Below are 144179 nucleotides of genomic sequence, written 5' to 3'. Positions count from 1 at the left end.
CACTAAAACCGCGGATATAGATACCCTGAAAATAGGAAAAGCAGCAAAAATTATTTCGACAAATCCGCGTACTAAACCGCGATTTTCTTGAAATTTTTTTACGTAAATGGAATCCTTTATACGCGATTATAATATTTGCGAAAACGCGTGTCATAAATTACAGAGATTCGCGAGTAATATGGGATTTTCACCAAAAATAGAATGTGGAGGCACATCCGCGGTTCTTGAAGAATCTAATTAAAATTGGTATATTTGGACGTATTTTTGATAGGCGCTGACGAAACCGGATGCGCATCAATATCGTATGCACATTGCACGACTTTCACCAACTTTAAGGTTTTTTGCAGTGTATGATGCAACTGGTGGCACACAATGGCCCCTGAGTGAAACATCGAAATATGCATAAATTTTGAAAGAGATTGATTCGCTGTATCCAAAAACGGATGCGCATCAACCGACTTTAACTAATTCGCGAATAACAGGCTTTTTAATTATAATATTAATTGAATGATTGTAATTTCAATATTACTCTTAATTTCCTACCCTTATAAGTTATCACAGTAATCAGTTAAACTCTCGCGATGGTAAACCATATGTTTTGATGAAGTTTTAACTGTATACATTCATTATTCTATGGGATTTTAGCAAAATAGTTGGAGAACTCCCAAATATTTTTTTCTAATTTTTAGAATCAAACCAAAAAAATATTTGCAACAATATTTTCCAACAATAAGTTTTTCTCTTTTGTTGTTGCTATAATATGCAATTTATGTACCCAATCTCTATAAATTTGGTATCATATTTTTCTACGCATTGTCTAGATTCCGCATATATTCTTTAATTTATTTTTGAGGGTTTGTACGGATTCTGGGACAGGATAATTTGGATTTACTTCAAATTTTTTTTATTATTTGTTGACTTTCCGCGAAAATAATAATAAATTTAATAACTATTTAAACATCTACGAATAGATATGGACTGGTGTTAACGATTTATGCATACATTTTCTCATAACAACAAAAAAGATATTTTTAAATATTTTTTCTTTATATGAGAATAAAAACCGCTATAACTTTTGCGCGCATTGGCCAATTTCGTGAACGCGAGCAGATTTGAAACCGGATTTTTCTCCTTTACCTCTGTACCAAAAATCGTAGATGTGCTCGTAAAAAAAATTTTTAATTTTTTTCAAATGGAATTGTAAAGGAATTTTGTTATTCGCCATATGTATATGGGACTATATATACATCTGTACCGATTTGTTTGAAAATTGGCTCAATGTTTTTTTAGGCTAGTTCAGGTTGCATGTGTCAAATTTCAGTGATTTTGGTGCATTTTTATCTCATATCAGATGCGAATATATATGGAAGCTGCATCTAAATCTGGACCGATTTTCATTATTTTCTATAGGATTAATCCTTGTACAGAAGATATGCTTTGTGCAAAATTTTATATCAATCCGACTATAAATGAGCTTCCTAGGGCTTTTGATCAAATTTTAACAGAAGTTTCCCCTCTGTGCATCGCTTAATATGGAAAAAGGAATATCGAGAAGCGAACGAAGAAAGGAATCATGGCACTATACTCCTCTAAGAACTGCATTGGGAAAAGCTGGGGATTGAGACCGCAAATCATACACTGGCTGTATGTAACCGTGGTCCTACCTATACTTACCTATGGGGGGCTGGTTTGGTGGCAAGCTCTTGGGAACAAAGTGTTACTCTCCAGACTATCAAATGTACAAAGAGCTGCGTCATTGCTGATTATCGGATCGATTAAAAGCACTCCTCAGGCTGCTTTAAACGTCATCTTGGATTTCCAACCTCTGGACATCCTAATCCAGTTTCAGGCGGCGAGAACTGCTTTTAGACTCCGGGAGTCAGGATCTTGGCGTGGTTCACACTTCGAACACTCGAATGTCCTAAAACTAATTGATAGTCGACTTGAGTTAGGTGAAAGTGGTTGCGTAAGCTATTATATGCCTACCTCCTTCAAGTTTGATTCCAAGCAGGGACGCATGGGCTGAGTGCATATCTCCTCTGGACGGCCTGGCAATATACACAGACGGGTCCAAGATGGAAAAAGGCACTGCCGCTGACGTCTACTGCGACAATCCACCATTTAAAAACTCATACAAGCTCAACGATAATTGTAGTGTTTTTCATGCGGAGATTCTTGCTATCAGTAAAGCAGCTGAACTGGTGAAAGGGCTTTAGGGCAGTCTTACAGGACCGGTGACTATATATGTCGATAGTCACGCGGCCCTCAAGGCTCTCAAGGCATGGACCATAAATTCAAGAGCTATTCTTGATTGCAGGAAAGCTCTGCAGGATATACACGATATCGTAAAGCTATGTTGGATTCCGGGTCACAGCAACATTATGGGAAACGAGGTAGCAGATGAACTAGCTCGAGGTGGCTCTAAGTCTATCGACTTATCAGTTGATGAAACATCGGGAGATCTTCAATGAGAGGGCATATCAAAGATGGCTATTGGAACCAGGTTGTAGGGTATCCAAGACGATCTGGCCTGTGGCCTCTCGTCGAAGAGCGGAGTCCCTCCTCTCACTTGATAAGTTAGGAATACAAATTGCGGTGGGACTTAAACAGGTCACTGCTGAGTGAGATCTCTAACTTCAAAATGGGATGACATTGGCATAGACTACTGCAGACTATGTGAAGATGCGGAGGAGATAGAGACTGTCGAACATCTGCTTTGTAGGTGCTCCATGTTGCAAACAAGAAGATAACGAACACTGGGTAGATATGAAATAGACACTCTGACCTTTCTGTCTAACATAGATCCCATTGTTCTACTCAACTTTTCTTATATTTTCCAGTACAATATCATCTCTACCTCGGCATCAAACTTCCCATCTTTACATCCTTGTCTCACCTCTTATCATCTCTACCCTATCATCCTCATCTTACTACATCTTTAAATCTGCAACTACCTACACAGGATGAACACAATAGACCAACGGTCTCCGAGTGAAGCAGTCACCTATACTCCCAATACAGAAAACGATAAAAATACAAACATGTGCCGGAACACGGGTGTTGTGTGGTTCAGGGTCAGTCCGGTATCGAAGAACCCGTCGCCATGGGTTTATTTTTAGTAGTCATTGTGGTTTTTGTTAATTTTATTCTAAAAACTTCTCTCGATAATGGCCCTAATGTTTCAAAAACCCTTCCCACGTGATATTCTTGGAATATAAGATTGTTGATTGTGCTCCTCAGTAAAATAAATACGACCACTCCTAATAATACCCAACCTACAATCACATAAAAATTTATGCTGGAAACTTCCAAAACTGCTTTTGTCTCCCACGTAAAATTATTACATTTCCCCTATCCTTAGCTTTTTTCATAAATTGCCTTCGCCATATACCTTATGTAGAGTACTTATGACTAATCGACACAGTTGTTTGGACACTACAGAGCTTTCCCTTTGGTTGGTTTGTGCCTTTTCAATTTAATTCCAGCGATTGTTGCCATAGTAGTCCCAGTTATGCAGGGACAACGTTTACACCTTCACACTGAATGTATTGTAAATTGTACCAAGCACATTTACCAATATGTAATATTAGTGAGTGTGTAAGTTGGTATGCGTATATGGTAATTTACACTGTACTCTACTCTTAGTGTAAATGTAGTTGGAGAATTATATGAATAGGTTTATGTGTGTGTCCATGATCTCTGTGTTTATTTCTGTGTGTGTACGAGTACTATATCCATCCGGTAGTGATGATGATGATGCTCTCCTTTTGATAATGATAATTGTTAATTGTCGAATGAATTGTTCAGTTCTGGAATATAAATTTGGTAATTGAATTATTAAATACAGTTAAACGATGTAAAATGAAAATAATACACCACACAAGGCACATTAGAACATTACAACAAGGAATTTCTAATGGAATTTTGTTGGAAATTGTTTTCTAATGTCCACTAAGTTTAAACTCTTTTGCAAATGGAAAATATTTATTTGGTTTGAGTAACTTTTTTGAAAGAAGATATAGAAGAATAGAAGATAAAAATAAAGCTAGGCATATAGTTAGTTATAAATATAAGATAATATATTTTTTTACAGGTTTACCGTTGGATTAAGGTGTTACAAGGGGTAAGTAAGTTCTGATGGGGCATATTAACACATTAGGCACTTTAATTAGTATGCATACATATCTATAAATAACTTAAGGTGTAAGCGGTTCTTGTTATAGCTTTTAATGTAAAAAATGTAAATAACAGATACCGTAAGTTACAAAAGTTATACATACTGTAATGCGATATTGAACAATGAATTTTTACAATCAAAAATAGTTTTATTGTTTTCTTAAGAAGTCTCCAGCATGACTTATACAATTTTTCATGCGCTAAAGCCAATTGTTGAAGCAAAACATGGCTTTTGAATGCTTCAGGAGCAGCTTCTGACGACGAAAATCATTGACAACGCTTTATTCTTGATGTGCGGGAATCAAAAGAAATCATTGGGTTTCATGTCAGGCCTGTACGGTGGATGACCAATCAATTCCACGTTGTGTCCGGTCAAAAAGGCGCTGATTTGAATGGACATGTGAGATCCCGCATTGTCATGGTGCACAATGATTCGTCTACTCTTGTTCGTTTTTCGAATTTCTCAGGATACTTTAGCAAACAAACAAGAGTCTTTTTTGAGTGATTGCCAAATTGTGCTGGATCTAACGAAAAAAAAAACATTTTTGCGGCCAGGTCCGTTTTTGGTCGACCCTCGCGACTTTATTTTATAGCCAGTGGCATCGACGATAGAATTCATTAAACCCCTTTTTCATAGTGCTATAGGATGGTCTGGTCACGTCGAATGTTGTGAAAAATGCTCAAAAGTAAATTCAATTTTTTTGCAAAGGGGATCATGGTTGCCTAGGCCAGAAAGTTATGGTGCTGCGCTCGTACATCTTGTGGTTCATACAACGTTGATATTCACCATGAACGCATACAGGCCCGTAGATTATTGGAAGAACTTTTCTCTCAAACACACCCTACGTAATCGGTTTGAGGAACCACACATTAGCACTTATTCACTATTTCCACGATGTGTTTTTTCATATGTGTTGTCTCTTTTTTATACCATAGGAATACCAATAACACTGTGCAACATTTTTAAGGTGATCTTGTGCAAACAATTCGAACTGAGGATTTTTTGAAAGTACAGACCCAAACGACAAGAAACCCTAGTTGGGTTTTTTGTGTCAGATCCAGCTCGGATTTTATGGCCCCATCTAAACATGGTTAAATATTGAGTTTTTAAAGAAATTTGGGGCTATATCTCTGAAACCAATGCGAATCTTCTTCTGACCTCTGAAGCAAATTTGTAGATAAGGACAAGAATAAAATATTTGGAGGAATAATGAACTCGAAAAACTACATTTATTGCCTTAAATTTCAAAATATATGCAAAAATTCCACAATTTGTATACATTTCGCACCGTATCTCCAAAACCGTTAATTTTTTCTGAATATTTTCTTTTGGAAAAATATTCCCTGGAATATAATACACAACTCTTCTGAACATGCCATTGTTGTAGAATGCCTCTATGTCGTTGTTTTCAGTAAATTTTTCAACGACGATTTAATAAAAATGTCAATACTGTAGATAAATCCGAAATGCGAGAATAAACTGTTGGTGTGAACTGTGTTTGAAATACGTGTTGTAAAAGATATGATGCAAAATACCGCTGAAACAACATGAAGTAAGCATTTTAGAGTTTCAGAATGTTCTAAAGAATTGTTGAGAACTTTATTTGGAAGATTTTTGCAAAACGTTACTTGGTTCAACTCCCAATAGCTGATACTGACCAGATTTTCAGCAATTATGTAAAATTTTCTATATTTTATAGATTTTGATGCCCTAGATGGAGTTTTTCTTATATGGTTTTTTCAAAAGATAAGTTCTACTAATTTAGGGCTACAATATTGCTAAAGACAGCAAGGCCAAATTCTTATTCGAATTAATTCTCTTTCGAGTTGAGCTGTTTAGACCTAATAGGTACATTGAAAAATTAGGAATCCACCGAAGTCCCACACATTCAACCACTATGCTACGTTTCACGGGTGGTTAGACCGATCATCAGGCATATTGAATGGTGTTTTTTAGTGTGTGGACGAAGGCTAAGCTTGGAGACTAGCATTTATATCACAAATCATTCGAAATTTGTATATTCTAATTATTTATTTATTTTAATGTTAGTCATTTAATTCCAAACCTTTCCTATAGTCCGACTTGGCTGGTAACCCTATTTTTCAATGCTTTATTACAAATACTAAGGCAGCTTTTTTCCACCTTTATTTTATTTGTTCTTCTGTATCAGAAGATTTTGATCATCAATATTTGTCATCGGAATCTTTGACAAGTTGATGGTGGCTTAGAACGCTAAGACGCCTGCAACCGTGTCACTTGGTTGTTGGGGTCCCAGGTTCGAATCCCAGCCTGGCTCATGCTGAAATCATTTTTTTTTTTTTTTTTTTTTGCCTTATTAAGGCGAAGGTCATTTTTAGAGTGATATTTGAATTAATTCTCTTTCGAGTTGAGCTATTTAGACCTAATAGGTACATTGAAAAATTAGGAATCCACCGAAGTCCCACACATTCAACCACTATGCTACGTTTCACGGGTGGTTAGAATTCTTATTCGTTTCTGAGATAAAGGCCTGATTAATGCAAAAAAGTGTAGATTTATCCCGGTTTAGATGAGGCCATAAAATCCGAACTGGATTTGACAGGACAAAACCCTACTAGGGTTTTTGTAGTCTAAATATGTACTTTCAAAAAATGCATACTAGAAGTTGTTTGCATTTTTAGTGTTGCATAGTGTAATTAGAGACCATACGTATGTAAAATATATATTATGGAGAGATCCCTTTAGACCAAAGTAGAATCTGTTTGCCAATACTAAATTAAGTTATCTTACAAAACCGAATGAGCTTTGCAGGAATACCAAATTCAGACATGGCTTCGAATATCTTTGAACGCATAGAGCTGTGGAAGACTGCTTTATAATCGACAAAAATTTGGTAAGTATCGATCTGCATCACTTGGGTATTTTCCAATTATTTCCGCCATGTATATTTCTGGGTCAATGGTGGATTTGCCAGGTCTAAAGCAGCATTGATGCACTTACATGGAAAAGTGTGACGAAAATACTTCTAGATAATATATCGAACTGAAATTTTTATCAATGGGTCCTAGTGGCCTAAAAATACTAACAAAAATATTTTAGTCCTAGGTCCAAGTTTTCGAGTGGTTCCCATGTAACGAATCATCCTGAATTGAATTATTTTACAATTACCAACACATTTTTCAATCGAATTTGCTGTAATCCGGTGCCAGGAGTTCTTATTGCTTAGTAAACCTCCCCGCGAAAAATTTTCAGTATTGGTCCATGACTTGGTATACTTCCATATGATTTATATAACGATTTATTTCCATTTTTTGGAACTTTATAAAATTTAATCACATTTTTCTGCAGAATTACTTGTAATGACCTATTTATGGTTCTCAATGCGGAGAAAATTTCCACGTTTTTGGCGGGTCGCAACATTAGGGTGTCCCAAACAAGAAAAATATTTATTAAAGTGTATAACCCAAAAAAAAATTGTATTTTGCTTTCACGAGTTTTCAGTGAGGTTCCAAGTTATCATGGTAAAAGAAATCACTAATAGTACAAAAAACATTATATTGAACATAAATGTAAGAAAGGATAATCAAATTACTTAAAAATATTTTAAAAAATATATAAATTCAGCACCTAAAAAAAGAGCTAAATTTTTGGCCATAACTGCCAAAACCGCAAATGCCCGCAAAAAGTCTAAACAGTTTTGAAATCTGCAGTCCCTTGGCTTTAATTTAGTACTAGCGGCAATTCTTGCATATGCTTGGAAAGTAACTAAAACTTTAAGGAAATCCATACACCTATATTAAATATTTTAATTTTGCTCAATATTATAACCAAAATATGTGGCAACCCTTGAAATTGATAGGAATTGTTATAAGTAGAAAAACGAAGCTTAGACAATCTACTAAAATATTAAACATAAGTCGGTAATAATAATCCTTTGTTTCAGAAACTCGCGTTTAATATAACTATTTTTTCTGATTTTTAAATATATATTTTTCTCCAAAAATAGTTATGCTCATCTGGTAAGCCATCGGCTCCTGCTGCCTTATTACTATCTTCAGCCGGTTTATTACTACACTGTACAACACAAAAAATAATTACAAGATATTTCGACCAGATTATGAAAGAGGAGCGAAAAAAAGAAGACGCGTGTATCGGCGTTTTGAAAGTTTACGTCGGGAAGTAACCTAAAAAGGAGTGGCAAGTTCCGCCCATTTCTACAGGTTTTGAAATATTCGACATCAGATTCCTCGGAATCCTTGCATTTTAGGTATAAAGTGTCCTTAGCAATATTACTGACAAAAATACGGGGTATCTTTTTATGACACAAATTAACCCTCATGCGAGTCACTAAAGCGGTTCTTTTTGGTCACTCTTTTCAAAAACGTTTAAAAATTCCTTTAAAATGTGATCGTATCAGATCAAAATATCCTACAAAATTATTTGTCATAAAATTTTACTATAGGTTTCCGAATACACAAAAACTCTAAATCGTACTTAAACTCCATTAAATTTCATTATAAGTCGCCTAATAAATGAAATATATATTTGCAACATATATCAAGAAAATATATACATCAAGTTTGCTAACAAAACACCCAAATATTTTTTGAATAAATTTGTTTTGTTCTTTTTTTGAGTTGATGCATAAAAGTAACATGAAATTTAGTTCTAGACGAAAGGTGTTGAATGAAGAAATATTCTACTCAAAATTTCATTGTAAGTCCTAGAACAAACTAGATATCTGGGTAAAATACTTTGTTAAGAAAATGACGTTACAAAATTAGATATTATAGGTAGAAATTATTTGTTACACCTTTAGGCTCTTAATTAAAATTTGTTCCATACTGAGCCAAAGTCTCCTAAAATACCGCACTTTTTGGGGGTTGTGTCAAAAGGAGAAATGTCCCAAATCAAATTTCATTATGAGTCTGTGAGCAAAAGAAATTTGTAGCTACTATATTTATCATTTCCAGAAGCTTTCGCTTTTTATATATGATTTAGGACCATATTCTACCGTTTTTATTCACATTTTAGTTATCTGCGGTCACAAAATATATTTTATTGATGTTTTTTCATAATAAATTCTTTTAGAAGATTATGTGTGCTCGAGCCAAACCGTTTTTGAGATACCTATGGTGAATATATGTAGGGAAAATATTAATTACCCAGATCGGACTTTGAAAAATTACGTATTTTAGTACTATAAACTAAAATAACGTCATCAGGATAAGTTCCTGATATTGTATGTGAAAATGCGGGGATAGTCTACGGCTATTGTCCAGTGGATATATATGTGACATACAAATCCTAACATCCATGGTTTTGGCATGGTCCTAAATACTCTAATGATGGCAGCTACTCCTGCTCTGAAAAAATTGACTGAAATAACCCTAGGAACTGACATACATGTGTGTATCATGAATGATCATAACAAATTTAGTTGGGATATGGTACTAAAATACGTAATTTTTCAAAGTCCGATCTGGGTTATCAATATTTTCCCTATATATATTCACCATAGATATTTCAAAAACGGTTTGGATCGAGCACACATAATCTTCTAAAAGAATTAATTATGAAAAAACATCAATAAAATATATTTTGTGACCGCAGATAATTAAATTTGAATAAAAACGGTAGAAAATGGTCCTAAATCATATATAAAAAGCGAAAGTTTCTGGAAATGATAAATATAATAGCTAGAAATTCCTTTTGCTCACAGAATCATAATGAAATTTGATTTGGAACATTTCTTCTTTTGACACAACCCCCAAAAAGTGCGGCATTTTAGGAGATTTTGGCTAGTATGGAACAAATTTTAATTAAGAGTCTAAAAGTGTAACAAATAATTTCTACCTATAATATCTAATTTTGTAACGTCATTTTCTTAACAATGTATTTTACCCAGATATCTAGTTTGTTCTAGGACTTACAATGAAATTTTGAGTAGAATATTTCTTCTTTCAACAACTTTCGTCTAGAACTAAATTTCATGTTACTTTCATGCATCAATTCGAAAAAGAACAAAACAAATTTATTCAAAAAATATTTGGGTGTTTTTTTGGCAAAATTTATGTATATATTTTCTTAATATATATTGCAAATACATATTTCATTTATTCAGCGACTTACATTAAAATTTAATGGGGATTATTTTTGTCTTTGACGTCTCCTATCCAGATTGAAGTTTTGTGGGACAAAACTTAATAAACTCAGATAAACTACAGCATTAACCCTAAAACGTGATTTTACTTTTGGCAGATTCCTGGCGTTTAGGTACGATTTAGAGTTCTGGTGTATTCGGGGACCTATAGTAAAATTTTATGACAAATAATTTTGTAGAATATTTTGATCTGATACGATCACATTTTAAAGGAGTTTTTAAACGTTTTTGAAAAAAAGGTACCAAAAGAACCATTTAGGTTAACTTTTTTTATAAAAAGATACCCCGCATTGTTGTCAGTAATATTGCCAAAGACACTTTATACCTAAAATGCAAGGATTGCAAGGAATCTGATGTCGAATATTTCAAAACCTGTAGAAATGGGCGGAACTTGCCACGCCTATTTAGGTTACTTCCCGACATGAACTTTAAAAACGCCGACACACGTGACTTCTTTTTTTTGGTCCTCTTTCATAATCTGTGCGGGGTTTCTTGTACTCTTAACAAACTTTCGATTTTGTTGTACAGTGCTATTTTACCTCATCTTGGCCTGGCGCTATACATCCAATACCATCTTCTGTGATTAGATCTGTGGTATCTTCGTAGTCTTGGATACCAACAGTTTGGAAAAAGGCTCCTTCCATATCCTGAGCACACTATCTGTATCTGTTACCAAATTACCATGCTGGTCTATACAGGGAGATATGCCTGTACCAAAGTCATCAGTTTGATGTTTCATTCTATGGTTGAAGTTTCGGACTTCGTTTTGGCTCCTGTGCCTTTCGATTCTCCTTCCTTCCAATTTTGTCTTTTTCCTGCGGAAAAGACATTTCTCCACTCACATTTTCTCTCGTGCGCTACGCGCTGCCTCTGATTGTAGGGTAGCCCTATATATCGCTTTTTTCTCTTCGGTAGCAGCACAGTAATCCTGGTAATACGAAGAGTTATTTGTGGGAGGTCTCTTGTATCCAAGTATGGATTTATGTTTTTTCATATATATTAGCCTCATTTCATTATCGGTTGTCACTGTGGAGACTGAATTTCCCGACTGTTGGACCAAAGATATTTCCAATTTTGGCATTCAAATCGCCTCGAAAAATGTAAATGTCATGGGCAGGATAACGGTCATATGTTTCTTCTAAGCCCTCGTAAAATATATCTTTGGTGTGTTCGTCCTTGTCTTCGGTTGGAATTTTGCTTTTATCCGTATTGTAGGAAGTTTTTCATTAACCGGGGTGAAGCTGAAGACCTGATGACTTAGCCTCCGACCAACTAAAAATCCGCAACCAAACTCATGCTTTGTTTCATAGCAACTATAATATAGTGCGTCACCTCTAGGTGTTGTTGTGGTGTACTGCCTAATCCATCGCATTTCCTGTATGGCAGTTATATAGGCCTTGTTCTTTTCAAGTACATCTACCAGTGCCTATACTGCACCTTCTCTATAAAGAGCGCGAACATTCCAGGTGCAGATTAGCAGATCTTGGTCCTTTAAACGTTTGCCGCGGCCGTCAACTTTATAGGGGTTCGTTTTTCTTTTATTTTATTTTTTCATAGTTAGCTCACTACCTTTAACGGGTGTTAAAGTCAGCTTCCCAGGTGACACAACGGCCAGTGTGCACTTGAGATGAAAGAAGGACCAAGATTAGTCCTGTTCTTTCCATGTTAAAGCCGGTCAGGGTCGTTGATTGCTATCTTTCATCACCTTAGTTAGCCCTTTATTTACAACAATCTTAAAATATCTTCGCTTTATCTATCATTTCATTTTTGTCAAAATCCTATTGATTTTTGATGGGTTTACGACTAGGTATTATACGTCGAAAAGCATGTCATACACGTCACACTTTCTACCTTTGAGTTAATGTCAATTGCATATGCATTTTCAGGTAATTTTGGATTCCAAACACTAAAGTATTGTACGCTATTCTAAAGTTTCATTTATCTACACTTTTAAATAAACAGCTTTGTCTTCATATGTTATTGTCTTAAAAAATTTAGATGTTATGTGCAAAATTTCTTTTGCGGAAAAAAAGTTTTCTAATGTCCCTAATATTTTTACTATTGCATAAAAATCTTCTCCAAACAACTTAATAAACACTACAATTTTCATTAGTACCGATGTGCAATAATTTTAAGAGGTATTCAAGTATCAAACCAAATACTTGTCAGAATAATACGAACAAATCCGCATAGAAAAATATTTTGCCATAAAGTTATTATCGAATCACCAAATAAAAACACCGAACCAAATCTAGAATACAAAAACCCAACAACAATACCACCTTTATACCGACATGGATAAAAATGTGTCATTACATTTGGGAGCACAATGGGATGAGAATGCACAAGTAACTTTCGAAATCCTAAATAGAATTTTATAGCAATAGAACCTTATGACATTTTTCGTCGTTGATTAGATGACTCAGAGTTACGTTGTTTACATTTCCTGAGTGCTTTAGTCATACATAGTCTTTACGTGTTCCACACGTCCTTGAATTGCTCTCAAAAGTTCAAAAGTTACAGAGTTTTGACCAGGAAAAAACGATTCTGAAGCACTGTGCGACGTAGTCAGAAGCTGAGCCCTGTGTATCCTTTCAAAATTACCATTTTTAGATACTTATTCTTTTTTATTATTTAGTTCGACCTTTATTTTGATTATTATAAATATATGTTTAAATAAAACCGAGCTCGAGGTCTTTGTTTTTGTTGTTTTTATTTATTATTTAAATCGATATTTCGTCTTTCTTCGAAAGACATCATCAAGGCAGTAACAAAACAGATGACAACGATACAAGGTCGACGTTGGTGCTTGGCGATGTTATTGTTATTGTTGTAATAGCTTTAAGTATTATTTATCCTGATGATGTCTTTCGAAGAAAGACGAAATATCGATTTAAATAATAAATAAAAACAACAAAAACAAAGACCTCGAGCTCGGTTTTATTTAAACATATATTTATAATAATTTTTAGATACTTTTAGTATATTTTTCTTTTACTTATAATATCCATCCTTTGTCTCACCTGTTCTACGTCTTTGCCATTTTATTGAAACTTATCCCATTGTGTCCTACAAATGCCAACCGAGACTTCAACCATCATACACTCTGATACTAACTTGCAAAAACGCACACACACACCAACAAGCATCATCCTCAAAAGAGCGATAGAGAGGGAGACACTCAGATTGTGGTGAAATCATGAAATCAAAAGTTTTAATATAAGATTGCAAAGTATATTAGGTAGCAAAATTTTTACGAGCTCATTATGGGCCATTTCGGCGATTGTTGTGATCCTTTTATGCGCTTTCGAATGACTTTAAATGGTTATGATGCTATTCTGTATGTCGCCACTGAAACGCCCCGATGCATGTTAGTCGTCGTGTCGGTGGCAAAAACATCCCCCCGGCGCGGCTCACTTGCCACACTAGCTAGCATACACCAGCATAGCAAGCAAAGAAATCCATTGAATTGACTGCGCTAGCAGGATGGCCAGCTTTCTGTGTGTGTACGAATGTGCGTTTGTGTAGTGTAGCTGTGAATGGTTGTTGGTTGGTAGTAGCAGTGAATTTTGTTGCTACAAGTGTATATTTTAAGTTCTTTATAGTTTGTTGTTCTTTTTTCACATTCCTTACAACAGAAGATATTCTTTGAAACACAATTTGTCGGCGATACTTAGTTAATTGAAAGGTATGTTACAAGCGCGGAGTTTGACAAGTGAAACATTTATTAACAAACTAAATTACGCTGGAGTGTGTTAAACGTTTTTAAAATTTTGCAAAACATAACTTCTGTATTCCGTAGATACAAAGTTTCTAACATACAACATACATGACAAGACAGTTGAAATTTGAGGACATCGGTTAATGATCCAATAAGAAGGGGTATTGGCAGTGCGTCCTAATTGGATATTGGGCGCTGATAACACAGAGAAGCTGGGGGGATACTCGGAGTAAATGCCCAATTAATTTTGGGTTACACAATCTTATAAAAACACGCTACTCTGGAAAAAAGCGAATGAATCATCTATGGCTTATAGTCCCGTAAACGTTTAGAGTTCCATTATATGCTAATTTTCATCTTGATTGTCCGCAGTAAGGAGATGTATGCGTTGCCCATAAAAGGAAAAATACCTTGTTCCAACTGTTGAAAAATCTACTTAAGCCACGTGGCTGCCGTCAGATACCGGATTGAACCGGAACCATACAACACCCGTATTCCGTCCAGCGGCTACCGTCTCAATATACATATATTTGCATCGTTTATCGGTGTTGCGAGGAGCATATCACAGAATGCTTGCTCCGGATTCATTTGGTCCCTGCCGGGACGGAGAAAAGCCCAGGACCAATATGGATGGGCTCGGTTTTGTCACATCCACCACACTCAAACTTCGGTAGGATGCAATAGATGCTGGGAGTGGGTGCATCTCGAGCCTTGCTCTGGACTCGTCCATGTGATAGGCTACGGCAGGGACTATTTTGTTGTATGCTGCATAAACCCAGCCCACAGTGACTGGTCGTAGTCATCAGAATACGATAATCTTGCGCATTCCCTCCAACAGCAGCCGTACGCACAGCACTTATCATCAGCCTTTGTTGTTCGAATACCTGAAAATGCATGCTTTTTGCAACAAGATCGAGGATATAGGGCATATGATCCCCTATATCCTCGATCTTATTGCAAAAAGCATGAATTTTCAGGTATTCGAACAAAAAAGAAAAGTCTCAAGAATATCCTGATCGCGTCGGTGCAGGAAACCAAGCTCAACAACACCTGCAGGGCGAAGAGGAGTGTGCTACGCCGTATAATAACAGCCCTCCCAGCCGATGAGGTACCACCACAATTTACGATGGGCGATGTTGCAGATGCCATCCGAAACGCGAAATCATCCAAAGCGTTGGGCCCACACCGAATATCGATGGTAATTCTTAAGCAACTGCAACTGAAATTAGCAATGTGGTCCCGCTATGGAAGCCTGGTAAGGATGCCAGTAGAGGTGAATAATGCAGGCCGATTTCACACCTGTCGCCAGTAGCTAAGATTCTAGAGGCACTACTCCTTTCTACGATGAGAAACTGTTTTCCAGTTGCCCACAAAATTACACGCCATACATACACATATCAGTACAGGACCGAACCAGAACAGGCCGTGCTACCAAACAGTCATAGTGGCTCTTGACCTATCGAAGGCCGTCATTACCGTCTACTATGCCAAGCTGTTCGAGGATATAGAGAAAACTACTCTCTAGCCATGTTTGAAACTTTGGGTAATCAACTGTATATGCGGACGCCAGTCGTTTGTGGAATTCCGAAACAAGAAGTCCAAAACCCGTAGAGTGAAACAGGGAGTTCCACAAGGAGAGGTGATATCCCCGGAACTGTTTAACCTCTACTTTTCCGAAATTCCACACCCTCCAGATGGCATAGATATCGTAATGTATGAGGATGATTGTACGATCCTGGCTTCGTGTCCTATCTTCGAAGATATATGTGGTAGCTGACCTAGTACAGTTCTACCATCTGCGGAATATCAAAATATCCGCTGCTTAATCCACTACCACACTGTTCACCACTTGGACGGCTGAAATGAGGCTCCCACTGAGTATATTGGTCGATGGTATACTGATTTCTACCACTAACTACCCCAAAATATTGGGTGTAACCTTAAGTCCTCCGCGCAAGCCACAACTATTTGCAATAAGACCAGAAGTAGGAACAAAGTCCTCAAGTCGCTGGCCGGCATCATACAAAGCAATAGGTCGATATGTGGCACATCAATAGAGATCTTCATGATCTAGAGAGAGAGGTCCAAAGATATAAAAGAGAAACTTTAGACCAACGAGCCTACCAGGCAGACTTGGATAGCATTCCTACTGAGACGGTTGACATACAGTACAGAGATACAGTGTGAATGCCGTACTTGGGGACCACCCTTCATCCATCGCACCAGAAGAACGCCAGCTGTCACGGCAAAGACGAGGGGTTTTAGCCCAGTTAAGTTCCGGCCGATGCAGCCGCCTCAATTCATATCGTATCCGAATTGATGCCACGATATCCAACACATGCCATGTGGATTGGCATCACACGACATGCTGCATTTGTTTAGCTGTCCAGCTAACCCCACCCACCTGTCTCCTGATTCTTTATGGAAGCAACCGGCCTAAGTTGCAGAATTTTTGATTCTGGATACAGAGGAACTAGAACCTGATAACCCAAAAAATACACATTCGAACATATTTTTATTGCTACAACAACAACTGCAGGTTACACCGTTGTGAAGGTTACAAGGTACTGAGGAAGGATCGCAACAGAAGTGGAGGTGAGACATTAGCTTTCCTATTGCAAAAATCTTTTCAATACAGACAGTACACGCTTTATTCTGGCTCTAATGACCGTACATGGAATGTATGGGGTAGCAGTCAGGTGTGGGACTGCCTTGGTAGAGTTGCTTAACGTATACATCCCACCGATAAATGTCTGTAATCCAGGTTATAGGCCCAACATTATCGCGCTTTTGGAAGGTCATAACCAACTGGTATTGGGGGACTCGTCATGTATTAATGCTCGGAAATGACCAGAAGGGTATAGTGCTGGCTGAGCAGAGTGATAGCTCTAAGTTGTGCAAGGTCAATGAAGGCGTCCCTACCAGAATGAACGAAGAGTGTTACCATTCGCCACGTATAGACATCGGTCCACCTGATCTAACAAATGATGTCACCTAGCAACCCGTCGTTTATCTTGGATCAGACCATATTCCCATAATTGTCTCTATCAGCATACCGCCCGAAAGGAAAGCTAATTACGTAGTTTCAGAGGGCTCACTAATCACCACCTCAGAAATATGTCCAACCCTTCTAATTCTGAGACATTGTCCCTACTGCAACCGATCGCCATATACCTGATCGTCGAATACCCGAAGTGAGACCACATTTCACAGAAGAAGCGACGGGATTAACAAATGAGCGTGATATGCTTCGCCGAGCCAACCCCAGAGTAAGGGATCTGACACTGGATGTTAATAAGTCGGTCCGTGAGCATAAACGGAACAAGTGGCTTAATCATGTGAAGATTTGCAGCATTGCAGCCGAAATGAGTGAATTGTGGGTAACGGTTAAGTCGCTCTCGAACCCTTTCTGCATAGGAGGAAACACCACAATTTACAATGGATAATGTAGCAAATGTCATCAGGAAAGCTAACTCATTCAAGGCGTTGGATCCTGATGGAATCTCCATGGTAATGCAGAAACAGATGGATCGAGTACCTCACCAAAGTTCTAAACCTGTCGCTAGCCACCCACATCGTTCCCGAAGTCTGGCAAATGGGCAGGGTGGTCCCGCTACTGAAGCCAGGCAAAAGTGAATCGTACAGACCGATTTCGATTTATACGCCCGTATCAAATAATCTTGAGGCTTTACTCCTCTCCAGCTTAAGAAATATCTATTTAATTGCTAATCGTCAGCATTGGTTCCGTAGCAGCATAGCCAGTCAACAGCGCTACATGCCATCTCCACTCATATTAGTAGAGGACTCAACCAGAACAAGCAAGACAGTTTTGGTGACGCTCCACTTATCAAAAGCATTTGATACTGTCAAGCCACACTGTTTCAGGACACTGAGCAGACAACACTCCGGCCCAGTTTTGAAACTTTGGACGCAAATCGTAAGTGGAATTCAGGAACAAGAAGTCACAGTAGAGTGAAATAAGGAGTTTCCCACGGTGGGTTGATATCTCCGGAACTGCTTAACTTCGACCTCTCCTGTATTCCACGCCCCACCAGATGACATTGATATCGTTGCGTATGCAGATGCTTGTACGATCTTGGCTTCAAGTACCTTCCCTGATGTGATTTATGATAGGCTGAACTCCTATTTGTCTGATCTTACCACCACTAAATCTACGGCGTCTATGTTCACCACATGGACTGCAAAGCAGAGATGTATGTCATGGTCGATGGCAGTAGACTTTCGACCATTAACTACCCCAAGATTCTAGGGGTCACATTCATCAGAATGCTCATGTCGTCCTCGCATGCCACCGGTATTTGCGACAAGCTGATATGTAGGAACAAGGTTCTCAAGTCCCTAGCCGACAGCACTTGGTGTGAAATAAAGAAACCTCATGTCTTCAATGGACCATTTACATGAGGAGACATCACTCTCGTTGCAGCACTTGGTCGGGTGAGAAGCATCATATGGTGGATAACACCCTCCACCCAGGCATGTCAGGAGGGATCTTCATGATCCAGAGAGAGAGAGGTCTAACGTTACAAGAGAGAACCGCTAAATCAGCAAACCTGTGAAGCAGGTTTGAATTTTGGCATATCTGATTTCAATTCCACGGCAACGGGTTCTTTAGTACCAAATAATCCGAAACCATAGTAATTCGGCCAGCGGCTGCCAACCCAGCTGCAAACCTATGCTTCTACATAGGCCTCTATGCAACAATCAGGTTTGAAAAGGTTTGAAATTTTGACATTTCCGATATCAATTTCACGACAACTCGTTCTTTAGTAACGGATAACCCGAAACCATAGTATTTTGGGCCAGCGGATGCCAAACCAGCTTCAAACGTATGCTTCTACATAGGTCTATATGCTGTTACAAGAACAACAAGCATTTTTGAAAAGCAGTCGCAGATGCCACAAACAACTATCGTTTGAATGCGGTCCTCGGATAACATCCCGCATCTATCATCTACCACCACAAACCAGAGTAGTTTTGGCTCAACCACACTCGGTATGGTGCAGCCGTCTGAATTCCTATAGGACAAAGATCGATGACACCATGCAAAAAATCTTCCCAGCATTTGGCACAGGCCCGCACGACACACTGCACCTTTTCAACTGCCCTGCCAAACTTATATACATATCAACATACTGACATATAAAAAACTGTTACAACAATTTATTCCCTGAGGTTGAACTCATCTAACACATTCCAGAGACCTTCCGCGTTTGTCTGCGTTTTCCCATCTTTTAAATTTGAGCGCAGCCATCTTGATTTCTATAGATTCATTCTTTAGGGCCACAGACTGTTATTAAATGGTTTCAAGGTGTTTACAGTCAGAGTGCATTCTCTACGTCTCCAGATAAAGCGTGCTATCCAAGTACTCCTTCATCCGAGCAGCAGTAGATAGCCGTGTGAAAAATAAAATTGAAATATTGAGTGTACAAGTCAGGGCAAAGGATACCTTTAAGTCGACTTATTCGCCATCAAAACTTAACAATCTTTCATCTTTTACAAAACTTTAGATTTTCTTATTTGAAATTAAGGAAATGGAATGGACTGCAACCAGTATTGCTGTTGTTAATGAAACTCTTTGCCAACCAGTCAGCCCTTTGTGTGTGAAAATTTGTCCTGCAGTGGGATATGTCGACGACTTTTTCTTCTTCTGTTTTGTCGCCAAGAATACCAAAATAACCACGATACAAACACACATATGAGCCAATACTGGCAAAACTTGCAACAATTTCAAAAATACAACAAGAAACTTGTACATATTTTCAACATTCATTTCTTCATCTTCGTTGGTATGACTTTCTTTTGTGATGCGTTTCATTGAAATAAAGTTTATATTTGTGGTGAAGGTTCTTCTTATTCTTCTTCGTATTTGTATTATTTTCATTATTGTTCATTTGGCTTAAGGATGTTGTTGATATTTGTGCATTTCTATGTTGGCGTTCATATGTGTGGCTGGCTTACAAAGCAGTTGTTGGTTTAGTGGGGGGATATCAGTTATTTTTATAGCTTTCATTGTTGTAAAGAAAACACTTGCTGTAGCAAAGTTTTGAGTTTGTTTAGTTGATGGTTTATTAGTTATTTAAGTCGGAAGTTACTTCATTAAAAATGGGCTAAGTTTGACAAATAGAGGCGCATAGTAAATAATTTATTTGCCTTTGTGGGGGATTCTTTTTTATTTTGTGGTGGAGAGCGATGTCTTTTTTTGTGAGTGCCAAAAAATGAGATGCATGACTAATAGAACATAGATAAATAATATGAAAGAGAAAATTTTTACTGTGTTACTGCAAGTGTAATTATGGATAATTAATTTTTTTCAACAATTCTGTTTTACCATTGGATGGAGGATATGATGCAAACATATTAAGTCGATCATCCACTGTTAAAATCGAAGTCCATACCTAGGTCCTGTGTCGAAGATATTTTCCAAATTGAAAGACGCGGTTTTTAGCGAATTCTGAATTTTTGAATGTGTCACTGTTGAAGTAGTGGTTAAGCAATTGTTTTTAAGAAATTCGTGCTAATTATTTAAAGGACAAGTAAAAAAGTATCAGTCGGCTTTGCCGACAGAGCTATACCCTCAGTCTCTGTGAATTGAAACTTTCATATACGGACAGATCGAATGTATTTAAGGCCTTTTCAGAATTTTGTGGCCCTTTTTGACATTTCAACTTGCCGACAATAATTTTAGATTAGAGTTAAAGTTCAAAAGTGTTGCCAAGGAGATACTTAAAGAAATGGACCGACATAGTTCATTATGTCATTATGGGTCATCGTATAACTTTTAGACCAGTATGCAAGGAAGCATAGACTTGTCCACGGAAAACATAATGTGGCTGTAAATAGGACCACAACGAACAGGATCGGTATACATTTCCAAATGGTCTTCGAACAGCCCCTAAACTGCACAAGTTTTGAACTTTTGTGGGGGAGGTACCCTAAGAAGAGGACCAATATGGACCATTTTAGTAGTTAAACTAAATATGGACAAAATATTAGCAGATCCAAAGTTGGTACCAAATTGGTTGCCCCGTTAAAGAGATGTCGTGGGGGAAGTACCGAAAGTTGAGGACCGGCATTGCCCACATTCGAACTCAAAGTAAGTTTGGACGAAATATGACGAAGGCCAAATTTTGGACCAAACCGGTATATCAGTTCGAGAGTTATCGTGCTCTCCAGCCACTACATATGGTACCATAGAGGTTTTTTACACAATTCGGGCTTTTTTCTCAAGAAGTATTGACTTGCCCCTGAAAAACTTTAACCATCGTAATTGAGGCAGCGACAGAACAGAAATCAAAGTGATTCGAGAGCAGGTCTTAAAGTGAACTTATCCGAAATTTTGTGTGGGATGTACCCGAAGAAGTGGACAAATATAGTGCATATTCGAACCTGATTTATATCTGATAAATATATTAGGATGTGTAAAGTATAAACCAAATCGGTCATTCCATTCAAGAGTTATCGTGCTCACAATTTTTCCGAACATTTTGAACTTTTGGGGGAGGAGGTACCTGAAGAAGTGAACCGATATGACTTATCTTCGAACTTAAACTAAGTTTAGACAAAATATTGCGAAGGTCAAACTTTGGACCGAATCGGCAGATCCGTTCGAGGGTTATCTTGCGCTGCAACCACTACACACACTACACTTGGTGTCATAGGGGTTTTTTCAGTTTACAGGCTATTTTTTCAGGAAGTGTGGACGTGCTCCTGATGAAACTTTTACCTTAGTATGGGGGCAGTGAATACAAGTTGTTACAACAAAAATCAAAGCAATTCGAGAGGAGGTCCTAAACTATACTTTTCCGAAATTTTGTGTGGGCGGTATCCGAAGGAGTGGATCGATTGAGTCCATATTGGAACCTCATCGAAGTCTGGTAGAAATTTCACGATATGCAAAGGGGTCTAAAACCATTATTTCGATGAGGCACAAAAATAATTTTTATTTTATTAATATAAATTGGGTGTACGAGGGTTGCATGATAATTTTCTGGCCTAACAATGAACACGCGAATATTTACAATCACAAATAGTTTAAAGGTTTTCTTAAGTAGTCTCGAGCATGACTTATACACTTCTTCATGCTCTTAAACCAATTGTTGAAGCAATTTTTCCACTCCGTTTGAGACTCTTCCAAAACATGGTCTGTTAACGCTTTTACAGTATCCTCTGGCGACGAAAGTCGTTGACCACGCCTTTTTTCTTGACGTGCGGGAATCAAATGAAGTCATTGGTTGCCAAGTTAGAGCTGTACGGCTGGTGACCCATCAATTCCACGTTTTTTTCCGGTCGAAATGTGCTGGTTTTTGAGACTTTTGACTTCATGCAAACAAATTGTAGTGTACCACTCAGAATTAACACTCCAACGTTGCTCAAGCCGTATAGTCGCCACATGGTCAGTTTTGCCGAAGAAACAGGGACCATTTGCTTCGAAGTGCTTCTACCACGCTTTCGATTACCATTTTGTTTCGGGGTCATAAGAGATGCAAGATTCGTCGTCTACGACGATCTTATAAACCTCGTTTGAAGCATCGTGATCGTATTAATGACAATTTCTTTGCACCAATCGATCTAACGAGAAAAGCCCATTTTTGCTGTCAGGTGTTCATGCAATATCAAATGTTAGTAGGTGAAAAAATTGCCTAATTATTCCTCTATCTCACGGTATATAACATCGTTCCGCCAAGTGATTTGATTTGCAAAATGATTTGTTGAAGTCACTGTAAACAACACAACACATGGTCGTATGTCAAACAGTTCTGAGTACGTTTATTATAAAATCGGTCAAACTTTCAAAAAAAAAAAAAAAAACGGCGCCTGGCAACACCCCACTAAAACAGCACGCGCTATATCTGCTGAACGGAGCAAGCGTCCAAACCTTGAATCTCCTAATATGTTGTCCAAATATAATTTTACTTCAGAAATCGGTCTTCTCCTTAGCGCAGTTTGGGATCTGTTCGAAGAACCTTTGGAAAATTATACCGATGCTATTCTTTGTGGTCCTGCTTAAGTGATTTTATGTTTTTCGTGGGCAAGTCCATGCTTCCTGACATTGTGGCCCAAAACCTCTAAGTTATACGGTGACCAACTGAAATGGCTGGTGGGCACAAAATCTATCAAAATGAATGAATCCCAAAAGAACATCCACTTCCAAAATGGACTATGTTTGTTCATTCCTTCAAGTACATCCTCCGCAACACATTTGAGCTTCAAACCAAATATATTTTTTGTCAACAAATTTCAAAAAGGGCTACAAAATCCGTAATCCGCACGTTCGGTATTGTCAATAGATGGACATTTCAATTCACACAGGCTGAGGGTATATCTCTGTCGGCAAAGCAGACAGATACTTTTTTACTTGTTTAAATGAAAATTAATTTTTTGAGCCTTCTTAAAAAAACCTAGAATTTATTGTATAGAAAAAAGGTAGAAGACGTTATACAAACCTGACCAATCTTTTAGATTGTAAGTTATTGCGGACAAAAGTTATGGCGGTTTTATTTCGGCTTTTAAGAAAAAAGTAGTATAAAAACGCCAATAATTTTAATGAGCTCAATTGTTACTAAAAAGTTCTGTCGAAGTGACTTCAGCGAGTATATTGCATAATACATTTAAAATGTTATTCAGAATTCGTGGAATGTACATAAATTTGATAAGTCATTTTTTTCAAAATAAACGTCAATTTACTGGTCATAAAATTACATTAAAATTTTTTGTGGATCAAAACTTCACGGCGATTCAAATGAGACTAAAATCATACAGGTTTGTATTATAGTTTCGAAATTACAGCCAAAATAAACACACATTTGGGTGAAAAAAAAAATTTTTATTAATTTTCTCGTTTAGAGTTAAGCTTGATGGTCGGAAATTATTTGCAAGTGAAAAAGGAAAGCCAAGGACTCGAACCCACATAGTCACCAAATTACGTTACCTGGTTTCACTGGTGGTAAAGCAGATCTTCAGACGTATCGACTATGTAATGGCTTCTCTGTCCTAGAACTTTTCGTTTTTCAAATGCATATGTGTTTTATACATTAACGCGGATATTTGGCCGCTGAAATGTATTTTCTTCACGACAAACGCGTTTTTGCGCTGAAGTTATGAGTTTTGGCTTTGAACGCTAACTCGCCGTGACAACATTTTTTTGATATGTTTTCAAGGACTTGGGTTCAAATCCCAGCCGGGCTCGGCCTGTTTTTTTATTTTTTTGAAATTTTGCCTGTTAGGCCGAATATCATTTTTAATGATTTTTTATTAAATTTCTCGTTTAGAGTTAAGCTTGATGATCGGACGATTATACCCTATACCACAATGTGGAAAAGGGTACTGTAAGTTTGTTTTGGTAAAAATTCATGAAACACCGCGAAATATTCGTCGGAGACCCCCAATGTGGTATACCAATCTTCATATCTCGACGAGATAAAGCGATTTTGAGATGTGTGTCTGTCCGTCCGTCCGTCTGTCCATTATAAATTGTAAACACGCTCCAGCCGCAATTATAGACCGATCGTCACCAAATTTTGTATGGAGGTCGGGTTCAGATCAGAATAGATCGCTATTCTTATTGGTGATGATCGTGAAATATTTAGCGGGTGAAGTGGACCAAAAACATAATATTTATCCAATTTTCTAGCGGCTCTGTAGGTCTCAATAATAGTCCGATAAACGCATAATTTTAAATAAGGTAAGAGTATATCACAAAGGAGAAGCTTGCAATTTGAGATGGCGATCCGATAATATTTAGAGGGTTAAATGGACCAAAACTTTTGTATGAAAATAGTGAAAATTTTTAATATACAACTTATATCTTAATTCCTGGAAGTGACATTCCGGACAAGTGAGATATACTTGAAAGTGAAACGCTTGACCTTTCAATTGATGCCAATTATGTTGGTGTGCATGATCAGATAACAGAGTTACAGCCTAATATATTCCGTTATTTGTTTGTAGTGTAATAATACGAGCCCTAACCACTATTAATTCGTACACCAGTAATTTTTTCACTCTTTAACATCAAACGCCAGAATAAAGGTTTAATTATTATAATAACACCGACATATTTATACTTTTCTGAAAGGTCATTTTATTTCCTCTAAAATGACATAGAAATAATATTAAACTCGGTGTTAAAACGCTTATAATATTAAGTAAACAAAAAGGCCTTTAATTATTGCTGCAAATTATTTGACCACTATTTATTCGTTCAGTTTATAAATTAAGCTCAAGCTAAACGAAAAAGCAAAATTTAATAAAAAAATGTAAATTTATCGTTACAATGAGAGAATAGGAATGAAAAGGAGTCAAAAAAGATCAAATTTTCACATTATTTTATTTTAATTTTCATCATTTCTAAAAATGGTATGCCGCAAACCTATTTGGGGGGAAATTTGAATTTTAATCGTCGATAAATTCAAATCTGGAACGACATATGGACAGATTTCGACTGATCTTAAAATTCCAAGATCTACAATACAAAGTAAATATGAGAAAAGAAAATATGAAAAACAGAAAAAGTGAAAATATTAAGAAATTTCAGCAATAATGTTTCAAACGGAGGCCGTACTTCCAAAATAAGTTCTCGCGATAAAAGAGCTTCGGCAAATATCATTAAACTAAATCGTAGAAGCAATGTTTGAGATATAGCCATAAAGTGGTCTGAAGCAATTGGAAAGCCCTTAGAACGTGAGTGGAACCGACTGCATATGAAAAGGTTATAATTTCTATAAGGTAAGTTAAAGATTAAGCCGGTATTTCGAAATCAACCTGATAATTTATATAATTTTTTAGGCAAGGGAAAAGGCATTGCTAACTGCGCTTAAAATGAAATAAAATCCTATTATGGACTAAAAAGAGAAGATTTTGAGTACAACGACAATGGGACAGCATTATCTTTAGTGACGAATCCAAGTTTGATATATGTCTGTTTTGGTGATGTAAGAAAAAGGGTAGTACGTAAAAGCGCCGAGGCATACAATAAAAACTGCTTAAAACGTACAGTAATGTTTTCAGTTAGCGTTATGGTATGGGGATGTATGTCTTCAAAATGTGTTGGTCGGTTCCATTTCATAGATGTAATTGTAAATGCAGAAAAATATATAAGAATCCAGGTAGAAAATCGGATACCATCTGTAGCGAAATAGCAGTCTATGGGGAATACATATACTAACAGGATGGTTTTTTCCGATACTGCTAAAAATACGAAAAAGTAGCTTGAAGAAAATGGAATCGAGGTCCTGGACTGGCCATCCTCTTCTTCAGACCTTAATCCAATAGACAATTTGTGGGCTAATATGAAAAGAAATCTTCGAAATGAACCCCAACAGACTGTTAACAGGTTAAAGTCTAAAATTCAGAAAATTTGGCACTCGATAACCCGAGAAGATGGTCAAAAGCTAGTCAAAACCATGCCAAAGTGGGTCGAGAACGTTGTAAAAAACAATGATGGCGTAAAATAATTCTAACAATGATAATTGGTGACTGTACGAATTAATAGTGGTCACAATATTTTTGTTTAAAATAATGAACTTTCGTTTTTGTTTGTTTTTTAAAAGGACCTTTTTTGATATGTTTTTTTTATTAATATAAGTCTAAAGAGAATAAAATTATCTTTAAGAATAATAAAAATTTGTTTGTGTAGTCATTATAGTTCTGAAGATATGCATATTTTAAAATCACATTGTTGAAAAATTCTATGTGTACGAATTAATAGTGGTTAGGGCTCGTAAACTCGCTAGAAGTCGCAATTATACATCAATACCCAGTAAAATCTTCGATGCAAAATCGTGAGTTGAATCATGGGTGCAAGTGATCTGGCATGTCATCCTTTTGTCATTTTCACTCATGAATTTTATATGAGCGTGACCCCCAAAATATGACGTTCTTTTTTGGATCCTAAACATGTCATTTTAACCAATGCATTGACATGTCATTTTCACCAATGCTTTGGCATGTCATTTTAACCAATGAATTGAACGTCATTTTCAACCATTCTTTGACATGTCATTTTAACCAATGCTTTGACATGTCATTTTCACCAACGCCTTGGCATGACATTTTCATGTCTTGTTTGGAAAATAGAAATGCTCTATTGAAATATGGACAAACAAAACTCTTTATTAATTCAAACGAATTCACGAAATAACGACAATTAATTGATCAGCAAAAAGTTTACATCCAAAATGGCAATGTAATCACCACCGCTGCAACGTTCTCCGCAACTGATATTCTTTCATCTTACAAAAGGTTTTTTCTATTATCTTCCCATTACCAGTTCAAATATCGACATGGACTCCAAATGTACTCCTTTAAGTATTTTTATTTCGTAAATTACTTTTATTTTATAATTTTCTTATTTTATAACAACATTTTGGAAATTTATACTCTTTTGTTTAGTGAAAATGAAAATATGTAGGGATCTACAACCCGGCTTGCTTTAGGGATCTCTAAGAACAAAATGTAACGAACGGGGAGGAGAGACGTTTTCTGGAAAATACCATTTATGCTTAATTAATTTATTTTTTATTGTTTCTTTCACAACGTCGTTTCTTTATTTTCGTTTCGGACTTTTTTTCAAATTCCAAGAAGAGAGATTTGATTGATTTCGTTCTATGTATGTCAGATTTAGAACAGACAAGAGAACTTTTAAAATAGCAATGTGTGCAGTCCGATTCTATTTTTAGCTCGATGATTGCGACTTCATTTTTTTGCAGGCATTTCGAGCTTCATACAATACCAACTGTTTAGAAGTTTTAGTTGTCTGATATGCAGGAAATGTAAGACAACATCACGACGACAGTTCTAACAACTTTGGTCTGTTCCAGAACCTGCAAGAATCTACTAATTTTTACTACGATAACCATTTTTCCTTTATGTCATCGGAAAAAAAATAGTAGAAATTAGTAGATTTTTGCAGTACTGGAACATACCAAAATGAAAATAAACAGGTGTGTAAATAAAAACACAAACATCATCTCTATTGGAACGATGGAATGGGTACAAATGCTGATGAAAAGATCGGATCTTTCACGACTTCCTTTGCATTGGTTCAAATCCTAATGAAAAGATCGGATCTTTCACGACTTCCTTTGAACCAATGCAAAAGATGACATGAAATCACGTCATCGCAAAGAACCCCTTCCTTCAAATGTTGCTGGGTAGTCACGAAATTTTGCACCGGATAAGAGTATAGATCGAAAAAGATGCCTACAATTTTGGATGATGATCTGATATTCTTTAGCGGGTGAAATGGACCATTACTTTTGTATGAAAAATATAAAAATTTTGGTCGATATTTTAATTCCTTGAGGACATATACATATATTTCGCAAAGTAGCCTACATATGGGAAAAAACTACTGAGCTTTCCTCTGATGTAAATTGCAATAAAGTGTTTGCTAGATAACGGGCCTACTGCCTAATATATAATGAGTTCTGTGTAGAGAACCACATTTTTATCCCATGCTACATATTGTCTCTCCAAAAATTTATGTAACACCACGAAATATTCGTCCTAGACTCCCTATTTGGTATGTCAAAATTCATATCTCGGCGAGATAAAGCGATTTAGCGATGTGTCCATTAAAAATTGTAAACAAGCTTAAGGCCGCAATTATGGACCGATTGTAACGAATTTTTTTAAGGAGGTTGGGTTCGGGCCAGAATAGAAATGATTAGTTTTTGCTGATGATCGTGAAGTGTTCAGGGAATGAAATGGACCAAAAACAAAATTTTAACCAATTTTGTAGCGGCTCTGTAGGTCAATATAATAACCCGCAAAATTTTAAACAAAGTTTGAGTTTATGATAAAGAAGAAGCGTACAAACCAACGTGAAGATCAGATAATACTTAGCGGGTTTTGTGTGAAATTGGTAAAAATTTCAATAACGTTGCGGTTAAACAATGGAAGTAGTAGTACTACATAAGTGGTTTGTGTGCACTAAATTTTCCTTTTCTGCTACAAAAATGTCCTTGTCATGCAAGATAACTTTTTGGTTTGGTCATAAGTATTATACATTACATATCTGATGTTTGATAATTAAATGTTCACAATCATTGAAAAGAAGTTCCGTGGAGAGCGATTGTCCAGGGATAGTGGTGTAGGGTATCCCATGGTCGGCTCCGTCCGACTATATACTTTTCTTACTTGTTTTATCATAAATATATGCACAGCTTCCACATAAATTATTTTTAAGGCCAATATTTTTTGCCACGTCCAAAAACCTTTCATTTTATTAAAAAAATATTTAATTTGTAGGTATAATATACAATCACAAGTCACGTGTTTCAAAAGGGGGAACCTTTGGTAAATTTTCAAAAATATTGGTTATATACATACATACATACATGTATGTATGTACATACATATATGATATACCTATTATGTATTTGAACTCAAATTATCAAATTCAATGTCCGTCTGCTAGACGAAGTTCATCGGGACCACTAGTTTAAATCAGTCTTAGGCTGTATGCATAGGAAATTGTACATTGTACCTAGGTAATCAGTCAAAATAAACGAGGCTATAAATACCATGAATTTATAAATCGGTTTCTAAAATTAAATAACTTCTAAGAGCAAATTAGGTACTTTTTAACAACTTTACTCATTGTGTTTTTTTTTACAATTTCATTTGTTTATTTTGTAGTAGCTGCAAAAACATTCGAAATTTTAACAATTTCTCAATCGATAAAGTTACTGAATTCCTGCACAGAATACGAATAGCATGTCAATTTTTGATATGAATTAATTTTTATTTCTCTCCACAAGCAATTTAAATTTGTAATAAAATTTGTAATCTTTCTGCATTTTAAAATCACAATTCTAACGTATTTAAATGATTTTATGTATAAAAAACTGCAATTTTTTTAAACAAATCTACACGGTTCTTTTCACAATAGTGTAACATTCAAATTGACTGGCTATTATCTTCACATAATTATTTGACGAATAAAATTGAATTTCACTTGAAACCCTACATGCAAGTGGGGGCTACATTTTTTAACAAATTACACACCATACAGCACTTGCATACAATTTTATTTTGTAAACACCAAAACAAACTCCACACAAAAAAATAGATAATGAATGTGAGGAAAACAAAACATAAAAATAAAAAAAAATTGCAATGATGGTATATTTTATGGTCAAAATAATACGAAAAACAAACGAAGCAACGGAAAAAGCAAAACAAAAACATGAAGAAAATTCAAATGGATTTGCAAACAATAAACAGAGAAATTTCCAAACAGCCGCCGAGAGACAAAGAAGACCATTGAGAAGAATGTCTTGCTTTTTTGCAAACTCACATTAAAATGAGAGATTGCCCCAACCAAAAGGGAACACATACGCAGCAGTATCGCACATTTTATATTTGCAAGAAAAGAAAAACTGTGAAAATCTCACACATATACACACGTAAATAACTCACACTCGTTGATATAACGAGCAAGGAAAAAAGGCTTGCATTTGGCCTATAAGAAAATTTCGCCGCCCTAACCACCATGATGAATTTTCCTCGTTTGAGAAATGAAATGGAAATATGGCAATAGCAACACCATACAACTCAAACAACCATGCACACACACACGCTTACCCGTATAACAACCACCACACCACAACAATACATCAGTTAACACTCACACTGAATTTGGTTTGAGTGAAACACTGTTAAATCAAAACGAATGTGTTTGGTACGGAGTGCATCTAATGATGTATTACCGAATTGAGTCTTATTTCAAATTAATGGCGAGAGTATCTCCGACATGTTTGATGTTGTGTGTTCGTTTGGGGGCCTTACAAAATGAACTCGGAGTTCATTTTCTGGTGTTGGCTTATGTTTTGAGTGGATTTGAGTGTTGCCTTTCTTGGGATGGGGAGGTTCCATTGCGTTTGTTTTCTCTTTAGCTCACATTGTTGGGGTTCATTCTAAGCCCCATGAATTAACTCTCTCTCACCCAATTTATCTGTTTTTAGGAGCCTTTTGTTGAATGGTTTTTATGATGTTTGCTTTAGTGTTCGCCTATAACGTGCCACATTTAAATCATTTTTATAGCTACGAAAAAAATACTATGAAATAAAATTTATTGTGCCATAAGTTTTGTTAATAACTACCTTGAAAAAATAAATGTATTCCGTCCCGGTGTTAGGCAAAATGCCGTCGCTAAAACAAGTGTTACGTTTGCTGGTCTTGGGTGAATTTAATTGAATTAAAAAATGTTTGTAGTTCTTTGGTAAATTATTTGAAAGTTATTATCTAATTAAAAGCTGCTAAAGTGTGGTGTGTGTGAATAAAGAGTTTTCCGAAAAAAATTGTGTTGGCTCTTTGAATTGTTTGAGGGCCCCAAAAAAGAAAAACAAGTTTTCAGTGGATTTTGTGCTCAGTTTATTTAAGCTTTGTTCTGATATTTCTGGCTGCTCTTTTGGTCCTCGCTCTTTCGGGTTTGCAGAGCATAAAGGCCAACGTGTGTTTTAAGGGGGAGCTCTTTGGTCTGCTTGGAAATGACAACTAAAGTGAGAGGGTGTTATTAGGGCTGGTGTTCCTGCTGCTGCCGTTCGCTGCACTGCCTGCTACTGATATACGGACTACTGGTTAAAACTCTGGTTGTGCGCTATCGCAATCATTGTCATCATCAACTAAGGAGGACTGAGCACCGAGCTCAGAGCACAACACCATCCATCCAACCAAACGACATACACACACTCAACAACCCATAGGCAGAGAGCAACCAAAAACACACAAAGCAATCATCCATCCAGCCCGCAATACGTCGTCCGCTACAACAACCAACAACACAACATTCTTCAGTCATAACACAACCAACAGTAAAACGTTGGATTATTCGTTCGATGGCAACGGTTTGGTTAACAGGCGCGCGCTTTCTTTTATTACAAAATTTTATCGCCAATTATTTTATGGTTATTTGAACAATTCTGGGGCGCTAAACTCTACGTCAAAACAAAAGTGTTAAGAACCCGAAAAAAAACAAAAATCTAAAACAATCTCATTTTAAAATAATGCCGTCGTCGTTTAAGTTTAACTACTCCCCCTCTGCATAAGAAGACTACAATAATAATAATAAAGAACCAACAACTAGTGGCTCGTTCGCTCGTGTGCTCCACTCATAATCAGTGAGTTTTCCGCCCGTCCTAACGTAGTTTTTGGTGTTTCGTCGTCGTCGTCAGAGTAGTTAGTAGTCGGGGTACAGAGCTTTGTGCTGCTGCCGTCGTCGTCGTTCTCTGCTATTCACGTTGGGCGCTAGTATCATCATCAGCACCCAAATGCACCGCGCACTTGAAAGAAAACCTTTATGATTATTTTGGACATTCAGTCAGTTTGTCTACGACGGTCGTAATGAGAATACATCACTTAATCAGTAATAGCAACAAAATACAAAGACAACTTGTATCACAACTACAAGTCGTACTCTTCTTGTTCGTCGGTACCAATACTACAACTAAAACAACTAATAATAACAATAAAAACAAATAATAATCGTAAAAATATACAATAAAAGTAATTATTATTGTTATGATTACAACAACTAAACACCAAATAAAATAATACAACAAAACGGAACGAAAGAAGCTGCTAACAGCAACTAAACCAACAACAACAGCAAACAACAAACACACTATTGTTATTATAATGATAATGTTTATTATTGTTGCTACAAGTGACACCCAGAAAATATAATAAATTAAAAATTTCAATAAATTATTTCATTCTTTGAATACAACAACAACAAAAAGCCAATGCCAAGCAACAACAAATTTAACAAAAGAAAAAGTGGAAGAGTTGATGACAAATAAACAAAAAATAACTTTTTGTGAAATGAAATTTTTTTAAAAAAGTGCAAATTTAAACTGGAATTCAAGTATACGATTTTTTGAAAAAAAAAATAATAATTATAAAGCTATTTAAGACATATATTTAATATAAAAATATATATTTAAAAAATATTTAAGACATACGGAAATATTTCAAAATTAATAAAAACCACAATTAAGACAGATAAACCACAATAAAGTGCAATAAAGAAAAATAATTTAAAAAATTATAAAACCCAAGGATCCATTCATTGGTCCCTCTACAACTCACCAAGTAACCAATTCCTTACATTCATCGTTTGTGAATAATTAAACCGCCAAAATTCTTACCGCCAACAGTATGAATTCATATTTTGAACAAGCTTCGGGCTTTTATGGCCATCCACATCAGACCACTGGCATGTCCATGGGCACCGCTGGCCATCATGATCAGTCAGCCACCGCCGCAGCAGCGGCCTACAGAGGTTTCCCCCTATCGCTGGGCATGACACCCTACACAAATCATCATCTCCAGCGTTCTACCCAAGATTCCCCCTATGATGCCAGTATTACCGCCGCCTGTAACAAAATCTATGGTGATGGCAATGCCTATAAACAAGATTGCCTCAACATTAAATCGGATACAATAAATGGTTATAAAGATATATGGAATACGACAGCGAATGGGGGTGGAGCTGGTGGTGGCGGCGGTACTGGTGGTGGTGGTGGCGGCTCAGCCGGTTCCGCGAATGGTGCAAATAATACCGCCAATGGTGGACAAAATGCAACGGGAGGCGGTGGTGGAGCTGGTGGTGGTATGCCCGTTCGACCCTCAGCCTGTACACCAGATTCTAGGGTGGGCGGCTATTTGGACACATCGGGCGGTAGTCCGGTTAGCCATCGTGGCGGTAGTGCCGGCGTTGTCGGAGGTGCCGGTACCGGTGTGGGTCAAAGTGGTCAGAGCGCTAATGTGGGTGGTGCTGGCGGTGTAGGCGGGGCAACGGCTTGGAATGCGAATTGTACAATTTCAGGAGCCGCCGCCGCACAAACAGCAAGTAGTTTACACCAGGCCAGCAATCACACATTCTATCCCTGGATGGCTATCGCAGGTGAGTAGTTCAATAGATTTTTATACATTAGAAATAATTTTATGTGATTTATTTGACTTTTTTGAGGGTTAGGAAGGAGAGAATTGCATAGCTGGAATTCTAGAATTAGAATTATAAGCAGATCATAAAATATAAAAGTCAAATTTGTGATCGGAAGGTAGTGCAATGTACCTAATTCGAATTTCAAATTGATCACGAAAGAGTGCAATATAGAACAACAATTAGTATGAAATTCAAAGAACACGTAAAGAAAAAGTTTGGGGAAATAAAATTGAAAGTAAATCAACTAAACTGGATTTTTGCAGCAATCAAATCAAATGTTAGCAGAACCAATAATATTCTGATATATAATAAAATAATAAAACCGATATGGATCGGAAACAAATGTTAACATAAGCAATAAGATTCTGTTATATAAACAAATAATAAAACCGATACGGACTTAATACAAAATTTGTAACTTTTTTACAGTCCTAATTCAATATTTCTAACTTTTGTATTAGGAACATATTGTTTTTATTATATGATTATATATCAGAATCTTATTGCTTATGTTAACATTTGATTTCGCTCCATATCGGTAAAATTCTTCTGGTAGGTACATACGAAATGCTGATCTTCGTATAAATTTAGACGAAATATAAAAAATAATCACAGGTGTGTGTTAACAAAATTCGTCAACACAGAAACCTTGAGAACTTAGTCGGACATCCTCTATGGATTTGGCCACATAAGCCTCAAATAAGGAGTAACACAAATATAGTATTTTTTGTCGCTAGAATTTTCAAATAAAACTCCTGAAGATCTTGGAAAGTCGCCAACGAAACGTTGAGAGTTGATCATGAAATAAGTTAGTTTTATTCCATCAAACATCTGACCCAATCAGCCAAGGAAACCCACAAATACGGTCATAATATCAAGAAAAGGAGTAATTTATTTATTCATTATTGTATCTTACTTTAATGTTAAAAAAATAGTATTCTGGTTGAACAAATGTGTAACGGGAAAAGAGAAGTAATGCTGTAATTTTGAGAATTCTACTAAATATTGAAGTGCAGATTATCTCAATATAGGACACCACTAATAAAATTTATTCCAATTATGGAACGACAATAATGTAAACAGATCTGTAATGCTAGTTTCTAAGTCATTATATAGGTTTTGACTTTTATATTATTGGCATAAATCATATAAATGCATTTTCTTGTGATTGTTATTAAATAGATTTTTATTAAATAGACAAATCCCCTGAAGAAATCTGAAAAATGCGATAAATCTGAAGATTTGTGACTGGGAATTTGTATATAAAACCGATTCCACATCTGTGTAAAATCTAAAATATTTACAGTTCTAGATTTGAAAATAATCTTTATTTAAAAAACGGATTTAAAAGAGCGTCATTTGCACAGGTTAGAAAGTTATAATTTTTTGTTACAAATGGTAGTTCTCTGAGACATAGTTGACATTAGTTTCAACGTCTTTTTTGACTTAATGAGGAAATTTTATATCAAAGACAACAATCACTATTTAACTATATCTAAAGATTTGCGATTAAAAAATATATATGTATTAAAAATTAATCATTATTTTAAAAATGGAATTTAAAAGAGCGTACTTATGAATAGGTCAAAAATAAAAAAAATAATTTAGAATATTATAATTTTTTTAGTGGTAGCTCTCTGAGACAGTCGAAATTTTTGTCAAGATCCTAAATATTATTAAGAGAAATATATTTAGCATTCAGGAGCTATTTTTGTTAAACAAGTTTTTTCGAAGAGCTAATTAATTTTAATAATAAAAAAAGTTGAGTTTCCAGTAAATATTCCTTCCATTACACTTAAAAAATAATAATAATGATTCTCTTAATGTGAAAATTTGTTAAAAATGGTAGGCAAGCTGAACTTGAAATATTCGCAGGAAAAAGAAAACATTCGATTTATAATTATTTCCCTGATCGAAACAGAACTGATAACATTTCCAGAAGGACCCACATAAGCGTACCCATCTAACATTTTTTTCGAATTCGGACGGAATTTCTGAAAAAATGTCCGATTCTGATGCCGAATTCGGTACGAAAGTTGTGTGGACGTGGTCACCGAATTCGAAAAAAATTTTCTAAGGAAACTCTTAAAAAATATTAGAGTTTCGCGACGAATTTAGTCCAAATTCGGTAGAAAATTCTTGGAAAATTCGGAAAACAAAATAGATTTTCTGACAGAATTCGGTCCGAATTCGGAAGAAAGTTCTGGAAAATTCAGTGAAAAATTTAGATTTTCTTAAGAAAATCGGTTCGAATTCGGAAAGAAATTCTGGAAATATTTGAAGAACAGTTAAGATTTTCTGAAAAAAAAATCGGAAAAAATTCTTGGGCGCTGACGCCGTTGATATTGACGCAACACGGGTTGTGCTGTACAGAGCAAACCCCACTCAGAGACAATATTCTTTTAATGCGATATTTATGGAAGATTCTAATTTTAAACTTTCTAAAATTTTTGCCTGTTGTTATAATTTTGTGATTAATAGTAGAACAATGGGCACGAGTAACTTAAATTATTATATTTATTGTATTTGTTGTATTTATATTAAAAAAAATTAAAAATTGTATATGCGAATTTTATAAGCAGTCATTTTGTTTTTCGACAACAACCTAACGAAAAAATCCCTTAGACAATCGATTAGGAATCGGAACGAATTCTGAATGACGATTCTTCAGAAAATGTGCAGAGTTTCTTAACAAAACTTATAGAAAATCGGTCCAATTTCTAAGAAAATGTTAGAAAAAATCGGCAAATTACTATAAAAAATATTTAGAAAATCTCAGAAAAAAATCAGAGCCCTAGGAAAAAATTGTTAGCTGGGTAGTTTTTATGTGTAAATAAATAATTGTTACTGGTAAATATATCGGAAATACATAATAATAGAATGTTTGATGGTGCATGTCCCGCTATATGTAATTATATCTTTTAATAAATTAAAATTCTTGGAATTCATAGAATTTATAAAGACCTCAATCAAAGAACCATTACTTGCAATCATTTGGTTTGAAATTATGTTTAAATTCACATAAAGTTTTTTTTTTTTAAATCGCGAAGTTAAGATTCTGAAAATGTAAAGTGCTGTCAGCCTAAAGAAGTGGTGCCGTGATATAACTCCCAAATCTATGTCGAAAGTATCTCCGGCCAACTAAAGAAGCATACGACACCTAACAATATTTATTTACATTTTTATTTTTATTTATACACTAATTGATCAATCCCAAAATCAAACAGAAGATCCAAAAAATTGGCAGTTTTGAAGTCCTAATCCAACAACACCTTAGGCCAATATTTTTCGTTGTTTTTTTCATTATTTTCTGCAACTTTATTATCTTTCCCCGAACATACTTTAATATATCGCAAACAAGCACTGTGCATCCGTCGCATCGCCTTGAGATGAAATCAGCTGCAGTAATCATTCATCATTTTATACACTTGTTATTATTATTGTGTGATTGAATTCAAAACAATATGAACAGTGACCAATTTGCAAGTTTTTCCTTCATCATCTTCATCGTCTTCTCTGACTCCAATGACTGACTGACTGCCACACATATAACCTCGAGTGATATAATAACAGTTTCAGTTTCACTGCATATACCCATATATGATTACGTTTTCTTGGCTGGGGAGGAGGGTTATTCTTTGGGTTATTGCATTTTAACCGGTATTTGTGAGTATAGACAACAGACAACACAATTTGAAATCAATTATTTCCCCATTCGATTTGATTTAATAGTGGCATTTTATTATAATGATGTTTGGTTTTTACTTGGATTTTTTTATTTAAAAAGATAAGAAAAATAAAAAACCACACAATAATAACTTTATTTTTTGATACAAAAGTGAGTTTGGGCATACGAAAAAAAATATTTCAAACGCCAAAGCAAACCGTTGTGACAATAAATGTTAATTGCACAATTTGTCTCATAATTTGTCACCTTTGGAGTTTTGTTGTTTTGCACCAACCAAGCAAGAAGTTGCAAAAAAATCACAAATTATGACTTCCAGCATCACATAGTTTAGCCAGTCATGCTGCTGCCATCCAACCAAGCAGCACCATTCATCCAGTTAACACTCGAGGTTGCCTTTTATTTCATAACACACACAAAAAGGATAGAAAAATGGAAACCTTTACAAGGCAAAATGAAAAAATACCAACAACGTGTAAAAACGGTGTGAAACAATCCTTTTAATTTGAGAACATCAACAAACCGTTTAAAAAATAAATTTTTTTCGTACTCTATGAACTCATATTTTTTTGCTTGATCCTTTGCTCTGCGGGCCTTTGCTAAAACAACAAACCAGGCTAGCTACCTCTTTCTTACATTCTTGTGGAGTGCTACAACATAATAAAGCATTTCAGTTTTTTTGCCAGCAACAATTGCAATATGTAGCATCAAACATCTGTACGCAGCAACCAGCTAGGCGAGCCAGCGCGAATGTGGTGTAACTGGTAGAGTTAATGCAGCATGTTAGAGTTTAGTTAACCGGCACGTTGCCTGACAATGCCGCCAACGCCACATGTGTCTCCTTTAGTATATTTGAAAAGCCCTCTACTAAATACTCTGTACACCGCAGTACACAATTATGTAATTATTACATTTACAACACTAGCAACAATTGTCGTTATAAAACTCTTCAACTAGCGCATTAGAAGACTCAGCAAGAGTTTTGTTTCATTTGTGTGTGTGTGGTGTTTTTGAAGAAATCAAATAGCTAAGGTAAAGGATAACTCATTGCTAAACTCTTTGAAATGCGCTGCTAAACACCCGCACGCACACCCACACCATGTGGCCTTTTCAACTCTAAAGTACATATTACAAAAACAAAAGAACATCTAAAGATAGTCCACATAATGATGAAATTAAATTCTTAAGATTTGTTTCAGTTTCATGGGGAAAAATTATTTATATTTTTCCCATAATGGAATATGTCACACATATTATAGTTTTGTTATGTTTTTTTTTTTTCTTTTAGTTGGTGGCATTGTGTGTCATTCGCTTCCCAAGAACTCTCAAATCTCTGCCATAGAATTCTTACGCCATTTTGTATTATAATATGTACGACATTTTTAAAAAGGCTTTACTTGTCTAATGAAACTCTTTAAATTTCTCATGACTTATTTTTTAAATTGCTGTCAATAATAAGAATATATTGTAAGCCTTTAGTTGACCCTTAAAGATCACTAAGTTATAATATTGCTGATAATTATTAGGAAGAGAATATTACGTATAAAAAATGTTTCTTATGGTAAATGGTGACACCATCAATGTGATAAGATTACAGACTTGGGTATAGAATATTTTGATTTTACATTAGGGTTACACAATTTGAACTATAACAATATAATAAAGAAACAAAAAGACGCGCAATAGAAATTATTCAACAAAAATAGAAAAAAGCTATGAATGTAAAAGAAGATACAAATAAAATAAAATAACATAAACTGTTGAAGCAAGTCCAACAACATAGTAAATGAATTGCCTAAATATTTGTATGTAAACATATGGCAACTCTTTATCCATTTAATAAAAAGCCTTAACTCAAGTAGATAATAGTACGGTTACACTAGAGTTTGAGAGGACGTTTGGGCTATTGAAAAGACATTTGAAATCCAAACCCACTGGGTTAACCCGGTTAAGTGTAACAGGGGTATAAAGAGTTCCTACATTCCATCTGTTTCTGTTGGAACAACATAGTTCATTGTCGACATATGAATTCAATAATTTTGTCATTTCCTTTGCTTATATTTCAAATAAATCCTCATAAATAGGTTAGCCCTGCAAAAAGCTATAATATAAACAGGCTATTATGTTCTGAGTGTGTTTCTTGACAGAAACCTTCATACAAAATATATGTTTTTTTTTTATTTTAATCATTGTAAGTAAATTCTCATATCGTGAAGATTAGCTTTTTATTCGAGGTTTTAATAAAAGGTGTATGTATATCCCCTTAAGATGTCAACAAATATTGACGAAACGTCGGTACCAAATAATGGCAAATAAAAATATAATACAATAACAATGTAAATGTACTCTCAATTCTGAAGGTGATATCTTTGGCGTTTTTAGTCAAGTTTATAAGAAAAAAAAACCACTTTGATCTTGGAAATTTTGCAAACAAAGACTTGTTTGATCGAAGTTTGAGTTTTATATCCCAAATCTTAAATCTGTATTCGTCCATCTGTCAATGTAATGCTTATATTCAGGCTACTTGCAACTCCATTCATTTTCCAAAGTGGATAAATACATTTATTGAAGTTTTATTCCAATAGAACAGCTTGTTATAACCTCAACCTTTAACCTAATGAGGGTATATAAACTTTGATACGACAAAAATGGGAAATATTGGTTCTAGACTCTATATTTGTTTGGACGAAATCCGTTTCAGACCATATGGACTCGATTTAGCTCTGTTCGTCTGTCTGTCTGGGTGGTTGGAGTGAACGATAACTCAAGCATGGATCAACCTATTTGGTCCTCGTAATATATTGTCAAAATTTAGGTCAAGGTCGAAGATGGGCCATATTGGTCCACTCCTGCCTCCAGCCTCACAAAAGTTCAATATTTTCGCCTAATTGCAATTTAAGGCCTACTCGAGAATTGTTTTGAAAATTTTACCGAAGATTCTTCTTATGGTCCTATTTACAGCTTTATATCGTTTTTTTTTTTGTGCAAGTCGTGACAAAAATGGTACTGAAATCCGAAAAAAACCTACGGTGACCACTTAAATGGCTATGTGCACGATTAGGAGTGACTGAGTAGCCTATGAATCTTTGAACATCATAATATTATATCAAGTTCAAGATTGAACCTTATTTAGATTTATTTTTTGGGCAACATATACCATGAATTTTAAAAGAAATCAAAATGTGTGAAGATGTACAAGCAGCAAGTCTACTGTACCATTATAACAATAACATAATTGTTATACAACCCGATGTATCTAGGCTTAAGAGATTTTTCTATAATCCCAAGCATTATATTTACTGATTTAAAAATAAGCCAATATTTTTCTTTGTAAGAATGAAATGGATTTAATAAATGGCACAATAAAAACCAAACCTTATTTAGATTATTGTTTTGAAATTTTCATCTAAGGCAGTCCATGAGATTTTTATTACAACGATATCATTTTTTAATTAATTCTCTTTCGTGTTGAGCTTATTAGACCTATTATATACATTGAAAAATTATGAGTCTACCGAAGTCCCACGCATTCAACCATTACGCTACGTTTCACGGGTGGTTAAGCCGATCTTCAGGCGTATTAAATGTTGTTTTTGTGGCAGACGAAGGCAAAGCTTGGGAACTAGTATATATATCGCACTTCATTAGATAAATGCATATGCGAAATTATGTCAGTTAATTGAAACTCCAAACTTTTCCTATAGTCCTGCTTGGTAATCCCATTTTTCAATGTTCACAAATACTATGGTAAGTTTTATTCCTACGTCACTAGTAATTGTTCTCCTATATCAGAAGATTTTTTTGATCATCAATTATTGTCTACTAAAGTTTTAACAAGCTGATGGTGGCTCAGAACGCTAAAACGCCGGCAACCTTGACACTCAGTTGTCGGAGACCCAGGTTCAAATCCCAGCCTCATGGCTCATGCTGAAATTATTTTTTATTTTTGCCTTATTAAGGCGAAGGTCATTTATAGTGATATTTAATTAATTCTCTTTCGAGTTGAGCTTATTAGACCTATTATATACATTGAAAAATTAGGAGTCTACCGTTCGGTACAGTATGCATATTTTGGCCCTTTGTTATGGCAAAAATGATTTTCTAACTCCTTTTGTGGGTTCCGACAAAAATCAGCAAAATTAAAATGCTTATAATTTCGGTAATTAACTATATTATTCGGTAAGTTACCGAACTTTTCATTCATTATTTTGCGTTTTTTGTGTTTTACCGTTTGTATAGGAAACTCACAAAATGAGTTAGAGAATCGCACTACAGATGTAATTCGAAACATTTAATTGTAATTCCAGAATGTCATTTGTAATTCGAAAGTTTTCAATTGCTTTTCGTGATTTTTATCTGTAATTCTTTTGTAATTTAATTTTTAATCAAATTTTTACAATTGAAATTCCATTTATTTAATTTAAACTTCGATTTATTGTATTTAAATTCGAAATTTTACCTCTGGATTGTATTTTGTTTTCCGTATTAAAAACATGTTTCGAATTTCAAATAGAAAAAGTCGAATTGCAAATGAAATAATCCAAATTTTAATTGCCATGGGAATAGTTTGAACTACAAATATAAAAATTCGAATTTCTGATGAAATAATTCGGATTTCAAATGTAATGTAATGAGTTACAACTGAAATGTTTCGAATTTTCCATATTTATATTAGGCAATTTTCCTTGCGCCAATTGTCAGTATGATGGAGAGAGAGGTGAGGCATATCGTCAGTGTCATACTTAAGTGTTCCATACGCCATTTCCCCATTTTGAGATAATCGCATTTTAATGTTTTGCGTCACAACTGCATGGAGCTGACTAAAGATAATATTTATATTTTTGACTTGAAACATTAATAAGAGTCTTCTATTTTTGAAATGTTTTCCTTTATAAATTGACTTTGAAGTCGATGTCCACTTTTGCCTTTATACGAGGGAATTTGTTGACCGATTTATCGCCAAGAAACTGCAATTTTTTGTTAAAATCAAAATTGTAGCATTGTCAGTTCACAATTTTTTTAAAGTATTTTTTTTAATTCTCTCGTTTAACTACAAGATTATTAGGTACTTAAAAAGCCCATAAAAATATATGGTGGTCGGTCTATTTGCATTTGAACTAGAATGGGCACCTCAAAACGCTTTTTCAAAAGAGGTTTTGTATGCGATCATTTGACACAAAACTATGAAATAGTTTCAACAAAAACATTAGCTCAAGATGTGTCGTTTCAAATGAAAAACTTAAGTTTTCTTGAAAAAATATCCATGAAAAATTGTGGTAATACAAAATACAATAGAATCGAGTTAATTCCTATTCCGATCGAAATCCTCAATTATTCTTAATAAAATGTCATAATAAAATGTTTGCCTAGTTTAATCGTAAACCTCAATAATACGTTAAATTTGTCAATAACAATAAATTTGTCATCTTTCGAGGGGACCAGTTATTTGAATATGATTTATTTAAAAGATTTATTGTTAATTTCATTTATTTATTGCTTATTTTTAAAGTTGTTTTGTTAATTGCATTTCTAATACTCTCCCGAAAATCTTGCAATAATTATTTCTTTGAAATCAATAAATCTGTTTCAATATATAATGTATTACCTCCAACAAATCGCTTATATTAATTAAAATCAGTTTGTTTAATTATAATTTATGAGCATATTTTATTATTTATTAATTGCAATTTTTTTAAAACTAGACAACCAAGAGGAAACTAAAAAACGTGTAGTTTTTATATGTACGTATTTTTTTTTCTAAATAAAAATATTCTTTTTTGAAAAAAATAATTTATTTATTTTTAAAATCTTTTAAATTAAAGAAAACATGTTATCATCACCATAAATTTCATTGGTCTTCCACCATGCCCATTTCAATATACATACATAGTATATCTGGAGACAATTTATGGCGAAAGTGGCAAATCATTGCTCTTCTCATTTTATTTAGTATATTTTTGGTTTCTTTTTGTTCTTAAAAATTATAAAAAAAAAAACAATACACAAAACACCGGCCAACGTTGTGACAATAGAAGTCGAGCAGCTACCGCGCACCTACACATTTTATTCATGAGATTTCTAAAAACAATACAACCTACTCATGAGATCCATTAGAAATTTTGGTTTGCTGCATTTACATTAGCGTTTTTTAGTTATGTCAAATATTTCACATTTTTATCAACTTAGAAATCAGGCTTATTATTATTTTCTAATTTATGAAATCATTCTTATTGGATTTTTAATATTTCTTGCTAATTAAATTAAGATCATAATCTTAAGACATTTATTACAAGATTCCAATTGGAATAATCATATTTTCTTTTGCCATTTATGATTGGAAGTCATAATTGCAAGAAAATATTCTTACCTGTGTCCATAATTGCTAATTCTGACACTAGATGGCTTTCTTAAAATTCCTATGAGACAATCTTAAGACAATTTTTACCTGAACATTTTGAACTGTTTTCAAATATCGTAACATAATGTAAGAATACACCATACTTTTTGGTGGTGGAAGTAAGATGGTGTGAGCAATGGCGATCGAACACCTAATTAACTGTACATAGTCGTCATTTTTCTTAGATCTTTTCAAACATAAACTTGTGTACGTCGGAAAAATACAAAATTCCAAAATTAAAGACGATTTACAGGCTTTAGGAATAAAACTATTTTACATAAATATTGGAGTATTATATAAAAATCAATACCCAAAACTAAATCTCTGAGCACCTACAATAACGATAAAAATTAAAAAAATATTGTTCAATTAATTTTTAATATTCATAATTTTTAATACTCAAATCAAATATTTAGTGATAAATGTGCATTTTTTAACGAAAATAAATAAGCAGCACTTTGAATGTCTTCAATCACAATTCAAAATACTACTGATGACAAGCAGTAGCAAGATATGTAAATTTTGCACACAATAATTGTTCTATTGCAGAACTGCAAGAGTCTTCTATTTTTGAAATTTTTGCAATTTTTTCCTTTATAAATTTGCCAAAAAAATCGGAATAGTAGATTCTTGCAGGTTCTTGAATAGAGCAAATTTTTGCTGTCTACCATGAATACCCAGTAAGCCCAGCTGACTTCTTCTCTTGCTTTCAAAATATTTTTCTAAATTAACAAACTAGCAAAATAGTGTAATTGTTCAATTTATTAATTTGAAAATTGCCAATAATAGTTCTTTGTTTATTTTCTTTATTGTTGCATTCCTCCGCCAAAAAAAGGCCTAAATTCGCCTCATGTGTAATCCTTCTAAATGAACCTTGTTCACTACTATTTTATAAATTAAATGAATTTATAAATACTAGTTTCCCCCAAAAACGAAACGAAAAACCCGCTCTAACACAAATTACCCAAGTGTCTTGTTAAAATAATAAAATATTTTATTTATTGGTTTCGTCGTATTTTTTGAAAGATCCATTTAATATTATTCACTAGATTTTTGTTTTTCAATTTTGTATTTTGAATATTCATTTTCGTTGGCGGTGGTCTTATAAATAATAAATTGTGAATAACAAATGTGGTAGCAACACTTTAAGAAACTGTAAATATAAATAGTAAATTCTTTCAAATTGATATGCAAAAAATTCTTTATTTTATTTTTTTTATTATTTTTAAAAAGGGGAATTTCCAAAAAATATTCACACACATATATATTTTTTTTTCTTAAATTTTGTTTTTATTTATTGCACTTTGAAACCAAATTTCCGTTCATTGTATGATGCCTTGATTCACAGAGATGGAAATGTTTTATATTTTCTCTCTCTCTTATGGGAGGGTAAGAGATTCCATGACATAAAACATCTTAAACCGGCTTCATACCTAATATTTATAAACAACTAAGAAAGTTTCTAGTAAATACAAATTATTAAAAAATTGTGCATTTTTGTTCCTTTTTGCAAATCTTTAAATTTGAAAATATACTTTATTAAAAAATAAAACATTTAACAAATTTCAAATTTTTGGAATTTTTGCAAATCTTTGAATTTTAAAATCTTTAAAGATTTGAAAATATTATTTTTAGACAAATAAAAAATTTAACTAAATTTTAAATTTTCAAACTTCTTGCAAATCTTTGAATTGGAAACTGTGTTAAGATTTCAATTTCTTTTCCCCCTCTGTAAGCCGGTTTAATAAATTTACCTTATTTTTCATGCATTAAAGCATTCAATAATTGCGTATATGTATGTATATTTTACCCAAAACCAACCAACTGACCAACTGCTCATCCAACCAAGTATGCCTGCCTGGCCTGGCCGGCCACCAAACAAATAACCATCCAACCAGCCAGTCTGCCAGCCCGTCAGCCAGCCACCAACCACTTGGATAGTGTTATTAATGTGAGAATTTTAAAATTTATTAGTTTCACTGATACTTTGATTTTGTTTTCAGATTAATATCAACAATGCTGCCGTCCGTGGTGGTGGAGGTACCTCGTTTCTTCGTTTCTGTTGGTGGCATTTTTTTGTTTTATGTTCCTTTGTTAACTTATAAAATATTACTAGAGAAATAAACAATTTTTATATTTATTTAAATATGTATATAATTTTATTAGCTATTTTTATTTTAAATAAAATGAAATTATTTTAACAAAGAATCATGATCATGAGCAATTTGAAAATCTAAACATAAAATTGGATGTGGCTACATACTGGTATTTTTGGATAGCACAGTATTTAAAGTTAAAATTATTCGAAACATTCCAGCTTTAAGGGAATACCCCCAGTTATGCAGTTCAAAAGACCACATTTCCATAATATTTTTTTAGATCTAATCTTGAGCTTCTTTAGGTAATTTTGTTGCTGAAAAATATTGCAGAGTTTTGGGAAAAATTAACGCCAACGAAACCCTTTTTAGTATAGACGAATGGACCGATCCTCACATACTTTTTGTGGGCTGATAATCTAAACCTAATTACTAAACGGGAAAATTTGGAAAAAATGTTTGGCCATAAATCGGCCAAAAATGAAAAAAAATCTCTCGTAAAAATGTAAGATTATGATGTACTTACTAAGACCACAAAATATATGAAGATTGTTCCTCTCGAGTTAGTGCGGGGACAAACTTCAAAAATACCTTTTCGGAAAATAAACGCATTTAAATTTTTTATTTCACATACCCCCAGAGCCCTTTCAGAATTCATATTTATCAGCCAATGTTTTTCCGATTACATATTCTACGTTACCTCTATTTCAAAATAAGGCAATATTTTTTTCGATTTTTTGAAATTTGCAAGTGGGGATAACCCTCTAGTGTATAACATTTAGTTTATAATTCGAAACATTTCAGTTCCAATTCATTATATTCAACTTCGAATATTTTTTTTTAATTTTCCAATCTTTCAGTTCGAATTATTTAATTTTAATTTTTTACATTTGTACTCCAAATTATTCCAATTATGATTTAAATGAATCCTCTTGAATTTTGAAATTCTCATAATTTTTTTCTATTTATAATTTGATTTTTTTTTAATCGAAACCCCAAATAATTTGAATATAATGAATTACAAATAGAATTCTGCAATTATAATTGAAAATTACGAATTACGTATGATATTCTCGAATTACAATTAAATTATTTCAAAATACATCTGAATATGTAAAGATGAATCAGTTGGCTTTGCCGAAATTTAAATATCCTCAGTTTATGATTGGATATTTCGGAACATTCAAGCCGTTACCGAGAGAAGTATGGAAGATAAAATTACAGAGTTGCAACAAAGACTACTAACAACTTTAGTGTCAGAGGGCCCCAAATTTCAGAAAGTATTGGCATCCACCAGCAAAAAAAAAAGAAATATAATGTGGTAGTCAATAATACAAGGACTATCCTCTTATAAAATTTCCCCAGGTTAATATTGGCGGCATTTCTTCTCGATTTTAGCCTTGAAAAACTTATCCTTTTAAGACACGCAGTTCGGACTCGGCGATAAAAAATAGGTCCCATATCATAGAGCTGATATGAATCGAGCTCACATGTAATATGTGAGAAGTCTACCTTGCCTTTCCAGGATGTTTGTAGCAACTTTTATTATTAGTACTTTTGCTTTTGCGAATTAGGTAGCTGAAGTAATGGACCGACATATTCCATCCTAAAAATGGGTATAATTTGGGAGTCAGTCCAATTTGTTGGTCACCGTTGAATATTATCTCGTTGGAATCAAAAGCACAAGGACTAGCTTCGATCAAAATTTTAAAACAATCCTCTAACAGCCCTTAAACTGCACTGAAGCGAAAATTTGGAACTTTTGTGAGGCAGTTACTGGAAGAAGTTGTTCGATATAGTCCTTCTTCGAATTTGATTTAAGTTTGAGGGGAGTACTACGATATGTAATGGTTACACCGATGTCAATCACTCCTTTCTATAGGTATCATGTCCTTCAGCAATTTAAGCTGGTCACAGCCGGTTTTTAAAAGCTGTTGGACCATTATGTCACGAAGCTTGCACTTGCGCACAAAACGATCCTCGAACAGCCCTTAAACTGCATTTATTCAAAAATTTTGAACTTTTGGGCCAGTATCTCAGAAAATACAGGCTTTTCCAAAAAAAAAAATGTACCGCTTTATCCGGGGCCCCGAGCACAATCTGCTGCAAAAAAAAAATCCCACGCATGCGAAACATTTTTGTGGCATTACCATAACAAGTGGACATAGTGAGAGAGCATACTCTCACCTGATCTATGTCTGAAATAAATAAAACTATGTGCGATTTGATAAATCGACTCAAAATTATCTGAATCCGATTTTGTCCAAACATATTTGGGGCCAAAACCATTTTTTCATGTTTGGTCGTATCAGGATGATGACTTTTCTACAATCTCGTATATTTTGTTGAGTTCTTACATATAAGGTGATTCGATAAAAATAAAACCTCCGGCATGCCGGAGGTTGCAAATTTAGTGGACTAGAACTTTTGTGAAACAACATGGAACAATGTTCTGTTTTCACAAAAAGATGCCCGAGAGTCTCCTCTTTCAGTCCATATATACTTTTGTAAACGTCCAGTTCCGCCGTTTAGCACTTTTTTAAATTTATTGAAATTATATGGGTAAAAATGTTTGGTTTTTCCATGCCGTTTCCAATATGAATTACAGCTTTTTTTTACACAAATTGACATTTTTTAAGTATATGAGAATTTATACGAGTTATATAAGTTTTGTGAAAACCCAAGAAGTATATTTTTAATTTTTGAAAAAATTAAAAATTGTTGTAATTTTTCTGTTAAATTTGTAAACAAAATTTTTGAAATTGTTTTTTTGTTTCTTGGTATTTTTATAGTTTATTTATAGGCGTTTGACCACCTTTATAAATAGGAAGATATAAAAACACAAAAAATAGTAAAAAAAATTAAAGAATTTTGACCAGGAAAAAACGATTTTAAACCACTGTGCGGCACAAACTATTTTTTGAAATTATTTGTTTTTTTTAATAATTTTATGAGTGTGTTTTTTTATAAAATCAACTTATATGTAGGATTTTATCTCCTCTTAAACAAAAACTTACCACTGTATAATACAACTGTAGTATAAAAGTCATTATCCTATTGTGTAAAAGTCATCACCCTAGTACTCACACGTTCGACTTCATTAAAAAATATATTCCAATTTTATTTTCATTTTTCGTTAGGGTCATAATTAAGATGATAACATTTATTAACCACGTTTCCCTGTTTTATATTTTGATGAGTTTTTATTTAAGATTAGAGAAATCTTACATACAAGGTGATTCGATAAAAAAAAACCCTCAGCCACAAAATAATTAAATGAAAAATAAAAAAATGAATCATTTCATTTTAGTCATTAAAATGAAATTTTGTCATTTATTCGAGCAACAGAAAATAATTTTAGAGAAAAAATGTGTAAAGCTCCTCACCCTGATATATATACTAGGGTTATGACTTTTCTACAACCTCTTATCCCTGTATGATATTTTGATGAGTTTTTACCTAAGATTGCATAAAATCTTAATTATAAAGTGATTCGATAAAAAAGCTTCCGCGCAAAAAATTTTAAAGTTTTTATTTTTGAGAAGTTTTGAACATTTTTTGAAGTCACACAAATTTTTTTCTAATTATTTGTGCGGAACCTTTTTTATAATAAAATGGAATGAATGTTATTTTAGGCATTAATAGGACAAAGTTCATTCATTCTCACTACAGGAAATCATTTTTGAGAAAAATGTCAAAAAGTCATGACCCTAATATACACCCATTAGCTTAAAGGCTGAGGGTATAAAAAGGTGCAGTTCACTCTTTAAAATTCAAGAAATATTTTAGAAATACGTATTTCCGAAGCTGACAGAAAATTAAAATATTTTCAAATAATTCGAAATTTTCCATTTGTTATTGAAATTAATACCTTTTTTATGTCTCGAGCGGTGTAGCAGTAGTTTTCTCATCTACGAAGATTTAATCTTTTAATTAATCTTTTTCTGATAATTTTAAGTCAAAATATTAAAGAACTTTATAAAATTTGAAATAATTCCAAGTCACTTGTTTCAAAACACTGTGACCACACGCATTCCCTGCCAACACTTGGAGGGAGATTGGAGGCATACATATAATCTTTGTTCGCCTGTATTTTTTATTTACGATTCAACACATTGCAAGTTTTGTTTTTGCTTAGTGTAGTGATACGGTTACGGCTTGGCTGGAGATGCTGCCTAAATTTGTTAAAAATTTGTTTTGTTAAGGTCTTAAATCATGTCCTGAAGGCTTTTAAGTCATTATCGTTAAATTTCAACATAAATTCTCAAAATATTTGCTTGTGTTTTGCATGACGATTTGACTTATGGAGGGACAATGTTTGAAAAAAAAAAAACAAAGACCATTCCCAAAAAAACGAAAAAAATGAGGGGAAAACAAATTTTCAACACATTGGCACATTGTGTGATAAAAAATAAAACTCGTAAAACAATTATCACAAATAATGTGTAAAATTTCCAAACTATTATTTTTTTTTCAAATAAAATGACCTTGAAACTAATATTTGTTCTAGGTTAATTTTGTTTTTTCCTCATATTTTGCACGTACTAAAAATATTCATAATTTTCAATATTTAGCACCACCATAGAGCAAGTGCTTAAGAGAAATTTAATGTGAGTGTTGTATGTCTGTCTGTCTTACGGAATGTGCGTATTTGCGGCTAACGACTATTTTGTATTGTATTATTTTGTTGTTGGTTCACAAGGTTCTTTCTTCTTCATCATCATAGTATGTATTTGGTTGGGTTTGACTAACTAACTGGACTGACTGACTAATGGTTGCGTCACTAATGCGGCGGCTTATGATGATCTGGTTATAGATATGACTAAAGATTTTTGGTGGTTGATGTAGTGGTAGTGGTTGGTGGTGGTGCTTGTGTTAGTAAATATAATTTTTAGGTAAAAATTTGTATTTTTCGAAATTTTTTGGCTGCAATATTTGATGAGAGTAAGAGAGTGTAGTGCTTGATTATTTGGCTTGTTTTCGTCAGTTAGCCGGTAGGTATGTCGTTTTGTTGGTTCGTTCGCCTTTTCGTCCATTCAAAATGCAAACGAAACCTGTTGTGAAGTCAAGCTAATGATGATAATAATGATGAGTGGGATTTCTTTTGTTTTATTTTTGGTCAGAAAACGGAAATTCTGCATAAAAATCGTAACGACGAACACCACCTCTATTGAAGACAGGCAAATAGAAAGAAGAAAAATATGATTTGTTGTGAGGTGGTTCATCACGTTTTCAGTTAATTAAAGCGTAACCGTCAGAGACCTAAAAGAATAGAAACGAATATTGGCTAATACTGAATGACCTTGACTGGTGGATAGATGACCGGCCGGCCAACAAAAGTGAGTTATTTCGTAATATTGTAGAACATTTCATTATACTCGTAATTTTTCCCAAGTGTTAACGTGTCTCATTTGTTTCCGGATAATTGTCCTGACTTATTTATGACTTTATTAAAGGGGCTTGTAGGAGAAACTCACATTTTGTAGAATTACACCACTTAGATTCTTCTACTCGACTTTCGGACTCAGATATATGTATGAACGAATCAAGGCATGCTCTGTAATACGTGAGAATATCATCTGAAATGCCCTGGCTACACACAGAGAAGATATGTTGCGCGAACAATAATAATATTCTGAGGACAAAATAGAATATTTTAAAAATATATATTGTTGCTTCAACCATATATTTTGTGTCGGGCACCATAATGACACTAAATATTGTTGTAACAACAAAATATATTTTAAAATTGTTATTTTATTTTTTTTTCTCAGAATATGATTGCTTTTACAATATCTCTTCCTTGGAAGTATGCAGTTCTTTACGGTATGATCTCTACTTGGTTGCAAAAATTATGACAACCAAAAATGCCTCTCTTTCGTATCTTCAAACTTGACAGTATAGACAAATCGGCTTGTATTCATCAATTTAGATAAAAATCTTACCAAAGGTGGATTCCTTCTTGTCAGTATCGACAACTTAAGGGAAAGCTTTTTCTGCTTGATTTGCAGACACACTAATTGATAGTTGGTCAGTTTAGCAAGTATGTAGGTCCTACATACTTACCTCCATGCAACATTGTTGCATACCCCGGCAACTGCTGTCATAACTGTTGCATTAGGGTGTCCAAAACCGAAACCGGTTAACCGGTTAACCGGTTTTGAGTTACAAAACCGAAACCGGGTTTCGCCAAAAACGTCATTTTCGGTTAACCGAAAAAACCGGTTATTTGTGTCGGTTAACCGGTTTTAAAAAAGTAGTAATATTTTTAAAATTTCATTACAATTGTATTCTTGAAAGTAAAATAAACATAACTAACAAAAGGTACGGCTAAATTATAAATGTCAGATACCTTTAAACTTGAAAATATTTAGTGTAAAATTGCACAATTCCAATATAGTTCAATTGAACGATGTATGAAAAAACTCCGTATACGTAATATCACACGGTTGTTTGAATGACGTTATTCATACGTTTTTGAATTATTACAGTAAACTAAGAACTAGTCGAATTTAAGGTTGTAAAGGGTAACGATAACAAAGTACATTTTGATTCCGGCACGATAATTTGAGGTTCTCAACGCAAGAATGAGAATCCAGACTTAATAAAATGTAAATTTAATTCCGTTGGTACACAATCGTATATTTGTAAGGGCTTTTACTATTCTTAGAGCACAATTTCTGACATATGTTTGCTGTCTCCACTTTAAGGTTGAATGGTAAATAACAAGGATATTATCAGATAATTATATAATAAAGAATTAGTTATACTTAATTTACCCCTTGCCGCACATTTTTAATCAAATATTTATCAATTATGGGCAATTTTGTACCTATTTTTAAAACCGGTTTAAACCGGTTAACCGGTTTTGAAAATTTTTGAAAACCGAAAACCGGTTTTTGAAAAAACTGAAAATTTCGGTTAACCGAAAACCGTTTTGTTTGGAAAAACCGGTTTTTTGGACACCCTATGTTGCATATTCATGTGAGAATTACATTGACGACCTGTTTGTTTTATTTGTCGTGCATTTTTTTGCTACATAACAAAAACAATTTCAATTTTGTGGCATATTTTTTTATTTCGGTTTTCATGTTTAACGCGTGTTTTTTTGTTTGTTCTTCTGTTGGTTGTTATGAGCATCTGCCCACTGTGTATGATTATGATGACGGTGTATATGAACTTCAGCACATTTTTGTTTTGCACTCTAGACATTTGGTCAGTGGGTAAATTAAATGCAAGCAAGGAGTTAAAAGTAGAGAGGAGAGAGCGCGCAAAAAAGTATTCAAAAACAAACACTTATGCTGAAGTGTGCGAATAACATGAGTAGTATGCAAATTGTTTTCATTATTATTAAATTTAATTGAAAACAGAGACGCGGAGGCGTAGGCACAAAATTAGCAGGATGGAGGTAGAAAGGGTTGCAAAATATGGACTTTTTAAAGGACAATATTAAGAGGTGGGTTACTATAGGAGGAATTACAATACAGCCAAACTTCTATATAAAGAACATCTCTGTAACGAATTACAAGGTACAGGTATGAGTTCCGACACAAAATAATCTTTTTGTATAGAATTTTATCAATGAAGTAGTAATTCTTGCTTAAGTTAGACTACATTCCGCATGTAGCATTTTCCCTTTTTAATTGTTTTATCTGCAACTCAATAATTTTATAGTTTTATCTAAACATACCCCATATTTAGAGTTAGTGCATGACGGAGCGACTGACTGACATAATTGTTATACACACCACCGTGTAACCACGGTGACTGAATTTTTTCTACTGTGTGTATATGGGGGAGTTAAAGTTTTCTTTGAGTTAATTAACTAGCTTGTTATAAAACCCAACAATAACGCACTTCTTTACTGAGTAAGCTGAGCATAATTATAAGTTATCCAATAAATCACTTAAGTTATCGAGGCTTGACAAACTACTATCTTAAATATTCATTATTAATGGCTAAAACATGTCAAATGGCAACCACTTTATTGATATTTATTTTGGTAAAATTTTTCTAGAGAAATGCTTAATTAGAAATTTAAAAATTTTCTCTGAAAATGTATCAAATTAAAACGAGTAAAAGCCATCAAAATTTCAATGAAGTCGATATAAAAGGGATATAAAAGTTGATATTTGATTAATCAATTGGTCTGTTTATTTGTGTTGAAAAGAGGACTTCTTACAATGGACTTTCTTACCAACGATTTCCATTCCTAAAAGTGTCCTATAAACGTTTATGAGTGGCGCCCTTCGCTTCGGCAACGATTTAATTTTTAAAGTGTTCCATTTCCGTTGACTTTGAGCCGCCATGAGAAATCGAAATCAATTTAAACTGATTTTTTAGGATGTAAAGTTTCAAAAGTAAGTTTTATTGCTTAAAGTAATATTAAAAATTCCACAAATCCATCTTTTTATATCCTCTGCCTTTTAGCTAATTATTGGTACATACCATACTTTCTCAAAAATTATTTTCTGTTGTGCAAATGATTAAACTTTTGCCTGCTGATGACTAAAATAAAGTTTATTCCATTTAAATATAGAAAAAGGTCACGCACAAACCACTTTGGAATGATTTGTTATATTTTATGTTTTTTTTACCGAATCGCCTTATATGTAAGATTTTATCTAACCATAAATAAAACTCATCAAAATATGATACAGGGATAATAGGTTGTAAAAAAGTCATCACCATAGTTAATACGCAAAAATGTGCCTCGAAATAATTGTTTGAGACCCAAGTATGTTTGGACGAAATCCGTTTCACACAATTTGGAGTTTATGCACACAATAAATCTCGTAAGGGTCAATCTATTTTTTTCAAACTCTTCCATTTCTAATATTTTGTCCAAACTTTTATCAAGCTTAAAGATGAGCCGTATCGGTCCAACCTTTGGGAGCCTCTCACACAAAATTTAAAAATTGTAGCTAAAATGATGAGTACTATAACTCTCGAAGGGAGTCCATTTAGTATCTGATTTGGCCAAAACTTTTTACTTCGCAAACTTTGTTCCAAAGCAAGTCCATACTTCCCCTTATAAATACCTGAGATAATGGCCCAAAAGCTTCCTGCAGACACAATCTAAAATAAATGAAGAGCACGATTACCTACGAGTTGCATATCTGAATAGGCCGAAACTTTTCACATTGTTCACATTGTTAAATTTTTTCCAAATGCACCTGAAGTTCCAAAACGTTTTATATTGGACAAAGCACTCGAGTACCCCCTCTCGAAAGGTAAAAAAAAAACTTTCGCTTCGTGTACCATTTGGACATTTTTTTTGTTTTAGTGCCGCCTGAAAATATGGCCCAAGAGCTCTAAAAAATCCTAGAGTGACCAACTAAAATGGCTGCTTGGCTCGAAAATTCCGATACAAATTTCACATCTGTTGAAGAGGATATCGTAAACGAATCCATTACCAAATTTCTCTTATTTGGCAACATGCCGCCTCCTGATATTTGCCATCAATCTGAAAAGTTCCTCTGGATTTGTAGTAGCTTTTCCTTCAGCTTAGTCTGGCCAGACAAGAACTATGTATATGTTCAGTTTAAGAACACGCAAGAGTCTACTATTTTTGAAATTTTTTCATTTAGAAATTTGTCCAATAATTTAAAAATAGTAGATTCTTGCAGGTTCTGGGACAAAGCAATTGTTTAATATCAAAATGAATTCCAAGAACAATTGATTTACTTACTGCTTCGAGGATGGCTACTCTAATCGTTGGGATTATTTTTTGGTAGCTTGGGTTACTTTGGCTTCGTGCTTATGGAATCGACATTTTGGTGATGCACCTTGCACCGTCGCATAAGGTTGAGGATGACCGCCTTGTACACACAAATTCGTGAGTTTTATTCTCTGGCAAATTTTTAACTATGGTTATATCTTTAGTGTGGTGTTGGGTCATCTCGTTCATTGTCCGAATCGATCTTTTTCATTCCGTTCACTTAACTGAACTCAGTCGTTCACTTCGTTTCTTGGCTCATTTTCGTTCTATATTACACTTCAGTCCATCATTTCCTCTGAATATCGTTCGTGCTAGTTCCGCTCATCATCAGTAGTCAATCATTAAGCACATCGATATTTTATCATTTCTTTCAGAAAAAAAGAAACCAAGCCGTTAATTTCGTTCGATGGCTCATTTTTGTTTAATATTACATTCCAGTCTATCATCTTCTGGTGAATATAGTTCATGATTACTCTTTTCATAATCAATAGTCAATCATACAGCGCATCGATGTTATTCATTCCGTTCACTAAAAAGGAACCCAGTCGTTCGTTTCGTTCGTTGGCTCATTTTCGTTCAATATTAAATTCCTATCTAAGGAACCAGGTCGTTCATTTCGTTGGTTAGCTCATTTTCGTTCAATATAACATTTCTGTCGGTACTTTTCTTGTGAGTATCGTGCCCGTTTTAACAATCTAAAAGATAAGAAACGTTCACATATTTTTTATTTAAAAAAATATATATATTATTTATATTTTTAATTATTTTCGAATTCACCAAACGAATGATGTAAACAAGAAAAAATAACAAAATTAACGAAAGGTGATCATAACTCATTTTTCTTCATTATGGCTTTCCTATTTTTTTTTTAATTTAAGATATAGATAACGGCAACTAAAGTAAACCGATCTGTAGGCCTATTCTGCAACCTTTTTCGATTCTAAAGTTGTTAAAATTTCTTTTGTTTTTGTAACAACTACAAAACAAACAAATGAAATTGTTGTAAAATAAACAATGAGTAAAGTTGTTAAAAAGTTACTGAATAGGGGGTCTGAAGGATCTATTTTCACTTGTTAAACCTAATAAACTAGAAGAGCTAAATGAACGAGATAATCTAAATGAACAATAGGAACAACTAAAGTAAAATGATCTGAAGGAACTATATTCACTTGTAGAACCTAATAAACTAGAAGAGTTAAATGAACGAGATAATCTAAATGAACATACGAACGAATGTTCTGGATATGGTTTCGTTCTTTAATTTCGTTCCATTGAACTAGTTCGGTCATGAACCAAACAACTCTACTTCAGCGTAATATTGCTCAATAATCCCAGAGTATTTTTAGTAGAGGTGTGTAGTTCCGGAACTATCTATTTCATCCACAAAAACGCGTTTTTTATGTATCAACTCCGAAGATTAGAACTATGAAACCACAAAAAACGCTGAATTGAAAGATTATTTTAATTGTGTAAGTATATCTGTTTCCGAAATTTTTAGAAGGAAAAACGAACATTATGTCTGTGTCGGAACTATTTGGAGCTAGATTTGCCCAAATCGGCGACAAACAAAGTTCTTCGTTCGTGTCTCAGGACGAAAGTTTCAGTTGAGACATATGAATCAAATTTTCTGACCATTGTATTTAATTCTGAAAATCTATGCTCTCAAGGCACCTCATTCATAATGTCAATATTTTGTGGAAAATTAAGCTATTCCCATTTATGTTAATATTCGAAAAATTTTGGAAAATGCTGGTTACTTGTAGACACTTCTTTCCCCTAACTGTTTTTTTCCTTACAATGAAACAAAACTTATGCAACCACCTGCGTTTTATAATAGAATACAAAATACATATTTTTTATAATATGACCCTTTTATGTGGTAGCAAAAAACAACAACAAACATAAAAATATGTAAATTATTTTTTATTTGTTATTGTTGCTTTGTTAATTTCTGTTTCATCTTTTGTTCATTTATTGTTTGTTTGTTTTGATTCAATTTTCATTATGTTTTTCTTTGTTTTTCTAATGCCCGTCTATGAGGTAAAATTATTTAGATTTTCTTCTTTTGGTATCAAGTTGCTGTCTATGATGATTTTTTCGTTTATAATTTAATTTGTTTATTTTGGTTCTTTTCGTTATTGTTTTTTTACTTAAGTGCCAATCTGTTGGTGGTGTGTGGTGCTGTTTTTTTATTTAATTTTGCTACCGCCAAAGCGTTTTACAATTTTCGTCGAGTGTTTATAAATAATAAAACAAAGCGTTGTGAAAGAGCAAGCGAAAAATAAAAAAGGCAAAATCCGCAAAATGTAAACAATCAAAATAATACCGGTAACAAACGAGCCACAAAATATGGCAAACAAGCGTTGCAGCAAGAGCCAGAGAATCAAAGAAAAAAAGGCAAAGAACTTTTTGTTTCAGCACTAAGAAGAAGAAAAAAAGGTGTTGCAAAGGTGCGAATGCTTCGACATGAAACTCTAGGCTTGCTCACACAATACTACACCGGGAACATGATATAAAAATATGATTTAATGTTAGCGATAAACCACGTGTGTATTTAAATATGCGCACCAGGCTGAGTCTGGCGCCTGAGTAAACGTAATTTGTAGTAGCGCAAACATAAATAAATACACCGGGATTCACTATCTGGTGAAGGTGTTCTTTGTTGTGATTATTATTATTTTTTTAATATTAACACTAGTTAAGGTTTATTATAATTTGTTAAATATTTGCTTTATCATGAAAAAACTAATAGAAAAATATTTTGTTTTTTTTTTTTTGGTATTGTAGAAAAACAAAAAGAAAGCAGTACTTGCTCAACGCATTGTGTGTTTTTTTAAACCCCAACCAGCTTCGTGATATTTTCCCCGTGTTAATATTTTGCCATTCTATTCTTCATATGCATAAAATTCCCATTAAGTTTATAGTGTTTTTTAATCTTGTTGTGGCTGTCTTAACATTTGATTTGTGTGAATCGACCGACCGCATCACCACCGCATCTTCACTGAGTATCACAGGCATAGTAGTAACCCCTCTTCAGCACCCTTTGTTTAGCTGCATGTCCCTTTTGAGAAGCTGACTGACTATGTGCTCCAAACAATAATGATGAGATTTGAGTTCATAATCAAATATTATATCCGGTTTATTTACAACCATAAAATAACTATAAAAATGGTTATTTGTTTGTTTTTGCGGGGGCGCTATAAAAATAATCAGTGCTGTTTTTGCCATTAATGCCTTGTTAGACCACTGGTTTGTTGGGTTATTGCCTGTATTCGTCTACTGCTTTTGTTGTCGCTGATGAAAAAAAAAAATAAATAAACAAACCGATAGTTACGTGTTAATGCCAAGATACAAATCTTAATTGTTATCCCAAAACTAAATGCAAATCATGTTTTGGAGATAGGAACAAATACACATATTTTTTAATATTTTTAAAATTATGCATACAATTAATAATTAACGGTATCAAAAGCAGCACGTGAATAACAGTGGGAGAAAGAAGTTTACGTAGTTTTAGAGAAAGGATGGAAATTTTTAGAATTTGTCGATACAAACGAATTTCTATATAAGTTTTTAAAGCAGAAATATCTCCTCAACCATTTACTGGATTTATATTATATGCCAATTGACTTTAGCAGCGACTAAATATTTCAAATTAACCGGTTATTGCCTTACTTATATGTGAGCAAATAAGAACACAATTAGCATTTTCAAGAAAGAAAAAATCTCAAATTTGGAATAATTATTTAATTATTTGGCCACCTTAACATATTTTTTAAAGAATTCGATTTTTTTGTTTTTGTTTCTGCCTCTCTAAAAGAATTATGGTATCATCATCTGGACTCTATAAACTTTCGATAATCACCACCAGCTATGTTTCAAAGACAAATTATAATTTATGGGAAATTTTTAAAGATTTATTTCTTCTAATTCATAAACAATCCTTGTGTTTTTGAATTGCCAATATTTTTTATGGTCACCGGTAAAACCACCAAGAATTTATATTGCCGATAAAAATCGAAAAAAAATTAAAGACACCAAAAGCACAAGCTAAAAATAACAAAAAAGAAAACAAAATCTTGCTGGACGTAAGCATAGTAATCAACAATATGTTGTTGTTTATTATAAAACAACAAATCATTATTGCCACTTGTGAACAAACGAGCAGCTTCTTAACACTGAAACAAAGCTACAAAACAGTATCAATATATGTTTGTTGATAATTTACTACAATTTATGATTGGTGGCAATGGTGATGATGATGATGATGAAGGGGGGAAAAGACGCCACACCGTGAAATGAAAAGTAAAATATGCATATTTCGTGGATATTCCTAACAATTTATGTATTATTAATAATTCATTATATACAACAACAACAGAGCACCAAAAAATAAGCCGCCATTAGCCATGTGACGTCTTGAAGGCTCCAAATAGCCAAATTCTAAATACTTTGTGAAATTATGAATTGAAATTTAAATGAATAGAACTATAGATTCATGAATGGGACTTACCTCAATTCACTACAAAAACCATTAGAAAAGAAAATTTTAATATAAAACATATTTTATTGAATTTCTAAAATACCAAAATTTCAATATTTAATCATTTAATTCGTTCTTATCTTTATTGCAATTCTCAAAATATTGGTATTAATGCCAAATTGTTTATAGCCAAAGGAGAAACCCGGTTTCATATTTTAATGTGGTTAAAATGGATTATTATCAGTGTTCTTAAATTTTTATAATTGTGGAAACAAGTTTAATATTAATTTAATATTAAAATTAATTATTTATTATATATTCGGAAAAAATTGCTTCAAATAATAATAATAATAATAATAATAACAATAATAATAATAAATTATTTGAATTTAAACATGGAAATTTAAATAAAAAACATCATTTAAATAAAGCTGTAATTTTCGTTGTTATATATTTTAGAATTAATTAATTTAAAAAAATTAATAATTTCATAGGAACAAAGATGAACAAAGGGAGTCACGTCCTGTACATTCATTTATATTCATTTAGCTCTTACGGTTCGTTCAGCTCCACTAGTTCACTTGGTTTCTCGTTCATATAGCACGGTGTGCCTTAACTAATTTTAAATGAAAGGTGCTTAAGGTTTTGCGGATTCTGAAACTACAATGTTCATAGATGAGAAAAATAAAAAAAAAAAACAGAAAAATCGGCGGAGGGATTTGGCGGTCTAAGTTCACATTTTTAGGGCTTTCTTCGGTTTTCACGATTTTGCTTGAAAACCGCAAGCCCTATCGAAATGGGATTACAGAAAATGTTGTAGCAGTGAAAACTCTCTACAAGATTGGCCTAAATTGCATTTTCGTAGGTTTTACCATTCTTGAGATATAGAAGTTCAAATTGGGACATTATACTGACTGTATCGCCTTACTGAAAGAAAAACATTTCAAGAAACCTCACGTTTATTGTTCTGGATGGCCCTCATAAAATTAATTGAAAATGTGGAATTTAACCATTTGTTTTGAAATCAAGATATCACTCGGTTTTACTGTGTTCATCTGTAAAATAATGTTTGACAGTGTAGTTCCCGGAGCGAAACGATTTTTCTACTTCCTTTTCCCAAAAGGAACTAGTTGCTTAATAGTTCCGAGACCGATATTGTTCAATGAACCTTTCTTTTTCATCATTCTTTTAGTTTCCTTTATTCCAAATAATTCCGGGCCCGAAATAAATATTTGGTGAATAAATTGATATAAAAAATTACATAAAAATAAATAAATTGCAGCGATGTAAGGTGTTAGTGATCTACGTTTATTTAACAATGTGGCAGCATCTGAATAGTAAACGAAAATAACGAGAAATATCGAAGTGAGTTTTTTATGAAAAAGGCGATGAACTATACAAATGAAAAGAACTGAATGCACGACAGCAACTATATATGAACAAAAGGAAATAGATGAACGCAAGGGCCGGTTATAGTTACAGTAGTTCCTTGTTCGGAATAGTTCCCTGGAACTAGTTCATTTCGGAACTACACAACTCTAGTAATAAAAACATTTTATCACAATTCTCTCTCTTCCAATGATCCTGAAAGTTGCCAATTTGGGTCCTCTTGAAATTGTTGAGTGGATCTTCCTGTTGTTTCTATTATTATCTTTCGCAAGGAATTAAAAAATTCCATCGTATTTCATCCTTTTAAATATTTTTTATACATTATTCAATTCCATTGAAATATTTACTTCTTTACTAATTTTATTATTTATTTTTCTCTTCCAGGTAAGATAAGATCTGATCTAACACAATACGGAGGCATATCACCAGACATGGGTAAGAAATTTTCCACATTTTTTTTGTTTCAAAATTTTAAGTTTAAGTCGTAGTTAACTAATCCATAGTCTAGTAGTTGATTGAGTCCATACAACTTTCTGAGATTCTGGAAAGAAAAAATGAAAACAATTAAAAACTTTAGATCCATACAACTGCGGGATTCTCTGCAAAAAAGAAAAAATATTAAAAAAGAGATTACATAGTCTCAAAACTTCGCTACAAAATGAAATTCGGAATTAAAATATTCACTTCAAATTAAAACACTATTTCTTCAATGATCATTTTTGATAATCTTTCTGAGTTGGATAACGCTTCCTTTCAATATTTAAACACTATTACCACTAAACTGCATTTACATCTAACAGAATGTGTCATTTAAGTTGTCAATTTCATAGAATATGTGTTAAATAAATGCCCTTTAGTCCCAAATAACTTCAAGTGTAAAGTAAGTTTCAAAATAATGAAAAATCTGGGGTTTTATAAAAAAGTATTTTTAAGCTTAAAATTTCTCTAAAAAATTATTATTAATTACAACATGCAATTTAAATTGCTACATTTTCTTTCCACTGATAATTTTTAATGTATTTTACTAAAGATCCTAATTTTTCATTTCAATATTTTAAAACACTGTTACCATTAAACGGTATTCTTCAACAATACACATAACCATAAACAGCTGTTTTAAAAACAGAAAAAACATCCCACAAAAGCAGATATTTTTCCTATTAGTTGCGCATAACAACCTGGGTGGTTTCATGGAAAATTAACAGTTCAAACTATAGCTCAGCTATAGCTGCTTTGCAGCTGACCATTTCAGTTTAGCTTTTTTAGCGATTATGTCTTCAAGTGCTTGGTGGTAATCTCTTACGCTTTAGTTACAATAAAAAACTGAAACAAGGCATAACATCAAATTATAGCTAAAAGAAGATTTTTAAACGTGGCAAAAACAGCAACAACAATATTAACTTGTTGTTAACACGGTCTTAAACGGCATACGGCGGCGGCGGCATATTACTACTATTTAAACCTTGTTACTGGCATTTATCTTGGTGGCTACTACAAAAGCGAGTTGAGGCAACATTACTACCGCACATGTATTTTGTTCTGCAGCATGTCTGTCCATGTAAGTGTGGAAATGATTGATTTTTTTTGCTTTATGGTGTTATTGCAACTAGCTTCCTTCTTAGCACTACTCCAGCCAGCTTTAGAACTCTACCGACTTTGGAGTTTCAATTTTTTCTTCCTACTTTGAAAGATATTTCCAAAGATTATGGAAACTGATTATTCGTATTTAGGAATAAAAGTGATTTAAAGTGTGTTTATACGTTTAGCTGATAATCAAAAATTAAGGTGGCCAGATTAGGTTTTTTAATAAAGAAATAAATTGTATATATTTGTAGCTGTGTATGCCTAGCTATCAGTGCATCCATCATGCCTCCTTAGTCCGTGATACGTATTTATTCTATAATATTTTTATTTTATTTACCCGACACTTGCTTTGGCGCTGCCTCCTCTTTGAACGTCGTAGGTTATCAATCATTTTGATATGTCCATGCATATGTTTGGAATAAATTATTTTTATTATAGAAAAAAAAAATCGTACGTATTTACACAATTTGTTTAGCAAATTAAGTATTTTACACATTGTTGCCAATGGAAATGATGCGAAAAGCGTTATAAAAGTCGTATTATAATCAAATGTGAGGAAAATTATTAGTAACATTTAGTTATAGGAGAAGGAAAGTTACGGGTACTTACACTAGGCACAGTGGAAAGGAAAATGGAGAGTAAGGAGGGAGGAAGACTATTGTTTCGTATCTCGCCTCTGATCCTCATCAGTTCTCTAGTTTTTTTGTGTCTTCAACAAATAAAATTTGTTTTATTAAAATATTGAAATAACGACTGAATAATTAAACCTGACTATTTTGGAGAAAATAAAAAGAATTACACTCCAAAAATAAGTCGACACTTTGAACCCTAAAATTCAAAATGGCAAAGACATATAGCAATAAAGACCCGAACAAATGCATTTTCCAAAAACATATGCTAATAGTTACACATTTTGGTTACAGATGGCTACACAACTCACTGGAATTGATAACAGCAATGCCAATCGTTTTTGATTCCCATTTCTCGCGGCAGAAAACATTAACGTTGTGTTTTGTGGCTAAAATTTGTTTCTTCACTATTTTTTATTTTTTATTTAATAAAAAACTAAAGTCAACGCCGTAAAATTTGAGTTTTAATGTTTTTCTTGTCAATATTCCAATGAGTAACAGTTTTCGTTTAACAGAATGTTGCTATGATGTCGTAGCAACAGAGGTTAACTCCCCCTACAGTTAATTTTTCACAATTGACTTTTCCTATCTTATAATAGTTGTGTCTTTTTACTTTTTCAGTAATAATTATCCAGTAACTTCTTTTCAGAGAGTAAGAGAGATTTTACTCTTTGATACGAAAATAGAGAAAAAAGTAAAAAGACAGCATTTAGTAAACTTTAGCAAGGTAACAGTTGATTACCAAAACAAAAACATTGGCGCCAATGCATGAAAGAAAAACTAACTCCAAAGCAATGAAAAAGTGTTTCAATTTTAAGCAAAATTAATGAAAAACAATTAATATATTAATAAAATAATCAATAAATATAGCTGAATCGTAATATTTATAGTATTTTTCCATAAAAATCAGATAAACATTGAGCAGCTGACCATTAGCAGATGATTAAAAAACAGCTGATCGAACTTGCTAAATGTTGCTGGGAAAAATTCTTTCAGCAACTTTTAGCAATTTCTCAGCAAACAACTGTCAAAATTGTTCTCTCACTTCGCTCTCATTTACTGAACTTTTGTGTAAAAAGACAGCATTTAGTAACATTTCGTAATAATTATTACAAATTATCACGTAAAAAGACACAGCTAATATTGACATCTTTGAAAATGGTGTTAATATACCATAAAAATTTAAAAAATACTATGGAAGAACATTGTTTAAAAATGTGATATATATATTGTTGCTTCCACCAAATATTTTGTGTTCTGCAACATAAAGACACAAAATATATTGTTGTAGTAACAATATATATTTTTTAAATTTCTATAATAGCTTATTTTGTTTTAAAAAAATACTTATTCCAATTTTGCTTATCAAAATTTAAAAATAAAATATGTAATTAAAGAATAGAGAAGATATATATCATAATAACCCACATGCCCACAAAAAAATCAAACTGACAGTAAATTTTAACCGGAACCTTTAGAAATAAATACTAAAAAAAACTCCATATTGTATTATTTTAGCAGATAGTATAACCTAGTGTTATACAAAGCAATATGGAGTTTATTTGTTAGTTATGTCAAAAGGTTCCGATTAGATATTTATAGTCATTTTGATTTTTTGAGAATGTGGGCCGTTTTGGCACTAAGGGCCTCATATATTGTTGCAGCAACAATATATATTTTTAAACTTCTAAAATAGATTCGTTTGCTCTAATAAAATAATTTTGTCAATGTCAAAATAGATTGTTGCAGTATCAATATATATTTGTAAATTTCTAAAATAGCCTTTTTTACTAAGAAAATGATTTTTCTAATTTTCACAATTTTTAAAAATGTGTATTTACTTTTTTTTAAATAACATCAAAACAATTCTGTACAAAATGCGATAAATGTAGCATTCGATTTTTCGTGGAACGAACGTTTATATAAATTCGATATAAAATAACTTCTGAAAGTATTTTGCCTTGTAAATCCTAACAAAAATGTTCCACTTGATATTGCCTAAGGTTCAACAAATTAAAAAATACAGAGAAGAAAACAGAGTAATTAAAGAATGATAATATATATTATTGCTTCAACCACATATTTGTTGTCACGTATCATAGTGACGCAAATAATATTAATGCACCAATAATATAATTTGTTAAATACCTTATTTTGTTTTAAGAAAATTATTGTTCCAATTTTATAAATTTTTGACATTTTTATTTACATTTTTTCTAAATAACAAAAAATAATTCTGTATAAAATACGGTGAATCTAGCAGAAGGTTTTTCCGGGATGAACGAAATTGAACGAAAGTTTTTATAAATTCGAAATATAAAAAAACTTCTGGAAGTAAAGTCTAACAAAAATGTTTCGCTTATTCCTACCTAGGGTTCAAAAATTTTAAAAAATTAGAGAAGAAGAAAATGGAAAATATAGTCTTTATAATGTGATTATTGATTCAACCCAATATTTTTGTCGTTTGTAATAATTACACAAAATATTTTGTTGCAGGAACAATATACATATATTTTTAAATTTCTAAAATAACCTATTTCGTTGTAAACAAAATGATTGTTCCAATAAAAAAAATTAAGTAGAAAATTATGTAAATTAAAAATATGAAAATATATGTTGTCCAATTTGATAAAAATTTAAAAAAATAATTATAAATTAAAAAATAGAACACGGTGTATTTTAAAAATATGAAAAAATATATTGTTGCTTCAACCATAATGACACAAAATATATTGTTGCAGCAATAAATTAAATAAAATAATTAAATTTATTAAATAGCCTATTTTGTTTTAAGAAACAAAATTGTTCAAATTTTATCAAAATTTAAAAACAAATTATGATTAAAAAAAATTAGAGAAGAAAATAATTAGTGTATTTTAAAAGTATGTATGGAAATGCATATTGTTGCTTCAACCATACATTATGTGTCACAAAATATATTGTTATATTTAAAAATATATATTTTTAAATTTCTAAAATAGCCTATTTTGTTCTAAGAAAATGATTTACCAATTTTTAAAAACTTTATAATATATTTTGATGCATTATGAACCTCACCTCATGTTCTTGCAAAGTTCTCGAAAATAAGTTAAACATTTTTAGGCTTTAATGAAACTATAATGTATCTTCGTTTTAAATAATATTCTGTTCATAACTTCAATGGATAGTCACCGTATTTGTACAGGACATTCACAGTATTTGGTATAGGATTTCCGACTACATATTTACCTTAAATTTTACGAATTCCAAAATTCTACCTTTCCAATTATCCCCTTGTATTCATTCATTAATGTCCAATATATGGGCCATTTGGATGATCATCATCCTTGTCTTAAACTCAAAATCAATGAAATTGAAATTAATATTCAATAAAACTAAAGGAAAAAAACCTGTATATCTGTGAGTTTAGTCGCTACCTAAACAAGAAAAAAGAATCAACACCTGATCTTTCTGTCCAGGCCACACATAGTCAATAATAAACGTTAAACACTTCAAACCAAGTCAATGGGTTAAGGCTGTTCAATGGACAGACAGACGGCCGACAAAACGACAGACAAATACTAGCCACTAGCCTGTTTCAGTTCAGTTATTTTACAACATAAGAGAGGAATCGTCGTCGTTGGTATCTGTTCGCCTGTTGTTAATAATAAACTTAAGTTTTAATTGCCAAACAAATCTATATGACCACCACCATATCACACAGGCAATATAAAACCAATTTAATATACATTAATCGAACTTAACAAAACTATTGCAGCAACGACAACATTACATACATGTGTAAGATTTTGTTAAATCATTCTTCATACGGTAGCATTATGCTGTAGTTAAACATGATAACATGTTGATGACATTCAATAACACAAATAACAGAACGGAATTACAGAATGATTTTTGCGTCATTTTTGAAGGTGTTTTGAAGAGAGAGAATAATAAGGAGGACTATGATAATCTCAGACTTCAGCAACAAAAAACGAGATGAAACGCGGGGACTAAATGCATTAAATCTTTATTTAATTTGTAAACATTTTAGAGGTCAAAAAGTTAAAGCAATAAGAAGGTTTTTAATAAATTTAAAACGATTTTAAACCATCCTCTGAGTATTCATTTGGTTGAATTCAAAATCTTATATTTTTTATACAACGTCACATGATCTCTGTAGAAGTCCTTCCATACAAATATTCTATAATGAAAATATTTTCCACATTTTGATACAACAAGAATCCATCCTCTGGTAATAAATATCCAAAATCCACTGTAATTGATTTTGTTCGTTGTTATTATTGTTGTTATTTTTATTTTGTCTGATACTATTATCATTAATAACTGTTTATCTTTTAAAAATGATATAGAGTTACAGCATTGTTATTAGGTGACCGACAACAAGTAATTAACTTCCGTTTTCCTGCATGTTTGAAGTTAAGCTTTTGCATGTGTGTTGTAGTGTGCTGCACTTTGAAAACATAACAGACGCGCCCGGGAACAGTAAAAGGGTTTCATTTTTTTCACATATTCCCGTTGAATAAAATAACAATGCACGCAGCAGAAAAAATAACAAACCGAAATTCTTCTTGCCAAAAAGGGAATAACCGATAACAGTGTAGGATGATGATGGCTAACACGACATGCAATGTCACGACATATTCATACATACAAACAAACAAGCATTTTTCTGAGTGTACTAGAATGTCCGCTGTCTATTTCACTTAACCACTTGTTGTTATTACAGAGTACCATATATTTGGTGGCATTTAACCACACAAGTTATTATTCTAAGGTGCCAATAGATTGGGATTTTTGGCTCAATATAAACACATAAGGGACACGTTTAGTCGTTGGTTAAGTCGAAATAGGCATATTTGTTTTGGAGAATACCATTATCAAGAAATGAACCGCTCCGATTTTCAAACTATCTATTGATTGTCCCGAAGCTCTTGATGATAATCTTTATTTCCCCAAACATCAATCTTTTGATCTGGATGGACATTAAGTTCCCATTCACAATTTCATTAGTTAGGCTACTTTGCATTTTCACCTTATATTAAATACGTTCCTCATGCTCTAAAGTAGTGTAACTATTTTTATACATTTTTCTTATTCAAATTGTTAATTGAATATTATTGTAAACTTAACATTCATTGAGCGCAAAGAGGAAAATTCAACGGCAACAACAACAATATTCACATCCGTACTATAATAACTTAATGTTAGTAACAAACACAGTATGTACGTCAGTGCACTTTGCTTGCTACCTGATAGCAGTGTGCTGACAGCAGTTATCGGCTAATGCAAAGAAATGGGTGGATCCAATACAATAGCTTTAAGCTATAATTATAACAACACCTTTGTATCTATGGAAATGAATGCAAAAATAAAAAATGTTAGCAAATAGAAAAAAAAAACTCTGTAAATAATTAATAATTTCATTTAGTCACACTACCTACCACTTTTTGGTTCAATGGGACTATTTTTTTGGGAAAGTAGAAAAATAATAAAAATTTAATAATATTGCTAATTTTCTCAAAGAGGGTCACATCTCGAAAAAGTCAGTTTCTAGAAAAACGCTTTTTAAGCTGCCGATAGAAATTTGATTTCCCTACTTGAAAAGATTATTACACAATAATATGGAACATCCATCTTTTTCACTACGTTCACCAAAGGAGCCCGCCTGAAAGATTCGTCCGGTTCACAAAAGGGAGCCAAGTCGTGCATTTTGTTCAATATTAAATTTCAGTCTATCATTTTCTTGTAAATATCGTTCGTGGTTCCGCTTAGAAGACAATTATTAAAAGAGTGTCACATCTCGAAAAACTCAGTGAAAAACGCGTTTTAAGCTGCCGATAGAAATATGATTTTCCTACTTGAAAAGATTATTGCACAATGTATGGAACGTCCATCTTTTTCATAACGTTCACCAAAGGAACCAGTCGTTTTATTGGTCTTGAAGATTCGTCCGGTTCACAAAGGGAACCAAGTCGTTTTGTTCAATATTAAATTTCAGTCTATTATTTTCTTGTACATATCGTGCGTGGTTCCGCTTCTCATCATCAGTAGTCAATAGTCCTTTTATCGGTCTTAAAATAAGAAAATAAGCGGTTCATATATCCATTTTCCAATCATTAAGAAACTAAATATTTTTAGTTGAAAATAATATATATTTTTTAATTAATATAAATTAATAATCTTAACAAGAAAAAGAAAAAAACCAAATGCTTCCATTGTTAATTTTTTGGTACACTGTGGCGTTTCTAATGTTTTAATGTGTGAGAAAGGTAAAGCGAAACCTAAAGTAAAATGAACTAAATGAACTGCACTTATTCTTTCAACCTAATAAACTAGATGAGCTATATGAACGAGAGGAGCTAAATGAACGAGAAAGGCTTGATGAACGAAATAATCTAAAATAATGATATTAAATAAATAAGCTGGATGTGGTTCAGTTCGTTCATTTTATGGAATCATTCCTTTGAACTAGATTGTTCAGGAACTACACAATACTACAAAAAAAACTTATTTCGTACGGCATGTCCTTGTTGATTATTTCTAAGTAAACACAGTAGATAGACTGCACAGCTGATCGCGGACCTAGAAAAATTATATCTAAGGGCATGAGTCTGACCATCCCTGAATTATTGAGAAGTTTGGCTTTTTAAAGGATTAAAATTTTCCACAACAATTTCAAATACATTTTCATTTTTTTGCGACAATGAGTCTCGAACTTATACCCTTGGTTTTGTAGGTTTTGCACGCCTGGTATTCATGAGAAAACAAGTTATTTTGCTTTGTAAATTAAAAAAAGTGGTCTCTCTTTTCTTCTATTTTTTAACTATTGGTAACACAAAAGTTAGTCTGTTTACATTACTTTGTAATGGGCAATTCATCTAATAAATGTTTTGCGAAACTTTTCTTCTGACTATATGGCGAGCATTATAAGCATTTCATTTTGGCGACTCTCTCTATTTATTTGTTGTCTTTTGACAAAAAATTTAAAAAATATTAATAAAATATTTTTTTGAGTCTCAGTTGGAAACATTGAAAAAATCTAAAACTTTTCTTTTTATTTAATAAAATATTTTGTTGAATCTTATTTGGAAACATTTAAAAAATCTAAAACTTTGCTAAGGTAACACGGAATTAAAAATAGTAATTAAATTAAAAACTTCTTTAAGACAATTTGAATTTTGACAAACAAAATCGACAAAATCGTACTCCAACTTAATAAAATACTTTGTTGAATCTGATTTGAAAGCATTAAAAAAATTAAAATTTTTCTTAGGCGATATTAAACCAAATTCGTTCGAATTACTACAAACTCTTATTATTTTGATTAAAGACGATTTTTTATTTATTAAGTCTATCCTTACAGACTAAGTTACAAGCTAAATATTTACAATAAATATATGTTTCATTAGGTATTTAAATGTAAAATAATTTTTCGTTTTACTATATTGCGATTCTCTGAAATATCGAAAAGATTGTATAATTTATTAAAATCAATCAACAAAAAATTAAACAAATATTTTTCGGAAAAAATAAATAAAGTAGCAATTCGAACGAACTTGGTTCCATACCGCCTAAGAAATATTTTAAAACGTTTTTAATGTATTCAAAGGAGATTCAACAAAATATTTTATTAATTTGCAGTAAAATTTTGTAGATTTTTTTTGTCAATATTTGAATCATCTTAGAGAAATTTTTAATGTAATAAATATTTTCTCATTATTTTTATTTTGAAAAAAATAAACAAATATTAAGAAAAAAATAATTTTCGTAGTAATTCGAACGAATTTGGTTTCATTTCGCCTATAAAATGTTTTAATTTTTTTTAATATAGTCTAAGGAGAATCAACAAAGCATTTTATTAAAAAATTAAAAAAGCGACGACATTCAAAATCATTTTTTTATTCCAATTTATTTGAGTTATTAAAAAATATATATAAAAATACAGATATCCAAATCTTCCTATTTTGAATATAAGCTCCCATTCAAATCGTTTTAAACCCATAGTCAAAAAATACTAAAAGCGATAAAATTCAAAAATATTTTTTAATTTCAATCATTTGGGTTATTCCAAAAAATATAAAAACATACAAGTAAACCAAACCTTAATAGTTCTAAAATAAACCACCATTCAAATTGCCTTCACTTTCTTCAATATTTCAAAATATTTCCCCCTTTAAAATGTTCATAACAATTTTCCCTCAGCTCACAATTGAAAAATTCCCACATTAATATGCTCAATTTAAAATCAGGTCAGTAGTAGTGAAACAATTTTTGGCAAAACACACGCGTATTATTTCAAACAGCCACGGACGTACACAGCAGACGAAACGAACAAAACATAAAAAATAACTTAATGAGTCTTAAGCTGTAAAAAATATTCTTCACACAATAAAATTTTGCAACAATGAACCCTTTTCGAAAAAATGATGAACTGTGTGTGTTTACATTAAAAACCCACCATTAGTTAAACGCCCTTTTTCAAAACGGTAGTAAAACGCACCCTTCTCTTGCTTCAATAAGACCCTTGGCTATACATTTGATATTTGCCATTTAGTGTTTGTTGTTTTTTGGTGACAAAGCCACCGAAAAAAAGCTAAGTGGACAAAATAGACTCGAACCGAAAACGTAGTTCATATGAAATTTGTTGCTATAGCAGATTTTATAAGTGTTGTTTCCGTCTATAATTTCCATAATTCATATTCATATGAAAGCACACGTGGTTTAGAGACCAACACATTTTGTGGACAGACATACAGGCCGGCAGACCAAACAACACATAAAATCATCAAAAAAGAAAGGTTGTGTTTTGACTATGGTGGTATTTTGCATTCACAGCAATGCTGTAAGGACATGGAGAGAGAGACATGTGGCCCAAAACAGACAGACATGAAAGTGAACGACATTAAAAAAAGGGCCACATGCATATGGAAAACATTTACAAATAGAAGTGACCAGAAAAACAACAACAACTTCTACCAGCCACCACATGACCAAACAACAAACAGAAAAGCACCTGCAATATGACAAAAATTTCTATGCTCAACAAAAAAATGTAAAAACTCTGGACAACCATGTTTTGTTGTAAATGCGACAAAATACATTTGGATTGTATTTAATTTTCTTCGCAAGAGCAGGGGATATTTGTTAGTTAAATGAGGCGTAGAAGGGTATTGTGTCTTATGGAAAGGGGGGAGAAAAAGGATTTCATATGTTTTCATTATTCCCATACATAGTTTTTTAATTAGGTGTATAATTATGGCAATATTAAACATATTTAAGGTCTACAGGGAAATTAGAAAGGCAAACAATTGTTGAATTTTAATTTCAAAATCAAAATATAATTTCTCAAGGAATTCTCTTATATTTAAAAATATTATTCTTATATTTATATTCACCAAAAGTGCTTCTCAATGACTTTAATCAGTTCCGAGTTATTCATCATTGGTTTACTATCCCAAATCATTCCAAAGAAAAGCCAGAACCCCAAAAACACATCTGCCAACAACTAGGAAATCATTAACGCACCCAAATCCAGAAGCTACTAAAAGTAAACAGTTAACTAATTTTACCACATCTAATAATAATCTATAAAACAATAATAACAAGAAGAATATTTTTCATCACAATGAAGGTACCAGCATAAATAAATACGTTCACATGAGTAAAATAACACAGTAACAGCATCTTCAGCTGTAAAAAGGGACGCATGGCAAAAATGCCCGAACAGCAGCAGCAACAAAACTACAGCAATAAACCGGACACTTATTTGATTTTACACACTCCACAATGGTTAACTGGGGAGCATTTTGTATTTTAAGTGGTCTTAACAGCTCATAAAATGTTCATATAGACTAACATTGTAGCCACACATTGGATATCCACATGTCCGTCTGTTGGTCCGTTCGTTCATCCATCCCGATGTGTCTGTCCATATTAATAAATATAAGAGCTTACATTCATTTCAAGGGAGGAGGGCTGCAACAGGACAAGCAACGTTATATTCATAATCGCACAGTAAATGGTGGGGATATGTTGAGAGTTTTAAGGGGTATTAGGTTTTTCTTCATTTTCGAAAAAAAAAAAAATATTTTTTTAAATAATAACTATTTTTAACTATTATTTGAAAGTTGTTCCTACTATCAAAAAAATTCTATTTTTGGATAAAAAATTCTCAAAAAATCTAAATTAAAATACAATAAAATAAAAAAAAATATTTTGAATAATAAAGTATTATTTTATCTTTGAGGGTAAATTAAAAAAATATATATATTAAAATAAAAAATACTCTAAATAATAAAATAAACCGTTATTTTAACTTATATAAAAAAACCTTTATTTTAACTTCGTGGCTAAAATGTTTAAAATTGTTCCAAATTTAAAAAAAAATCAAAATTAAAATACAATAAAATATTCTAAAAATATTTTAAATAATGAAATATTATTTTAATTTTGGAGCGTACAAAATTCTAAATAAAATAAAATATTCAAACAAATTTTTAAATATTATTTTAATTTTGGAGCTAAATTAAAAAAATAAATTATATTAAAATAAAAATATATTCTAAATAAAAAATAAACCGTTATTTTAACTTGTTACCTACAATAATAAAAAAAACTTTATTTTAACTTCGTAGCTAAAATTTTTAAAATTGTTCCAATTTAAAAAAAAATCAAAATTAAAATACAATAAAATATCCCAAAAAATATTTTAAATAATGAAGTATTATTTTAATTTTGGAGCGTACAAAATTCTAAAAAAAATCAAAATTCTAAATAAAATAATATATTTAAAAAATATAATAATAAAATACTATTTTAATTTTGAAGCTTAATTAAAAAACAATAAATTATATTAAAAATAAAATATATTCATAATAATAAAATAATTCGTTATTTTAACTTATTAGCTAAAATGATAAAATAAACATTTATTTTAACTTCGTAGCTAAAATTTTTGAAATTATTCCAAATTTAAAAAAAATCAAAATTAAAGTACAATAAAATATACCAAAAAATATTTGAAATAATGAAATATTAATTTTATTTTGGAGCTAAATTAAAAAAAAAATTAAACAATATTAAATAAAAAATAAATAATAAAAAACAGTATTTTAAATTCGTTGATAAAATTTTTAAATTTGTTCCTTCTTTTACAAAATTTTTCTATTTTTGCGTAAAAAATTCTAGAAAATCACAATTCTAAATTAAACAAATTAAATAATATTTAATAATAAAAACATAATAAAAACCAGTATTCTAACTTCGCGGCTAACATTTTTTAAAATTGTTCCTTTACAAAATTTTTCTATTTTTGCGTACAAAATTCTAAGTAAAATAAAATATTCAAAAAACTATTTTAAATAATAAAATATATTTTAATTTTGAAGCTAAATTTAAAAAAAATAAATTTTATTAAAATAAAAATATATTCTAAATAATAAAATAAACCGTTATTTTAACTTCTTAGCTACAATAATAAAAAAACTTTATTTTAACTTCGTAGCTAAAATTTTTAAAATTGTTCCAAATTTAAAATAAATATCAAAATTAAAATACAATAAAATATTCCAAAAAATATTTTAAATAATGAAATATTATTTTTATTTTAGAGCTAAATTAAGAAAACATTAAACAATATTAAATAAAAAATAAATAATAAAAAAAGGTTTTTAACTTCGTTGTTAAAATTTTTAAAATTGTTCCTTCTTTACTAAATTTTTCTATTTTTGCGTAAAAAATTCTTAAAAATTGAAATTCTAAATAAAATAAAATATTCAAAAAATATTTTAAATAATAAAAAATATTATTTTGAATTTTAAAAAATGGTCTTCTAGTAAAGAATATTTCCAATTTATCTATTTGAAAAAATTCGAATATTTTCGATAAAAATGTGTCTATTTTTTAATTTTGTACAAATCACACAAGAATTTATTTAAAAAATAACCATAACTCTTTATTAGTTATTACCAAATCTAAAACCAAAAACCCCTTTAAAATTCAACTAAAATTTATTTTAATCATCCATATAGCCACCATAGCGTAAAACAAAACAGCTTTGCCAGACACTGCACCATTGCGTTAATTGATTTTAACATTTAGTAAATCATAAATTTTAATTTTTAAAGACTAATAACCCACAATGCAACAGTGCTGATGTTTATCGGCAATTTGATTGTCGTCTAACATGAAATGTAACCCAACAACAACACACATGCTATTACACTGTTATTTCATTTTAAGTATGTGCAGTTTTTAAATACAGTGGCTGAAATAAAATTAAAATTGGAGATATTACAAATAAAATAATATTTTTAATTTAGGAGAATTGTTTGCATAAACTAAAATAAATAAACAAAAGGAAAAGATGTTGCTCTAGTGGTATATATTCGTTTTGATCCAGAACATTTTTTATTATTACTCGAATAACGTTCCGCTTTGCTCTCCCCTTTGAGCTACTTGACCTGAAGGAAGTGCATTCACTCGTTCAACTTAATACACGAGAAACGCTGTATGAACTAGAGGAGCTAAATGAACGAAATAATCTAAACGAAGGTTACGAACGAATGACCTGGATATGGTTGCGTTGGTTCATTACACGGAATCTTTCCTTTGAACTAATTGCTTCGTGATCTAAGTTTCAAACTGTTCAGAGATTCCGACCTGTAAATTCCCCAAAATGTGGGGCTTAGATTGCTGCGTCGGAGGCCTTAAATAGGCAATTTGACAATTTGCCGGCCGCGGGCAACATCTTGTCGCCCACTGTTCTTGTTATTTGATTACAAATGTTTTTCGTTTCGTATGAAACATTAATGGGTGGATAAAAAATTGTTTTGGTTGAAAATATGACTAAACTTTTTCCGTGTTTTAAATAATGTTTTCATATTTTTCAGATAAAATGTATAACATTTACATTGTATGTGGATAAAGTTTTCACGATATTTTGATAACGATACATTTGGATAACGTGAACAATCTTTCACGTTATACGGATAAAGTAAATCGTTAAGCGATGTTTAGATAACGTGGATAATACAAAAATATTATTTTTTAGTCCACGTTTAATATTTAAATGTTATTTTGAAAATATTTTAATGTCCTTTTTTAAAAAAAATTATCATATTTAAATATTATTTGGGTAATGCGAATATGAACTTTTCGTTCATTATGTTGCGTTTTAATTTTACCGATTTTTTGTTACGTAAGTTAGGGAATCGCACTGCAGAAAGTAATTGAAATGTGTTTATAAATACATAAACCAACATTAGAGGATATTTGTCGTATTTTCTGAATTTCTATGCAAAATTCCGAATTTTATTGAAACATTCAGAATTTCAAATATTAATTTCGTACTTTCATTTCGTTTTCATTTTTTCTCGGTGTATTATTTGTTTTCTTTTGCGAGCGGTCGGTCATTGCTTTGCTGTAGGTATGCAATTAGTCAATTTATTTGAAAATTTATTAACTGCCAAAAAATATGTTGTTCAGCCAACAGTTGTTGTGTGTGTCCGATGCGCTGTTCTTGTCGTTGTCTTTTCATTTTTCATTAATAAAAAAAGAACAGCACAGAGTTTGCCAAAAAAAAAGAAGAACCCAACTCAAAAAGCGGTGAATGGAAACATTCAAACTTACAAATATACATACAATATTTTTGGCCGTTTTGCATCACAATTTTTGGTCAAGAACAAACGCAATCTTTAAAGGGAAATTCTTGTTGGAGATCAACGGCAGAGGTCAATTGTTGCAGGGATCGATCATTCACCGTCGCGTTTTTTTTCTTTATTTTTATTGAAATTCAGGGCATCAAAATGCCGCCGGTAAAACTTGCAACACACAGAAGCCAACAACAACAATAAAGAAAATATTGATTTGAAGTTGCTGGTCAGATGGTGTTTCTTACTCAATGAGGAGTTTTGTAATTTTAAGATTTTTATTGTGAGAATTTTGTATGCCGAAAAACTATTGTGGGAAATCTTAAATTATTTTTAAATATCTTTTTATATTTTTGTTTATGAATTTTTGTTTTAAAAATTCAAATTTTTGTTACATTTTAAAACCCAAACTTCCACCTCCCCTTTTCTGTTTTTTTGAAAACCAATGCAAAGGAAATGCTTTATTAGTTTATCTTGTCGGCTTTCTGAAGTTATTTTTTCTGATTGTGCTGGCGCTAACATTCAATGAAATGTAGGTTATCACTTTTTTCCATAAATTATGCTGATGATGGCCAGACATGCTGTTATCTCGATGCAAGGGATTTGATAGCTGCAATATCGTCCGGTCGGTCGGCTTTTCTTCTCTTCTCTTGTGTTTCTGGCAATAAAAATGATTAATTATAGGCTTCGAGCAGCCATTAAAAATTCAAAAAACAAACACTCACTAATCAGCTGATTTTAAGCCATTCAATAAATTGGCTATACGGAAGAGCGAACTGATACTGTGAGAGAATTAGCTCATAACTAAAACTGATATGCGAATTTATTGTACTCATAATGCTTACGCAAAAGTTCCCATTTTGAATTATGTTTTGACAGGTAATAGCAACGCACCACCACCATTAGCCAGACACCACAAAATTTGAGGCACATGGCTGCGCAAACGTACAAAATATCATCTGTCAGATAGTTTTAAAAAATTACCCAGCAGCAGCAGGTAGCAAACAAACAGACTCAAGTGTTAATGGCTCTTCCACCCTTGAGAGTTGATTTTGTCTTACTCTCTTTCTTGCCTTTTTTACTCAATCTTAAAATATTCACCTCAAAGGTGTGTATCGTATCGTAAAGGTAAATCATTTAACACCTGTGATCGTATACGATATTTGAAGATATCAAATCTAATTGGATTCTGTTTTGAGTTAGATTCATAAATCTCAAAGTTGGCTTTCTTAAAGGAGAAGAAATATTTTTGTAAGATTTGTTTGACAGGTCAAATATAGAATCTATTTGGAATTATGAAAATATTAATCTTATAAGAATTATTAAAAATTATTTGCCAATTTGATAATTATAAGTGCAAAAATTCCAAAAGGAAAAACACATTTCTTAAATTCTTTTAAGATTAGCAAGAAGTATACAGGGCAACAGGAATATTGTAAAGATGGGAAATAAAAAATCAATATGTAAATTTTACTGAGCAATGGTATAAGTTCTCGAGTAAATAAATTTTACTGAGCAATGGTATAAGTTCTCAAGTACTGAGTCTTTGGGGTCTTGTTGGCAAGCACGCAAAGGGTCTCAAATTTCATACAATGGCCACTGCCACAAGTCCGGCTATGGGAAAAAAATGGAAACAATTAAACGCCTTCTCTGTTCCTGTCCCACATTGGCAGACTTAATGTTCTAGGTCAAGCATCCTTGAGCAAATAAATCCAAAATCACCACGAGACATGTGTCCTATTTCACCTCTAAAACACTATTCAATTTGTCATCTCCATAATTGCACTCACAAAAAACTTGGCCATTTTTCATTTCCACCTAGTTTTAGACTTTACATTAGAGATTTCTTTTCTTCCCAGCCTTTAAAGCAGCATTTCATTTTGGTATGACTGTAAACATGTTGTTGTTATAATTTCATATTAAATTTAAAGAAAACTCTATCTACCACATTATAAAGTCTCATTAACCTTAACATGAACTCTGGCGGCTGTCTGTAGCTCCTCTCAGTTTGTCTGGCAAGCAAAGCAAAAATGTCCAACAAGAGACATGCACTGCCCCCCCTCTTGGAGGCGAAGAGAACACTTTTGTGGCATTTAGGGTTCAAATTCTTCTTATGGCTGTGCTTGCTTGCTGGTGACTCGTTATCAAACCATTCATATTTTCTTTCCATGTGGCCAGTCAGACCTTGATCATATTACAAAAAGATCTACAACAATATACTCTGACAACTAAACCACAACAATAACACAAAACCCCACAAAACACTTGGCATTAAGCGCGTTAAAAAAACTATCCCGTCCCGGTTGATGAGGATGATGATGACAATAACAAAGCAACAACAACAAAAAAGACAAAATTAAAACTAAATGAAAAAATATATATTTCAAAATACATTCATTGGAGTCCTACTCGTGCCCGAGGTTGTGGTGGAGGAGGTGAAGGTGGTGATGGTCATCCCAACTGACAAACACACAAATGAATGCCACTGACTGCCACAATTCCAATGCCTTATTTTCAACATAATCTCGGTGAGGTGTTGCACGGAAAAATTTTTAAATTTGAGAGGACACAACACCATGCCACACCACGCCATGCCAACAAACAATACACCATCACCCAAACCAACCAGCCAGCTAAACAAAAAGTGACAGCAACAAAATTGAGTTAGTTAACAGTTTTATATGCGTTTATGCAGATTTTTAACAGAGATTTAACCACGCACAAGAATTCCTTAAACAAAATGTTCTTTGGTCGCTCGGTCGGTCATCCATGTCTCCACAAGTGATTGGTATTGTTGTTGTTATTGTTTTGACTCCAAACACCAGATTCTAGCTACACAGAATTTGAGCAGTAAAGAGTTAAAGATATAGCCGCAATGAAACAACAACAAAAAAACGCCAAAAGAATTTCTTAAGTAACTGAAAAGGGTGTCACTTTGCTGTGTTCAACAAGAAGAGACAGTCCGCAAGAAAAAAAATTGTTTGAGTGGTTATGGGATGCAGGTGAAAGAGATTAAATCAAAAAAATTATGCGAATTTGAATATTTTATACTCTGTTGAAAGAAAATGAAAGAATCCAGTATAAGAAGGTTCAGATATTTGTTAGGCCAAGAAGAAATAAGAGTATTATTGGCTTTAAAATGTGGCACTACCGGGATACCGGGACATGGACTGTTTTATTCAAGAATATAGGCTTTTGCAGCTTTTCGACCCTGGACTCCACATTTCGCATTAGAATATGACTAGTCACTTTCTTTGCTGCTACCAGGACACTGTCCTTGCCAATACTTTCTCCTCGGATTATATATCTAACCCACTGGATAAATGTCTTCCCTTTATAGCAACATGAGAAATATGATTTCTGGATACCTATTCTGGTTGCAGAGAAGAAATCCTTTCAATTTTTGATTAAAGTTTCGTTGAGCCCATATTTCGTTTTACAGTAGAACAGGTTTCACCCTTATCTGCTAAAAGCACAGTGTCCGGGCCAATACATTCTCCTCGGAATACATTCCCCTATATCGCGACACGATGAATATGGTTTTTTGGATGCCTAATATGGTGGTTGACAAAAAAAAAACTCATCCAATTTTGGATTTAAGTTTCATTATTCCCATATTTTGTTTTACAGTAGAAATGATTCTGAAGAGCCTCTGCCAAAGACGAAACATACATGTCACTTAGAGGTGGTTGTGAGGGTTCGAATCTTCGGCTTTTCTTTTCACTTGCATCATTGGTCATTAAGCTCGATACCAACGAGAAATTAACTAAAAATTTATATTAAAAATTATCTTCGCCCTAAAAGGCAAAATTTTCAAATAAATAAAATCAGATATGCCAGGCTGTGGTTTGAACCCACGTCCTTCAAAAACACAAGAAAAAAGGTGTTGTCACGGCGTGCTAGCGTTTATAGCCAAACTCATTACTTTCAAAGGCAGCTCAAAGCGTTTGTCATGAAAGCACAACTAAATGGGAAAATCCCCATTGTTGTTGTAAAAAACAAAACAAAATGCATTTGAAAGAAGAAAAGTTCGATGACAGAGAAGCCGATACATCTGAACAGCCTCTGCCAAAGGCGAAACATGTATGTCACATAGTGGTGGTTGTGTGGGTTCGAATCTTCGGCTTTCCTTTTTCACCTGCATCATTGGTCATGAAGCTCGATTCCGACGAGAACTTAATTAAAAATTAATTTTCAAAATGATCTTCTCCCTAAATTGCAAAAATTTTAAATAGATTCCACTTTTAGCTGCTAAAAGCACACTGTTTTCTGTCAATACTTTCTCCTCGGATCATACCTCTAATCATAATCGGATCATATCGCAACACGATAAATAAAGTTTCCGGATGCCTACTATGGTGGCTGAGAAGAGATAACCTTCCAATTTTGGATTAGAGTTAACAAATTTATCCGTCTCCTGCTTTCTCCTTTCTCCCTGCTTTCTCAAGAGGTACTAGTTCTTTAGTTCCCCAAAGTGCCTTCGTCCCTGTGCCAATGCAGATACATTTGTGTCGATTGTTCATTTAAATTTAATCTTTCGATCATTCACTTTACCATTAAAGCTCTGTCAATGATCAATTTTTCTCCCTCCTTTTCTCAAGAGGAGCTAGTTGATTAGTATTGTTGCTTTTTTCTTTTTCCCTATTTACTTTGCTGAATAAATGTATCCGGTCAACTGATCCATCTTTCTCGCTCACTTTTCTCAAGAGGACTAGTTCCTTTATTCCCTATAGTTCATTCGTCCATGTGTTAAATCGATTGTATCTTTTAGTTGAATCGTTCTACCACTCATTTTAGTGTAAAATTTCCACCGTTCAGTTCATATTTAAAAAATATAAAAAAGAAAAAGATGTTTCATTGTGGAAGTAGTTCATTTTCATTTTCTCAAGTGGAACTACTTTCTTATCTGCTTATATCAATAATTTATCATTCTCCCTTCTTTTCTCAAGAAGAAATAATTGCCTAGTATTGTTCCTTTTCTTGTTTCACTCCATTTACTTTGCTAGATTTATCCATTAAAGGTTGTCTTCTCGGTAGTGTTGGGTAATATTTTTTACTGAACTGATCTATCTTTCTCCCTCATTTTCTCAAGAGGACTAGTTCTTTTGATTCCTATAGATCCTTCGTTCATGTGTCAGTGTTAAATCCGTTGTTCGTTTTACTTCAATCGTTTTATCACTCATTTAGTGCAATAGCTCTGCCATTCAGTTCATACTTTAAAAATATATGAAAAAAATATATATTTTTCACTGAACCCTACTTTTTACTTCCCTCTCCTTTTCCCAAGTGGAACTAGTTCCATATAGTTCCATCGTTCATATATCAATGTAGACACATATTAGGTCGGCTGTTAAAGCTCCTTATCCGCCAATGATCCATTATTTTCGCTCCTTTTCTCAAAATATATACAATATTTTTTTAATGAAAGTTTTTTTTAATAAATTTATATATAATTTTTATAAATCTTTTATTCCCTTTAAGTTTTAGTTTGGCTTGAGGTCAACAAATTAAAAACATTTTATTTTGTTTTTAATATTATTTTTATTTTCCGATATTTCGGTCATCTCCGACAACCATCATCAGTGATTTAATCTTTAAAAAGAACAAATTACATTTTTTATATAAAAACATTAATCTAATAATTACATTTGTTTTATTTTGTAATCACTAAAAATAACTTCCTCATATTTTTACAAGTACTTTCCAACTAAAGTTTTTTAAGTTTTTCTATTAAGTTTCTGTAGATTTGCGCACAGTGGTCTGCGTTTGTCTTGTAATTCATTAGATTTTCTGCCAGAACATTTATTTAATTTTTAAATTAAACAAAAGTTGATATATGTAAATATCTTTGATGGTTTAGAAATTTATAGTTACTTTTAAAAGATTGCTTAAGTTTGTAGTATTCGCCCAATGGCTTAACTTAATTTACCCTCTACCTATTACAGAGAGTAATTTTTACAAAACTAACTGGCAGTGTTGCTGATCTCTACCAATATCATGATTTCCTCCCGGCGAAGGGAATTTTCAATTGGCTTCTTTAGAGTTTTTGAAATAATGATTTCTTTACATTTTAATACTCTGTATTGAAGAGTATTTGAATCATATATTTTTAGTATTTATATATTTATTACATTCAGAAAATATGATTCGAATCGTATTTAAATTTTGTTAAAAATATCGACTCACTTGAAACAAGGATTAACGAAACAAAGAACTTGAAATCTTTTCAATTGTTCTTTTTTCGGAATAGTTTCTTTAAACTAGATCCGGAATTACACAACTTAACTTGTTCGTTACTATTTCGCTATATATTTGCCTAATATATACTTTCGTCTTTTTTTTCTTGAATCTAAAAAACGAAAGACTTTATATCACTTCGATTGTTCATTTCACGAAATAGTTTCCTTGAACTAGTTACGGAACTATACAACTTAACTTCTCCGCTATTATTTGGATAGACCACATGCAGGAGTGGTTAACTATGTTACCTGGAGTTATTACATATTTGTGTAACTTTCGTCTTATATGTTTTTTATTTCCGGAACTAGTCTCGCATACCATTTTAGCGTTCTATTCAAATGAAGGAATTAACATTTTACCAGGAGTCACTACATAATTGGATAATTTATTCCTTCATTCTATATTTTTTCTGTAATACTGGACTTAGTCCCTTTTAACTTTCTAACCGAAAAAATCATCCTCGTTACTTTCATAAGTATTTCTTTATGCTTTATTATTGTTGCTTACAGCTAGCATGTCACTTAAGATAATTTTTCTGTGGCTTTGCTATATTTCTGCATTTCAGACGTTCTTTTTGCGTGTTTTTGTCATGATTTTTTTTTCTTGCAGCAACAACATGTCTAAAGCAAGTAGCGTCATTTATGGCGCGAAAAAAAGAAGTGAATTGGAAACAATTCGCAAAAGATTCACCCCTGCGGGCATATTCTACTTAATAGACACTGTCACATGTGCTGGTTCGACGACATTTATTTTTGACAAGCATATGACTTTTAAGATTTTTTTTTTAATTTCTTTTAATACAAAATAGAAAATACATACATATAAAAGAAAATAAAATTTCTTATATGATTTGTTTCGTCTTCCATTTTTTTTTAAATTGACCACAACTTTGTATTTCATTGCCAAAAGTGTCATGTTACGAAGATTTATAAAGAAATGTCTTGTTGAGCTGTCCATTCCATTAAAAAAAAAAGAAAAAACTGAAAAAAAAACAAAAACCTCATACTGTTCAGTCATGTTCTGAATAAAAAACTGTCTCAGAATCAATGTGTGATACACGCCCAAATATTTTGGATTATACATTCATCCACTAAAAAGCAAATAAAAAAATAAAACTGATAATATTTGAAAAGTGTCGTCATTTGTTTGTTAAACATGGAATATTTTGTTTTAGTTTTTTTTTTTGTTCTTGAACAGGTTTTATGGGTCCAAACTTTGTTTTCAAAAATGATTTACATTCTTATCACTTTTACTTGGCCATACATATTTTCTGACTCTCTCCCTCTATCTCCTTGATGTGTATTACAAACCTTTGGCAGGACATACATATTTTTTAAGATTTATTATCTTTGAATTTCCAATGAAACCAATGAATATTTCATTCACTCATATCATTGTCACTTAGGTATTTTCAGAATTTCACACTTTACTCTGGTAAGGGTCTGCTGTTGTCTCCAAGTAATCAAAAAACAAAAATTCAGATTTTTTTATGGAATTGCCTGCACTCCATGGCATAAGTGAGAGTTGAGTTGTTGTTTTTCTTGTGGAAAAACACGCACTTGTTTAGTTTCTAAGTTTCATCTCCTTTTTCCTGTAATGTGCCTTGGTATTGGAAGTCGTCGGACCAATCCATGTTATTGGCAACCTTTTGTGTCACCATTACTCTGGCAGCAATAGTGAGTGGTAAAAGTGGTGGTGATGGTGGTGGTGGTTTTTTGGTCTATCCTCTGCTGATGGCTACTTTGTTTTTGTTTTTTTTTGTTCTTCTGCCAGGCAGACATGCAGCATATGTGTACTACAACAATGGTGTAGCGGAGCTATAGTTAGTCTTAGCTCCTCTTCCCTCTTGCTGCTGCTGCCTGGATGACAGTCTTTAGTAGTTTATGGGCATAGTGGCATGTTAAAATAAGATTTATTACCATCCCATACATGCACAAATCCTATAAGTTATAATGGAGTGTTGTCGTCGTCGGAGTAATCGTTATGGTTGTTGTTCTTGTTTTCTCTCCAACTGTAGTGGTGGCCATATTCCCCTATAGATTGTAACTACTTTGCAGGGAGCACAGAAAAAAAGTGTCAATGTAACGAAAGTAGTCACGTTATATGTCATTGACAGTAAACGAGCAAGAAATCGAATGGCGTTTAGGAAAGAAATCCCTATAAGGATTTGGGATAAAAAACCTCGCGATGAAGAAAGTTGGAATATTTTCCAGAAAGAAAACCGAAAAACAAAGACTTTGAAATATTTTTTAGAAACAGAAATTATTTTTCCAGTAAAACACTGTTTGAGAGTATAATATGTATAGTAACTATTTAAAAAACGTATTATTGTTGCAACCATATAAAACTCGATTGGAAGTAAATTGAATATTTTCCAGAAGGAACATGGAAATATGTATAGTAACTATTTAAAAAACTTATTGTTGCTGCAACCATATATTTTGTGAAGACTTTGACACATATTTAGAAAAAGAAGTTATATTTTCAGGAAAACACTGTTTGAGAGTATAATATGTATAGTAACTATTTAAAAAAACTTATTGTTGCTGCAACCATATAAAACTCGATTGGAAGAAATTGAATATTTTCCAGAAGGAACATGGAAAAATAAAGACTTTTACATATATCTAAAAAAAACAACAAATTATATTTCTAAGATAACATTTTTTGGAAAGCATAATAGATTTAAAAATGTGTTATTTCGGCAACCATATATTTTGTGTCAGACACCATAATATGGATTCAGTAAACAATGTTTTTCTATAAAATGTAGATAGATAGCTACTTTAATCCCAAAAAGATGATTCCAGTGAATCATATTTTGTGGAATTCGAAAAAATAGATAAAAAATATTGGAAGGTGTGGTGTGGTCCTAAGAACGACACTTGTTCCCTATCAGTAAAAAAATACGTGACTTTTGCATAGAACAGCATAGAACAAAGTTTCGTTTTTGCCTGAGAGTGTCCTCTGTACCAGTCCCGATCCGTCCGCTTAACACTTTTTTAAATTTATTGAATGTGTGTTTTTTCATACCGTTTCTTGTTTTTTTTAATATATGACTATTAATGAAGCCCAAGGTGTATTTTTTTTTAATTTTTGAAAAACTTTAAAGTTTTTGAAAACATAAATTGTTTTTTTTTTTAATTTAAAAAATGTTTTTTTTTTTAATTTATAAAATTTTATTTTTTTAATATTTTGTATTTTTATAGTTTATTTATTGGGGTTTGACCATTTTTATTATATGTAGAAAGATATAAAAAAACACAAAAACATTATTATTTATTGTAGGTTTTTTACTCTAATGAGCATTTTTTAATATGTATATGACTTTTATATGAGTTTTATAAAAACCCAAGGAGTATTTTTTTTAATTGTTAAACGAACTTTAATTTTTTTTTTTGAAAAAACACTTTAAAATTTTTCCTAACAAAATTGAAATATTTAACTTAAAAAATTAAAAAATATATATATTTTTTAATACTTTGTATTTTATAGTCTTTTCATAATATAGAAAGAAAAAAACATTCATATTTTGGTGAGGATGAGATTGAAATTGTCAATATTTACAAATATCTTGGTGTTTATTTAACCTACAATCTCATATTTGTATAAAAAATAATTAAAATAAACTCAAAAGTTTAACTTTGACCTTGAAATTTCTCTGCAACTACTTGACCGAATTTGACCATTTTTGATTCACCGAAAAAAAATATTAAAAAATATGAAAATATCTCTATCCGTTCGAAAGTTACAGCATTTTAATCACTGTGCGGCTGCAACCAAAACATGTTTTGGGTAATCTGTTGCGATTTATTTACCATATAACTGCTTTGGTATCGAATGCTAACAATGCTGTACGACAGCGAAGACAATAGTCTTACTATCGATAGTTTGTCACCTCTATCTCTAACATAGTGTCATTCTGATGATTCATAATTTAAGGGGCTTGCAGTTTGTACCAACTCAAAGACCCGACATTTTATTACGAATTATTGAAACGAAAAACACTATTCCCCACCAAAATTCCTGAAGTGACAAGGAATGATTACAATTTTCAGATTATTAAGGTTTTCGATTCATGGTCCTTCGATTCTACACTATTTCTTCTTCGAAACTTTTTTGGAAAGTCACGTTATAAAATCCTCTTGCCCTCCCTCTAAGCCCTTCCTGTCCTTTATAGACAATAAAACCAAATGGCCACTATCACTTTGGCATTGCCACCATGATTTTGCAAAAAGCAATTGTCAAACTTAAATGTCAGGCATTTGATTGATACTAGTAAAGCGCTCGTTCGCTACTTATTAACTAAAACAATAAATAGATACCTTCACTTTTGCTGGTTGATGTTATTGCTGTTGTAACATTCTAATCTAGTTATACTCCCTTTATTGTTCAAAACAGCAATCCTGCACAACATGCTAATATAAACAAATGACAGCTGTCAATATATGGCATGACAACATTCAAGAAAATGACATTTGTTGCATTGCATTGACATAAAAAGCGGATTTTGTAATAGACAGACGACGACTTCTTGGGACTTTGGAGAAACTTTATTGGGCCATGGCATTAAAATGACATAAACTGTCACTTGTTTTGAGCAAACACAGAAACACACACACCCGAGTTGCTGCCTTAAATCACAAACAATGAAATCATTAAAAAGTGGAAAGAAAAAAAAACGCAACACGAAATCAAAATAAAATACTTTTAATATGCAGGCGCATTGTTGTTAACATTGCCCCGCAGTTATGCCCCTGCCATAAAATAGTGTGTGCCTTTTGCTCTAAGTACCTACTATTGAGTTTTGCCTTTTTCTCATATTTTTCCTTGTTTTTTCTTTGCATTTTTCTGCAAAAACCTGGCAAAATTAATGAAAAAAGAAAACAAAAAGGCAATAAAACTACAGTATATTTGTTGCGTTAAGAACTCAGTCAGTGCAAAAAATTTTTTGTTCCTTGTTTTTGCTTTTTTGCATTGTCTTTACCTGAGTGATGTTGTGTTTTTTATTATTATTATTTTGTATTTGTAAGATACGTTTTTGTGGGCAAAGTACGCTGCAGCAGCAGTGTAGTAGAAAGAAAAGAAAAAAGGAGATACAACACCACATTCATTCGTGTAAAGTAAATAAGACATTTGTTTTTATGCTTTATTTTATCATGCAACGCACGTCAAAATGTTAAACGCCTCTATTCGTTAAAGATAACTTCATAATATATCACGTTAAGTAGGCGCTAGTTCAAAATTGTTTAGTTTCGCTTTTCAAGTTTGCTGGCTGTAGTAGTTCGTTCGTTCGTTGTGTGTCCACTGCTGCAGTGCAGTTTGTAAAATTTCTTGCTGCCTTGCCTGCTGACATCCATCGTTGGTCACCACTTGCATAAAATTGCAACAGCAACAACAACAGAATAAAAAAACTTTGTGGTCTTGTAAAAGAAATATTGTAGAATTGCAGAAAAAAAGAGGAAATAGCAAAACCTCAACAGCCAAGGGATGTGATAATAAATGAAAGCTATCATTTCGATTACTAAAGACTTAGAGATAAAGTTATTAATGAGCTGACAATAAAACTTAAGTCATAAACAGTAATTGAAGAGTTCTTGATAAAAGCAATGCATGAAATGATAGCTGTTACAGTGGTTCAAAGTGTATAGGTGTCGATAAAAAGTAATGAGAAGATTGAAAAGTAAAATGAAGAAAGTTAACACACGCACAAGGAATATCGTCATGGGAACCATAGTGTTAAAGAATAATAGTTATGAAAAATATATAGGAACCTTGGAATATGTTTTATTGTGGCAACTATTACATCATAGAAAAGAAAACTGAAAACACCAAGAAAAGAAAACTGATTACAACAAAAATTTATTGAGAGAAAAAATGTGTTGTAAATATGTAACAATAAATATGGTTGCAGCAACCATGTATACTTATACGTAGTTACAATACATTTTTACTCTTCAAATAGGATTATTATTTATTTATTGCTTTACCGCCGCACAATGGTGAAGAAAGACGACAATTTTTTCCCTTTTTGAAAAATATGTAATTAGTTTCTGGAAAAAGCTATCTCGGAAGCTATTACAGATATTGGGTTCATTGTTTTTTTTCGTAAAACTGTAACTTCAGTGGACTGAACTTTTAAAATTTTTTTTAAACTTATTGAAATTACATGGGTAACAATGTGTGTTTCCCTTATAATTTTCAATATTAATAATAGTTATTTGAACAAATTATTTTTCTACATTGACCCAATTATTTTTTAATTAAAGAAATTGGATTTTTGGATTTTTTTAATTTTTTGAAAAAAAAAAAAATAATATTTTGGTAACAATAAATTTAAATTTAAACAAACAATAAATTCCTTAAAAAACATTAAAAATCAAAAATTATACTAAATTAAAAAATATAAAAATTAAAAATAATAATAAAATATTTTCTATAAAATAATTTTTTTAAGAAATTAAACGTTAATTAAAGAAATTTGATTTTTTTAACATTTTTTTCAATTCTTTTAACATTAAAAAATGTAATTTTTTAGAAAATATTGTTATAATTTTTGACATATTAATATTTTTTATTTTATAGATTATTTATTGGTTTTGACCTTTTTTATATTGATGCAAAATATTAAACAAAAACTTTTTTAACAGAATTAAATATATTGAAACAAATTTCAATTTATTGAAAAAAAAATAATAAAAAAAATAATTTTTGATATTATTATTTAAAAAAGATATTTAAAATATAAAAATATAATATTATATAAAAAGATTTAAATTGCTTAACAAAATTTAAATGAAGTTTCTTAAAAAATTATTTTTAAAATTTTCCTTAACATTGTAAACAATTTAAATTTTTTTGGAAAAAATTGTTTTATTTTTTAACATTTACTCTGTGCTTTTTATTTGAAGTTTATTTGTTGCCGCTTGACCTGCTTTGATAAATTGGAATATATAAGAGGCAAAAAACGTTCATATATTGATGTAAATTATTAAAAACTCTCAAACATTAAACTTTGACTATTTTTGAAAAAAGGAACATTAAATGTATTGAAAAAAATTTAAATTTATTGAATAAAAAATATTTAAAAAATACTTAATTTTTGAAAAAAATTAAATATTTTATTTCTTTTAATTAAAAAGTACATTTCAATATTTAATTTCTTAAAAATGAAATTAAAAATACATTTTGAGATAGGTTTTGGGATAGGTTACTGTGATAAATTAAGCTCGAAGAGAATCATTAGAAAAAATAAATATTTTTTTTTTTCAAAATATGTATATTTTTTTGTTTGTGGAACCGCTCATGGCCCTATGGGCTAGATTACTGTAATAAATTAAAATTTTTTAAAAAACAATCTTATGGAAAATTTGTATATTTTTGTCTTAAATTTCAAATTTTTTTAAAAATCATCGAGTGTTATTTTGCTTCCAAAGTATGTGAAGCTTCTCACATTTGGCTTAAATAAATATCTATTTTATCTTTGGAAAGAAAAGTGTTAAGGTACTTGTTATTTATTAACAGTTACCTTAACCCTTTAGGGACCAAAACTAAAAATACTGTTTTTTGTCATAGACGCCTTTTTGGCGGAATTTCATTTTAATGTTAATGTGCTTTCAAACTATACGGTGTTCTCGACTAGAAAATCCTTGTCTGCTAATCCAATGCACCACAGTGGCTCTAATAATATCAGGTCATAGAAATATTAAAATATCAGAATCACCAATTTCTCATTTGGCCCCTAAAGCAACGTGAACATCAAACTCTGTCAGCATCATCAGTAGCGAAATGCACTCTGACTGACTTGTGCAACCTCCTGCATTACGAACTCATCTGCTGCTCATCATTTTGTGGGTTAAACGTGTCTGTCTGTCCGTTGGTCGGTCCATTTATGCAAACATTTAGCCATGAACGTGTTACGCCTACATATTGTTGCATTATTAAGTAAAATCATGCAGCCTGGTAAAAGTACACTCCTGCTCCCCCAAAAAAGCAACAAAATAATAACAACACCAACAACAAATATGAACTTGCAATCTGTAACATATGATGTGGATGATGTTCTTGATAATAATCGTCATCATCAGCATCGCCATTTCCATTATTGTTGTAGTAGTAGTATTGGTATTGTAAAAGTAAATTAAAACCCCAACAACAACCATGCGAAATATGCTAATGATCATCAAAAGAGTCATCATTGTTGTCATAATGGTTATACAACAACCAGCAGCATGACATTGAAGCTTTTTTACTTTACTTTTCAATGTTAAAAACATGTTGCCAACAATCAAACTGCTGTCACACCAATATTCGTTCATGTTGTTGCTCCTGATGACGTTGTTACGGACTCTTCTTCACATGGTTTGTGGTTGTTGACAATGGTTGTAAAATGTTTGTTGCATATGGATGGATGTATTTTGGCTGCAATGCAGTTTTTTTGGTTCTTTGATTCGCATTCTGTTGCGGACCATTACTTTGTCATTAACTACAGATTAAAATGATGAAAGAGTGAGGGAGTAATACAGCTAGGGTTCGGAAGTGTTTTATAATGTGTTTTACGTGGTAGGGAATTGGAGTAGCGGTAATATACAAATGGTTTGTATAATGGCCATAATGTTATTTGTTGGTGAATTTATTTTTTTACTACAGTAAGGGTGTGATATTTGCAATTGGTCAGAGAACATTTTAACAGTAAATAATTATAATTTGGGTTTCTTTTTGTATCGCTTCGGTTTAAAATCGGCGAATTAAAAAAATCAAAATTAAAACGGCGTGTTTTATAGGATTCTACATTTGATTATTATAACTTATTGAAATTATGCGGTTAAAAATGTGTATGGTTTCCCTCAAATTTTCTATATTAATTATAGTTTTCTTTTCTAAATAAATGAACATTTTTAAAATAGCTGATTTTTTATATAAAAATTATCTATATAACAAAAACCCAGGAATTTGTTGATCCTTTTTTAATTAAAAAAAATAAATTTTTCAATTTTTTTTATAAATGTAATTTTTCGAAAACACTACAATTTTGAAAAAAAAATTATTTTTTGAAAAAAAAAATTGTTTCTAATTTTGTTAACACTTTTAATATTTTTTATTCTTGTAAAATGTTTGTTTTCCTTTAAGATTTTCTATATTAATTATAGTTTTTTAGCAACAGAACTTTTTTTACATATCTGAGTTTTTATATAAATATTACCTATACAATAAAAAACTAGATTCTTTGGATTTTCCTAATTTTTTGAAATTAAAATTAAAAAAAATATTTGTCAATTATAACTTTAAAATATACCTATGTTCTGTTCCAGAATCTGCAAGAATCTACTATGTTTTGTCAAATTTATAAGGGGAACAAGTTTTCAATATTTAAAAAAAAATCGACTCTTGCAGGTTTTGGAACAGAGCAATAATAAAAAATCAATTAAAGATATGATCTTTTCACTATCCTCTAGTCTCTTTCCGGATTTTTTTCCCGATTTTTTCCCTACAATGCGATATCAAATAAAAAATTTACCAAATTTTTCGAATTTTTTCCCTACAATGAAATTTCAAATAAAAAATTTAGCAATTTTCCCGGATTCAAATTTTTCAAAGTATTTTCCTTTCAATGCGTTTTAAAATAATATTTTTCCAGAAATTTATATTTGTAAATATTTTTCACTGGCTTTGTTTTATTATGAAGGATAAAAATTCATCTTAATTTTATTCATTTATTATTTAATTATGGGAATGTTGTTGCAAATATCCAACCTTTACTGTAGTCCGTTATGAAGAGTTATATATTTTTTCGAATCAACCAAAAACCCGTTAATGAGGTGTTTAATGTGTATTTAAGTGAATATTTTGTACGCACAATTTACTTGTGTGTAAATGATATTGTAAAAATTTAATAGAATATGGTTTGATATTGTTATGATGATGGTGTACGTTGGACCTTATATAATTATTTTATTTTTTAATTTACTGAGCAGGCATGAAAAGAGTTAATTTTATTTAAAATAACAAATTTGCCAATATTTTATTATTTTTAAGTTTGAGGTTATAGTGGCCATGGTCACATCTGTTACACGCACGGACTCACACACCCACACTAGGGCACACATGGTCCCTTGTTAATTTGAGTGACAAATTTAACCCACCCCTTTGCCAATCCCATTACACTCGTTTCTTATGGTCCCCTGCAGACGACCATTCGTATTACTAGTTAGTATTGTTGTAGTCACTCATTGAACATGCTTTGCTTTCTTTCAACCATAACCACGCCATCATCCCCTAAATTTAAACCTCATTGTTGTTGTTTATGAGTGTTAATTTTTTTCTTCTCGTCTCTTTTTGTTATAATGGCCGGCGGCCAATGATGCATTATGGCTGCACCTGTCGGCCATAGTTGTTCGTCCAACAAACAACCCATTATTATTATTTATCCATCATTTGATTGGATCATGAGTTATGATGGCTGATCTCAAGCAGAGATTTCAATGGAGAGATGGGGGCATTTTATACAATAAAATAACATTACAAAATGCCGACGGCTCTTTCATAGATTTATAAATTTTTATCATTCCAATTTGTGTGGCATGCAATAAATTTTCCCAAACTTTGACAAATGAAAATATTGCTTGTTAATTGATCAATGTATTTGCATAGCAGTTGTAATAGCAGTACTATGGATTATAAAGTCTAGAGTAAACAAGGCAATCATTTCCCAGCAAAAGGATAACATTTGCTCAAGGGGTTACAGCAACAACAACAACAACATCCTCCCCACATACGTTAACAAATCTATGTGTGTTTTTGTGCACATAAATAAATGTTTATTTAAAACCCCATTGCTAAAATTTAATTACAATTTACTTAACATACATATGGTTTCGGATTTCCAATACGCAACACACACACACTCACACCAACCCAAATAAATAAATATGTATGTAGCACACATGCATATCTTTTGCAAAAGAGTGTTGGCTTCAAGATAATATAGAGTATAGTGTAAGAATGTTTATTTAATATTTATATTTACGTACTAAAACTTGGGTTTAGTGTACAATTGCACTTTTGCCTTTTACCACAATCACAATACAACAAGTATGTGTGTACAATTTTGTGTGTCTGTATGTATGCAGCTCCCAAAGTCTTGCCCCTCTCATCGTATATCCCAATCATGTCCATTTGTAATACTATAGCTATGTTGTTGCAATATATCTCTAAAAACATACAAATATATAAATTTCTCACACTAAATAGGCAAACATTAGAGTGTGACAGAGAGGAGGTATGATAATTATGGGGTACGGCAAAATAATACGATCTACAAACTGAAGCTGAGAAAACAATGACACTTTCTAAATTTATGCTATAAATGTCATCCAAATGTTTTAACTCTGCATTCAAAACCTTTTTTTTTTCAAATCAGTAAATATTTTCGGCGTTTCTGGCTTGAGCGAACGACAACTCTCTATATTTTTTTCATACTTTCAGCTGATACAGGGGAATTCAAGGTCAAATTTCAACTTAGGGTTCAATTTTTAGTGTGTTTTTTTATATCTTCCTATTTATTAAAAAAAAATTCAAACCCCGCAAACTATAAAAATAAAACAATTTAAAAATTATTTAATTTTTTTTTTTAATTTTTTGGTATTTTTATTTTATTTTTTTAAACATTAAAAAATAGTCTTTGGGTTTTCGTGTATAGATCACGTTTATATAAAAATTCACATACATATATACATATGTATTTAATTAAAACCCAATAAATAAACTATAAAAATGAAATATATTAAAAAGTTATTTATTTTGTTTTATTTATTTATTTTTGAAAAATTTAGTTTTTTTTTAATATTAAAAAATTATCTTTTCGTATAAAAACTCATATATTAAAAAAAATGGTAATTTGTGTAAAAATCTATAATTAACACTGGTAATGGCCGTTCGGACTCGGCGATAAACGATAAGCCCCATTCATGGAGTTAATATGAATCGGGGTGTACTCATTGATATAAGAGAAATCTGCTTGTCCCTTCTGAGATGTTTGTGGACAATTATTTTGGCCAGGTTCAAAAATGAGCAATATCGGCTCTCTCCTTCACTCCTGTAAAATTGTTCCCTAAAATGTTTACCACGATAAATTGTGCTATATTTCTATAGATCTGGTTCGAATATGGACTATATAGACCCACACCACACCCTTCCAAACTTTAAATTTTTTCGCAAAGTTTAAGAACATCTCTTGGATAGCTTTAAAGATTTTCGTTGGAGGTTTTCCCCGCTGTCCCTATTATTACGCATAATTTTAAAGAGGGCAACGCAATATATCCTGTAGTATTGGCCTATAAACTTCAGAAAAAAGCTCTGCCGGCACCAACTGGTTCGAATATGGACTATATCGGCCCAAACCATGGGGTACCACACTTCCAAAATTTAATTTTTATGACGGCATACTTTTTTTAAGAGGGCAGTATTGCCTTGCCCTCTTAAAAAAAGTATGCCGGCCAAAAAAATCCAGAAAAAAGCCGATTTTGCCGAAAGTTTTCACATCGTTAATTTTTTTTCAAACGTACATCAAGTTCTACGGGGGTCTACAGCGGATAACATCAGAAAATTGAAATATTTTTGTTGAAATGCAGTTTGAGAGCTGTTCATGGATCGTTTTAATGAAGGTATTCCTTGTGGTCTCGATTATCTTAATCTATATCTTAAATATCTTATGCATTATGCCGACTTAATTAATTTTTCAGAGCTTTAAAGATTTCCTAACTTTCTTTGGAGACGTTCTTAGGAATTTTTAATACGGTTCTCACAAACAATGTATGGATTTTATTATTTTTAAATGATTGATTCTCCAGAAAGTGTAATTTTTTTCCTACAATCGTTTACCAAACTGATTTCTCTTCCTGACACATAACTAAATACTTATACATCCAGGCGGAAGGCAGCCAGCAGCAGTAACATTTAGTGTGGCCCCCTATAACAGTACCAACCGACTGACTGACTGACAGACAGACAAAAAGCCAACAACAACAGCAAACCTAACCATTGCCAATACTGCAATGCACTTACTACCAGTACCACTACTACAATGACTATTCGATTCATGCACTACTCTTCTGGTATTCTGGCCCAATGTGGTAAATGCTAAGTTCGTCCGTCCGACCATCCATCTGTCTGTATGTTTGCATTGTGTTTGTGTGTAGACTCGTATTTTATGTCGAATGCTTGAAATTTATTGTTATTGAAATACAATTGCAAAATTAACTGTCAATGTGTAGAGTTTTCTATGTATTTATGTACATTTGAAGTTGTTACCTCCGACCAATATACCGACCGACCCAACCAGCAGCAATAGCAAGGAGATGCCTCAGAGTTTAAATGTTGGATGTTGTTTATACACAAATATTGTATTTGTAATACACATGAATGTGCAATGTCCAATGTTTAAAGGTGAATGTGTGTGTGTGCATGTGTCATTTTTACGTTATCTAGATAATACCGTTAAGGTCAAAAAGTAAACAATGGGATATATGTAACTGCACTGCAAATATTCCAAACGAAATTTTCGGTACACATTTTATGCGTTGTCTGGTTGCCGGTTGCAGAGTGAAGAAAAGAAAGAAAGGTGTGAAGGGATTATTTTTCGGGGGGACTATATAACAAACAGAAGTGGACATAACGGAATGTGATATTTTTAAAAATAAACTTCAAATTTAGGACAAAAGGTCTATGTGGAAAATTTTGAAGGCATTATTTTTTGATATTTACCAACAGTTTTCAAAGACAGGCTTTGATAAAACACAGAAAAATACCTAATTATACATTTTGAAAATATTTTAACTTATATTTTCACAATTAAATACCTTCAAAAATATATTTAAATATGCATACACACATGAAACTTTTTCCATCCATCACTTAAATTCCCTATAGGATTAAAAGATCTTTTAAAATATTAATCCCTTGAACTCCTTTGAGATTTATATTTGAATTTATGTATTCCCTCCCCCACAACTTTTCTTAACTTTCCCTTTCCATGTTGCCATTATTTTTATTGTTTCTTATCTTCCCATAAACCGGCGCGCCACCATTTTGATTCTTAAGTCTTTTTATATGAAATGCAAATTTAACAAAATTTATGTAAATTTCAACAAGAACAATAAATCAAAAAGGAAAAGTGCAACATATGTTCGCTTTAAAAATTGCTTAGCTAAACAAACAAATCGACATGTACTATGAACTACAACATCAATCCACCAAGATGATTTATACACATAGAAAATATTTAAATCATCTCGTTGTTATACACAAAAGGAACTTGGGATTGAGAGAAACTTTTTAGGGTGTATAACACTTGAAGGTGCTTAAGATGCAAATTGTTGAGTAGAAGAAAAAACATAACCCACACCCAATATATGCCAACACCTACGCACATATACACATACATATACTATAATGCTAATCTAATAACGTTTAAAATGTCAGAGGATTTATTTGCATTAAACGCTATACACACACAAACTCGATGAGACGAACAGGAGGAGAAAAATCTTTGTAAACAACAACAACGAACAAAGCACCACTCCACAGCGAATGATGAAGTACTATCCAGAATCTTTTGGTGCATCACCAACGGCGGTTAGTAGGAAATAAAAAAACTCCCCAACGTAAATGTGCGTCAGGTGTGCACATTTTATAAAGTTTTAAATAATATGCTTTATTGGCGCAGTTTTTCCTCCATCTCCTGGTTTTCTCTTTATTTTTTGCTGTCACAGACCATCATCTTTCAAGAAACTTTTTCACAAATCTCCTTGTTTCCTACACCTTGCATTCGTTTTCTTCTTCGTTGAAATATATGTACCAATGTGTTGGTAAGGGAATTTACCTGGTCTTCTAAATATAACATGTAAAATTTACATAAATTTCATGTTAAAACAAAATGTTAACAAACATTATGTGTTATGTTTTCTTAAAGTTTTTTTAAAGAAAATTTTTAAAATAAATCTTTTCAAAATAGATAAATTAAGAGAAAAATATAAAAAAATAAAAATTCAATTCTAAAAATATTTATTTTTTCTTATTTGCTAATTAAAATTCTTTAATAATTATAAAGATTAATAATAATTAATATAATAATTATGAATAATAATATTATCAATATTTTTTGTTTGTTTTTTAAATAATTTAAAAAATAAGAATTAAAAACAAATTACAATTAAAATTTTTACGACTTAATCTACCACTAGGGAAATTAACAAAAATATTTTCGCTGAATCACAAAAAAATATTGCAAAATTCAGAAAAAATTAAGAGCTGCAATAATGCAATTATAATTAATTTTATTGCTGTATTAAAAAATTATTATTTTCTATTAATTAAATATCAAATTTTTCACTACAAGTCATTTCTCAAGTGCACAAAAAGTATAATTCTAAAATTAAGACAAAAAATTTTTAGGTCTTAAAAATTACAGAAATGAAACTAGAATTAATTATATTCTTGCATTTAAACATTTTTAATTATTTATAAATATGTGTATAAAATGTCCATAATGGTGGAGGCGTATAAGTAATGAAAATTGTTAATTATTTAGAAAATTTTGCCTGCTAGGGTGAAGATCGTTTTAATATTAATTTTAATTAAAATTAAATTATAAAGTATTGTTTTACAGTTTATAATTTTTCAATTAAAAAGTAAAAACAAAAAATATTTATAATATTATTATAATAATAAATAACATATGTATATTTATTTATAATTAAATAATAAAAAAATAAAAATTAAGAATTACAAAAAATTTTAATTTTCGGCTTCATATATAATTTTTTATTACTTATCAATGTTTGAAAAATTAGATTGGAATTATAAAAAATATTATAATTAAAAATTTCAGAACATAAACCCTCTGCACAATATGTAAATTTTACATTTAATTATACAAACAGGAAATAAATTAATAAAAAATAATATTTAAAAAATAAAATATTTATAATAATCTTTATACATTTTCAAATAATATTATAAAAATAATTGTAAAAAATATAAAATTTAATAATATTTTTATTCCAAAAATTGTGGGAAATATTTGAAAATAAATTGTTTCCGAAGTGCACAAAAATATAATTGCAAAATTACAAAAACACAATTTTTAATTAAATTTTTCAGGGATTAAGAATTATAATATTAAAATTGTAAATAGTTTTCTTCTTGCATTAAAAAAAAACTTAATTATTAAATGTTAAATTACCATAATGCCGGAGAAGTATAAGTCCTAAAATATTTAATTATATTTTTTGTAATACTTAATTATTCCATTGCTATTAAAAATAAAATATTTATTACATTTTATTAACAAAATATTAATAAATTGAATATTAAATTAATAAAGATTTTTTTCAATAATAATTAATTTATTTAATTTATTAATGTATTTATTTATTTATTTACTAATTTATTTATATTTTATTATTTAAATCTTGAAGTTTTTTAATTTTTTTTTTGTAATTCTTAATTTTTCGTGTATTATTTTTAAATAATTATTTTAATAACTTTAATAATGACTATTACTTATTTAAAACAACGTTATAAATATTTTTATTTTTTAAAAAATTATTGAATAATTATGAATTATAAAAATAATATAATTACATTTTTTTGGACTTAGCCATAAGAGAAAATTTATATTTTATTATATGAATAACAAACTAATATACTAAAAAATAAAATAATTATTAAATTATTAATACATTTTTAATTAAAATAATAAAAAAAAGTTGTTCCAAAAAATGTAAAAAATAATTTCAAAATTCAAAATATTTTTTAAAATGGTCGAATTGAAAAGTTATCAATGGAAATAAATCATTAGAAAATTAAGAAAAACATAAATTATCTTTTAGGGCTTAATTCCTACCCTCATTTGCATTTTCCAAATAGAGAGAGAGAGAGAAAAAGAGAGAAGATGATTAAATTAATCAATTAATTAAATCATATTTTTTATAATTCTTAATTGTATTTTTCAAGTCTCCACCATAAGGAACATTTTATATTTTATATTTAAAATATAATTTTATTTATTGAATATTTTTTGTTAAATTAGTAATAAAATTATAATAAGTACAAGTTTTAAATACATTTCATTTATAACAATCTTTTTATATTTTTATCTAAGGAATTGTTAACTATTGCGAAAAAGTATTTGGCTATGAAGATCTTAGAAATACATCTAATACCTCAACATTGTCGAATGTTGCTTTAAAAATATTGTTAAAAAACTTAAAAATGTTGAATAAATATTTTCACATTTTTCTTGGCAACAAAATAAATAAAAATAAGTTTATTTTAAAACAAATTATTTGGCACATAATTTTTGTGTGCCTTCGTTTCTGATAATTTTATTTTAAAATGTTCTCCATTTGGATGCACATAAATCTTTATTGTGCAGCCATAAGTCGCACAATTTAAACATAGGCCTATCAACAAAAAATATATATGCAAAATACATGCATATAAATGTGTATATCTGCATTTTTCTGGCAGTATGTTGGGCTTATAAATACACTTGCACGGCAACACAAAAACTGAGCGGCTAGAAAATGGCAAATAAAGCAGATTCATGTGAATGCATGCAGTCTCATATATTAAGGCTCACACTATTTGTCATGAAGCGTTTTTTTTTTTTTGTTTGCAACAAATTTTTTTCCGGCCTGCTGCAAAATGATGCAGTGGCATAAGAACATTTTTTCCGAGTTTGTTTTTTTTTAATTTTTGGTTTTTTTCTGTTTTTCCTTCATTTGTAAAGGAAGATTGGTAAAAAAACCATGGTGAATTTTATTTTTTTTAATACAGGATATATAACGAATTGAGCTTGGCATGTCATCCATATTGTTGCCGTGTGATATTTTATAATGAAAATCCCTTTGCTTTTGTTGTTATTGTTTTCTGTACTGCAGTGCAGTGGCTCCAAACTCCAATATATCTTCTCTTTTTGTGTGCATACGTCTCTGAATAATACCGACGAACGAACTCATCCATTTTGTTTTATCAGCGTGAAAGGCATGCTGTGAAAATGCACAATTTTCACATTTTAACTAAATTTATTATCGGCTGAATGGTAAGCGGCGGGTATACGCAAGCTTTTAGTTTTTATGTGTATGCGTGCGTGTGTGTGCATGTGTGTAAATAAATCCGCCAATGAAAGGCCAATAAATAAATTAAAGTAATACCCAGGCTCTATGCAAAAACAACAACAATAGCAAATAAACCTGTACAACAAAAACGAAATTAAATACAACAACAATGAGTTTAAAGTGCAAAAGTTCCCAAAAAGCAAAAAAGAACAGTAGCAGGAGTAGTGTAACATATTGGGTTTTATTTCACACCACATGTGAAAAGGGGTTGCATACCATTAAAATAAACCCCTGGCAGGCCTGCCTGATACCCTTTTCCCAAAAAAAAATAAATAAATAAAATAACAAACAAAATCGAATACTAATTTCATTGGCTTTTTTCTCTCCATGCTCCATGAATTGAAATTTATTATAAACTAAAAGCAATTTATGTTTATCGACAGCATAATGAATCTCCACAGCCAGCATCTGCTATATCACAATGACTTTTGATGTCCAGGATACAATGTATGGACCCTTGCTAAATGCTGATGATGGTGTTTGGTGCTAAAAGTGGCAAGAAAGGATAACAACAAACATTAAACAAATAAAATAAATGTATTTATTCATTTTATTTTATTATAACGATCCGATTCACATTCACTAGGGTTTTAGCATCTCAACTAAGGATGGTCATGGCAAAGCCTTTGGTAAAAACAAACAACAATAATAAGGATAACAATATACAACATGTATGTATGTTTATCCTGTTTTCCAGGCTATCATATACCACACATTCCGTCCATTCGTCATTTGGTGTTGAGTGGTGGAGCTTTTTCGTTAGTTGTTTTAAAGGTAGAATTTATGTACAACCAAGCAAACAAATTTGGAAGGGAAATTTTAAAAGGAGGAAGATAAGGTTTGAAATTTAGTTTCCTGTCCTTTTGTCTCAATAATAAAGAATACAATTTTACAAATTTTTTTAATTTTTAATTTCTGTTTTCAAAAAAATGGATTTTCGCTGTATATGAATTTTTTTGAAATTTTCAATATCGCAAATAGAGTGCCATTGATTTATTTATTAAACATATTATACCTGTCCCTTAGATATTACCCCATATTATTAGCATTCTTAGTTTTTCTTTTATTTTGTTACGCTTCAATAGTGTTTGCATGGTTTAACTATATGCCATTTTTTTCTTCCTTTTTATCTTGTTCCAATACAAGTGTGTTTCCATTGTGTAAATATGTTTACATTTACGAGCCGCAGAATCACTTAAGTGTGTAATTGTATATTTATCTGTTTTCATTTGACAAAATATCAACAATAACAATCACTCTTAATGTCACGTATTTTATACAATTGTTCTGTTAAAATGTATTTGAGTGTGAGCATGCGAAAACAACATATGTTTTTGTTTCAGAATTTATGTTTGTGACTCAAATGAATGTACATACAAATGTTGTATACATATCTACATACAATATATAAATGTGGGGATGTTTGTTTATTGCCAAGTGCAAGTTAAGTCCAACCCTCTCTTTTGAAAAAAAAAATATTTTTTTGCTATTCAACCTCCATCAACCATTTGTGAAATTGCATTGATACTTTTGTTTTGCAAAATGATAACAGAAGTAAGCTTGTAAACCAATAAACGAAACAAGAAACAAAAAATTTTGAAAAAAAATTGCATATTATCTGATAATAAAATTTATTTATATAAATTTTACGTTCTTTACTAAAAATATCTTTATGTGTGTTTTATTTTACTTAAAAGTAAACAAATTTTTGAAAATTTGTAAAATATTTTTGCGTATTTTTTTTTTCGTTGTGTTATTTTCATTTTACAAAGTGGAAAATTTCTTAAAAATATTTACAATATCTTAATGTGTTTTTTATGATTCGCTTGACAAAACTACCGATATATATTTTTTCAAAATTGTTTAATCCATCAAATTTTTTAATTGGTTTTCATTTTTTCTTTGCAATTTTACTAACAGAATTTTTTATATAATTTTTAATTTGCATGCTTTCAATTTTATTTTTTATTCAATATCTCAAAAAGACATTTTTAATTAAAATTAATTAATACTTTTTGTGCCAATAATTCAGAATTAAAATTATGAACTGAAACTCCACATTAATTTAAAAATAAATTATTTGACATGTAATTAAAAAACTTTTTGAGATTTGATAAAGTTTTTACTTCCTGCAATTATTATAATTTATTTTTTATTTATATATTTTTGAAATGACTTAGCCTTAATTATAATATTTATCCAAAAAAAAAACATTACACCACTTAATGGAATTACTCTAGCTATGTGATATTCCAATATTTAAAGCAAAATAAATAAAGTGTTGCCGACAAATTTAAATATAACTACAACCAATATCACAGATCATTTCACGTCTTGCAGGAGTACGTAGACAAAGACCTCTTTTTATTCTTTCACTTAAAATATTTTTATCAAAAAATCTGAAACAGTGGGATTTTAAAGACTTCGCTATCGATTATATATATAATATATACAAATAAAGTATAATGAGAATAATTTATATAAAAACAAATACCAAGTTTTTTTATTTTAATAACAAGGGCTTACCTTATACGGTAACAATTTCAAAGAATACCTATATTTAAATATTCATGTTCAAAGTTTCATTTCGAATAACAAATTTTTTAGAACTTGTATATCCAATTGAAACATTTGAATAATTTTTATTCTCTTCACTATAGCAGTTTTTTGTTTAGATTCAAAATTAGATCAATTAAGCGATTCTCTTAAGAGAGCTACAGAACCATATAAATTCCAAAAACCAATAAAAGTTTTAGAAAATTATTCAATTTATCGGCAATTATTTAATTTATTTGCAACTATTTTCTAACTGAACTAGTTCACTTAAACTATTCACCCAAAAAAGCGACAGAACTAGTCAGTGAAAGCGATCAGAAATCGAATATTAAATATATATCGAATATTAAATAAAATCATTGTTTTCTTAATTTTTTTGACTTTATTTAAGTAGCTCTACAACCGGTTAAGTTAGGCGATTTTCATAAAAGAGCTAATAAACAAGTTCAGCTCAACACACCAACAAAAGTGTTCGTATTCAATTTATCATTAATTACTAAACATATCTGCAAATATTTTCTAACTGAAGTAGTTCCATTGAACGATACGCCCAAACGAGCGACAGAACTTGGTAACTCAAATTGTTCTGAAATTACAGATTAAATATGGACCAGCAGAACAAACGGACAATATTCTGAAAGATAAACGGATAAGCTGTTTTAAAATACCGGGAATAAACTAAAAGTACAAACTAGTTCATTGAAAAGAATTTAACGCTCTACAAAATGAATTTGAATTCACAAGAAGAATTATAAAAGACCATAACTTTTGTTGAGTAGTTGTGAGTTCAAACTAAAATTATTTGAGTTGATCTGAATGAACGTTGCAGCCAAAAGACCATTGAGACTGATAAAAAAGGATAGATTTACAATAAACAAGCAGAGCAAATGAAAAATATTCTGAAAGTTGAACGACTGAGCCAATCTGAAACTAGAAATGAACGCTCTACAAATCAACAAGGTTCTTTAAATAATTTTCCTGCTTATTTTTAAAGAACCAAATTAAGTATTTGAAATTTTTCTTGTTAAGAGATGCAGATTGGACGGACCAATATCTGTCTCTGTAAAAAACACATTTGAGAAATCAAAGTTCGATGAATCTTCGGCTTTCTTTTTTCACTTGCAAAATAAACTTCGATCAATTAGCTCAACTCCAACGGGATAAATGTAGTGTTGTTGAAAAATTTTACAACTTTTGAGAGGGTATGCCGACGGCATTCTGAATGTTTACGTAATGTTTCAAACAACGACAATTTATTTCGAAAACATATTTTGTCCCGAATTTCATAATCTGTTCGAAATTGAGTTTAAGTATCTAATCATGGACAAAGCCTATGGCCTTTAAGTTTCCAGTAAAATCGTAAGTTCTAGTTCACTTTAAAGTTACCTAATTTTAATTCATAGAACTATTGAGCTATATCGACTGATCTAGTTCCTACACTCTTTTCAATGAATCGTTCAATTGAACTAGTTCGTTCATGAACTAAATCTCTCCAGTTTCTAGCATAACGCATGGAGAAGATTCTAAATTGGTTTTCTACGTATTTTTTACCTCCTTGAGACGAAATTCCTTTAGTTTTCCATTAAAAGGCGTTATCTGCGAAAAGTTCATGTCAAGTCGAAAAGATTTAGGGCAGAAAGTGGCCTTGACTTTGTTTTATATTTTTAGTTCTGGTAACAGAATGAACGAAATCCCATCAAAAGAATGTTCCACTATTTTGTTTTAAATTTTTGAGTTTTTAATTTTTTTATACAAAATTAGTTTTTCGTTCCGAATAATTGTCGTACTTTTCATTTCTAGCAGAATTGTTTCATTTATTTTTTTAAAGTGTTAGTTTTAATTTGATGGTTTTAAAATTTTTGCTTAGTACTTAATTTTTGTGTTTAGTTTTCTGTTTTGCATAAAGTTAGTTTCCGTTTTGTCAGCGTTTCACTTGAAACATGTAGTAGGGTTTTATGATTTTTGATCAATACAAAAAAGTCACCTCATGGCCTGAATTTTAATTACAGGCAAACATGGACAAACTGATGGAAATATGAATGGACTGAATGAAAAACGGAACTCCATAATTGATCCTAGTAAGTATGATTTCCATGTCCTATTTCGATAAGTTCGCAGACAGTTTCAGTTAGATTGTTAGGGAAAGAATGTAATAGGAAAATAACTTCAGGCAATTTTTCCTATTAAATGGTGTAATGTTTTTATAATTTACTAATAGCATCCTTATTTACAAAATTATACATCTTTTTCCACAATTTTAACCAATTTGTTGTTTCTCTTTCTATTGCAGGTAAGAGATACTCAGAATCTCTTGCGGGCTCATTACTACCAGATTGGTTAGGTAAGTACCAAAAAATTTTGTTTTTTGTTCTTTACAAAATATTGTTTTTTGTATTTTAATTTTTGATATAAGTTTGTTTTTTGTTTAATATTTTTCATAACCCCCATTTTTTTGTATAAGTTGCTAATAATTAATTGAATGTATTAAATGTGTTTTTGAAAAACGAAAAATTATTTGGCAGAACAAAATATGTGTCTTGATTAGAAAAAATTGGAAATTTTTGAGTTCTATTCCCCAAACCCAAAAATAAAATCTTAATTGGCAAAATTTTTAGAAGAGCTTTTTGTATGAAAATACCCTACCCAGTGTTTTGGTTTTTGTGGTTATTGTTTGAAAAAGAAATCTTGTGGATTTTTTGCAAGTAAAACAATAACTCTATGATTTGTTTTTGTATACTTTTTATTGAAAGTTAAATTTTTGGTTTATTTAAAAATCATCAAGTCCCAGTCATATAAGGATATTAGCGCCCGAGAAAGCTAAGTTAAGACGCTTAAGTTATCAGAACTTCAAGGAGGTAAACGAGAATGTAAAAAAATGTTTATGTCTTGTGATAGATGTTGTGTCTTGTTGTTTTTTCCTTCCCCCTTTCTTATTTATGGAAATATAAATCTATATCAAATTCCTCTGAAAAAATAAAAAGAAAAAGCATGTGCATGTTCCCTAACTTCCCTTATAAAAATACATTATATATCCAAATTTCCCCCATCTTATAGGTGTACATATATTACACATATTTCAATATGAATATGAATACAGTGTTTAGTTTTCACACACTGCGAATTAGCAGATATTTTAACTAACAAACACCAGGCCAATCATATTACAACTACTTAATTTATACATATTACCTATTTGATGTTACATTGACACGCAATCCACAAATATTAAACATCAAATTTAACATTTCCATGTTTTTATGTATTTTCCCCTCTCTCTTTCTCTGTAAAAAACTGCAACATTTTCACGCATGCATTTTTCCAATTAGTTATGGCACACAGTGTGACTATTATTTATTAATTTTTAACTAGTTAAAAATGTCAGTATTTCTCAAATATTGGCGTCCAAAATGGAGCAGGGCTAGAGGGACTTCATTTTATTTTTTCCTAAAAAAGTCTTATATAAAAAGAATGGAAATAGGAATTAAATCAAATTAATCTTAGAATAATGATCGTCGACCTAATTGATAAAATTAAAATTAAAAAATAACTGTATTGGAGCCCAACATAAGGCCAGTCATTAAAATGTTTGCAAAATCATTTCCAACTTTGTATGAAGAAAAAACTGTACAATTTTAATTAGTACCGCGAAACTGATCAGAAATAATATATTAAATATGGACCAGTAGAGCAAGCGAACAATGTTCTGAAAGATGAACCGGCGCCTATCAACTAAAAAATGCAAATATCAAAAAAAAAAAAAAAAATAATTGATAAAATTAAAAGTAAATTGTATTGGCGCCCAACGTGGGGCCAGTCATTAAAATCGTTGCAAAAATACTTCCAACTTTTCCTGAAGAAAAAGAACTGTAAAATTTTGATTAGTACCTCGAAACTGACCAGAAGTTATAGACTAAATATGGCACAGCAGATCAAACGAACAATGTTCTGAATGATGAACGGCTAAGCAATGCTGAAATCAACTAAAAGAACGAACTGGTTCAGTAAAGGGAGTTTAACTAGAAACGGAATGCATTTAAGCATATTACACATTTGATAATTTTCAAGCTCATTTCTATGGAACCAAATTAAGTATCGTTGGAAAATTTCGCAACTTTGCAGGACTGAAACACATTTTCTAAAACTGAAAACTCTTAACCAAAGGGCATGGTTTTTACTTTTCACTCATGCAGTTTTCCAATTATTTGTGGCACACAGTTTCAATATTAGTTATTAATTTGCAATTAGTTAAAAATTACCTCATTTAACAAAATAAGTAATTTCGGAATTGGCGTCCAACGTGGGGAACAGGGACAACAAGGTCTTGGTTTTATTCCTTTTCTAGAAAAAGCAACAAATATTTAAAGAAAGATAAATATAAATTAACCATAAAAATAGTTTTCGACCTAACTGACAAAATTAAAAATAGTTATATTGGTGCCCAACACGGCGCCAATCAATAAAATTGCAACAGTATTTTTAATTTTGTCTTAAAAAACTCTAAAGACTTAACAATTTTTTTTTCGCCTGAAATTTTATATATGAACATATTTTTTTTTTGGTTACATTTTCTGAAAATTTGTAGTAATTAATTCATAAATGCTATTCGTTTACAAAAAATTATGGTTGAATTTTGAATGTAACATGTACCGCTCTACGCCCAGAAGGTCTTTGGTTCAATCCTTGACAATATAAATACATTTAAGGTGAGGCTTAAGTCCCTCAGCATAATGCCGGGTAAATTCCTGTTTAGGAGAAATATCTAAATTGGCGCCCAAGGTGAAATTTGTAATGAAACATAGATGGAACAATGTTCCTATAAATAAAATATATTTCCTTTTGCATTATTCATAACATTCCCTACAAACTGGAGATGATGTTTGAAGCCTGCCTTTTAAATTCTTCCCTACGTTTGCATTTTCGAAGTTGCCGTCATTTTATTTCTACTAAAGTCCCACTGTGTTGGCCACACATGTATGTACATAAATAGATTAAATTACATGCATTACAAAATTAAACAAACATTTGAGTGCAAATGTTTTAATATTTCATAAATACATAACACATAATTCAAATAAAATATGTTCACACTTTGTAAATCAAAATGTTATGATTTGTTGTAATTTAAAATTACAGAAAAACAACATTTGTGTCTTAGTGCATTACAAATAGTTAAATAATGTTACATTTATACATATACAAAAATATTTTTTTTTTGTAAAAGATACGACAATTTTTCTCATTTAAAAAAGTCTCTTCTCTATAACCACACATTTTTTCATTTCCAACCACACTCGCCCCTAGTGTATTGTGATTTCTATTTGCCAAAGGCCAAATCATAAACTATATTTTTGACATACAACACAATATACACACGTTTTCTGCTTTGGAATATATTACCAATCATTTATCACATGGCATTTACATTAAAATTTGTTGCTTTTTAATGACTTCCAGTTGAATGAAAGACGAAAAAGAAAACAACAAGTTTTTTATTCTTTTTTCTTTCAATTACACAGAAATAAATCGTTGTAAACAAGCAGTAATAAATAATAAATTGAAAATGTTTCTTACTTCCGGCGGAAAACTTTCGCACTTGTTTTTTGAAAAATAATTGTTGTTTTCATATTTCGCCTCCTGAATATAAACAAATCTTTGATTGTTTTGGATGGAATAGTGGAAATGTCAATAAAGAAATATTATTTTGAAGCCATGGAAAATCAAAGTATGGGGAATAATGAGGTGTGTCAGTATTGTTGATATACATTTGGGGATAACAAATAAAAGGGTATTGGTGTAGAAGTAGAGTTTAAATGTGACCTTAGATGAAAAGACCTCAATATAAATTAAAATTTTCATCGCTTCATTTTAAAAATTTAAAATAAATATGTATTTCTTTTTCATTATAAAATTTCTCAATTGAAGATTGTTTTTATTTTATTTGGAAATCCAGCCCTAATTCTCTGCAATTTAAACTCGTATACTCGCCTTTGTTGTCAACAAATAGTATTTCTTTTTCAATTTTTAATTCTTGGGCAATATTTTTGCAAATCTGCAATTTTTTATATTTATCGTTTGTTCTTATAGTTTTTTACAAATCTCATCTTTGTCATCCAACAACAAGGAAATAGCAGCGGAAATCTATAAACCTAGCAAAAAGGCATCTTCCAAAATAATTCATTTATTTAAATGCCCATACAAAGTAATAAAACTGTCTATGGCAAAACCAAGGCAATTTATTTCCTCAAAATTCCTGCATTTTTCTCTATCTTCTATATCCCAAAACCAAATTTATGATGATTTTATACTTATTAACAATGACTAGCAGCAGTAAACCTATCGATATAAATGAAAATCTTGGAAAATGACATCTATTAGTAGTTAAACAATAAATTATTTTCACATAGCACACACTCAATCCCAACAAAAAATAAAAACACCATAGAAACAAATTAAAGAAATTGCTTACCAACCAACAACAAAAAGCTTTCTCTCATTTACATTAAGAAAAAATAAACAAATAAAAACGTTAGCAAAATCTAATAAATATTCTACAGCTGTAAAACCAACAAAAACACACCTACGCCTATTGTATGATGAGATTTTGTCAACAGCTTTTTTCTGTTGAAATCCTGACAATTATTTGGTTTTTCATACATCTTTGGATCCATTAGAAAATTAATAATATTTTCTTTTAAAGAAATTTGTTCTTCCAACCACCACATCGCATCATACGTACATACATACATATGTGTATGCGGTTTTTATTTGTCTGTCGTCTATGTAGTTTGTATATTTTTATTTGGCATTAAATTATTGATTTTAGGGTGGCCGACCATGGCAATTTTAGCAAATAGAATTTAATCAATTTATTGCATATATTTCAGCAAAAATTGCCTTTATCGTTGAGGGTTGCTTTCCCTTATTTTTCCTCTTCATCTTCTTAAAGTGTTTAGCATTTTCGAGGCATTTTGTTGTCTTGGGGTTATAACGCTAATTTATTAAAAAGGGAAGAATTTCTTTAAATGTTAACAAAAGGGGTAGTAGGAAACAGTTTTGCATGTGAATTTTCCAAATTTTGCAATTTCATCAAAAATGTTTTGTTGTTTCCTACACACAGAAAATATAATTTATTTAACAATGAGGAAGGTTTAGCGGGACATATAAGCGATCATATAAGGTTTGTCAAAACGGGATTTTGGAGTACAATTGTTTGCCTTAAGAGAAGACCTAAATTAAATTCTAAATATTAGGGCAATATTTCAACCCTGATTGACAATTTTTGCCTGGAAATTTTTCTTGTAATAGGACCAATAAAATGATTGGCACATAAGTCATCAAGTAGAACCATTAAAAATAGTTACTCCATAACAGTATATTGGTTTCTATTATTTTCTAAAAACAAACTTCAATTATAAAACGAAAGAGAAAAAAAATAATTAAAATAAGTCTTCAAACATGAGCTTCGACCTTGTAGACAAAAGTAAAAAATATGGGGGCCCAACATGGGGCCAATCGTTAAAATTGTAGCAACAATGTTTCAAATTTCCAAATGTTTCCACTGCCTATGCGTCAAATAAATACTCATAAAGAAGGTTAACCCTGCAAAAACCTATAATATACTCGTAAACAGCATATTAGCCTTCGAACATAAGCTACGTCTTAATAGGCAAAAATAAAAATATTTGTATTGGCGGCCAACATGGAGTCAATCATTAAAATTGTTGTTACAATTTTCCAATTTTGTCTGGTGAAAAAAATCTAAAAATTTAACAAATGTTAGTAGCATGAAAATATTACTTAGGAACGATACATTTATACTTGTGGCACCATGTTATTACCTCAATCTCAAAATACAAAGAAAAAAATTATTTTTATTTCAATAATTATTTCTATTTCACCATTATTCCACTATTTTAAAAATAATATACATTGGTATGTCTACAAAGATCTTTCTAGCATAAATTCTGTCGTTTTATTTCATGAATCAAATACTTTACCTTCACAATCAAACAACTAATTATACATCCATCTATGAATCACTTGTATTGTTCGGCTTCTGATAGGGTTGGGAATGCTTTCGTATCATTATACATAAAATTTCTTCTGGACAGTTATGACGACTGAATAAACCAAGAATTGTGGTGTGTTGAACGCCATCTATACCAGTGTTAATCACCACTGGGCTCGCGAGCCGTGTCTGTGTGAACACACACAATCTCAATTGTTGTGAGTTTGAAAGTTGCTCTCACTACCGATCATCTTCTTTGTTTTAGCAATGATTTAACGCACACGATGTTTATCTAGAGCACAGCCGACCAAGAAGAGGGCACACCAAATTCTCAATATTTGCAACTTTTGACAGTGTGTTAGTAACGTTGTATGCACGCATACTGCAAAACAAAAACAATTCAAAACATTTGTGTGCTCTTTCGTTGCGTTCGGGTCGTGTGTGTGTGAATTGCCGAAAAACTTCGTATCTTTAACAATATCAAAGCACGACATTGATCTAGAGAGGGATAGATAATCTCGTGTGTGTGCCCAACACAAACGCAGCGGTTGAATTTGTTGTTGCTGGTGAACACTGATCTATACCTAAATGTAAATTCGTTGTTGTGAAAGAAATGTTTCAGCTTCGAGCCCCTGTCTGTTCATTGAATCGATCCAATTTGTAGAGTTGGGCAATCTCGTTCAATTGAACGATCCGGATCTCTGTTCTCGTTCAAAAACCAACGTGTGAAACTAATTATACGCAGTTTTGTCAAAGAAATTACCGGCGTCCATTGAACGACATAGTGATCCGGATCGTTCAATTGAACGAGATTGCCCAACTCTACCAATTTGTCCCGGTCCACACTAGAGTGATATCATTGAAAACATTTCATGAAATTAGGTGTTCTTAGATCGAGTTCCCCATTATAGCAATTTCATTATATTACTCTACTATGGAACTGAATATAGGGATGCATAATTTCACGAAATTTTTTCAATGAATTCACTCTAGTGTGGACCGGGACTTTATAGTATGAAAAAATTACAAGCTTGCTATGCCAATGCAATCAAGAGTCCAATAGCTTGAGAATCTTAAGAAAATTAAGTTTCTCTAACCTCCATATTGTATCTCACCTTAATGCCAATAGAAGTTCTTATGTAAAATACTTTCCACTTTTTACTGCTCATCTTGAAGCAGGAGACTTAATTGCTATAAATGTCTAAAACGTAAACGAGGGTCTATTGAACGCCATCTACACGTCAATACTTTATTCTAATTCGCCTTAATATAAAATGGAGACAAACTCTTTGTTACGAAAGAGATATTATATCTTATATACTCTCCCTGACCACTAATACAATGCCTGCATTACATCGCACTATCATGCACTTATTACTTTCTTATGGGCATTAATTATTAGTTACGACAAATGGATAAGCCAAAAATTTGTGGTATGCTGGACGCCATCTATACATAAATGTATATTCTTTGTCCATAGAATCGATCCAATTTGTAGTATAGAAAAATTACAGGGATGTCATCTAGAACTCAATCTTTTTGAGAATATCTATCATTTCACACGTTATAAATTGGGAATATACAGTAATTCCCACATTTTCTCTCACCAGTATGCCAATAAATATTCTATTCTAGATTTACACGTTTATACTGGTCATTAATTATCAAAGGATTTTTTAACTTTTGATCTGCTCATCTTGATTTTGAAGACAGACCTATTAGAAATAGACAATCCAGAAACGATGATGTGTTGACCGCCATCTATACGTCAATGCTTTGTTCCGATTCGAGTTAAATATTAGGGAGTCAAACTTTTTGTTACCAAAGAAATATTGTAACTTCTATCCGCTGCTATACTGATGTAATCTCGCTCAACAGCTCGATCTATCTCAAGTGAGGAAACACATTAGTATTTTGTTGTTGTTTATTGCCCCTGTATATAGTGTTTGGCAATGTCTTTGGCAGCACTACGCTAAACCAATGCCGTAGGTCTCAGTATTTTAACTGTATCTTGTTACGTATGTTACCATAAAATATTTATTATCTGTACATCAAGGCATTATTGATCAGTCATCACTTCAGAAAGAACCAATCGTATATAACACTTTTAAAGGAATTTAATCTTTCGATTTGAATATGAGACGCTCAAAAAAATCAAACTGACTATAAAGATTTAACCGCAACATTTTGAAATAAATACTAAAAAACTCCATATTGCATTGTTTTAGAATGTAGTATAATCTAGTATTATACAGGGCAATAGGGAGTTTCTTTAGTATTTTTTTTTTCAAAAGGTTCCGGATAGATCTTTATAGCCTGTTTGATTTATTTGAACATGTGGTGGTCTTTGTTCTGAGCGCCTCATATGAAAATTATCATTAATGGCCATTAATTTTGTCCATTCCCAAATAAACCTTAACCATTATACACTGTTCAAAATAAGTGTCTATATTGTAATTCAAATGATACGCAATATGTTACGATAACAAATATAGAGGCGTTGTTGTATGTACGAGACCTGTTAAAATAATACAAAAAAAATAAATAATATTATTAAGCGAAAAAATTAATAAACAAAGTATTTATTTAAAAACGGTTTGAGCTCAAAACTGTATTTTAAGCATTTAAAATCCGTTGAATTTTGCCTCGACGATTAAAATGGCTTAATACGTTAGCTCCACCTATTGGTGATAAAAAAACGAGTTTACAAAACGAAATGTAGAGGCGTTGTTTTATATCCGAAGCCTGTTAATATAAAAAAGCCAACAAATAACATTATTAGGGCACAAATTGATTAACAAAAAACTTCAAAAAGTTATTAAAAATATTTGTATTCAAAATTATATTTCACAACATTTAATATTCATTGATTATTGCCTGGGTGGTTAAAATCGCTTAACATGCTATGATATCGTAATAATAGAAGTTAACTCCATCTATTGAAAATTGTTGACAGTTGAGCTTTTATCTCCTTGTCACAAGTGCATAATAATTATCTAGAATCCTATTTTCTTTAAATTTCCTTAATATATTTTGTTAATTTCCTATTGTTAAATAACACTCAATAATATATCGCCAATGTACCATATTTGAAGTAAAACATTTTACCACACTTTTCGCCGTGTGCAACTACAAATACAGAATTCCGATGTTAATGACTTCATGAAAAAGTTTTACTTTAATTGGGCATAGCTTAGCTAAGCCTCCATTGCTTTGACTAAAAGAGGCACAAACAAATTATTTTCTAAGGAAACAAAGCAATTAAAAGGTATAAAGTATGGTTGAAAAGCAAAAGTACATACAACACATAAAGCCCAACAATTAACACTTCCAAATACCTTTAAGTAGTTTGCCTCCCCAACAAATTGTGAGTGGTGGCATACATTTTCCTTTTTCCAACCTTGGGGCATAGCCAATTAAAAGATACACAACAAAAGGGAGCAACAAACGAACATTTGTGGAAAACTTTCACCAAATGTATGTTCTTTTACTCCCAAATAAATACCAAGGCTCAGCACAAAATATGTATGTGTCCTTAAATCATTAGCTACGGCGTTATCACTTAATTCTTCTTTTTTTTCTTTTTGGACGGCCCTGAAAATAAATGCCATTTATCATTTATTATGGCCTGCTTTTGTTAAATTGCTAAAGAAAGAGAAGAAAAACGTGGCAAAACACGGGAAGAAATGTTTTAACGGCCCAGTTATTGATTTTCATGTTCTTTCTGTGTTTTGTTGGCCATTTTATTCCTCCTCCATTTTTATGTACATTCCTTTACATATATACGAAATAGCACAATTACCCAGTTACTAAAAATGTCGAAGTTAAGGCATTTATAACCATTTAACCAAACAATCAGCCAACCAACTACCTAACAAACCTTTCAATGCTGCCATTACTAACACAAGGGCCAGTAACTTTCGAAATGCTGGTGATGCCATTGAAACTACGAATAATGCGAGGGAGTGGTTGGTTGATTGTTGTACAAAAAGGGTCTCTTTTTGGAGCTTCTGTAAAGGATTTACATAAAAGCAATTTTTTGCAAATTCAGCAGATGAAAGCATATAAATTTTATTTGATTTATGTGTTTTCTCTGTTAAAAACAATTCACAAACATACATTACTAACTTATATACACAAACACACAAAATGTATATGTATTCATTGGAGTTTTATATAGAAACCCGAAAAAAAAACTTGTGCCAAAGAATAGTGGTGTAGCGGCAAACAAGAGAGGAGGCTTTATGAAAACAAAAGCAACCCAGCATACCTTTTAATGGGAGGTTTTTATTTCAAATGAATGAAGGCGTAAATGTTTGAATAAATGCATGTATATATAAATGTACAAAAATTAATACAGTGATTCAAAAAAGTGTATGTAGACCAATCATGCTCTTTGGATTCGGCGGTAGAGAGTAGTTTATATCATATCAATGATCAAAGAATAGAATACGACTAAAACGGGACATTGGTCACAATTAGAATGGGTGTGGATGACTTTTTGATTTTTTATCAAAAATTACTCCCTGTTGCACTAATGACGTTTATTTCATTTAAATATTGAAAAAGATCCCACACAAAACAACTTCCAAATGATTTTTTATATAATTTTTTAATAGTTCCAATCACCTTATGTGTTAGTTTTTATGCAATCTTAAAAAATAATTAATCAAAATATGATACAGGGAAACGAGGTTATAAAAAAGTCACCACCCTAATATATATAGCATGAAATTGGCAATTTGTCAAATTATTTTGTTATTTATTCCATTTCTAAAGTATTTATTACAAAACATATTCTTCCAATACTTTTTAACTGCCTTAACTAAAAAAGGCTATGACCAAAATAACCATATTTAGAATTTTTAAAATTGTTTTGAAATCCACTTCCAAATTATTTTGATATCCCCTCTCCAAAATATTTATTCTATAATAAAATATATTGCTGCAATTCTAATTAATTAACTTATAATAAGACTTTGGTCTCAGGAACCATATAAAACATTATTCCACAATATCCCATACGGGACAAGGGAGACTTCTCTCATATCAATGAGTGCACCCCGATTCATATTTAGCTCAATGATGTGGGATATACTGTTTATCGCGGAGTCCGAACGGCGTGTCTTAAGACACCACTTGTGAAGAAGTTTTTCAAGGCTGAAATACTCAGGAAATGTCGCCAACATTACTGAGGGGTATTTTGCCACCGTTGAAAAATGTTTGATGTTGCCTGGCCGGGGAATCGAACCACCGACCTTCTGCGTGCAAGGCGCGCCTGCATACCATTGCACCACGGTGGCACCATATATTGTATGAATAAAATTATTGGAACTTTATAATAAGATATTTGATTGCTGCAAATATATTTTGGTGTACACCATAATTATTATGCATTTCTATTATGTTTTCTATATATCTCAGCTTTTCTTCCTGAAAACTATTTTTAAAATCCATTTAGCATTTGAAATATGTTTTGACAAATAATTTTCAACACTACAGTAACTATAATGACCTTTATTTGTTGTACAAAAAGTTTCTAAAGAAAATCCTGATTTGGAATCCTTTTTGGAAAAGGCCAAAAACACACACACATAGAAATAAAAAATGAAATAAAATCATGGAAAATATATTACACGCAAAAATAACAGCTCTCACTAACACACATACACACAGATATTACATACCTACATACAGTATCGGCCAAAACTAAAGCACCCCCTCAGTAAATTTGTTTGAAATGATAATTTTTTTATGAAAACTAAATTATAAATTTATATTTTATTTTTCTTTTTATTTATTTATATCTTTATAATTGGAAAATACAAAAATAAGGAATTCAGAATTTAATACACAAAAGTTAAAATTCAAAAAATATTTTAGGTCGCAAATATAAGCGGACAAAACTAAAGCACCCCCCAATTTGAGGTACAACAAAAACTATTAAAATCAATATTTCGTTGCGTATCCTCTATTCTGAATGACACAATCTTCTTCTTTTTGGTATAGACGATACTAAATTATTAATTACTGCAGGCGAAATAATTGGTTTTCGGAAAATTTATCTTATATCCTCAAAATACTGAAAATCGGAAGGTACCGTTATATGGGGGCTATACCCAAACGTGGACCCAGGTCCACGATTTTTGGTGGATATGTTTTGTGACCACTAAGAACCCTAAGTACCAAATTACAGTTAATTTAGTAGGAAAATGTGGCTTAAATATCCGAAATACCGAAGATCGGAAGGTACCGCTATAAGGGGGCTATACCAAAACATTAGCCGATATTGTTAATATTCATCAAAAAATGATGCTACAGCATCCACTAGTCAAATACAATACGCTGACGTTTAAAAATTAGCAAAAGAACGATTTGCAGAAGAACGATAGACGCCGGTTTATTCAGTCGACGACCAGCAATAGAAACCTTTCATATCGACTAAAAATGAAGGAGCCAGACTGACTTTCGCCAAGACCCATTTGAACTGTTTTCCGATGGATCTATGTTTAATTTAAAGTATTCAGATGGTAAAAGGCTTGGACCAAATGGGCAACCGTTAAATCCTAAATATTGCAAAGGCGCTGTAAAACATGGTTTTTTGCTGGTCGTCGACTGAAAAAGCCGGCGTCTACCGTTCTTTTGAAATTCGTCCTTTTGCTAATTGTTAAACCTAAGGGATTTAGTATTTGACCAGAGAATGCTGTAGCATCATTTTTGGATGAATATGAACAATATCGGCTAATGTTTTGGTATAGCCCCCTTAAGCGGTACCTTCCGATCTTCGGTATTTCGGATATTTAAGCCACATTTTCCTACTAAATTAGCTGTAATTTGGTACTTAGGGTTCTTAGTGGTCACAAAACATATCCACCAAAAATCGTGGACCTGGGTCCACGTTTGGGTATAGCCTCCATATAACGGTACCTTCCGATTTTCAGTATTTTGAGGATTTAAGCTAAATTTTCCGAAAATCAATTATTTCGGCCGCAGTAATTAATAATTTAGTATCGTCAATACCAAAAAGATGTGATTGTGTCATCCAGAATAGGGGATAAGCAACGAAATATTGATTTCAATAGTTTTTCCTGTACCTCAAATGGGAGGTGCTTTAGTTTTGTCCGCTTATATTCGCGACCTAAACTGTTTTTTGAATTTTAACTTTTGTTTATTAAATTCTGATCTCCTTATTTTTGTATTTTTCAATTATAAAGACATAAATAAATAAAAAGAAAAATAAAAAATTAATTTATAATTTAGTTTCCATAAAAAAATTATCATTTCAAAAAAATTTACTGAGGGGGTGCTTTAGTTTTGGCCGATACTGTATTTAAAACAACCGCTCCTAGTAATCCTTTATAGGACTTTTTAAAGGAAATTTATACCGAAAACCAAATAAACATTGAAGCAACAACAAAAACAACAGAAAAAGCCTGGAGAAATTTAAGTAAAATCAACCAACTGTGAAATATAGAACAAAGCTCCAAAAACATTGACATAACCAAGCAAACATTTTGGACAAGCAAATGCGACAAATTAAATAGCAATTAAAATCAGGAACTAACAGCATACTTACATTAGATGTTCAGCGGGTTAATCAGGTTGTGATGATTTATTTCATGTATATACAATCGATTTTCGGAGATCTATTTGCTCGGTTGTAGGTGAAGACAGATAAATCTCAAAGCTCTAACCCAAGCCCTAATAATGTACCTAGCCTCCCAGGCCCTGATTTGAAACCAAACAAAATATTAATTTTGGTATTTGATGGCTTATAAAATACAACATCTTTTTTATCTCCAAAGATACTTTTCCTCTCAAAGAAAAAAATTTTATAAGAAAAAAAAAATAATTTTTCTTATCAGCAAATTTTTTATTTATTTCATTCACAGTATTTTTTTAGATTATTTTCGGGTCTCCCTCCATCTTCTTCTTGTTGTTGTTGATAAGAAATATTCAAATAATTTATGGCGTTCGTTAGACATCATTTGCTATTTTACATCTTTATAGTATGAGACAACAACAACAACACCGTCACCGTTAAATAGTTCCTGCTGGCAGTTGGCATAGTAGTAGTCGGTCGATGTGCGTGTGTGTCTAATTTCTTGAAATATAATTTGGTATGCTGGGCTTGAATAAGCAACCAACCAACCCACCATCTATCCATACCCCCGTCTCTCTGGCAAGCAACGAAAAAGTAAAATGCCCCAATTTTTTCTGCTACATTTTTAGGGTTTGTTCTGGTTCTACATTTTTGTTCTTTCTTTGCCTCGCTTATAACTCATTCAACTGCAAATGCCAATGAACGTACGAAGATAGAGAGAGAAAACACACAAATTCGAACATCGTTCTTTTTTCATGTTCCGTGTATAACACATTTATCATAGGTCTTGAGTCTTCGTCGTCATCGTAAACACACGCATTTATTCCCATAAAACCCCATTAAAACACATTGTTATACCCAAATATGGTGTCATGGATGGAGATGGAGGGGAGTATGTATTTGGAACACACAGCCTGACATCCATACGTATATTTAATGCAAGCCCATATAAATGTTATGCTGTATCACATTCATTATACACATACGAACATAATTCATAGCTGCGCTAAACCTCCAAAATTTTGTATTTTTCGTTGATAAAGTAATCTTTAAATCATTAGGTACACTGTGAGAAAAATTTGAAAAGGGAATTTCATAAAACTGCAGATAACGGTAATATGTTATTCAAGGGTCCACATAATAAAACTGACTTTTGACTCCTCACAGATTTTGGCATAAGGAAAGAAATGTATGACCATGTTCCTTTTATGACACTGAAATACTCAAAATACATACTTCAAATAGGACAATTCTGTTATTCTAGAAGGCACATTTCTGTTTACAGGATGCTGAGAATTGGAAATCTTTAATTATGGAGAATGCGATTAGTGACTGACTATTACTGTTATATTAGAAAATGTATTGTACTGGGCAAAGGTGTAAAATAATGGCGAGATATTGGAAATTCTTCTTAGAACAAAACACAAAATTGTCAAATTGAGTTATTTTCCAAAACGCCATCTATACTTAACTTTATCTTCGAAATATAATATCACCGGTCTACTTTTAGGTGGAATATCTTAACAAATAACTAGTGGATTAAAAGTGTTTTCAAGCAAACTTAAGTTTGCGACTTTTACCAGACCGAAGAAATCAACAAAAAACCTGGAAATAAATTTAAAAAAACTAATAAAATTGTAATTTAAATAAATTCGATTTTTTTTAAGTCAAAATAGATATACCAAAAACTCATCATATGTTTTTATTTAAAAACAATGAAACTATTGGGCCAAAGTTGAACGATAACCCAGAGTTATTGGAAATTCATTCTAGAACAACACAAAAAATTAATTTCGTAATGCTGTCCCTATGTTAGATTTTCTTGGAAGGACAATATCACTGGCATGCTTTTAGGCGGAATATTTAAATAAATAATTACTGAGTATTTTGAAATAAACTTAATCCTGAGATTTGTACAAGCCTGTAGAATAGGGTTATGAATTTCTTACAACCCCGTATCCCTGTATGATATTTTGATGAGTTTTTACCTAAGATTACATAGAATCTTAATTATAAAATGATTCGATAAAAAAGCTTCCACACAAAAAGCTTTTAAAGTTTTTATTTTTCAGAACTTTTGACTATTTTTTAAAGTCAATGTAAGCAGATATTTAACTGAAAACAAGGTATAAGGGCACACGACATGACCAAACTGACGAAACCGTTTATTTCTCACTAATTTTATCATCGTATTAATACATATATATCTTTTTTTTTTTCTTATATATAACTTTATTTCATATATCATAAAAATTAAAAATTCAATATTTAAACGGAATAAAAGTTATTTTTTAAAATTATTTCTCATTGGAATCGAGCTTAATGATCAATAATGCAAGTGAAAAAGGAAAGATTCGAACCCACACACCCACCACTATGTGACATGCATGTTTCGCCTTCAGTAAAGGCTCTTCAGACATATCGGTGTGGCTTCGCTGTCCTCGAACTTTTCTTCTTTCAAACGCATTTTGTTTTGTTTTTTACAACAACAATGGGGTTTTCCCATTTAATTGTGCTTTCATGACAAATGCTTAGCGCTGCTGCCTTTGAAAGTAAAGAGTTTGGCTTTGAACGCTAACACGCCATGACAATACTTTTTTCCTGTGTTTTTCAAGGACGTGGGTTCAAACCCCACTCTGGCTCAGTTGATGTTATTTATTTGAAAATGTTGCCTTTTTAGGCGAAGATCATTTTTAGTATAATTTTTTTAATTAATTTTTCATTTGAATCGAGCTTAATAATCAATAATGCAAGTGAAAAAGGAAAGCCGACGATTCGAACCCACATACCCACCACTAGGATGAATGACATTTTAGGCATCAATAGGCAAAAGTTCATTCATTCTCACTACAGGAAATCATTTTTGAGAAAAAGTGTTAAAAAGTCATAACCCTACTGTAGAACTATCAAAAAAACTGAGAAAAAAATTAAGAAATCAATAAAATTTTAAATTAAATAAATCTGAAATTTTTGTTAAGAAAAATTTATTAAAATGAAAATAGAAAATATTTCAGCAGCTACGTAATTAGAGGAATGAAATTGAAATATATGTAACATATTCCATGGATATCAGGGTTGATAATCTAGATACTGAAAGCAGTTGTATCTTCCCTTTTTGCCAGTCAAGCAATTTTAAATTCTTGATGGCTTTTAAGGAACGTCACTGCTGAAAATAAAGACGACGCAGTGCTTTTGCTGATTATTTTCAAATTAAGTATCGGCATCCTTACAAAAATATTCAACAAAATGTTGACACAATTGAATGAGCATTTTAACAAGAATATTTAATAGTTATGATTACTGATCACCTACCCCAAAAATCGACCAATATTCGCCCAAAACCCTTGCGTTCTGTTTCATAACGCCATCTTTACGTCAAGATTAAGTGTAAGGCCGCTAGCATAATTTTAGGCGGAATATTTAAGCAAATAATTAAAAGACTAAGCTTTTCCAAAACAACCTTAAAATTGGGATTTGCACAAGCCTAATAAAAACAGAGAAACAAGATAAATAAAATTGAAATTTAGTATATTTGAATTTTTTTTAAAAAAATTAATAAAAACACCTGAATAAAAATTACATAAAACACATCAGTAGTGGAATTCAGTAACTCATTTTTCGAGTTACCGACAAATATCGGTAAAATTAAAATGCTTATAATTTCTGTAATTAACGAAATTTTTCGGTAACTTAACAACCAAAATAAAGCTGTTGTAAAATCCAACCGATAGCAAGAGTGTTGTCAACTTTTATTGATACATTTCATTCATAATTTTGCGTTTTAATGTTAGCGATTTTTGTCGGTAACTCAAAAAATGAGTTACAGAATTTCACTACAGGAAGCATACTAGGGCATGGAATGATAACTCAGCAGCTACGTAATTACTGGGATAGAGTTGAAATATATGTAACAGATTCCGGGTATATCGGGGTTACACTCTATATCCAGAAAGCAGTTCTGTCTTCCCTCTTTATCAGTCAGGCAATTTAAAATTCTTAATGGCAATCACTACTTAATATAAAGATGACAAAGTCCTTTTACTGGTTGTATTCGAATTAAATTTGGTTTGGTTATGTTCGAATTAAATTTGGGCATCCTTAAAAGAATTTCAAAAAAAAAATCTTGACACAATTAAATGAACTTTTTAATAATAACATTAAATAGTAGTTATGGTAACTCTGGTTTAAATGTGGACCAATGTTCTCCAAACAAAAATCTTGTACTATATATCATAACGTCATCTATACGTCAGATTATGAGAATTTCACTGGAATACTTTTAGGCGGAATATTTAAAAAAATAGTTATTGGACTTGGAGATTTTCCAAATGAACTTAAGATTGGGACTTGCATGAGCCTGGGGATTTGAACTATTTTCTAAAATTTCCTCGCACTCTGAATGCCTAAGTTAATATTTTATTGAGTAAAAAGAACAGACTTCATTCAAAGATATGAGAGGAATCTGCTCTCTACTTTTTAGATAATAAACTGTGATTGAAAATAAATCGCAGATATTTTAATTGGAATAATATGAATGTATAATTTTTTGTCCGATATCTAAACAAGTTTCCATTGCACTTGGAATAGAGACTGATAGATGATCATTATCAGTAGATAAGTCCTGAAAGGCACATTTTTCTAAGTGTACTTATATAAAAGCTCTGCTTTTGTTTCGCCTTAGATTGGTTTCTTTCAAAACCCTCAAATTTCAAAGCCAAGAACGAAAATGATCTTAAACTAACGTCATCTTTTAGAAATAATAGGAAAACAGAAAGCTCTTTTTTGAAAAACGAAAAAGCTTTAATCGTTTAAAAAAGGAAAATTATTTGAGAAATGTTATGGAAGGTTGAACTTGATATCACGATTATCTGTGACCATCTTTCCTATGAAAAGTAATCTGTGCATTTTTTGAATAATATGACTTACTAGAAGGGAATTGCTTTACAGCCGAAAACGGAAACCAACATCCAGAAAAAATAGTTTATTTGGGAAATTTTGTTAAATGCCAAAAAATTAGTGAATGAAATTTATATTTACTATTTTACATCTAATTAGATTTATATACTAACATTACATTTATGAGGTTCTGTTAAACGATTTTCATTTTTCTTTAACCAAAAAAAAAATATGTATTTGAAAAAAAAATTAAAAAATAACCCTGCAGCTTCTCTTATGAAGTATGTATGTATTTAAAATTAAATAATTAACTACCATTCATCCATCTATCCCCCCTTTTCCTTTGCCTCTGAACATTTTTGTATTTATTTTGCCTACATATGACACTTTTCAGGTACAAATGGTCTACGAAGACGTGGTCGCCAAACATATACCCGCTATCAAACACTTGAACTAGAGAAAGAATTCCACACCAATCACTATCTAACCCGCCGACGAAGAATTGAAATGGCTCATGCTCTCTGCCTGACAGAAAGACAAATTAAGATTTGGTTCCAGAATCGACGAATGAAATTGAAAAAAGAAATTCAGGCCATTAAAGAATTGAATGAACAAGAGAAACAGGCACAAGCTCAAAAAGCGGCAGCAGCGGCGGCGGCAGCGCAACATTTAGGCGAATAAAATTAGGAAAAAATTATAAATTATTATTATAATTATAGTATGCAGCATAATGATAATAATAATAATATAAATAGAGGAGATGAAGAGCATAAATGTTATAGTAATGGGTGGTGGTGGAGGCAACAGCAGTAGCAGCAGCAGTGTGATCAGCAACAACAACAACGCCACTGAAGATGGTGATGTCAACATATAGTATTTTCATCAGCAGCCAGCCAGCCATATAGTTTGTCAAGTGTTTAAGGGCCCAACAATTGGAAATAAATGGTAAGAGTTTTTAAACAAAATTTCAATCAAAACAATTTTTAACAAAATTGTTTCCTGTTTTTTATTTTCAGCATTTTCACCCTAAAATCGTAAACTGTGAACTTTAAAAGATCTCCCAAAACAAGGAAAAGAAATTTTTCTCTGAAAATCGATACCCACCCCTACCCATCCACATAATCAACACACATACGTAACTGAAATAAATCACAACCCCCTAAGGCCCAGTGTAAGGATATTCGCCATTTGCATTTGTTGTTACTGAGAACTCACTCTCTCTCACTCAAACACACACACAATAAGACACCCATACCTACTACTACTACTTACTCATTTTAATTGATCTTACAAAGAAACAAGTAAAACAAAAAAATGAAATGAAATCTTCTCTTTTAGGTTTAATCTTTAAAATCTAAACAAAAAACAACTAAATGATACTATATTGTATACTTAAAACGAAAAAGTTTATAAAAGAAACCGAAAAGAAAAAAACTTAAGAAAAAAAGAAGTAAAAACCCAGAAAAGCGAAAAAAAGAAAACTCAAACTCTCTCAACTTAATTGCAATTTTTGTTTGCTTTAAATTAATTTATTATTATTTTTACAAAAACAAAAAAAGTAAATACATTATTTGGCATATTACATGCCCATATAAATAGTTGCTATAGTTTAAGAGTAAATATAATATACGTAATTTAAAACTACAACAACAAGAAAAAAAGAAAAAAAACTAAAACAAACCTGTGCAAATTATTTTAGTTAATTTTTTTTAATTTTTATTAAGTTTAATATTTTATTTTTATTAGTTTTAAAATAAATGTTATAAATAAATTACAAAATTCCCTTATTCTAAAACCTCCTCTCCCTTTCTCCCCCCAAGAAAAATGATACTTTTCGTATACTGTTGATATTTAATAGAATTTTATTATAACGAAAGTAAAAAAAAAACAAAAATCTTAATTTGTGTAAAAGAAATGAACCTAATTATACTCTTTAAAACCCCCTCTATTGCTATACTTTTGTACATTAATTTTTTCCCCTCTATTATAGCTTTTTGTTTAGCATAAAATTATTATTATAATTAATTAAATTCTATTTTTTCCTTTTTGTTGTTTTTAAGTAAAACTAAAACATTAATTTGTTTAATGTTTTGCTTTTTTACTTGAGAAATTTTTACGTTTTTTTGTCATTTCCTTCTTTTGTGTTTAGTTAGCGTCTTCTCTACCTGTAGCCTGTAAGTTTTAAAAATATTCAAACGAAAAAATGAAGAAACCAACAAAAAACAGAGAAACAAATTTAAAAAATTAATAAAATTTTAAATTAAATAAATTTGAAATTTTTTTTCAAGAAAAAAATTGAAAACCCAAAAACTATTCGTGTGTTTTTATTTAAAAGCAATGTAGATGATAGGTGGATCTTGAAGGAGAAAAAATAATGGGATACGAAAAGGTTGATTAAGCAAGTACACAGTATGAGGGATAGAATAGATCCCAAGCATATCGGGGTTGATACTCTATATCCAGAAAGCAGTTGTGTCTTTCCTTATTTGTCAGGTAATTTAAAATTCTTAGTGGCCTTGAGAAGCATTTCTGCTGGATATAAATAAAGATGAAGTGCTCTTACTGATTTCTTTCGAATTAAATTTCTACACCCTTCGAAAAAATATGCAACAAAATCTTGATGCAATAGAACGAACTTTTCAACAGTAATATTTAATAATAGTTATATGTAATAATTGAGGCCCTTGCCTCACAAATTTTCGCCATTTATGTAAGGAAGACAATGTTGGTCTAAAATCTTCAAACACCAGAATAATCGCCCTGCTCATCTTCGGAGTTGTAAGTAAAGCGACACACAAAGGGATTTACCGACGTAGCCAGGGGAGGGAGAAAACCGAATTTTAAATTGGCAATTTAAATTTGTCTTCCCAACTTCAAAAGATTATTACACAAAAACTATAAAAACTACTTGGACCATGTTTTGCAAACACCTAGCTAGATATCAGTGCTAAATTTCTGTGCAAGATCAGGCATGATTTGAACCGTTTAAGTCCCTCATAAACTCAAAAAACTTTTGTGTTGAATTATGCAAAACTCGTAGTAAATGAGTTGTAACTCAGTACCGAGTTTTAGAGCTATTAGGATGACACAAGATAGAGTAGAAGTCGTAGAAAAAATAGAAATTACAAACTTTTGAAATTGCTCTTTGAGTAAATGAGTATGTATACATATTTTCCAAAATATTTGAATATATAAAAATAGTGATCAATTTATGTTTTTGAGTATTTTGTAATGTAATCGTTTGACTATAGTAGTGTTACTGACTTCAGAACAGTACGTTTATTTGTATACGAGCATATTGAACGTTTGTGGCATACAACGTACAATACTTTGGCCTATGAATAACGTTTAGAAAAAGACTTCTTGTATTTTTTTTTTTTTTTTGAAATTTTTGATAAGAGCAATTCAACAATTTTGGACTTTGCTGAAGATAAAAACATTGCTTAAACTTTGGGCTTTGTTTGTTTTTGCAATAAACTATTTTGAGTAACTTAACAATTAAAAATTGCTTTACTTGGAGCTATGGCCAATTGTCTTTTGGGTAAAATAGGGCGCTATGGAGCAAAGAAGTACTTCCAATTTAGGGAAATTTTCAGAATATTTCATTTTTTCCTCTTCGGTAAAGGAATTCACAAAGACAAACGGGAAAAAGTGACCGGAAACCTATTTTTGTTTCTCAACATATCTTTGAGTAAAAAAGTATCAGTTGACTTTCCCAACAGAGATATACCCTCCGTCTGTGTGAATTGAAACTTTCATCTATGGACAGATCGAATTCCGGCTACACAAACGTTATATTTTTCCAACAAATTTGCTTTAGGGGGTTTCTAGAATTTTGTGACCCTTTTTGGACGTATGAACTTGTCGCTAGAGTTGGGCAATCTCGTTCAATTGAACGATCCGGATCACTGTCCTCATTCAAAGACGAATGAGTAACATCATTAAAACCAACGTGTGAAATTAAGTATACGCAGTTTTGTCAAAGAAATTACCGGTGTCCATTGAACGAGATAGTGATCCGGATCGTTCAATTGAACGAGATTGCCCAACTCTACTTGTCGCTAAAAATGTGGACATGGATTAAAGGTCAAAAGTGTTGCTGAGGAGGTACCTGAAGAACAGTATGACAAGGAGTGGCTTCGGTAGAATTTTGCAAATCAAACAGATCTTAAACTACACTTTAAAGAAGTAAGAAAGTATCAGTCAGCTGTCACTGACCAAAAAAACAACAAGAACAAAACCAAAAACAATAATTATGCTGTATATAAAATATGTTTATTTAGGTATGTGATGGAAATCGATTTCGAGCTCAAAACGAGTCAAAAACGACTGTAAGTGTGATGCATGTACATTTTCTGACATCGAATTATTTTCGATATCGGTTTCATATTCCATTTTGTTCTATGGAAAAATTGATCAAAAAGGCGTGTGATGCAATTCGATAATCGTTTATTTTTCTCGTTTTGAAAACGGTCATATTTTTGTGGTCGAATTATAAACGAAGTAATGAATTTCGATATTTTTTTAGGAAAAAAAGCTTAAAATTTAAAAATATTTCATATTTCGATAAGAAAAAGACGGATCAAAAAATCTACTTTGAACATGTTTCTTTCCTGTAGATTAGTGAAGACATTCGCTTAATATGTTGTTTGCACTGTTTGTAAAGTTCTCCTCATGTAATTGGACAAGAATTTCCACACTAAACATCCATATAGGCCAATTTAAACAAGAACACCAATTTATTTTATTTGTTATTACATCTTTCGGTTTTTGCCATCGCCATGACTAAAAAGTGTTTTTTATTTCTATTTTTCTTCTTTCAACTGCAGATTAGGGATCACCAGTCCGTTATTTGTTTGTGGGAATGTGCAAAGTCTGCACCTGTCAGAAATTCCCTGCGAGGATTTTCTTGTGGATTTGCCATTTTGGTTGGTGACATCAGGGTTTATTGGAGCTTTTAGGCCAATATCTCAGGAAATATGGACTTGCGCAAGAAAAAAAATTGTACGGTCGTAAAAAGAGCCGCAAAAACAAGTTACGGAAAAAAATAAAAACAATCCGACAGGAGCTCTTAAACTCCACTTTATCCGAATTGTGTGTGGGAGGTGCCCAAAGGATATAGCCCATATTCGAACCTGATATACAGGAAAATTTACAACTTTTGTGGGGGAGGTACCGCAAGGAGTGGACCGATATGGCCCATCTTCCGTATGTATGGACGAAATCCGTTTCAGACAATTTGGAGTCGGTTTAGCAATGTCCGTCTGGCTGGCTGGTGCGCACGATAACTCTCGAACGGATGAACCGATTTGGACAAAATGTTGGCCTTCGTCATATTTTGTCGAAACTTAATTTCAGTTCGAAGATGGGCAATACCGTTACACAATTTCCTGTACTTCCCCCAATATTTAAACTTTGATGCAAACTTTGGATATCCTAATATTTTGTCCAAATTTAGTTTAACTTCTAAAATGGCCCATATCGGTCCTCTCTTTAAAGTACCTCCTCCACAACAGTTCACCATTTGTGTCTAGGTGCAGTTTAGGGTCTGTTCGAATATCCTTTGGAAATGTATACTGATGCTGTTCGTTGTGGTCCTGTTTAAAGCGATATTATGTTTTTACTTTAAGAAAACCGGTCACAAGCATTTTTTGTGCGGCTCTAGTATCGAACCCTCAATGATCTCGACGCCAAGGACGTCCAAAAAACACAAGGTTCAGAACTATCCAAAATGAATAAATCAATCAATGATGTATAGATAAAATAAGATATAATTTTCTTGAAAGCCCTATGTTCCCAATTGGAACAATAAAGGAAGAAAATATTTTCGTGGACAAGCCAATGCTTCCTGGCATACTGGTCCAAAAGTTATGCGATGACCCACTAAAACGTGATATCTATCGAAAAGATATGACTCCCAAAATAAGATCCACTTACATAATGCACCAAATCGGTCCATTCCTTTAAGTAACTCCTCCGCAACACTTTTGAACTATAATCCTAATCAACATTTTTGTCGCAAACTCTAATGTCCAAAAAAAAGGCCACAAAATTCTGAAAAAACCCTAAAGACATTCGATCTGCCCGTAGATGAAAGTTTAAGTTCACATAGGCTGAGGTTATATCTCCGTCGGCAAAGCCGACTGATACTTTTTTACTTGTTTTAATTTAAGAATAAAATTTTTGAAGAAAAAAATATGTGTATGTATTGAGAAATGATTCTAGACAGGACACTTAGGTTGATTTAATAAGAAAAAAATGCTTCAAAAATGACTGCAAATTTGCAATAATGTCTGTATAAATTTGGGTGCCACCGTGGTGCAATGGTATGCACGCCCGCCTTGCACACAGAAGGTCGTGGGTTCGATTTCCCGGCCAGGCAACATAAAAAATTTTCAAAGGTGGCAAAGTACCCCTCAGTAATGTTGGCGACATTTCCTGAGTATTTCAGCCTTGAAAAACTTCTCCACAAGTGGTGTCTTAAAACACACCGTTCGGACTCGGCGATAAACAGTAGGTCCCATATCATTGAGCTAAATATGAATCGGGGTGCACTCATTGATATGAGAGAAGTCTCCCTTGTCCCGTATGGGATGTTGTGGAACAATGTTTTTTTTTTTTGTTTGTATAAATAGAAGTTATCAAACTCAGCCTTTGTTTTTTTGCCATTCGCATCCGATATACCTCTAGTGTGATTCTCTAACTCATTTTTTGAGTTACCGACAAATATCGGTAACATTAAAATCCAAAATTATGAATGAAAAGTTTCAATAAAAGTTGACAACACTGTTACTATCGGTAGAACTGTACCACTACTTTTTATTCGTAGCTAACTTACCGAAAAACATCGTTAATTAGCGAAATTATAAGCATTTCAACTTTACGGATTTTTTTGTCGGTAACTCAAAAAATGAGTTAGAGAATCGCACTACTGATGAGCTGAATTAAACCAGCAGGGAAACGATCGTAGCATTGGTTGGGTTGGGAATTCAATACAAAACTCCTTAGGTCATGTTAGCTCAATAAATTCAATTAATTAAAAATTACAATAATTTTTTTTTATTTGTTGTATTTTTATGGTTTGCTTATTGATGTTTGAACTTTTTTAATAGATTGGAACATATGGATATTCAAAAGCACCCATATTTCGTTCTCTCATTACGCATACCACAACGGATAAAAATGAAAGTTTCTAATGTCATTTAGAGATCAACTCCAAAGGTGCCGAATAAGGTGTTAAATAAAACAAAGTTTTTTTGAATATAAAAATATATTTGCATAATTTATGTGTCTAAACATAACATCAGTCCCCAAAAAATACATAAGTTCGGTTAGAGACAAAGTCAAGTGAAATGAATTTGTTAAAACATCATAAATAATGTTAACAACTAACAGAAAAAAAGAAAATCGTCGTTAATCAAAACCTCATAGAGTAATGTTACGCATACATATGCATCTTTCTTCAAGTGGATATTGTTTTAAATTAAGTTAAGATTTTTTTCTTTGCAAAATCTCTCACGAAATTAATATAATTTATTAATTCTTATCACACATCTTTGGGCAGTAGGGAAGCAAAGATACAAAGTAAAGAGGGATAAGATAAACACAACGAAATAAATTAACGGCAGGCTCAAACGCGGAGCCTGAAACGCGAATGTCTTTATTATTATTTTCGAACAATTTAAAATAAAATCAACAACAACGAAAACAAAAAAAAAACTTAAAAAGGTATTTCGATACCTCCTAAAAGGTAGAAAACTACCTCTTAATATTCCAAAATAAAAAAGGGAACAACAACAAACATGGTGTATTGTATAACAAACACATTATAAGGTAACCGTGGATGGACGGGCGAACGGACGGTGGGACAGACAACGTCGCCGGTATGCGTGTGTTCCATTTCAGCGGCAATCCACGAAGTCGTCTACATAAAGCACAATAGCCAGGCCAGGCTGTCAAACACATGAATTGACATTGAATTTTTTTCCGTCTATTACCAGTCAGTCTCCATTCACTTTACGTTTGCTGCTACACTACTGTTGTTTTGGCCAAAGACTTAATTCTCAGTTGGTTTGCTGGCTCATACATATGTACCTACGTACGTACCTACTGTTGTCTCACGTTCAAATGTCCATGGCATTTTTAATGGTTTAAAAGGATTTTTCGTTGCTCATGCGTTATGTTGGGTTTTCAACTAAAAAATAAAAAAAAAAAATAAAAAACTAAAAAACGAAAACAAAACATTACTCAGAATATTCAAAACACGTTCTACAGAAGTAAAGTTTATTGTGACGATTTGTACAATTTTTATGAGGTGTTATACAGCAATAATAATTGTACAATCGATAAAGCGACATTATTTTAATTGAGAGTCAGATGAATAATTACACAGCAAACATTCAATAAACTTCCTCAAAAGACAAAAATTAAAAAAAGAAAATCCATTGTTACTTTATCTTTTGTCTACGTCTTCCAGTGAGCAACACACATATAGAGAAATCTATCTACAAAAGCATTATTTGCAGCTGGTGGTAAGAGTGATGTAGAAGATTTTATGTGTCAGCCGGATAAGATGTATGTTTGTGGCAACCTTGCCTTTTTTCAATTCCCAATGGAATGACCCACATTCTTTTGCTTAGCAGCAGCCTAACATTGGGGAGAGTTTTTCAGCCTGAACGAAATGCTAAAAGCAGAATAAAACAGCCACGTTATTCACCCTCAACTGGAGGCAGCAGCGCTAGCAGGAATTCTATGTAGCAGAAAGAAATGAAAGAAAACCCCAAAAATAATACAACAAGCAAACCTTTTGCCTTCTACGCGAAGAGGGTCGAGAAAACCAAAGAGAAGGAAAGCACAGACAATAAATGGGTGTTTTATGGGCTTTTTGATAGCGTTGGAAATTGTTTATGTATATGTAGAACATACAGACACACACACACACAAATGCCAACATTTATACATAGACAATTTAGGTCTATAAAATGCCATTGCAAATGAAAATTACTACACAAAGAGTCCTTGAAAGATTTACAATGGCTTTAAGTTGAATTTAAAAGCTTTCTATTGAGAGAAATTTTAGTGAAATTTACAAAACGTTTAATAGTATTATTATAATATACATATAATGGTATTATATCAATGAGTGCACCCAAATCAGCGTTGCCGACACTTTTTGATCGGAAATCGTCAAATCGTTAATAAAAATAGGAAAATCTTCAAGATGGGTGGTTTGATTATGCTATTTTTTCGCTGATAGTTATGGTAATGAGTCTGACTACATAAAATATACAACCTAGTCTAAATTTAATCCAATCTCACTAAAATACCGCTATAAACACAGCTTTCCCAAGATGAGAGTTTTGCATCGAGTAGCAAGGGTACACATTGCCAATTTTGAATAACAGCTTTTCTCAACCACGTACATTTTGGTTGTTGGACAGTCGGAAATAGATAAAAACTGTCATTTAAAACTGATTGATTGCTTAAAGGGGCATTAGTAGGAAGTTAAGTAAACTGGACTCATACCTATTTACACAACGAGATAGATACGTGCAAACTTTATCTCGAGAACTTGTCAAACACTTTTCATCTATTCACAATCCTAAAGGAGTATTTTAGGCTGATATAATTCGAAGATGAGGCAAAATCCATCAAAATACTTGTATTCCTGATAAGTACTTAAATATAGCCAATCTGTTTAGAACATTAAAAAAGCTCATAAAATAGAGTTTGCAACATTATTTTCCTTAAAGTTTTTTATGAATTTTGGTCAAAATATAGTTATCATGTTTCATTACATGCATTTTTGGCTTACGTGAAAAATCGTCATTTTAGACCAGGGCTGCTCTTCTTTGCGAAGACAGTATACTCAGCGATCCCACTGAGTTGTCTTTCCATTTGCTTTTCTTCCTCACGTACACTGTGCGTGAACAAAAACAAACAAGAAACATCATTTGGTTGTTGTTTTTTCACTCATACATTCACACATGCATTTGTTTTGTTTTTATTTCTCTGTTCGGCGCTGTTTTAGACCATAAAATCTTTAAATCGACATTTTTCAATTTTGGACCAAAATATCTTCAAAATGACGATAAATCGTCAAATTCGACAACACTGACCTCTATGATATGGGACCTCATCTTATAGCCAAATCCAACGACACCACATGCTGAGAAGTTTTGCTGAAATGCTCACGATGTTGTTTTGCCTGAGAATCGAACACGAACAATCATTGTGCAAAGCGGGCGTGCTTATAATTGCACCACTGTGTCACCCAATTTGGGAAATGGGATGAGTATAGCAACCATTCATTTGGTAGAGTTATGCAATCTAGTTCGTAGTTCACTGCTCTAGCTCAAAACAAGTAAAAGAGGGCAATAGTCGGACGGGGCCAACCATGTGATACCCTACACCACTTCCTCTGGGCGCTGTTATTCATGGAATTTATTTTATATGATTGCGACATCGATAACATAACATTGATATAATTAATTGATATTTTTGCATCGTTTATTATTGATATAATTGACATCAAAAGAGAGATCAGGAGCTAGTTTTCAAGTTTCGCGTTCGTAATTTATCGGAATATGGCCAAAGAATTTAAAATTTGGACAAAAAAATAAATTTGGATATTTTTCCCACAATGATAAATGGAAAATTTCACACGCTGAATACTATTTTTCAAAATTATTGATATTTTCCTTGACCAAACCTCTTACATCGTTCAAAAATTTGTGAGTATTAAAATATTATTACTGTGGGATCCCTGTATATACTAGGCTGTAACTATCTTACCTGACCACGCATCAGATAAGATAATTGGCATCAATGGAAAGGTCAAGAGTTCCTCTTCTAAATATAAGTTATAGGGGGCATATCTTCCAGGAATAAAGATATAGTCATTATACTATTAAATTGGTAAAATTTTCACACAAAAAGTTGGTCCATTTCACCCTTACTTAAAATTTCGCATCGATCAGACCATCCTGGCGACCTACAGAGCCGCTAAAAAATCGGATAAAAATTTTCTTCTTGATCCATTTCACACCGTAAATATTTCACCATATTTCATATTTCAAGTGTTTATTCTGCTCTGAACCCGACCGCGGTTAGAAATTTCGTGACGATTTTAAATGGACGGACACACATCTCAAAATCGCTTTATCTCGTTGATATAAGAATTTTGGTATACCACATGGGGGGTATACGACGATTATTCCATGGTGCTACATGAATTTTCGGAAAACAAACTTTACACATTGTGGTGTAGGGTATAAAACTTGTGAGTAACGTCATACAAACTAGCGTTTAAAATTACGCATACGCAGCTTGTTTCTTATAAACGACCGGAGTCCATTGAGCTATGTAGTGAACTAGGTCGTTCAATTTAAATAGATTGGCACAACTCTACATTGTGGTTAGTTAGGAGTTACCGCGGTACAGTGGTGAGCATTTTCACCTTGCACACAAAAGGTTAACGGATTACACCCTGAACAAAACAACGCACTTGTCCGCGTTGAATAATACCCTCAGCGAAATTTGAGCAGTATTTCCTGAGTTTTTTTTCATATATTACGATCCACTGTACTATTATCGACACGCCGTTCAGACTCGGCGATAAATAAGAGGTCTCATATCAATGTGCTCATGCTTTGTTGATGGAAGCATATGTATATGCCAATTTGCGTTGTGACTTTCGGGAGAGTGTGACATTAACCAGATGTTGTCTGCATAGCTAAAATCGTGGAGTCTTTGGTTGAGATGTCATTGGATACATGATGGCGCTCTTCATTAATTTGCTTTAGGAATTTGTCCAGTACGATTAGGAATAGGACAGTGATAGAATGCAGCTCTATTGTCCTTTGAAATGGACATTGCATGGTGCTCCGCGATATAGCTCCTTTATAAGCGGTAACAACTCTGCCCGAGTGCTGATGTTGTTTAGTACTAACCAACTAGCCTTCCCGCAGTTTGAAGTGATTACACCCTCAGGCCTTAGGCTAACGAGGGTATATATACACTTTGGTACGATGAATTTATGCCTCATCGAAATAATGGTTTTAGACCCCAAGTATGTTTGGACGAAATCCGGAACGGATCAACCGATTGGGTCCAAAATTTGGCCTTTGTAATATTTAGCCTAAACTTAATTTAAGTTCGAAGATGGGTCATATCGGTACCTTCCCCACAAAAGTTCAAAACTTGTCACTAAAATGGTGCTCATGATAACTCTCGAAGGCAGTAACCGATTTTGTCCATACCCTGCACATCTTAATATTTCTACTAGACCTAGACCAGATTCGAATATGGACGCCATCGTTATACTCCCACACAAGAATTCCGAAAAGTGCAGTTTAAGATCTGCACTCGATTCGCTTTGATATTTTTTGTACAACTTTTAATCGCTGTCCCCATTACGATGGTACAAGTTTTTTCAGGGGCAAGTCCATATTTCCTGAGGAAATGACCCGAAAGCTGTAAAAACCTCCACGGCCACAATGATGTTGTTGTTGGGTTCAAATTGTGTACACCCTAAAATTTTTACCAAACTTTGTTTACTTTCGAAGATGGGTCACATCGGCCCAATCATTCGATTACTTCCTCCTACAAAATTTGAAAAATATTTGCTTAAATGGTCCGATTTAGTCCAATCTTTGGACATCACAATATAAATGTCTTAAAAAATAGATCAGTATCAGGACTATTGACTATATGGGTCCACTACTACGACGGTACACGTTTTTCAGGACAAGTTCATACTTCCTGATATAATGGATCTATGTTATATACAGCATTCCGGCAATGAATTGTCGGTATAGGACCACGTTTGCTTAAGTGCAGTTTAAGGCCTGCTCCCGAATCGCTTTGATTTTTGTTGCAGCCACTTGTATTCACTACACCCATTACGACGATACAATTTTTTTCAGGAGCAAGTCCATACTTCCTCAGAAATCAGCACGAAAACTGCAAACAACCCATATAATACCATGTGGCGTAGTTGGAGCGCACGATAACTCTCGAACGGATCAACATATTTGGTTCAAATTTTGGGTCTTTCAATATTTTGTCCAAACTTAGTTTAAGTTCGAAGATAGACCATATCGGTCCACTCCTTCCGGTACCTCACCCACAAAGTTCAAAATTTTTCGCCAAGATTGTGGGCATGATAACTCTAAGAGGGAGTAACCGAATTGAGCCAAACTTTGCTATTGGTAATATTACTTTCAGGCATAGATTGGGTTCTAATATGGACTATATCGGTCCACTCATTTGGGTACCTTCCACACAAAATTTGGAAAAAGTATAGTTTAACAACTCCTCTCTGATCTTATTAATTTGTGATGCAGCAGGTTGCACTTGCGGCCCCTGTTACGATGTTGTTATTTCTTTCATAGGCAAATCCATACTTCCTGAGATAATGACCCAAAAAGGTCCAGAAAATCATACCGGCACCACCTAAACTGGCTAATGTGTAAAATAACCCTTTAAGAGAGAAATCAATTTAGCTCAAACTTTGTAAATTGAAAAGTAAAATTGTAATATATTTAAATTCAGAAAATTAGGTACCACATTTTTAATTATATAGTCTGTAAGGAAAATATCCTAAACTAATAAAAAAGAAAAAAATATTTCCTACAGATTTGTATTAGGTCCGAATATGTACTACATCGGATCACTCCCACGGGTACACCCTACCCAATGTTTGGAAAAAATACACTCGTCTTGGATCATTCTGAATTTTGTTGCAACATGTAGTTTTTTGCGGCCCTTTCCACCCTGGAAAATTTTCCCAACAGCTAAAAAAACCTACAGAAGTATTGTGTTAACTTTTTTTCTTCGGGTACGTGGCTGAGGGTATATCTCTGTCGGCTCAGCTGACTGATACTTTCTTACTTGTTTTATAACAACTTGTCCTCGCAATTTTTTCGGGGGCAAGTATATACTTACTGATGAGTACGATTACGTACGAACTGAGTATCCGATTTGGCCGGAAAGTTACACATCATAATTTTTTTACAAACTAGGGCAAGTCCATTTTTTCAATAGCTCATAAAAATCAATGTCGGCTCATTCCTCCCTCATCCGCAAAAGTTGAACAATTTAGCAAAAGTTTCTAAACCTCCAAAGGTGTAGTATTGTTGTTGTATTACCGGTGAAAGTCTCAATCCACATAGGCAGAGGGTATACATATGTATGTATCTCTGACTTTTATATGCTTCCGGTTAAGGCACTGAATTCGTTTGCAGTTGCAAGATATTGTATTTCGATGTACATACATTGAACCTTTTCTTCGCACTATATTGCTTAAAGTTCGCCATGGGTCTATGTATTATAACATCGATCAGTAATTGGAAATCCTTATTGTTTTTAGGTCTAACAAACACTTTTAGAGATTTCTCCTAATTAATATGAGGTCTATTTGATTTCTAGTTACATACATATTTTCAAAATATACATACATATGTATGTTTAGAATGGCGTTGAAATTTGGCATGTTTAGTAAAACATTTGTCATGCCTCACTTTTTTAAATAAACTGTAATTTTGTATGTTATCAAACTTTACAATTTTATAATCTGTTATTTGAAATGTTGATCAAAAACTCTCTAGCCAGGGATTATTTTTCATTTATATTTTTATCATAATTACTAGGTATAACATTATTTTCACCTCAATTGTTCATTGGGTTAACTTTGCAAATGTATTTATTTCACTTGTTCTGCTAGGATAATTTTTAACTCGTAAAACAAAAACAAGAACATGTGGTATAAACACACAGCCGTTCAAAAGTTTTTCTACACGTTATTCATTTTTTGTATTTTACTATGGTTTATGCTCCTTTTCTCTTTCTCTCTGTATTCCTTTGCTTACTTTCTTCCTGTCGTTCGATGGAATTTATGGCTGCATGGAAGGAAAATTGTTGGCAAACGATATAAATTTAACAACCCTCTGTAAAAAAGACATAAAGCATTAAAAATCTATGCGCAGCATTTGTGGAGCAAGCAGCAGACAAGAGGCGAAGGGGGGCGATAGAAGAAGTAGTCCAAAAACACATAACTTTGGGTTTTGCAGACAACAAATAGGTAGTAGGTATATGGCCCACAAAACGGTTTGTTTTGAATTTTTATTGCAGCCGGAAAATGAAGAACATGCGCAAATTGATAGCGAATTATAAGAAATGGGAAAGACATAAAAATTGAAATTTCAATGAAATAATAATAAACACTTTAACGAAATAATAATTTCTTATTGCTTAATTATTGAAAATAATAATTGGGTATCTGTGTATTTATTATTTCCCTTTTTAAGTGAAACGAAAACGTTAGCTTTCATCCGGCCGTTGTTTATCTACCAATATTGTCTGTATTAAATTTCTGTTTTTAGCTTGGGATTTGCAACAAAAAATTCTTTTGGCAGATAGGTAATTTTTCTTTGTTGAGGCTACATAAAAACAATATTGATTTATTAGTGACGATATTTAGTTTAAGACTTATTGAGGAGACGAAATATTTATTAATCCTTTAATTTGGTTAGATTTAATATGTTTTTTATTCCTTAAACTGCTGTAGAAAGTTGTTTTATGTTCACTATTCATTTACGATAATCCGAAGACTTCGTTTAGTTTTTCTCCATGAGTATCAAGTTAAAAATCATGATTTTTAAAACACACTTTACAAAATAAAATACTTTATTCTTAAAACCACATAAGTAATAATTTTATATTTTATTTATCACTTTATTTTACAGTTGAAAAAGTCTGTCCGTCGTCTTTTTGTTTCAATGCAAATGTCACAAATAATTTCGCAAAATGCCTTCAGTTTGCAAGCAAATGACTCAGTTTAGTCGAATGTAAAATAAAACATTCACCATTCATACTGCTCTAACAAATATGGCCGTCATAAATAAATTCGCCGCAAATCCAAAGTAATTCATCTTTCGTTTGTGTGTTTTCCAGTTTTATTCATTCATTCACACCACTCTCTTGCTTGCTTATACACAGCGCATTGAACACACACACATACAAACTTGTATTTCACAGCGACCACAGTTCTCATAAAATGTTGCCATAATAAATCTTCGCTCTTTGAAATTAAGAGCAACATAACTCAATGTGAAGATTGAGTGTGTTGACAATGTTGCTAAGCGGATATGTTGCGCAACATGAATCAATTGTTTTGAAATTTATAAATGTTGTTAACAACATCGGATTTAAGGACCTTATATAATAGCTCATTTAGACTAGCCATAAATCCTCGACTGGATTTAATAAATCCAGTACAAATCTCATTGCATTTAGATATACATTTTGGAGGATTTAAATGGCAGTCAGCTGATTTTTGTTCATAGCACAATTACCAAGGTAGATGCATCAGCCCATCTGAACGAATGTGAAACGTCAAAAGAATTTTTTGTAAATTGAATTCGTCTCAAAAAAATACGTCAAATTACAAATGTATTGTTTAATACTGAAAATGTTAGCACATTATGCTACTAATGCTAACTAAAGAGCAAATAAAGAATTATTTTATCGCAGTTTGCCCATCTAAAATATATATACGAATTATTTTATCGTTTAGACATCATAAATATTAGTCTTGGTTGATTAAAATTTACTTTGTACATCAAAACAAATTTAATTTTTCCGCCTTGTTTACAAATTTTTACATTTTAAATTATTTTTAGTGTAGCAATTCACCGATGCATCTACCTTGTTTCAAAGACATAAATACAACAAGATAAGACATTTTTTTTGCTATCATTCTTCAGTGAATGGCTTTTGAATTTAACATAATGTTATATCACGATATGGTGATATAACATTTTTTTCTTTTATACATTTTTACGTATTTAACCGAATTTACCGATCCAATTGACATGGAATTATTCTTGAATAGATCCTTGAATATATAAATTTCGTTTCTGATACCATTACATGAAATGTTCCTCCTTGGTTGCGATTTTGAATTAACTGCAATCTGTTAAGGGTAATGTTTCTATACAAAGTATCGTAAACATTTTTTTGTTGCATGCATTTTGTCAGGTCTTTATTACTTTATGTCTTTGCTTGTTTCTTGTGCCGGCTTGCAACTTTTTGTATTTTCTAGCAACATGTTGCAAAAAACAGAGTTGTATACGAGGATTTATGCCAGATTTAAAACAAATCCACTCAATAGGAGGATTTATTTTTGTATGGGAAATCTGGTAGATTTTGGCTGGATTTAGCAAATAAAACCTGATAATGCGCTAAATCCGGCTAATGGTGTCATATCTAAATGGCATATAAAAGTCATAAAAAATTAGGCGAGTTACTAAGTTGTCTAGATTCTAAACTAGAACCGGGTTTTAAACAGTTTGTTTGATGGACTTTTTTCATAAATGGAAAAAGCACATACATATTAGGAAAAATAAGTGAAATGCGGTGATGCGTAATGTCCATTCCTCTCTATTTGTTGCTTCGCACTCTGGAATACCGCGCCTTTTCATCTCATCATCCACTTGTTTGCGCCATCTATTCCTTGGCCTGCCAATTCTGCGTGCACCGCCATGTGGCATGTATTCATACGCCTTTTTAGCGGGTTCATCATCACTCATTCTTATGATATGGCCTAGCCAACGCAATCGCTGCATATCGATACGTTTAACAATATTGATGTCGTTGTACAGCAGATACAGCTCGTGGTTCATGCGACGTCGATATTCACCGTAAACGCAGATTGGTCCGTAGATCTTTCGAAGAATTTTTCTCTCAAACATACCAAGCACTGCCATGTCTGCTTGCGCAAGTACCCAGGCTTCGGAGCCATACATCAGCACGGGTAGTATCAGTGTTTCGTAGAGCGTTATTTTTGTTTGACGAGATGTGGCTTTGTTTTTAAACTGCTTACTTAAACCAAAGTAGCATCTGTTGGCCAATACAATTCTTCTTTTTATTTCACAACTGATGTCGTTTGTTGTGTTTACGGAGGTGCCGAGGTAGACGAAGTCTTTTACTACCTCAATATTATAGGAACCAACTTCCACAGTCGGTCCGAGCTCAATGGACGCATTGCGCGTCGACACCATCAACTTGGTCTTCTCACCGTTTAGTAACGAGTAGAGATGGAAATTTGCAATGTAAGGTGAAAAATGTGTGCTAGGCGAGCACAATTCAGCACAATATACAGAATTGAAAAAAATCTTATTTTTACGGAAGTGACAAGGTTATTTCATTTTCAGCGAATAACGAGTAAAGTTAGAAATTTCCAATGTATGGACGAAAAGTTGTGCTCGGGGAATCCAACTCAGCACGAAAAAGATCATCCCCATATTTGCATTTTACAGAAATTACAGTGATTTTTCATACCAAATACTAGTTTTTCGAAATTGCCATATCTTGAAAACGGTTAGAGATATTGAAAAAATTTGAACGGCACAAGTTGGCAAAAATCGATTAGCGGTTTTTCCGAAAATGGTACGAGATATCGAAAAAGATTTTGCGACACAAACTGAGTACAATTCAGCACAACTTCAATTTTTTCGAAATTCGAAAAATGCAATTCTGTCAAAATTTTTTCGAATAAAAATCTTTTCGGCACAATTGGGCTCAAACCTAGCACAATTTAGCACAACTCAGCTTTTTTCGAAATTCGAAAATTGCAATTCCATCGGATACGACACGAGTTAGTCAACTTAATTATTGCAAAACCAAAATTATTACAAAATTTAAAAAAAAAACATAATTTCATTGGTATAAATCAATAGCTCTGTTCCTTTACGTGCATGAATTTTCAATTTTTACCACTTTTTACTCGAAAAGCGTTCCTTTACTTCAGATACAATAGAATTCATATGGGAGCAGCTTACAACTTTTACCACTTTTGCCAGTTTTACTATTTTCAAAAGTAAAGGAACAGACCAAATATCATTATTAATATTTTTGCTAACAATTTAATTCTCATGTTTATTAATAAAATAAAAAAGTAGGTAATTTCACAAAAAAATTCTTAAAATTAACAAAAATTAAAACAACTCATTATTTGTACTGTCAACTAAAGAATTGCAAAATCCACA

The 144179-nt window shown here is 32.0% G+C and overlaps 1 protein-coding gene across 3 annotated transcripts; it reads left to right on the top strand.

Moving 5' to 3' along the window:
* The first annotated feature begins 31080 nt into the window (after positions 1–31080).
* Ubx (Ultrabithorax) lies at positions 31081–127024 on the top strand. Of its 3 annotated transcripts, XM_073958726.1 has the most exons (5): positions 31081–33970; positions 62168–62218; positions 106914–106964; positions 125525–126075; positions 126147–127024. In XM_073958726.1, exons 1-4 carry the CDS (start codon positions 33223–33225, stop codon positions 125809–125811), a joined length of 1137 nt encoding a protein of 378 aa, XP_073814827.1. In that variant the 5' UTR covers positions 31081–33222; the 3' UTR covers positions 125812–126075; positions 126147–127024. The 3 variants fall into 3 exon arrangements, with proteins under 3 accessions (XP_073814827.1, XP_073814828.1, XP_073814829.1); XM_073958727.1 differs by lacking the exon at positions 62168–62218; XM_073958728.1 differs by lacking the exons at positions 62168–62218; positions 106914–106964.
* The last annotated feature ends 17155 nt before the right edge of the window (positions 127025–144179 follow it).

This window comes from Musca autumnalis, unplaced genomic scaffold (assembly GCF_047663935.1).
Source record: "Musca autumnalis isolate F117 unplaced genomic scaffold, ASM4766393v1 scaffold_1, whole genome shotgun sequence".
Classification (NCBI taxonomy): Eukaryota; Metazoa; Arthropoda; class Insecta; order Diptera; family Muscidae; genus Musca; species Musca autumnalis.
The sequence above is the reverse complement of the archived record's forward strand: the minus strand, read 5'-3'. Positions and strand labels throughout refer to the sequence as shown.

Coding starts and splice junctions, on each gene's coding strand:
- Ubx (XM_073958726.1), top strand. CDS start 33,223: ATGAATTCATATTTTGAACAAGCTTCGGGCTTTTATGGCCATCCACAT. Junction 62,219..106,913: donor AGGCATATCACCAGACATGG/GTAAGAAATTTT, acceptor TTTCTATTGCAG/GTAAGAGATACTCAGAATCT. Junction 106,965..125,524: donor ATTACTACCAGATTGGTTAG/GTAAGTACCAAA, acceptor GACACTTTTCAG/GTACAAATGGTCTACGAAGA.